The 121,896-nt window shown below is 41.3% G+C and overlaps 3 protein-coding genes across 9 annotated transcripts; 2 read left to right on the top strand and 1 right to left on the bottom strand.

The window, feature by feature from the left end:
- Positions 1–4,067: 4,067 nt before the first annotated feature.
- On the bottom strand, positions 4,068–24,696 carry wdr24 (WD repeat domain 24). 5 transcript variants are annotated; one of them, XM_052022360.1, is made up of 10 exons: positions 24,502–24,696; positions 19,352–20,190; positions 18,058–18,235; positions 15,349–16,018; positions 14,342–14,454; positions 13,911–14,029; positions 12,157–12,261; positions 10,590–10,927; positions 8,601–8,785; positions 4,068–6,119 (listed from the first exon to the last, which is right to left on the bottom strand). In XM_052022360.1, exons 2-10 carry the CDS (start codon positions 19,830–19,832, stop codon positions 5,951–5,953), a joined length of 2,358 nt encoding a protein of 785 aa, XP_051878320.1. In that variant the 5' UTR covers positions 19,833–20,190; positions 24,502–24,696; the 3' UTR covers positions 4,068–5,950. The 5 variants fall into 5 exon arrangements, with proteins under 5 accessions (XP_051878320.1, XP_051878322.1, XP_051878319.1 ...); XM_052022362.1 differs by having other exon boundaries at positions 10,590–10,924; XM_052022359.1 differs by having other exon boundaries at positions 19,352–19,897; positions 24,502–24,648.
- A 7,276-nt stretch (positions 24,697–31,972) lies between these two features.
- Positions 31,973–33,139, top strand: LOC127573238 (interferon-inducible GTPase 1-like). The gene has a single exon (XM_052021262.1). It carries the CDS (start codon positions 31,973–31,975, stop codon positions 33,137–33,139), a length of 1,167 nt encoding a protein of 388 aa, XP_051877222.1.
- A 17,897-nt stretch (positions 33,140–51,036) lies between these two features.
- Positions 51,037–69,568, top strand: galr2b (galanin receptor 2b). 3 transcript variants are annotated; one of them, XM_052021710.1, is made up of 3 exons: positions 51,037–51,174; positions 60,388–60,776; positions 66,421–69,568. In XM_052021710.1, exons 2-3 carry the CDS (start codon positions 60,406–60,408, stop codon positions 67,169–67,171), a joined length of 1,122 nt encoding a protein of 373 aa, XP_051877670.1. In that variant the 5' UTR covers positions 51,037–51,174; positions 60,388–60,405; the 3' UTR covers positions 67,172–69,568. The 3 variants fall into 3 exon arrangements, with proteins under 3 accessions (XP_051877670.1, XP_051877671.1, XP_051877669.1); XM_052021711.1 differs by lacking the exon at positions 51,037–51,174 and adding an exon at positions 51,407–51,543; XM_052021709.1 differs by lacking the exon at positions 51,037–51,174 and adding an exon at positions 51,766–52,168.
- The last annotated feature ends 52,328 nt before the right edge of the window (positions 69,569–121,896 follow it).

Raw genomic sequence — 121,896 nt, 5'->3', positions numbered from 1 at the left:
AGAGGTAAGACAGAGTCAAAGGAGGGGAGGCTGGTGTCCGTAATGCGCTGAGCTGTGTCCACAACTCTCTGCAGCTTCTTGCGGTCCTGGGCAGAGCAGTTGCCATACCAAGCCGTGATACATCCAGATAGGATGCTTTCTATGGTGCATCAGTAAAAGTTTGTGAGAGTCAAAGGGGACAAACCAAATTTCTTTAGCCTCCTGAGGAAGTAGAGGCGCTGGTGAGCTTTCTTGGCCGTGGCATCTACGTGATTTGACTTCACATCCAACAGCATGTTATTTCTTCTCCTGTTGTATTCTCAAAAATCTTCAGTAGGTTTATCAAACACTATTTCCTCTTCATAAATCCATGTTGACTTTGTTTAGTTCCATTGATATCTTCCAAGTGCTCTGCTATTATATCCTTTATCATGGACTCTAATATTAGTTGGGAAAATGACAGGTTTAACCAGTCTGTAGTTCTCTATTTCATTTTCTAAATAGTGCAGTTACATTTGGTATCATCCAATCTGCAGAAACTGTTTCATAATCTATAAATGACAACCAATGTATCTGATATTTCCATGGCTACCTTTTTTAGTGCTCTGGGATGCACATTATGAAGATTTATTATCCAGTTTCATTAATTTTTCCAGTACTTTTTAAATGATCAATTTCCTTCAATTCCTGATAGTAGCTGTGAAAAGAAGGCCTAGTCCAGATGGTGGGGAATTAATGTTAACCATGATTACTGTAGAACCTTTTTTACATGCAAGTCTAATTTTCTGCTTCAAGTTCTCCTCCTATATGCTTCCAAATTAATAATGGTAAATAACTCCCACCAATGATACACAACTCCAGATTTTTATCTCTAGTTCAGTGTTGAATATAAATATGCACATTTTAGTTTGCATCCTTTCAGTAAGTTCAAAGATTTAATGGGGGAAAGGAAGCACAGGTCAGGAGACAATGGAAGCCATGTCATGCAATAATTGGGTGCAGGGAAAGATTATGGTCCGTATGTGTTAAGAATGATGGTTCTTGCCTTTCAGGTTTAAGATTGCCACCATTATCACTTTTATGTAGGGTATGGTACAGAAACAGCCCATTTGACCCATCCATGTTGTGATCTGCATTTCCTCATTTAACTATCTCAGTAACACTCAATTCCTTTTGGTTTTTGTATATCCTCCACTTTGCATCTACTGCCCCTAATTTGCTGTTTGCTTCAACCATTCAGCTAGAGGCAAGTATTACATTTTCTCCATTCACTATTAGATTTATTGCTCTAATTTATATGAGAAGCTGGTTCTGACCATTCACAGAAACTTGCTAAGAATTGGAAGCCAAAACTCAGCACTTGTTTTTACTACAAAAGTGAACAACACTTCTCTCTATTGTGCTCTGTATGATATTGTTACCCACACACTTAATTTGTTCATATCCCCTAGAAGTACCTTTGCAACCACATCATGACTCAGCTTCCTGCTTAGTTTTGTGTTGTCATCAGTTGGTCCTCTTTACCCAAATCATTGCTATTGATTGTGAATAGCTGGAGCACAAGAACCAATACCTATGATACATCATTGGCCATAGCCTACCAGCCTGGGGATCAGTTTATTTCTACTTTTTGATTTTTGTTAACCAACTGGCATTACATGTTTGAACCTTATTCACCAACCTTCTGTGGGGACCTTATTTAAAAACTATCTGAAAATCTGCATACTGCATATCCATTAATTCCACCCTCTAGATACACACAAATCCAGTAGACTTCCCATTCATAGATCCGTGTTGACTCTGGTTAATATTGCCATTTCCTTACTACTGTTGTCCGTGCTTCCTGCTTTTGTTTTTAAAGAGCAGGATCATATTTTGCTACTCTCTAATCTGTAGAATTTTGTAAGATGATAATTAGAGCATTCACCTGTTCCATTTCCACCTCTTTCAAAAGGCTGGGATGTAGATAATCAGATCCTTGGGACTTCAGATTTTCAGGCTCATCTATCTCAGTCAACTTGCCTCTTATAGTTTAAACCAGGGTTTCAGCTTGTTCAAAAATTATAGAATTTTACAACACATTATTGTCATTTTCATAAGGGGCCTTCAGAAGATTAACCCTTTATCACTGCACAGTACTAAAATAGTCAATTCCCTGGTTGTTTCCATCAACATTTCAATCTCGAAATCCCAACTGCTGAGACTTCATTTTGAACAGTTATGGTGTAGGGATTACTACACCTTTTACAGAGCTTCAAATATATCCTCAAATCTTTCCTCTGTCCATTTGATAGTCTCTTGCCATGACAGTGCTTGAAGTAGTGTGTGTTTTCAATTCTAATTTCAGGCAGGCAAACAGTGGTTCCCCATTTAAAGCTTCAGTGCTGGGGAAGTTGAACTGGGGAGATGACTGATTTTGTTTTTGTTTCTGCCAGTAGACTTGGAGGATTTGAGACACTATTGATGGTCACTCCAGTGCTGTGGATGTGTCAGATGTGAATAATCCACATCTCAGAAGCATGTAGGAGGCCAGTGATCACTGCTACCCAGTTGACCTTGATGTTGGAACCCAAGATTTGAGCTCTTGCTCTTCTTCATACACTTAAAGGCTGTGTTGATGCCCAGTAGGGCAATGGTGAATTTCATTATTAATCTCTTCCTTTGCTGAAAAGTGGCTCTTGAGACATAAGTAGATGACTTCATTCTTCAGCTCATGCCAGAGACCTTTATAGTAGAAGGGTGATGTTGTACAGGGGGACATATTCACAGAAGATCTTTATTTTGTGTAAGGATCATCCTTCAAATTGATGCAAAGCTCCATCTCCAAACATGCTTATGTGTTGATTACAAAATTAAGCTCTGATTGAAATTGGGTTACCTTGGTTCTGAAGTGGAGGCAGTATAGTTTATCAGCTTCCCATCTGTCCTATAGCTAGTTCACTGCAGTATACAGCTTGAAAATTTGAGGGTGGGCAGTGTGAAACTGCAGGAAGTTTGAGAAAAGTGCTGGGACAGTGACATAATCTTAGATTTGACATGAACCCATGCATTAAGATCATAATTTGTGCTTCATGTTGTCATCCAAGGCAGAGGTAACAGCAAGGCAACATTTGTTGTCAGGATTGCTGGAACTAGCCTGCCAACATGATAGCTTTCCCATCCCAAACTCATTAAGGACAGAATATCACAGTGATGGGGTTCCTCAGAGTTAAGTTGTCTATTCAAAGTTTAACTAAATATTCTTTTTGTGGTTTGCAAGTTTGTGTGCAGGCATAAGTATGAGAACTGTAAAACTTTAACTAAAGAGTTGTTCAAGTATGCTGCCAAGCACAATAATATTAACCAGTTAAAGTAAAGTAATGGGTCACCAGGTTACTCTTTGATAATTGGAACAGGAGTGGAATGTTAATGTTCTATACAGTAAAAATTCCAAAATGAATATAATCAGATTCTCCAGCAGAATCTGGTGAGCAAATCCAGAATAAGGGGAAATCTTAGATTTCAACTCTCAACAACTTAGTTGGTGTCAAAAAAACACCTTGTACAAAGGCTAGTTGAAATTTGGAACTCTTGCTCCCCGACACTGGAACCTCACCCAATGGGTCTCTTCCCTGCCCCCTCCTCTCCAGTCCCCCCAAGTTAATACCTGATCTGCTTTGAAATTGATTAAGAGTTACAGATAATTTGATAAAGATACCAAATCAGCCACCAATTAACTGAATATCTAGCTCTGGCAGATTCCACTACATAGGTACCCAAGAGCAGTTATTAGTATATGTGATTATCCAGTCATTCATGACTATGCACAACCAGGATCATGACATACATTATTCACTTCTCCTACACACACACCCCACGTCCATACTGCCACCACAAGTTAATACTCAACCCTGGAACACAAGAATCCCAGTTTAAATTCCAAACATTAATTATGCACACCTGGATATCAAAACAGCTTAACTATTACACAAGTATAAAGATCTGTAGCTACTAAATGCAACAAAACATTCAAGTTATTGAAAGAAATTAGGTTTTAGAAATTGGAAGTGAACCAAAAGGAATGAGGCAACATGATCAAAACCTTGGTCAGAGGTAGGCTTTAATATGAAATTGTCCAGAGGAGATTTGTGGTGGGTGACAAACACTGAAGAAAAAGTTCCAGCTGTCAATATTTACTATATTGTATGCATTTTTACAGCAGTTACTTCCAGAAGGATTCAGAATCCACAATGTAAAATAAAATTTATATAAATAGTTTTAAAAATATTCTAGTCTTAAAGAGATAACAATGTAAATATGTTTTAATACAAGTGTAAGGAAGACTATATCTTCACCTTTTAGTGAACCTTCAATCTCTGCTACAGCCTCACACTCCACCAGATAACAAATACAAGTCGGACTGCAAAACTTAAATAAATATTTCTTTACAATTCAGACACAGTAGAAGACCCTCCTTACATGGAATGTAACCTGTGGACACAGTAACATTCTATCGAGCAAATTCAACATAACTTCAAACAAAAAGCCAGTGGAAATCAAGGAGATGCCTATGCAATTGAGGATAAGAGTACCTTTTACTGAATGTCATTATGCTGCTTAAGTGGGTCTTTTCAGAAGTTCCACTTCATTCTACTGCAGTCTTTGGCTACTCTGAAAATTCAATTTTATGATTTTATTGCATTTTCTAAAATGTGGCAGTAATTGGAAGATGTATTGCAACTGTCTCATTTGGTGGTAGGCACAATATGGTTGAATTCACAATGCCCCACTTTTAAGATTACATCATTTCTTTGGCTGAAATAAAATGGTGAATCTCTGCTGATGTTTCAACCAATAGAAAATAGTATATTCCTGAAATTTATTAACAGCAGGTAGGAGCTTTATAACCAAACATTTGTTTTATGCCTGATCTTTGTAATGCTACACAAGCTTTCTGGCCAAGGTTCAGTGCATACTCAAATTAGAACATTTAAATTTACACACTGTATTGGTAAATAAAATAAACAATATTTTAAACTCTGCTTGGAAAGCTACAAGACAAATGTCTAGATGCTTATTATATTGCCACATGATCCACTGTGGACCTCGTTTAATTCAATGCCAGAGATAAACAAGTCTTAAATTTCCCAGCTCCCTAACCCCTTTAACAAGAAGTCCAAAACGTGAACCCTGATATTCCACTTAGACTTCATGGCAGAATTTGTGCACAAGCTATATACTACACAGAAGGCAGTGAACAGCCTATTTTTTGACTGGCAATAAAATTGGTATTCTTTCAATGCTGATCCTCCAAATAAGGTCACGCAAAATACTTAATGTTATTGGTGGGATTTATTATAGGTCTGAAATTGTTTCAATTATGTTCTGATCATCATCCATGTAAATAAACTCAAAGCTCACAAATGTCAAACTACTTGGACATGAAGTTAGTCCTGGAATATAGAAATACTCTCCCTGTTGTCCCACGTTAAATTGGCATAACACCCACTCACATTCCAATCTGTACCAGTTGCTTTAATTAGCATCATAATAGTGGAGTTTGCTGCTCAGAGCCTGTGGGAGATAATTCATTACTTGTCAACAACCGACAAAGTGAGCCAATTGTGCATTTTGCCATCAACAATTATCTGGTTTACGCAAGTGACTACTGCCTTATGCATAAGGTATATTCACAGCAGCTCCTTCTTATAATTGGTGCTTGACCACATCATCTCAAAACAGTTATAGAACTGTGGGGAAGAAAACGAGAAAAAAATATTCTAACCATCAGATTTTCCACTCTGAATTTAGCTGTAATTTTCTTTAGTGAATGAATTAATGAATTAATTAATTTTCATTTTAGCTATTTTTTTTTAAATGTGGTATACATTTAAAACAATTTCAGCAGTGGTGCCCATTTCAAGATGACTACACATTAGAAAATCACCAGTCGCTTGCTGAATATCACATTGACATCTTCAGCTCTGTCTTCTCAGGTATATTCACACAGGTGGCCACATCCAGCTGGGCAATGTGAACTAGTCCTTAACCAGTTCATGATGTGCTGCAAGTGTCCACCATGGCTACATCCCTGGCACCAAACAAACAATCCTCTTACAACTTGATGGCAAACAGCACACATGCTAGCACACTGGTGGCATCTGAAACAGAAAGAAAAGTATGCAAAAACAGGTAAGAAAGCAGATATAACATTAGCCCTTACATCATATTGAGTGCATTGTAGTCTAGAGCTCCACAGATAAATGTTCCCATCCTCCCATCAAAAACATGGCAAATCCTGGGAAACAGTATAACTGACACAATGTATTTGTTGTAATATCAAATTTTCAGAGTTTTAGTGAATAATAATTACTTAATAGAAGAACACGTTCATATTGTAACTTGACTCCGACTTACAGAAGGCAATAATTAAATAAAAACTACTGCATCATCTCCACTCAGACAAAAAAGGGATCTTAAATAAATCCATGTGACCTGCCCTCCTTGCTCTTCTCACCAAACACTTGTCATAATTATAATAAACTGTAGGCCTACTCATACAACTCATTATCATATTGTAAATGCTTAGTTCATATTGTTTAGGGTAAAAAAAAAATTATAATGGAATAATCCACCTGTGCAGGCATCATACAGGCATTAGGACACAATAGACACCAAGATCAAGAAGATGATGTGTCTAGTCTTTGCGCTAGAGCATGCTAGGCCACAATCAGGGAGTTACGTGAAGATCAGATCTGGTAGAGAAAGCAGTGTTCATTGTTAGTTGACTTTCTGCTGCCAGCCGATCATTTGTAGATTCAAACACAGTTACACTGTGAATGCCATCTTTTCCAGTAACCAAAAGTGGAAGGAAGAGAACTACAGCTTCATTCATCTTTCTTTTGTAGGATGGCATTTATAAGGAGCTGCTGGTCTTCTGCTGGTGCATTTACTACATTAGATGTAAATAAAAACCCTCTACAAACCAGTAAAGACACCTATGTTAGACTATTGTTTATTGACTACAGCTCTGCCTTCAATACAATAATTCCAAGCAAGCTTGTCACCAAACTCCAAGACGTAGGACTCAACACCTCCCTCTGTAACTGGATCCTTGACTTTCTAACCAACAGACCACATTCAGTGAGGATAGGCAGCAATACCTCCGGCACGGTTATTCTCAACGGTGGTGCCCCACAAGGCTGCATCCTTAGCCCTCTACTCTACTCCCTATACACTCATGACTGTGTGGCCAGATTCTGCTCTAACTCCATCTACAAGTTTGCAGATGATACCACCGTTGTAGTCCATATCTCAAACGGTGATGAGTCGGAGTACAGGAAGGAGATAGAGAGCTTAGTGGAATGGTGTCATGACAACAACCTTTCCCTCAATGTCAACAAAAGAGCTGGTCACTGACTTCAGGAAAGGGAGCGGTGTACATGCACCTGTCTACATCAATGGTGCTGAGGTCAAGAGGGTTGAGAGCTTCAAGTTCCTGGGAGTGAACATCACCAATGGCCTGTTCTGGTCAAATCACAGATGCCACAGCCAAGAAAGCTCACCAGCGCCTCAGGAGACTAAAGAAATTTGGTTTGTCCCCTTTGACTCTCACCAACTTTTACCAATGCATTATAGAAAGCATCCTATCTGGATGTAATCACAGCTTGGTACGGCAACTGCTCTGCCCAGGACCACAAGGAACTGCAGAGAGTTATGGACACAGCCCAGCGCATTATGGACATCAGCCTCCCCTCCTTGGACTCTGTCTTTACCTCTCGTTGTCTTGGTGAAGCAGCCAGCATAATCAAAGACCCCACCCACCCAGGACATTCTCTCTTCTCTCCTCTTCCATCGGGTAGAAGATACAGGAGCCTGAGGGCATGTACCACCAGACTTAAGGACAGCTTCTACCCCACTGTGATTAGACTATTGAACAGTTCCCTTATACAATGAGACAGGCTATGACCTCATGATCTACCTTGTTGGGACCTTGCACCTTATTGCATTGCACTCTCTCTGTAGCTGTGACACTTTACTCTGTACTGTTATTGCTTTTACCTGTACTACCTCAATGTAACTGCACTGTGTAATGAATTGACCTGTATGATCGGTATGCAAGACAAGTTTTTCCACTGTACCTCAGTACAAGTGACAATAATAAACCAATACCAATAGTCTGGGTTGTACTGTATACAGCAAATGATCATAAAAATCTCTAGGAATGGAGGACTTGCTATTTGCACCAGTGCACAAATTAGCACTACTTAACTTTTGTCATTTTGCTCGTTTCCACCCCTTCAAAAAAAAATCATTTTCTACATAAAAATATCTCGACTGATTTCTCAGTGAAACCTAAAGTTGCCTGAATGTTAGGTGATTTGAATGTGTTAAAGGCACCTGCATTTATAAACTTCCTTCACAACTTTGTGTTATACCAAGAATTGCTGAGAATGCAAAATAACAATTTTTACTTTTAGTGCTAAAGATGGTTTTGTTAGTGTCAGGCAAATGAATTTTGTTTCAAAAACAGCAATGAAAACTTTAAGCTTGCCCCCAGCACAATTTAATCATCATCATCAGCAGATTACACTCTCAGGTTCTGTTTCTCTGTTAAGGGAGTGATGAGAGACACAGCCTACCTATCACAGATCCAGCCCCTGCTGCTCATTGGTCGCTTGCAGTTGCTGCAGTTGATGTGAAGAGTGGTTGACGCCTGGTTAAAACAATTGATGGAGCTGCATGTGCTCAGCTTGATCACCTCATTTGAGATGTTCCACAGTTTGAAGCGCTGCAGCAGATCAATGTATGATGTATACCAGTGTTCCTGGCAACAAATAATGATTAAAAAAAATCTAAATATACAGTGCTATGGTCAGTATTTAACAGAACAGTTTAGTCAATGCATTTTGCATAAAGCATTTCAAACTCTTAAACACAAGCAGACAGTATGCAAAATAATTTGGAGGGAACAACATGGAGGAAAGCATTGGTTCAAAGTATTTTAAAAATTTGAGGAGATAGCTAAGTGAAAGAGTACGTAGGGTCAATCTATCATGAATGGACAAGTGGTGATGGCAGAGAAGCAAGAATGTACAAAATGTCAGAGCTGATGCTGTTGATAGAAATGAGTTGTGTCAGGTGAAGAAAAAACCATGAAGCCGGTAGACTGTACATCAAATCCAGTGGAGGTGGGTGGGGATGAGTAATGGCTGAACATCTTGGATGGAATAAGCACATCTGAAATAACTCCTCATGCTCCTAAGCTATAGTTAAGCCTCGAGATGAATACAAATTCTAAGGTACTGTGAATAAGCAAGGGAAAAGAACTGGTATTCGATGAAAACAATAAGGTTTGAAACTCAGCTTTATGGGGAATTGCACACCATCTGATAAAGCCTATGTAATTGGGAAAAGCAACGGACTCAAGGCCAAAGACAGAGCTGGAGCTTTTAGCAGAAAGCAAAAAGATATTCACATCCACTTTTTCAGCTAATATTTTAACTAGTCTGTACGATATCAATTTGTAGGCAAACTCGGAAGAGCAGAAATTGCAGTAGATCAAAATGGTAGTCGTGAGAAGAAAGGGTCCAAAAGGAAAGATGAGGTGATAATCCAAGTTGCATCCTGACTGAATGGAACTTCAGGAGTGGTAAAGACAACACTGACTATAACAGATGGCCTAGGATTAGATCGAGGAAACAGGAAGAAAACTCAATTTGTGGAGGTCAAAATTTATAACAAATGCATGCCAACATTAATGGAGATCTAACAAGTTTAATATTAAAGGACTTAGACAAGCACATTATCCAGGGGAACGGAGAGAAGGAATTGGCATGCCCTGGTAGGATTAAAACCAGGAACAGCTAAAGGAGGTTTATGGGTGTAATGTTGAATAGGGTGGCAAATCAAGTGTTGCAAGAACAAGCTAGTTGGAGAAACTGGAATAATGTAGGAGTTATTGAAGTGAACAGTGCAAGGCTGCTGTGTTATTTGTGACCCATTAACTTCCCCCACATAAATTCCAGCACTGAGGTCTATATTCATAAAGAAGGAATATTGCATGCATGAATTATGTTCAACAGCAGAAAAATAATGAACAATTTTAGGGTACTGAATATCTTGCAATTACAATTATAGTAATAATACCACATAAAATAAGGGTTGAATGGTTTAAAAACTAATCTGATATAGTTAACCATTAATGCAAACAAAAAAACCTAATATTCAAACATTAACAAAACATTAGTTTTGACCATTAGCTGGCAAACAATGCAAACAAAATAGTATCAAGTTTTATAGACTACGACGTAATGTAGGATGAAGAAAGCAATAAATTGATCCATTTAAAACAATCGTAAATTTTGATATTCTTCAGAAAGTCTTGAATTTCACATCATAGCAAAACTAGGGCAGCTTGGTGCACGATAGAAGTCATTTTGTTGAACCAAATCCATTTGTAAAGGAATAAACAATATAAATCAAGTTTCAATACTATCTGAAGCGAGACAATTTCCTTCCGATGGCTGTCACAGAATCAGAAGTGACTTTGCTCACAAATCCTGCCCATTTTTAAAGATAGCTGCGATCAGAGAGAAGCTTGTCTCCCATACTGTGCACCTAAATCTTACCTGTGTTTGCTCATCAATTTCTTTCCGAATACGGTCACCAAGTACAATGAGGACTGATACAGCCATTTGCACATCTCCCTGCTCTGCATAGTAATGCAGCATGTCTTTAACAAGGGCATTAAAGTAATCAGCAGGTAGATAGGCATCATAAAGTGGTTGTGATATTGACATAAGGGAAAAGGATTCAATTGGGCTCAAGCACACGGTCTCCGCTTCATTTCCACTGACGTGTGGAGATTCCATTTTATCCTGCAGATGGTCTGGAGCAGAAGGGTTATCTATAATTTCATGACGCAGTTGAAATGCTTCCTGAGGCAAAATATATTCGTGTTCCTCTGCTGACAGACAGAAAGACAGCATGTAAGGAAATTTTGGCTTTGCTGTTAAAAAGAACCAAGAAAAATGCTGACTTGCTGGATGCTACTAAAGAACAGCGCTTTTATATATGGATGTACAAACAGCTGCTTAAGTTCTGCACTAGAGTAGCAATGCAATCAGAAATCTGGGAGTGCGCTGGTTATGGTTTAATTAGACTGAAAACCTGGAGTACTGGTGGGGAACAGAATCACCAGCTCAATTGCTATGGGGTGGGCATGGTGATACCACTGATCTCAGAGCACAGATTGAAGAAATTGTCAAACTCCAATTCTTGCTTGCTGTAAGACAAATGGATAAATATATCATAAATTTATGAAGTTAAGAAAAGGGAGGATCATATAGAGCTGTAAAGCCATTGATTTAGTAGCCATCTGGTACTTAAAAGATCACGTTTCAATAATATTTACAAGAGGACGAAATACAAGCCGGCAGCCAAATTCCAGCAAGAAGTTTTACATCTTTAGGAAAGGTTAAATCATGGTTATGCTTACACAGGCTCAGTACGTAACCTACTGGATGCCCACACCCAGTCAGCCTGAGTTTGTGGCATCTCCTTCCATGTCTCCAAAATGGTACTGTACAAGCCATAAAATTTAACACATTAATTTGCATGCCTAACGTTATTATATAACGTGCACACAAGTTTACAACCTACAAATCTTTGCATGCAAATTACTAATAGTGAAGATTATGCAAAAATATTGATATATGCAAATACCATAAGACACATAAGACACCAGTAATTTTAAGTTATCAGTAATTACAAGGAACCAGAAAGCACTTTTAGGTTGCAGTATACAGAACTTCAATGCTGCTTAGAGAAACCACAATATTTAGCACTGGACAATCTGATGAAGAGAGAAACAAAAATCAGCCATGAGGTCTCTCTTTAGGACAACAGGTCTTGATACAACCAATGGATGCATTTCATTGTTGTCACAGGAAATGGGGTTTTTCAATTCTAGAACACAAAAATTCAGCATCAACCAACTCGCTAGTTATCTCACTGCAAGTGCCACTGATTAAAGAAAATCATCTTAGAGCCATCAAGAAATCAATATCACTATTTATAAATAATAGTTGCTTATTGGCAGATCTCGCATTTACATCAAAAGAGCTCTCTTCTGGCTAGAAGGTGCATGCGAAACAACAGCAATTTTGTTTGACATTTTTGTGAAGAAAAGATTACCAGGAGCATTTTCATGATCCACCATGTAAAGGTCATCTTCATCTCCTTCTACGTCTCCGAACAGGTAATCTGCAGGTACATCACTACCTTCTGTTTCCTCATTTTCTGTGGTATGACAGAGGAAAATCTCAATTGGATTATATACCAAATGGGGAAAAAGAAGACTGCTCATAGAAAACATTTAACCCATTGCTTACAAGAAATCATAATCAGCAACATTAAATGGAACAGCATGACAGCTGACCGTTGTAGCACTAACACCAGTACAACATCATGAAGAGTAGTGGCTGGAGTACAACTTCCACTTCACATACCCCTATTCTCAACTTCCAATCTCATTTTTCATAAGGATAGAAGAAATGGGAGAGTTTTACAATGTTTACCACTGATAGGTACAGAGTTTAAGCCCCAATAGTTTTGTTTAATTTAAAACAAATCGATTAAGAGCAATAAACAAATTGACATGGGATGAAAAAAAAATCATTAATAACATGTGCTGAATCTGTGCCATAATCATTCAGTATTTCCACTGAGGTCATTAATATGACAAGCAATGAAACATTCAACTTTTACTACTCTTGTTTTGCTGCAAACTAATCCTAAATCAAACAGGTGGATGTAGGCCATTTCCCAGGCAAGGAAAATCTTCAAAAGCATGACCCATGCCACTGTTCAGTTCAGAAAAAGCAACTTAGCAAATGTGACACAACTGTGGAGACCGAAGTCAGAACACATTAATGAAGTCTTCTCACTAACTACTTGCTAAAAATGGGATGGAGTATTGAAGGATACATTGTTCTGATATTGCATGAACCACATACATCAGAATGAGAAAACAGGAAACATACCAGCTTGACTGACGTGATAGTAGGTAGGAAGCTGGAATCTATTGTTAATGAAGTGGTAATAAAGCACTTGGAAAATAATAGAACTGGGCTGGGTCAACATGGACTTACGAAAAGGAAATCATATTTGTTAAAACTGTGCACAAACCACAAAAAGTTAACAGGCAGGTGCAACCAGTGGCATATTGGCCTTTATTCAAAGAGGTTGGAGTTTAGAAATAGGGAAGTTTTGTTACAATTGTATAGGGTGTTGGTAAAGCCACCTCCAAAGTACTGTACACAGTTTCGGTCCCCTTACCTGAGAAAGGATATAGTAGCATTGAAGACAGTCCAAAGGAGATTCATCAGGCTAAATCCTGGGATGAGAGGATTATCCTATCAGATTGGGTCTATATTCTTTAGGGTTTAGAAAAAATGAGGGGTGAACTTATTGAAACGTAGAAAATCCTAAGGGGGCCTGGCAGGGTAGATGTAGAGATGTTTTACTGGTAGGAGAGTCAAGAACAAGGAGACATGGTTTCAAAATAAGGGGCTATCAAATAAAACAGAGGTGCATAGGAATTTCATTTCACAGAGGGCAATGAATCTCTGGAATTCTGTACCCCAGAGTTATTGAGGTTAGCTCATTAGAAGTATTTAAAAAGTGGATAGGCAATTTTTTGAAAGGTCGGAGAATTGGGGGCTAGGAGGATCTGGCAGAGGAGAGTTGTGGCCTGGGCTAGATTAGCCATGATCATATTGAATGGCAGGGCAGGCTTGAGGTGCCAAGTGGCCTACTCCTACTACTTTATTTTATGATTACTATGCCAAACTTTCAGCACTAATAAATCATAAGTAGTACATGTTACCATGCCTTACTAACAAGTAATTGGATAAACTTTAATTTAGCTGGAGTCCCTTTATATGTACCTTCATTTGCTGTAATCAATGGGTTTGAGGAATCGATGTGATTAACCTCCTGTCGATTTTCAGCCTTTCCTCTCTCCAATCTGGTTTCATTGCCAAGGGGTGCAGAGATCTCCTTAAAACTGTGAAGGGAAAGAAAACGTTGAATCAATGAGATTATTCAGTTATATTAAAGAGAGAAAAAAAAGACTGCTCCAGAAATTCAGCAGGTAAAAATAAAATTGAAGTGGAAATCTTGAATTAGAATATAATCCATTAAAAAAAAGCTATATTTACAACAAAAAACACATTCATACATTCAAGCAGTGTCTAAGTAAATTAAACCAAATAATTGCAAAACAAGGCCAAATGGTCTTGTTTGTAGTCCATAGAGAACCCCACACTGGGAACACTATTTATCCCCCAAACAATTACATTGCTTCTGCTCTTCCCACCTGTTTATAAGAGGCAACCCTCCACTCTTGCCAATACTCTGATTCAAGTTTACAGACGAAATGGCACCTGGATTGGAATACACAATCCTTAGCATCGTCCATGTCTGGGCCACCTAGACAGAGAAGGCAAAAATTAAATCTCCAAAGCAACTGATTGACAATGGTGTGCAATGCCCAACAGTGAACTGACAGATTTATCTCACTTCACCCCTCAACTCTATTCTCAGCTACATTATTCAAAACAGTGTTTACAGTAATCACAAAATAAATTTAAAAAACAGACCAAATTAAATGGGAGGAAAAATATTGACAGCAATTTCACCAATATTAATTTTAAGTTTTTAAACCCAATTTTTAACTCTAACATAAACAGAGGAATTAAAAATTGGGTTTAAAAATGAGAGGAGTTTTGATAAAACAATTTAAATCCCATTCATGGAATTCTGATAAATGTTTGAGTCACACTTTTTGAGAGAGTACTTTTGAAGATGGTGCTTTGGAACACCTTGAAAAGAATGTGGAAGGCACTAAGTAAATGCAAGCTCAGTTTTCAGAGCTCTGTTATTCATTAGTTATCAAGGTACCAATTGTTGGGGGATTGGTGTGGGAAGATAATGATACATCACAATTATTTTTTTGTGGCATCAGTGCTTGAGATTTTAGTCATACCTGGAGTCAGGGACCTTTAATTTTCAGTCAACTGTGGAGCCCAAGCATCATTTATAACACATATTACACAATCAAAATATTTTTCCCATCTCACAATCCAATTCACTCTGGGTTGCCGTTTCTGTTGCCAGTAGTAATCCCACTAAAGCTCCCAGGGGTTCATTGCTTGTGCCCTCACTCTTGCCTCAAATGGTACATGCGCTTTCCAGCAGGTTTATACCACTTCTGTTTCTGTTAGAATCAATGCAAGAACAGGACAAGCCCTGTGGAAATACCACCTCATGAAATATTTAACAGGGGAGAGACATATCCACCTTTGACCCAAGTAATCACAGTACCTGATAACGATACAATTCTTTAGCAATTTTTGCATTGTGATCACAGAGCTCAGCCAGTGAGCGGCCAGTTAGAAGGTACTGCTGTGCCATGTTGACAAACCAGTCCATGGAATTGCTGCCCAGTTCAGTTTCAAACACATTAAGAGCACTGGATACATTTGCAAACTGCTCTGATAAATCAGGCTTTTTGAAGAAAAAAATGGGGTAACGTCGGTCACCTCCATACGTCTTCCGATTTGAGTCACTAGTGAACATGCTATCTTTTCCTGCAAAAGCCAAATCTCCAAATAACCCATAGCACAATCCTTCCGGATTAGCACGATCAACGGGCCTGCTGGCATCTTTGAACATGTGCTGGTACAGTGTACTATCTTTTGATCCAGAAAGTAAGTAATAAGGATCATGAATATGACGCCACATAATTCCTGTGGTAACGTCCTTGTGCTCCTCAAACATTGCAAATGGAATGTATGGGCGGCGAATGTCCCAGACGTAAATGTTGTGATCCACCATCATGGAACAGGTTGCTAGATGGTACTTTACTTCTGGTCGCCATTTCACACGAGCTACTGAAGCAATAGTCTGTACACAGTAGATCTCCTTGGCCCTATTTGTAGTCATGTCCCATACTTTCACCATTTTATCCCGTCCTCCTGTGGCTAACCATCCTCTGCAAAAGAAATATTAAAAAATGTACATTTTTTTAAAAAAAGTAATTTGTAGGTCATGGTGTCACTGGCAAAGCCAGCATTTATTGCCATTTCCTAGGTGCTCGTGATGGAAATGATTGCATTTATTATTGTAGCAATTGGTTAGACATCCACAACTTGCTTAACCCAGTAAATTATTTTTTAAAAATGGAATACACATTGTACAGATTAGATGTCAAAACACTGCAATGGTAAATGTTACAGGATTGCCTTAAAGGCATGTGTACTGGGAAAGACAGCAGCGTTCAGGTTAAGTGCATATTTTCCCCAATTAGGCTCAATGTGAAGTACAGAGTACTCAGGGAATTGGGCTAGCACTTCTTTTTCAATTTATACAAATGCTACAAGACCAGGAAGCTCAGACTTTGAGGATGGAAATTATCTCATCAGTTTCCTGTGCTGCTTCCCCATCCCACCCCCTTTCCAAGGCTCCCCCAGTTTGTCCCAAATTGCATATTTTTCTAGTTTCTCTCCTCTCTCACTTCATGCCCTCTCCAAGCTCATTTTGTTCAAGAGATTTACTTCCTCAGCCTTGTCCCCACTAGACAGCTAACCTCCAATTTTCCTTCCTGGCTTCAACATTAGCTAATATTCTTAAATAATTCTCTCCCTTTAGATACTGTTCTCTTCTTCAAATCTGTTGTCATTATCTTTTTACTCAAAATAATTCTCTACTCCTATGACAGTGTATCTCTCCCCATTTCCAAACTTCCTCCCATCTCCAAGAACTTAATTGTGCTCTCGCCCTCCAGAGTTCATGACCATCTTTTCTGGAAATGCTTGTTCAAAGCACTTCAATCATACTTTTCCTGCCACATTACAGCAACTAGTCTTATCCGAGTCATTAATGATACCATGTCTAATTGTGGAAAAGATAATCTATCTGATCTTAACCTTCTCAATGTGTCAGCAGGTTGAACACATCATCCTCCACCAGTGCTTCCCCACCACCATGCAGCTGAAAGGGACCACATTCACCTGGTTATATTATCTTTATCCACAAAGAATTACCTTAAATGACTTCATAGCACATTAAAACTTACTTCTAGTGTCGCCCAAATATTTATTCCTTATCTGCTCGTATTTCTCAAAATCCAGGCTAGTGTCTGCTAAGATATCAGCCCCCTTACAATTCTGTTTCTCTTGATCAACTCCAAATTTAATTCCCTTTGTAGTCATGCCTTCAGTTGTCAAGTGTCCAAGAGAAAATTCCTTTGAAATATTCCATCTCACACAACTAGGTCCCAGGTTTTATTCGATAACGCTTCACTAAGATCACCCATCATTTTTTTAAATTCTAAAGAATATAGATCCAACTTCTTTAGCTGTTCACAATAGAAAAACCCTCATCTAGTAATTTTTTTTAAAAAAGCATCCCAATTACAGAAGACATGAATGAATCTTTCCCACTGCCCGTGGTTCTCCATATGTTGAGTTCTCATTCTAAACCATTGAATTAACAGGTGGTGAATCCAGATTGGGCAACTTCCAAAAAAGAAAAATAAGAATGAAGTACAGAGACCATCTGGGCACCCATTTGTATGCCTCTTCAATACAGCAGCTTTGCCAAGAGCCAAATCAGGCTGCCCAAGACAAAGCATTACACAAAGTGAGAAAAAGCAAGAAATAAATGGTGAGAAATTTAAAATGGTAAAGATCTCCATAGTATGAAAGAAAATGTGAGAAAGAACAAAATAATTTAATAGGAATTATTCAGCCCAGTTACAATAAAGGAATGGAGATATTTAACAGGGTTTATTTGTTGGAAATTTGAATGATGTTGAGAAGTTGCATGTTGAATTCGGGTTTTATAAACATTCCACAATCATCCTTCAATTTTCAAAACATTCTTAATATTATGGTTTTGTAAAAGCTTAACAATGAAGGCAAAATGAAATTTGGCAAAGCAATAATTGACATCAAGTCTTTCAACAAAAATGTCAGCCATAACAGGGTTCTAAACATAAATACAAATGGTTTCAAGTGGCACTCTACTCACTTATCATCTGGGTGCCAATCACAGCAGAAGACAGGTCCATTATGTGCTGTAAACATGCGTTCATATCTATCTGGTCGTCTTATGTCCCAGAGCTGAACATTACCATTTTCAAACGAAGCAGCAAATGTGAAATAGTCTCTTACACTGAACTGGACATCCCGGACACTTTCTGACTGACCTACAGAAAATAAAGTTCCATTCACAAGGTTAGCAGAATAGGCTCAACATTGACATCCAGGAGGACCCGACAGAATACACAAATCTAAAGCCAATGACTTTTGAGAGAGACCAAAGCACACAAAAATCCTAAGTTCTATAGAATGTCATCCATCCTGCAAAATTAGCAGCAGTCCTAGATTTCAGAACCACGGACTTGAAAGTAAAGTAAACAAGATTATGTACTATCAGATGTATGAGTGAACCATACACACCTTAAATGATTTTTCCTTCAAAGCTCTCTAATTTTAGAGCTTTTTCCAGAAAAGGTGTCATATTTGGCAAGTTATTTTAACATGACAAAAAAAAGCCAGTTTGATAAATTTAGTTTTCTAGCAACCTCCATACAAGGTTGCCTCTGCTTTACTTAAACAAGAGGAAAGAAAATTATCCAAAAATCATTCATGATTGTATATACAGGTATGCACACAACTGGAAATTAACAGCACTTTGATTTTTAAAGCTGTGTTAACAGTGTACAGTCTTTCTTCCTAAACCAAATTATTGCCCAGTTATTACTGTACTCCTTCTCCACAAAAGAGGGAAGGGAGGCTTATCATTTGCTGGAATGTGATGAGAATTGGATCAGAATTTCTGCAGTCAAACAATCTGCTCAGCATCTTTCTTCTTGAACATTATGTTTGACAAATTGGAAGTACCAATGAGAGCCAACAGGCTTGAAACTCTACCACAGTTAAGAGCTCTCTGAAGCTCAGCCTAAGCTCTTGACTGAATATAAACAACACCATAACATTGCCCATTCATAAACACCAACACAAATAAGCTGGTCAGTATTTTAGTTTTTTTTTAAAAATCACAATTCCTATATACAAAAAAACTATAAATGACTGCAGTTCAGAAGCATTTCATGACCTCTAGAGCACTTTGGGACATTGAGGGCATGAAAGGCATAATGCTTTTTTGCTATTCCTTCTACAGCTCATTTACAGATAGGAAAACTTAAAAATATTTTAATGAAACATGAGAAATTCTAATAAAATATTTTAATGCTTATAAAATATTTTTTTAAATCAGTGAATTATCCAGCTGCATTGCTTTATTAGAACATATTCATTACCAGAGAAAGTGCTCACAGATTCCCTCTTCCTGAGATCAAAGCACTTCATGTAGCCATCCTGGGAGCCACTCAACAGCATGTGGACCTCATTGGGATGGAAGCACACTTTGTTGACTGTGCGTTTGTGCTCATTGAAAAGTTGGTCCTGTTTGTTGCGAGATGGTTTGCCCAGATTCCATGTCACCACAGCTCCATTTGTGGCTGCTGTCGCCAGCAAGTTATCATCCATCTGATGCCACACCACATCAGCACAGCTGAAGTTTAAAGAGAGCTTGCGTCCAACCCGAAGATTTGCCTTCTCCACAAATTGTTCTTCCTCGAGGGAATAGATTTTGAAAATGTTGCGACCAGCCACCACGACCTGGGCAGCATCTCTACATACACTAATAGCATTGGCAGGTGCATCAAGGTGGCAGAACATCGTTCGCCCGGTGATGGTTGTGCCACTCAGGGCTGTGGTCACTCTTGCCATTTTCTCCATGGAAAACCCAAGTAGCTTCTGGTATCGAAGAAGCTGCGATTATCAATTCCTTCAGCCTGACCAATCTAATCAAAATACTATGATTACACAGTTTAAACAATTTCCAATTGGTCCTTATCAGCAAGTCAGTTTATCCAGTAATATTGTACAACTCTATAGATATTGACAGCTTTTGAAAAATGTGAAATCAGCATTATTTCAGTGTTGTGAAGACTGATTAATTGCAAATATTGCATTCAAGGCACTTTAGGAAGCAAACTTTGCTCATCAAAAGAGCATTGCATAATTTGGGAATATATAAAATGAGAGTCAATTCCAGTATAGAATTTAGAATTTGCAATGAATTTTTGTTAAAAACCTGAAAGCAAAGAAAAAGAAAAATAATTCAGTTGTTTGACCACATCACACATCAATATCTAAAGGCATAATATCTATTATCCATACCACGTGTTTCCATCTCATCTTTCTTTGACTTTGACGTGAGGGCAAGCTGATTTGTCAATAATAATATCACATGGTTTCTCTGCATCTCATACCAAAGAAAACTTTTTTTTTTGAAAACACACCTTGATCTATACAATTTTTTTCTCACCATGAGAAAAGATTTGCAGCAACATAAAAGGAATCCAAAAATATTCTATAGCCATGCAGACAGGAAGAGGATTGCAAAAAAAAAGGGATTGATCAAAAAAATGGAAATTTACCCGAGATGGCATAGGGCATGGCTGACGTACTTAATGAGTACATCAGATTTCACCAAGGAAGGTGATGCTGAAGGAGCCTCTCAAAAGACTATGACATTGAGACTCTAGGTGGGTAAAAACTGATAAAGAGTAGATACTGGAAAAGCTGTCTGCATTTAGAATGGATAAAACACTGGGTGTAGGTAAGATGGATCCTAGATTGCTGAAGGGAGTAAGAGGGGAAACTGCAAAAACCTGACCACATTCTCTCAAACATCTACCGATGCAGGGGTAGTGCACAAGGACTGGAAAACTGCAAACATTATACCCATCTTCAAACATGGATGCAGGGATAAACCTAGTAACAACAAACCTACAAGGTTAAACTCAGTAGCAGGGCAAGTTCAAGAAACAATAATCAGGGATAGCTTGAACATGTGTGGATTGATTAGAGAAGGACAGCATGAATTTGTTAAAGGCAAATCATGTGTAACTTGATGTTTTTTTGATAACATAAAAAAAGGTCAAGGAGGGAAACAGAATTGATGTGGCATGTATGGATTTCCAAAAGGCACTTGATATCAAAAGGCACATGATAGGCTCATCACCAAGAGCAAAGCCTGTAGAATATAAGAGACTGTAGCAACTTTGAAAGAATATTGACTTTAAAACAGGAAATAGTGGCTGTGAAATGTTGTTTTTCAAATTTGAGGCAAGTACACCGTAGAGTTCTCCATGGGTCAATACATTAATGACTTGAACTTGGGTGTATAAATTCCAAATCTGCAGGTAACACAAAAGAAAGAGGCATAGTGAAATGCGAGAAGGATAATAACAGACTAAGTAGATATCAGACAGAATTTAATAATGAGAAAGGCAAAATTTTACCTTTTGGTAGGAAGAATCGAATGAGGCAATATTGGGAGCACAACTAGAAAGGAGAGATCTGGGGGTGCATATGCACAGTTTGTTGAAAGTGGCAGTGCAGGTCGAGAAAGTAGTTTAAAAACATGGGGTCTTGAGCTTTATAAAATATAGTCACAAAATAAAAGATCATGATGACTCTTCAGCAGCATTTAAAACCTTGTTCAGTTCTGGAAGCCACACTAGGAAAGTGAGTGCGGACGAGATTACCAGGTTGATCCCAGGATTCCAGACTTCAGTTACGTGGATAGATTGGAAAATATGGCACTATTCTCTATTACTGAAGAATTTAAAATCCTAATAGAGAAAATGCAAAGGGGTCACAATCTAGGGACAGAATATGTTCAGCAAAAGGGTCAAAAGTGATGTGATTTTTGTTAAATAAAGTGGTTAGGGTTTGTAGCTGGATAAGTATCCAAAGGAGAAGGGTTTACGGGGCTGCAGGGAGTGGGATGCCTGAATTGCTCTTGCATGGAGCTGGTGTAGTCTTAAGGGGCCAAATGGTGACCTTGCACATTGAAACCATTCTGCAAAGATGAGCTGTTCGAACACACCAAGCTTATTCTGACACATGCAGAGAGTGAACTAGATTTCAAATCACAGTACATCAACATTTTATGTACTGATCAGATATTGATTAAAATGAAGTTATTTCTGTCAAAATGGGCAATGACTCTGCTGCATTAACAGCAACCAGATTGAATCAACAAAGCTAAAGTAAGTCTGAATATCAGTGCTACTTCAGGTTATGATTGTATTAGAATGGCAACATTTTCAAAGCTTTGTTCAATCCCCAATCCACACAACTCTTTTCCCAAAAGTAGCAGCAATAGGTTGTACCACTTATACTTTAAATATATAAAATTACCTTTTTCTTATACTTTAATTTTGTGCAGTGTCTACAGCAATATTACAACAGCTATAATTTAAAAAAAACAAAATTCAAGAAACACCCAGATCAAATAGCTAGAGAAACAAATTGTTTTTAGTTCTTCTGAACGATCTTTGAGCTGAAATGTTAACCCAGTTTCTCTATCCACACATGCTTTCTGACCTGCTGAGTGTTTCTAGTATCTTCTAGCAGAGGGTTGAAGACTCAGCCAGCTCCATCTTGAGTACAACCCTCCCTAACATCAAGGGCATCTTCAAGAGGCAGTGCCTCAAGAAGGCAGCATCCATCATTAAGGACCCTCACCATCTGGACATGCCATCTTCTCATTACTACCATCAGGGAGGTGGTACAGGAGGCTGAAGACCTACAGTCAACATTTCAGGATCAGCTTCTTCCCCTCTGCCATCAGATTTTTGAACGGTCCATGAACCCTACCTCATTATTCCTCTTCTGCACTATTTTGTTTACTTTTTTGGTAACTTATAGTAATTTTTATGTCTTGCACTGTACTGTTGCCACAAAACAACAAATTTCACGACACATGTCAACGATAACAAACCTGATTCTGATTCTGTTTTTATTTCAGATTTCCAGTGTGTGCAGATTTTTAAATTTTCAATTACAATAGTTACTAATTGCCATCTCAAACTGCTAGAAATGGCTTTTGCATCCTCCCAAGATAAAAGTAAAAACTACCAAATTCCCAAATGGCAGCCTCGTCAAATCTGATACTATTGGCATTCCTACAAAATCTGATAATTCACAATTATGCAATTGTGAATTCCTTGCCAGGAAAATGTGTATGGGAACAAACATGCCATGTATTATATGCAGTTCATGTTTCCTCCCATAGGACTGAGGTCATATCACAGATCAGGTTATTGCAGAACTCCTGTATTAATGACTTCAGCACATGATAAAAAGGACATTGTTCATACATAAAAGAATGCTAAGACAAACAAACTAAAATATGTCTGCTCATTCCCAAGTATACAGATTTAGTTTACCACTCCAAAAGGGGTAGCTGAAAAGGGCTGGTGTGGTTGTTGAAAAATCTGCACTAAATCAATTGCTAAGAATTATGACATTAAGCTTCATTCAAGATCCAATTTAAAATTGCACATGCCGTGATTCATAGTAACTCCAAACTCAAGGGTTAGTTATCGAGGTAAGAAAAGTTTATCAAAATAAATACTGAAAAGATGAGTTGGAATGGTGGGGGGGGGGGGGGGGGAAGAAAGAGGATCAGGAAGAGAAGGGCATTGAAAGCAAAACATTTTGAAACTACAGTAGACACCTCTTCGAAATTTTTCACTGTTTTCTTTTCAAATTGCTTCAAGAAAAACTGCAACACAACTTCTGTTTTGAAGTCTAGGGTACGACAACATAATGGTTAAGTAACTGGGCTAGTAAATCTGCATTATCCAGTGACATCTGACCCAATTGCCTTCTTCGTTTGATTGTCTCTTTAGTTCAAATGCTAATTTTGTCAGCAATTCCCGTTAACAAATAAATTAAAAATATTATAAGAGAGCATTTTTAATTCTGTGATGCTGCCTTTATTGACATTACAGATTTTTTTGAAAAATCAAAGAAATGCAGATGCCAGAAATGAAATAAAAATAGAAAATGTTGGAAACACTTAGCAGGTCAAGCAGCACCAGAAACTCATCAAGTCTGGTACAGTGCGTAGAAAGACTGAGAGAGATAGCAGGGCAATGAGCTGGGGCGGAGAGAAAACCCAGGTCAACCCAAGTTTGCACCGGGCGAGGTGAGCAGCCGACAGATGGAGTGAGTGTCCTTTGGACAAGGGATCATCACAGCAGCCGGGGCTGGGTCACGTGAAACACAGCTGGCACCGCCGCCGCCCTCACTCCCCGACCCCCGCCCTCGCCACCCCCGGGCCCAGCACCAGCACCAGCCCCAGCCCCACCCCCACGGAAAACACACAACCTCGGGCACAAAAACAGAACACGAACCCGGCTTTGAACTTTTTGTCGGTTACATAATACCAACGTGTCCCATTCCCACTGCGGGCTCCCGTGACGCGACCAGCCTCCCCCTCAGGCTCCGGGACGGCCCCGCACCGCACTCCCCCCCCCCCATTACTTGCAGCCGCCTTCCACTCCCCAGCGTTTTCTCCTTTCACTCCACACACACAAACTCTCACCTTCCCCTCCCCGCCATACAGCCGGAAACCGTCGCGCTATAGTTTCCGCCCGGCCGTCGGCAGTTCCGCTCCTCAGGGCTCTGACGAAAACCTTCCCTCGGCGGCCGCAACCGCGGCCCCGCCGAGCTGCCGCGCTTTTCAAACCGCTCAGCGTTAACCCGACTCGGCGGGACTACAACTCCCACAAACCCCAGCGGCGGGGGGGGGGAAAGGGCGCCAATTTCAAACTTCTTGGCTGCCGGGACCTGGCGCTTTGTAGCCATGGTAACGGCGAGTTGTTCCAACGTGGGTGGGGGGGGGAAGGAGTTGCGCTCACAGACAGGGAGATGAGAGCTTGTCGTCGGATTCAGCTGCAGTCTGCAACCTGCAACCTGCTGCCTGGTTTAAGAACCGCACCGAAGTGCAAGTTAGTTCCGTGCAATCATGGCTTGCGAGGAAATAATAAGTTGCATTATGTAACAGCACACAAAGCGCCGGAGGAACTCAGCGGGTCAAGGCAGCATCTATGGAGAGAAATAAACAGTCGACGTTTCGGGTCGAGACCCTTCATCAGACCAATTTACTCTAACGGACTATAACATTCACTCCCCACCGGTACTGGCATTCTGTGGCTGTATCCTCGCACTGTAGCAATTTACCTAGGTTTGTTTGATAACATCTTCCAAACCTGCAGCCTCTAGAAGTCAAAGTCGAGTTTATTGTCATATGCACAAGTACATGTATGCACCGGTTCAATGCTTACTTACAGCAGCGTCACAGGCACGTCACATTATATAAGCAGCATTCACAAGAAAAACATAAATTATACACAAGTTTTACAAGAAAGAACACAATTAGAACAAAAAAAAAGTCAATTTTAGTTCAAAGTGGTCATAGTGTTGCTAAACTGTAGTGATTAGGGTTTTGGTTTGAGGGGAAGTAGCTGTTCTTGAACCTGGTGGTGTGGGATTTCAGGCTTCTGTACCTCCTGCCCGGTAGTGGCTGCGAAAAGATGGCATGGCCCGGATGGTGGGGATCTTTGAGGATGGATGTTGTCTTTTTGAGGCAGCGCTTTCTGTAGAAGGGATAATGATGAGGTTAGAAGAGATAGGGCTCAGAGAATATTACAGCAATGGGGAGGGATACGATCATGTAGCGATTATAAACTATATGTGAGAATTTTAAAATCAAGGTGTTGACCAACAAAACTCAGAATTACCTTTATGTATCAAATATGCATTCATCAAAATTAAAACATTACTTTGAAGTGTTAAAGCCATATTGTTTATTCTGATACAAAAGCACGTTGCATTCTGCAAATTTCCTTCGCCCTTCAGTTACATCCTTGCAAATTTCAAAGAGCCAAAGCATTTACCAAAAGGCATGTGGCATTGAAGAGACCTTAAACACAGCTATTAACAGAATAATACATTTGTGTTATAAAAATAGTGCTGAACATGTTCAGCAAGCGTGGCGGCATCGGTGAAGAGTGAATTTCTTGTGTCTCCCAATGTTTCAGATTGATGACCCCCAATAAGAACTGGAAGGTGAGAAAACAAGTGTTCCAAGTTGCAGAAAGGGCTGATTAGAGAAAACAAAGGGAATGTCTGTGGGACACCAAGGTTGTCCAGGTCACACAATACAGTCCAGTTAAAATATAGGTCAGGGTCATGACAAAATGAAGGGCCTCGACTCGTTACGTCGACCGTCTATTTCCCTCCACAGATGCTGCCTGACCCGCTGAGTTCCTCCAGCAGCCCGTGTTGTGCTTGTTTCCAGCATCTGCAGTCTCTTGTGTCTCCTGATAACAAGAGGATTTGTATTATTCTTTTCGATAGATAGCAAACCCTCGCCATTAGACAGGTACGGTCTGAGATCCCAGGATGTAATGCCGTAGTATTGTCAATAATGTCATAGCGCTAACGTGCTTTAACAGCAATAACTACATTTTGCGCTCTGTAAACACGCACTGTCCTCCGATTTCTAACAATGGTAAAGTCGACGACTTTCTATTTTTAATGCAGGTTTCTTCTGGCCTCATATTCCTGCCTTTCCGATCCCACACTGCTGTCGCTGGAGCCCCTTCTATTAGACAATTGTGCTATTGAACGTTTAGAACCTGATAAGAAGAGTTGTGCGGAGGACGATACCGTGGTAATGACTGATGTTTCTCCCTTATGATACTCCTTGCATGTTCATTTGGTAAATGCAGAATGTTGACTATCAGTTTTGATCTGCAGCGCTCTCTCCGCAGGCTGAGCCTGCCTGTCGGCCAGAAAAAACGCAGGATAGGAAACTGCTCAGAATTCATATAATAACCCGCACAGATTCCAATCTCATCAGCATGGTTTTCTGTGGCGACGCTTAGTGTACGAATTTGTAATCTTGATTGTGGAGGGCCAGCCGCATGCCGGTGATAAGAGCGGGCCCTGGCCGGGAGTGTGCCGCAATCAGAATCGGTGAATAAAGAATGGTCGGGAGCCCTTCTTCTGTGACATAAACCGTGAAACCTAAAGGAGACTAAATCACGTGTAAAATTATGGTTTCAGTTAACATGTTAAAGCGTTGATGCATATAACACGTGTGGTGCAGGTTCCCTTTCCGAAATCAACTCATCGTTGTGTGGCTAATGAACTGCAGGGTTGGATGGCAATAACCGGCTGAACGAGGCATGCATTGCTCCACCATTACATTGAATACCTAATTTCCATTAATAGATACGTATTTATTTATTAGACACATGTACATCGAAACACAATGTACGCGTCTTTTTGCCTTACTGAGAATGTGCTGGGGCCAGCCCGCAAGCATTGTCACTCACAACTCCTAACCCGTAGGTCTTTGGAATGTGGGAGGAAACCGGAGCACCCGCGGGGGTGGTGGTGGGGGGGGGGGGGGAACACACGCAAACACGGGGAGAACGGGAAAACACGGCGGGAATTGAACCCGAGCCGCCGGCGCAATAATAGCGTTACGCTAACCGCTACACTACATTGCGCCCTAGCAATTAAAGAGTTAAAATTTCTAATTGCACATCTATAATGAAATACCTTAAGTCCTTAGACATTGAAAATGTATACAATTAAAAAGGAAATTGAAGTCAAAAGATATAAAGCATGCTACATTAAAGTTTCCCTGCCACACTTCCAGCACATTTCCAACTCATTTGATAGTTCTGTGTGATCTCTCCCTGTCTGCTGCTATTTGTGAATAAATTAATTTTTCACTGAGTTCTGGTATTCAGGTTGTTTGAGCAAGACTCCAAACTGAGACACACCAGTCTCTTCATATTCCCCCAAGCTAATATCAAGAAACAAACCAGCAGAGCACAAAATCATGATACAATCTAAATAGAAAACTTTCCCTCAGTGGCATCTTTCAAATGCCTCAAGTTAGCTGCTTGGCGGTCTATTGTAATCCCTTGGACCAGTAAAATGTGAGGTTTCCAGAAAAAAAGACAGTGAAGTGCTGGCCATATTCATCTATTCTTCACTCACCTTTTTGATTTATGTCTGTGTCTGATACTACAAGGCAGCTGGTATTGATCTACATGTATAACAATTTAAAACAATGGTGACTACCAACCATGATCACCATAATACAAGTAGCAGCAGGAACTCTTACTGTAGTGGCAATAGTTCATCCTGGCGATGTACAACAAACAGAACACCAGAACACCATTTCTTTCCATAGATACTGGCTGATCCGCTGAGTTCCTTCCCCCCACGGATGCTGCTCAACCTGCTGTGTTCCTCCAGCAGATTGTTTGTTGCAACAAACTGAAGCAGTTGCCTTCAATCATTGGTGATGCTTTCAGTGTTGACTTAGCCTTGGGTCCTGGGTATCTTGATTTCCTTGTCTTTTTTTCTTGGGACACTTGGTCCATGAGAAATGTTTGAGGCACTTTGTAACACAAGCTAAGGATTCACAAACGTCAAGAAGTTCTGGTTAATGTTAAGCATTGTCAGAAATGAAAAATTTGTGCTGTAAACTTGTACTGTAAATATTGCCAAAACTATACATTATAAGGACTCATGCATCCCTAGAACTCCCCGGCTTCTATTCCAAATGAACACAAGAGAGGAGAAAGCAGAAGGATTTCTCCTGAAATGTCATAGACCCAAAATGTTAATAGTGTTTCTCTCTGAACAGCTGCTGTCTGATCTGCTGATTATTTCCAGGATTTTATTTCAGCAGAAGTGCAAATTGATCTCTTTTTTGTGTTTATTCTGACATCCCACAAGACTTCTGTACAAACATTTCATTTGAACAAACTTAGAAACACATTGAATTTGGTGAAATCAACTAGCCGAGGCCATTTTGTTACTTACCAGCAACAATAGAAGCACAATGAGACATGTTTAAATGTTAGAATCTATTTATTAATAACTACTTGTAATAATAAGAGAAAGAAAAACATTAGATATTAAACATTGACCCCAAAATGAACTTGAAGTGTGTGTGTGGCAAGTTCCCAAACCCCCAAGTCTAGGAACAGTTCTCAAAGTTCAGTTCAGCGAGTCATAAAGTAGTACGATGAGCAAAGCCTTCTGAAAACCACAGTAGAATGTAGAGAGAATGTAGAGAGAAGGAATTTACGAAATCCACGAGATCCACGATGGAACAATACAACACCTCAATCAGCAAAGATTTTGTTCCAAAATATCTGCCGCACTGAGGGCACTCGATACATGGCCACCCACAGATATACCTGCTTTCCAGTACAGGTTAACGACAAAGTGGACTCCACAAATTGCTCCAAAAATCCATACATGCATTGTATAGTGACAGTCACAGCTATTGTTCTTCATCCATAGATACAGAGACTGGCAGTCAGTGCCACCAACTCTCTCTCTCTCTCTCTCTCTCTCTCTCTCTCTTGAAAAGGTGGTTAAGAAAATGTATGTGTCACTAGGGTTATAAGATAAAGACACTGAATACTGAAACACAGAGATCATTGTTAAGTCAATACAAATCTCTATTGGGCCTAATCTAAAGTATTGTTACAACTCTGGGCACTGCACTTTGGGAAAAATCTCAAGGCTCTGGAGAGATTAGAGGCAAGATTTACCAAATTGATTCCAGAGATGAAGGATTTTGGTTATGTGGAGACTGTAGAAGATGTGATTGTTCATCTCAGAGCCGGGAGTATTACCGAGATCCCTAAAAGAGATTGTCAAAGTTGTGAGAGGTTTTGGTTGAGCAAGTAGAGGGAAAGTCTGGCAGATTGATCAATAACTAGAGGGTAGAAACTTCAAGTTATTGACAAAAAAGGAATAAGGGGAAATTTCTTCGGACGGTAGGTTGCTGAGTCCAGAACACATTGCCTGCAAGGATGGTGGAAGCAGATGCCAAAGAATCTCTTGAAAGGCAACTGAAAGGCACTAACTTGGAAGGCCATTAGGAAATGATGGAGTGAAGAACTACCTTGTACATGTCTTTCAAAGAGATGGCACGTGTGGGTTCTTCTGCTGGAATATTCTGTGAATTAAAGGATAGAAAGAAATTGAATCATAATCTGGTCTTCCAGTCCAGCAATTTTCTGCATCAACTGCATTACTGTTTCATTGAGCACATGGAAATTTGAAGAGACAGGATCTGGGTCAGGACATTCAGCATGGCTTTGTACATGGGACATCGTATCTGACAAATTTCTTGGAGATCTTCAAGGAGGTAACCAAGGGGGTAGATGAGAGTAAGGCAGTGGATGTTTGTCTATTTGGACGTCAGCAAGGCCTTTGATAAAGTACCTCATGGCAGGCTAGTGTGGAAGGTTAGATTGCATGGGATCCGGGAGAGGTAGCGGACTGGATTCATAATTGGCTCAGTGGTAGAAAGCAGATGGTGATGGTCGATGGTTGTTTCTCAGACTGGAGACCTGTACCTAGTGGTGTGCCACAGGGGTCAGTACTGGGATGTTTGTTGTTTGTAATTTATATAAACAATTTGGATGTGAATGTACAAGACATGGTTAGTAAGTTTACAGATGGTACTAAAATAGGTGGTGTTGTAGATAGTGTAGAAGGTTATGAAAAATTACTAGGAGATCTTGATCAGCTAAGTATGTGGGCTGAGGATTGGCAAATGGCTTTAAATCCAGGTAAATGTGAGATATTGTACTTGGGGAGATCAAACCAGGGTAGGACTTATACAGTGAATGGTAGGGCCCTGGGGAGTGTTATGGAACTGAGAGACCTAGGAGTGCAAGTGCATTGTTTGCTGAAAGCAGAGTCACAGGTAGATAGGGTGGTGAAGAAGGCATTTGGCACACTGGCCTTCATCAGTCAGGGCACTGAGTATAGGAGTTGGGAAGTTATGTTGTAGTCATATAAGATGTTGCTGAGGCTGCACTTGTAGTATTGTGCACAGTTTTGGTTACCCTGTTATAGGAAAGGTGTTATTAAACTAGAAAGAGTTCAGAAAAGATTTGCCAGGGTGTTGCCTGGACTTGGGGGCCTGAGTTACAAGGAAAGGTTGCGCAGATTAGGACTTTATTGCCTGGAACACAGGAGATTGAGGGGTGACCTGATAGATGTCTATAAGATCATGAGAGGCATTGACAAACTGAAAGCATGTAGTCTTTTTCCCAGGGAGGGGGTGCTAAAAACAAGAGGGCATGGGTTTAAGATCAGAGGCGAGAGATTTAAAAGGGACATCAGGGGCAATTTCTTCACGGAAAGGGTGGTGCATATTTGGAATGAGCTGCCAGAAATAGTGGTTGAAGCAGGCATATTGGGAAGATTTAAAAGCCATCTAGATAAGTACATAGATAGGAGAGGTTTAGAGGGATATGGGCCAAACATGGGCAGATGGGACTAACTCGCTGGGCAACATGTTGGCATGGACGAGTTGGGCTGAAGGGCCTGTTTCCATGCTGCATGACTCTATGACTAAATGTTGAAGTCTCATCAATTATACTCATCCCCATTCAATACATATTCGGATATAACATGTAATAAGATGCTGAATAGCAAAACAAACAATACACCTAACTGTATGGACTTGACTACACAAGTAGACTATTTCTTAAGTTAAATCCTTGCACGTTAACTTTCCAAATTTCCTTACAATATCAGAAGGAAGCTACTTCAGCCCATCAGGAATACACTGCCACACAAAGCAGTCTTATTCCCCTACCAATTTTTCCCTGTAACTTATTCTCCCCACATTCCCATCAACAATCCCAGATTCTACCACTCACCTGTACACTGGGGACAATTTACAGTGGCCAATTAACCTACCAACCCATCTGACTTTAGGACATGGGAAGAAATCCAAGGGCCTGGTGAAAACCCACAAAGTCCCATGGAGAATGTGCTAACTCCACATAGACAACACTGGAGGTCAGGATTGAATCCGGATTGTTGCAGCTGTGAGACAGTAACTCTGCTAGCTGCACCACTGCATGGTAGAGTGCATGCTATTTAAGAAGGTTTAAGAAACTGAATGGACTGTGCACTATGAAAATATCTATTCTTTTTTCAGGGACTGCATGATTTCATCGTCTGAATTCTTCAACATGGAAGAACTTGAACGACTAAAAACCAATTATAATGCTGGTGGATTGGAAGCAATAATACCAGAGATAAAGGATAAATTAGATGACCTGGATAATGCACAACTTAATATTGCAGTTACAGGTGAAAAATGTGCAGGCAAGTCTACCTTCATTGCTGCTATGGTAGGCTTTGAGATAAGCGAGGAGGGAAAGGTTGGTAATGTGGAAACTGGTAACGAGCCTATCAGATATACTCATCCCACTCTACCTAATGTTCATTTTATAGAACTTCCAGGAATAGATTTTGGTAAAGTACCACTGAGTGAGTACCTAAAAATGGTAAATGTTGAGAGATATGATTTGTTCATCATTATGTCGGAATGCCAATTTAAAGGAAGTGAGGGGGCATTTGCCAAAGCAATTCAACAAGCGAGCAAACAACTGTACTTTGTTCAGTCTAAGATTGACAATGACCTCCCTCTGCTGGAGACGGATGGTGTGACTTTGAACCAAGAGTTACAAAAGATAAGGATGGACTGTGTCGCCACCTTGGAAGAGATGGGGGTTATAGCACCGGCTATTTTTCTGATTTCAAGCTTTCACCAGGATAATTATGATTTCCCTGCTCTAAAGGACACCCTTGCAAACAACCTGCGCAACGTAAAGAAGATTGCGTTCTTGCTGTCGCTCCCAAACGTAACTTCAAAAGTAATAGAAGAGAAGAGAAAAATGTTGGAGAAAAGAATCTGGATGACTGCAGCACTTGCAGGAGCAGTGGGAGCAGTTCCAGTTCCTGGCATGTCCTTTGCCACTGGTATTGGATTGCTGGTGGCAGGGCTTGTATACCTCTGGTACCATCGGGATCTACGTGACAAGTGCATGCAAAGGTTGGCAGACTCCAGTGGTAAACCCTTGGCACTACTGAAAACTGAAATTCGTTCTCCAGGTAAAATATCCCGAGCACTTATCAAGATAGCATTAGGTGTTACCGCTGTTGTTTGTACAATAGCTGAGATCAAATTTGACTTCACACCACTGATTGTCTCTGTTTTTGGTGCTGTGTCGTCCTTTTGTTTCACAGCCTTGCTATTAAAGGATTCACTGAACGAACATGTGAAAACTGCTCAAGTAGCTATGAAAACTGCCTTTGAAACTGATTAAAGGTTACAGATTATTTATTAGGCAGCACTGCCTCAGCCAATGACTTGGAGATGGGGCAGAGAGGATTACTCGGTGCAAGCAGTCTGTCCTACTGCAAACAATGTCAGTTTACTTAGAAAAGCCTATTTAAAGGAAGAAATAAAACAGAAACTACAGCAACATCTCCCAAGAAACATAGGGTGATTTCTTAGAAAAATGCAGTGATTGGAGAATGCTTATATATCAATTCACAGCAGTGTGATCTCCATATTAGTCATCCACAGTAGTGTGATCACCATGCTTGTTAAACAGATGAATTACTTAATCATCTCTGCACTGCCTGAATATAGCATTATCTCTTAAAATTATTTATAATGTACTCACTCACTTAGTATTCACAAAGCCCTATACTCAATCTAGACTTTGTCCCTCAGCTTTTAGATTAATTAAAATCAAAACAAAAGACTAGCATTTATATGGCATCATTCATGAACTCTGGATATCCCAAAGCACCTTATGGCCAATAGAAATAATCAAGTACTGTTCACTATTGTAGGAAACATGCCAGCCAATTTGTACAGATTAAGAGCATTTAAATCTAATTGAAAGAAAGTGACCTGAGTACATGCATTAGTTCTGGAGCATATCAATGCGCTAATGCAATTGAGTGTTTTTTGTTCATTAATTTCTTATTCTTGTGGGAGCAAAGGAGATAAGACAGTGTGAAGATTGACATGGAAGATTGGCAAATGCATTTAACCACAATTAGCATATGCGTCACAGAGGCAGATTTAAGTGTCATTTTGTTAGAGATGTACTAACAGTTGCTTGCTGAGTTTTTTTGGCCTCAGGTTACTACATAGTGGAAGGAAAACAAGAGGAAGAAGATAACAACAAATGTGAACGTGAACATGACATTCATTTAATAACTGTGTAAAAGTAACCAAATAATCTCAATGAAAGCTGTCAGTCAAAACACTGGATGTAAATTGCCATGAAAGTAGCAATCTTTTGTATTTTGCCCAAAGGATCTATTATAAGCATTCTCAAACTTTGGTACCAGTGATGTGAATTTTATTTTGGGGACTGAATATGGCTTCAAAGATTCAACTGTCGGCATTCATGAATTTGTATTTTGAATCAATATTTTCAGTTTATATTCAGTGCATTCTCAGGATCAGGAGGTGGAAGATGCAGAAAATCACTGTACCCTTGTCAATTCGTTGGCCATAAAGAAATTACAGTCTATTCCATCACTGTAACTCTGTCTTAAATAATTCCAGGGTGTTCGCTTGAAATGTGCAGACTGAACATCCATTGGTTTCTTTTAGGTGTACAGTTTGACACTGTGCATGAATAGAAAGGGAAGGATTGTAGACCTGCAGCATAGTTTACATTTCTCCCTGTCTTAATTTACATTAAAGTCAAAGTGTGCCCCAAGTTAATATCAATCCTGAATCTGGATTTTGAACAAAGTTCACCTGGTAATTAATAAGATGGCTACAGTACCATTGCACATACAAGAACACAAGAAAATAGGGGCAGGAGTAGGTCATCAGGCCCTTCAAGCCTCCTCCACCATTTAATATGATCATGGTTGATCTATGCTGGCCTCATCACCTCTTCAGTACCACTTCTCCATACCCCTCTATTCCTCGAACTATCATATATTTATCCGCCTCCACTTTAAATACTTATAATGATCCAGCTTTCACCACCCACCAGGGCAGAGAATTCCAGAGATTCGCCACCCGTTGCGAGAAAAGATTTCTATGTCATCTGATAAATGCATGTATTCCACATGATCATCTATCCACGTTTCTTTCTGCCCTGATGTTTTTATTCATAATTATTGCAGGGGTTGTACAGAGATTCTGTTGTGGGCTATGGTGCCAAATAGATTAGTCTGATGCTTTAGCATCACAAAGCCATACACCAGCCTCATAAATGGACCAAAAAAGACAATACAGGTACTGCACTGCTTGAAGGCATCAATTAATCTCTTTACTGGACTACTATGCACTATTACTACCATGTAGTAATGTAGAAATCAATGAAAAATTAACTAAAATTGCAATAAATGTAACTTCAGCCAAATGTATTGTTATGATTTCATCTGTGTCATTTCATCTTTGTTACACTTAAAAGCTGTATTGACGAGAAATATTGGATCGGCCCTGCCAATGCCGAGCACAATCTCAACAGGTTAAGCAGGACTGATGTGAGGACTTGTAGTAAGAGAAAAATCCAGGCAAACTCATGGAAGCCATATTAGGGAAACAAAGGACTGCAGATGCTGGAACCTAGATGAAAAACACGATGATGCTGGAAAAACTTAGCAGGCCAGGCAGCATCCGTGGAGAAAAGCTGGTGGTCAATGTTTCGGGTCAGGACCCTTCTTCAGAACTGAAATTAGGAAAAGGGGAAGCCCAATATATAGGAGGGAAAAGCAGAGCAGTGATAGGTGGACAAAAGAGGGGAGGCGGTGTGGGCACAGGGTGGTGATAGGTAGATGCAGGTAAGAGATAGTGATAGGCAGGTGCGGGGGAGGAGGGGAGAGCAGATCCACCTGGGAGATGGGTAAAAGGTAAGAAGAGAGGGGGAAGAAAAGGAGGCTAGTAAAGGGAAGAAGAGAAGAAGCATGGTGGGTGGGGAGGGGGTTTGTGGGGAAGTAGGGTGGGGATTACCTAAAGTGGGAGAATTCAATGTTCATGCCATTAGGCTGCAAGGTTCCAAGAACGGAAAATGAGGTGCTGTTCCTCCAGACAGGACTGTTGAGTTCCTCCAGCATCATTGTGTTTTTCACAGAAGCCATATCATCTGTAACACAGAAGAAGTTCAAAGGTGTTTAGGGAGTGTGGTGAAAGAAAAGACATTGGGGAAGTGGAAGTTACAAGATACGGGGCCAGTCACTTAAGATGGAAGTGTGTAGAAATTTCTTTCAGCAGAGAGTGATGAATCTCTGGAATTGTCTACTGTGGAGGTTAGTTCATTAGAAGTATTTAAGGCAGAGATAGATAATTGTTTGAAAGATCGGGAAATTGAGGGCTCTGGGGAACGGACACAGAAAAGAAGCTGAGGCCTGCGGTAGATCAGCCATATCCACATTGAATGATGGAGCAGGCTTGAAGTGACTCCTGCTCCTATTTTCTTGTGTTCTTGTGATGTCAAATCATGGGTGAGTTTAGGCAGGGTGACAGGGGCCTTGGTTGAAAATGTTGGGTTTAATAACATTTGTAATGATACATAGGGAATATGAAGGGATTGGGTCGGGTTTTCTGTCTTTACGTCATATTTTGGTAGGAAGAGTGCAGGGAGGCAATATAAACTAAATGGTGCAATTTTAAATGGGACTCTTTAGAGATCAGGGGTTGCACATACACAAATTCTTGAAGGTGGCAGGAAAAGTTAAAAAGAATGTTTAAAGATCTTTGAGGACCCGTGTCCTTATTAAGAGAGAAGAGAGTACAAAAAATAAAGTTATGTTAAACATATTTATTTACTTAATAGACCTCAGATAGGATATTGTATCCAATACAGGACACCACACTTTAGGAATATCTCAAGGTCTTGGAGATTTACAAGACTAGGTACGAGTGATGAGGAACTTCAGTTTTGTGGAGAGTCTGGAGGAGCTGGAATTGTTCTTCTCAGAGCAAAGACACTTAAGAGCGGCTGAGTTCAAAATGGTGACATAAAAATAAATGGTAGAAACAGTCGACAGGACAGCTAGCATTTGTGGAAGGAGAAATAGATAATGTTTCATGTCCAGGACCCTTCATCAGAACTAGGAAAGAGAGAATAAAAGTTAGATTTAGGTAGCACAGAAGGTGGGGGAGGTTTGGATATAAAGACGAGGGTCAGGATTTTGACTTGAATGGAACAGATGACAGGGAGCTAGCGTAGGTCAGAAGGGAAAGGGCTGATGGTCAGTGGAAGACAGCATGCAGGTGCGAAGGTTGTGGAGGAAACAGATGAGAAGTTAACAATGAAGCCATTTGAAAGATGTAATGGAGGCAGCAAAAACATGGGTAAGGGTTCAGGTCACTGGAGTACAATACACAGGTCAAATCCAGCCCACAGAATGTTTTTGTCCATCCTTACCCTCTGCAAATTCATAATGCTCTGTAGTTCAATGTTGCAGTATTGATTGGTTAGGAGAATTTTTTTTATCTGAATGGTTCATTCAGATGCAGGGCTGAATACTGCACAACAAATGATTTGCTTTGATGGGTTAATGAAGTCCAGTTGCCCTCTTGTTGATCATTGATTGACCCATTTAAAGACAAACTACTTCTCCTGGACAATTACTTCAAAAGGACCATGGGAGACCTTAAGGTCATTGAGCAGCACAGAGCATCAGAGTTGCAGTGAGGGAACACTGGAGATAGCTGGGCCTTAGAAAGTAAAAGGAGAGAGAATTATTATCGAGATAAAAGTGGAAAATGGGTAGTGAGGGTTGAAAGTTAAATAGGTTTGGATAGTAAAATACAGCTGATTGAAACCATTTCAACAAGAGTGGCCCTTGTAAGTGTTTCAGCCTCTCCTTGTGACTTTTCATATATTTCTTTCCTTACAACCCAGGAGGCTTTTCAGTCTGGCACTCTGAGCAATCCCATCAATCACTTTTCCCCACTTACTTCCCTTAGCCTATTCTCTTTCATATGCACCTCAACACCTGCCACCTGATTCTCTTGCCAGTCATCTACAACTAGAGCCAATTCATAATAGTTACTTAACTTACCAACCTGGGCATCTTTGGGGTATGGGATGAAACTGGAGCACCCGAGAGAAGCTCACTCAGTTAGAGGGAGGATGTGCAAGCTTCACACAGACAGCACCAGGAGTCAGGATCAAACCTGGCAGCTCTACCTGCTGTAGTAGCCCTACCTCTGAAGTAAGGGTGGGAGCAGATAATGATGTGCAGGTAAAAATCCTTATGGTGATGGATAGCATGCATCATTTGAACTTCAATTTTAGCTCGAAGATTTTGCATGGACTACATGAATGCCGAGCATCAAGACGAGGAATGAATGGGTCATTTTTAGGTGAAGACGCCAAAACTAATGGAGTGCTGCAGGGACTGGTGCTGGGGTCCCAGCTGTTCACAATCTGTATCAATGATATGTAGGGGATCAAGTATAATACAAACAAGTGTAATATACACAAGTTTAATGGTGATAAAGAACTGGTAAATGTGGCCAATTTTGTATCAACCTGACAGTGTGGGTTGTGAGAAGGATGTAGAAATGCTTGAAATGGGTATGACTTCTGTTGTTACTCTGGCCATAGATAATAGGATTAATGAAAAAAATGTTTTAAAAATGACAGAAAATATCAGATTTACCACAACCTTTGGTCTAAGTAAATATTCAACCTTTGATCTTTAACCTTGCAATAACAAAGCTGGCGTTCTTATATTGTCCTGAATTTTCAGTTTTGCTTTTCCAGTTGTATCTCAGTGAATGCATAGCTCACTCGAGTGGTTATTAAAAGCTCAGTGTAGTTTTATAAAATGTACACTATGGGGCACTGTGTCACCATGTTGGCTGCATACATTTAATTTTCCTCTCCTGTATATTTATACACTACTACATCACTACTGGTTTGGTTTGCAGGCTGCCAAGAAATTGATTGGGATTGGGGCCACATCTGTCGGCCATCTCTAAGACTGTCTACTTATGCCTCCATAACACTACCCAGCTCGATCCACCAGTTATTGGAACCTGCGATACCTCTAAATTTGGTGATTGAATTCTACTCCTGAATGGTCTCCCTTACTCAATTCTCCCTAAACTTGAGGTCATCCAAAATGTACTAACTGGCACTAAGTCCCATTCACCCTTCATCTGTATACTTGCTGACCTACATTAGCTTTCAGTTATCAATGCATAGAATTTAGAAATAGCAGTTAGCGAAACGCTATTACAGCGCCAGCAACCTGGGTTCAATTCCGGCCGCTGTCTGTAAGGAGTTTGTATGTTCTCCCCGTGTCTGCGTGGGTTTCCTCCAGGTGCTCCGGTTTCCTCCCACATTCCAGAGACGTACAGGTTAGGAAATTGTGGGCAAGCTATGTTGGTGCCGGAAGAGTGGCGACACTTGCGGGCTGCCCCCAGCACACTCGACGCAAAAGATGCATTTCACTGTGTTTTGATGTACATGTGACTAATAAAGATATCTTATCTTATGTTATCTTGTTTTCAAATTCCTCTATAGCCTCACCCCTCTCTATCACATGGGTCTCCCCTGCCCTTTCACACTCCGGAATACCTGCATTCTTCAAATTCTGATCCTTTGGTTATTCCCAAATGTAATTTCTCTCCCACTTGTGGGCACACCTTCAGCTGCCTGAGACTGAAGCCCTGGAATTCCTTTCCTCCACCTTTATGTCTCTTTATCTCTCTTCCCTCCCTTGAAGCCTTCTCTATGACCCAGCATGTGGTCACCTGTCCAAATGTGTCAGGATCTTGTTCTACATTAATGTTGTACATATGATGGTGATGTTGTTGTTGCTGTAGCAGAATATTCCACCGTCAAGCCTCCATCCTTTCCCCCAGTCCCAGGCACCATTTCCTGATGGAATCCATATCTATCTTTTAGTTTGCTTACAGGAATTCTGCTCTAGGACTGGCCTACTTACTGGCCAGATTCATACAGTTTGTACTTTTGCTTTCTTTTGTCCCTCCATTCCAAGTTCAAGAGTAAAGTGGTGCACAGTTATCACAGCAAGAAAGCAGAAAGCAGGTGCTAGAGGGCAATTGTAATGATAAGAAATGCTTGTTTGAATGTCAAGTTATTACTGGGCTAAGTGATGATTATCAGATCATAGACCAGCTGGAACAGACAATGCAGGCTGAGCACTCAAGATGCAATTTTCCTGGGGCTTGCCTCGCCTGCATTCTTTTTCTTCCACTGATGGTGCGGAGAACACAGGGTGAGAGAGAACCAGTGTGAAAGGGGCTTAACCTTTGGCATAATTGCTACTTTTAACAAGTGGTCTTTCATGAACGCTGGACTGTGGAACATACAGCAACGCCACAAAAGTGGCAACCTTCTCAGCCAAGTACTGCAGGGCATCGCCAGACTGTTCAAGGAATCAAAATCTCCACTACAGAACCCCAGTGGGTGTGGTCTGATCTATGATATTTCAGGCAGCTGACGGCTCCCATTGTTTGGGTAATTGGATGGCATCTGTTTGTTTCTCATGGGGGTTTGAAGCATGACGTCGGAAGGTATCCCTTGTCACTTAGCAACCGACCATGCACATTGCATTGATCCTCATACATTTGTGATGATATATTTCTCAGTCAGGATACTGTACCACTTGGAGAAGAATCTACAGCTGGTGAGATTCCTAACAGTGTGCTGCCCTTGTCATTTTGAGTGGTAGAGGTCATGGGTTTGGAAGATGTTGTTAAAGAAACTTTTCTGAGCTGATGCAACAGATTGTACAGTTGTTACATACAACACACTTAGTACTAGGTTAGGTGACTTCAAGAAAAGGGCATTCAGTTTTGGGCATTGGCCTGAGTGAGAATATATTGGCCTTGGCCAAAGTACAGTGCAGATTCAACAGAATGATACGGCAGCAGATAAGATTAAATATAGGTGGGGTTGCAGAAACATGGCTTGCATTCCATAGAGATTAGGTTTAGTAGAGATCTAATTGAGATGATCAAATCATAAATTCAATAAGATTCCTTGGGTGGGCAAATATAATTCAAGGGATCATTAACTTAATCAAGCTACTGCATTACTAAGTGAAATCAGGAAGCAATTTTTCACACAAAGGGTAGTGCTAATCTGAAACTCTTTCCTGCAGTAGGGGCTCTGGGTCTGGTTCATATAACCAGGACTGAGATCAAAAGCATTGTGGTAATAAAGGGTATCACAGGATATGAAGCAAAGGCAGGTAAACACTTTATTAGATCAATTGTGATCCAATTGAAAAGTGGAACAGACCAGCAAGGCTGAATGGTTGTAAAGATCTTTTGCAAATTATTGAAGGAATGAAGGAAGCAGTTTTCATATATCTAAGAGTTCAGATGCATATCAACTTTTCACTTTCAACAGACATTTGTCTCATCCTTGGGTAGTAATATGAAAACTGACTGGCAGGTAGCCAAGTACAATTGCTTCCTCTGTCATTTATTTGCTCACCTTCATACAGTCTCTTCTGGTGATCTCAAGATGTCACCTGACAGCCAGGAGAGATGGTCAATGCCGCCTTTTGTACTAGCTGATGTAATGGGAGTGTTCTCCATTGTAGACATACCAGCATCTATGATGGGACAACTCTCCCTTATAGATGTACCAGCAAATTTAATAGGATGTGATGGGACTGCTCTCCCCAATGGATGTACGAGTGGATGTGATGCATCAGCTTTCCCCTGCTGTTGTCCATGTCCAGAATCCTTGTCATGATTCCATCTTCCAAAGTTAAGCAACTTGCTTATAATAATAATAGAATCACTGACTTTCTGTTTCCCAATGTAAATGCATCAATTAAATTTTCTTACTGTTTGAAGGAGTCTTGTTAAAGCAACACTATTCTCCCTTCTGCATCCATACCCTGAAGTCCTTTATTATGCCTAATTAATATAAAGTGCAAAGAGAATAAAAGATTGATTTTTGAATATGTGGGGACACCCCAGACCACTTTGCAGCCAATTACAGTAAGCAACTGGAAGAGCAGTCACAGTTGTACTTTAAGAAATATCATTTGCATACAGCAAGTTCTCACAAACAACTATGTAATAATGCCCAGATGTTAATGATGTTGATTGAGGAATAAGCAAGAATTACCGGGTGAATAGTGCTTTTGGATTTTTTACATCCATCTGAAGGAATAGGTAAATTCTCAGTTTAACATCTCATTAAAAAGATGGCACTTTTTGTAGCCACAGTGTTGCTCTGTAGTGTCAGTCAAGATCTAGGTCAGGCCTCAGGTCTCAGGAAGGGGAATTAAATCCACAGCCTTTTGAATTAGGGGCAAGAAGTAGCTGGTGCTAAAAGTGCATGTTGCACTCTGCTCTTCATTTTCTGAAATGCGGTGGCTCTTGTTCAACACTGTTCCCTTCAACTAATTCTCTAGTTTTGCACAACTACTTTTATTGATAAGTTTTATTTTTTTCCAGTCAATAGTTTAATGAAATTCAAAGCATGAGGAAAGCTTTGAAATATATAATCCGTTTAAGATCCTAGAGAAACAAAGGACTGCAAGATGCTGGAATCTACATGAGAAAACAACAAGATGCTGGAGGAACTCAGCAGGTCAGGCAGCATCCATGGAGAAAAGCAGATGGTCAACATTTCGGGTCAGGACCCTTCTTCAGGACTGTTTTTTCCGTTGTTTTTTCCATTGTTTTTTCCGTTTAAGATCCTCCTCTACAATAACTTCCTGCAGGTAATAAATCACAACAAATCAAACTAAAATGTTTATCAGTCTTTTCTAACTGAGTTTGGCAACAGAACCTTATATTCAATGTGATATAGAGCATAAAATACAAAAGGCACAAAATTTGCTGCTTTGATCTTGGTGTTGTTTTAATCACACCACCCAATCCATTACAGCAGCACTTGAATTCAAAATAATAAAAGGAAATTTGCAATAATTATGCTAAAATCTTCACCAAGTAGACACAAAGTGGGCATCAATATCACAAACAGTATGATGCCAGATAAATACTGGCAGCAAACTAGTGTTGATTGTAGCAATTATACCTCCTCCACAAGCAGTAACGGTATGTGAATTTCACCTCTTTCTGTAGCATCCTAAAGCAGAATTATAGTTATTCCTGACCTTTTTTGTCATGATCAACTTAACTTATAAATGCAGAGGCACTCCACCTTTGGATATTGTGGGCTTTGTGAGGGTGTTGATGTTCATGTTGTATGGCTTCTGTTTATTATGTAATTATGTTATATTCGGGCAGCCTCGTACCTGCAGGAAGTGCATGTGTTCTTTTCATCAGCACAGCTTACAATAGAATTAGACTTGTCTCGCACTGAGGAGGTACATCTTGAACTAAATGTGCTAAAAAATGTACTGATCTAATAGTGTATTTCGGATGCCTATGCCATAACACATGCTAATAAAATGCCTTGCATTAATGTACTTACAGAAATACTGCAAAAGACCAGTTTTTTTAACATGCAACAAAATGGTAATTAATTTAGGGGCAATTTTTATCTTTCTTGCTCAATTGAAGTTGATAGGTAATTAGGATCAGCTGGGTGATGGTTTGCTGATCTACACTGAAGACGCTGTGAAAAATTTAATCTCTCCTTTTGAATTGCCAACAAGGAGGCTTGTTGGAGTTTCTGCTTTATATATTTTTATTCACTGGTGTGCTACGGACATTGCTGTAAGGGCTAGCATTTATTACCCTTCCCTAATTGTCTTTGAAGACGGATGTTGTCTGAGTGATGATGATGGAATAGCAATATATTTCTCAGTCACTATGGTGTATGGCTTGGTACAGCAATCCTGGTGGTAAAGGTTATAGTTTGGGAGATGATCTTGAAGGAGAATTGCTGCAGTGTTTCCTCTGGATAATATGCACTCCAACTACAATAGGTGGTGGGATGAGTGAAAACTGTTGTAGTCTTCTTTCTCTTTGGTTTGAAAGGGGTCTTATTAGCAGATTATGCTCCATATAATGTGATAGTTCTAACATCTCTATAAGTTGCATTCATTATACAATGTGTACCTATGGAGTTCTGTTACACTATCAAATGCTGCTCCAGGTAAATCATAGGCAGTGAAGCCCTTTGCACTCAAATGATAATATGCTATTAATATTCAACTTTCCTGGGACATCATTACTTACTATTATCCACAAATATGTTGGTATTTCTCCATGGTCTTGCTCTTCCAAGTGGAGGTTTGATGTCATTAACTGAGATTGAAGAGGCTCAAACGGTGAAGTATTTCAGCATCATCGCACAGCACAGCTGCCCTCTCACTACACAAACTTCTCAAGGGCAATTAGTGATGGGCAGTGAATGTTAGTTTTGCCAGTGACACAAGAACAATGAGACTTAATGAATAAAGATTTATTGTAAAGATTTCATTAAACAGCGTAAAGAAACACACATGGAAGCTGTAAAAGGGAAGAATATGAAGAAATAAAACAGAAAATGCTCGAAATACTCAGCAGGTCAGGTAACATCTGTGGAGAAAGAAACAGAGGTAACATTTCAGATTGATAACTTTTCATCATACCTGGGAAAACTGGGACCCAAACACACCTTCAAGGTGAAACAGTAATTAACTTGTATTTTTTTTACCAATTTTGTGTACTGCAACCAGTGCTCATGATGCAATCTCCTTGTAGAGCACCTTTGTTCAGTCCTATCCCATTCCCACCCTGACCTCACTGTTTTTGGCCTCCTACACTGTTCCAAAGAAGTTTATGTAACCTCGAAGAACAGCACCTCATCTTCCAACTTGGGACAATAGAACTTTCAGGATTCAACATTGAATTCGACAGCTTCAGATATTAGCCAGTCCCAACCGGCATCCCATTTCTGGCATTCAATCTTTTATTCTCTTTCCTTTTCTGGTATTTCAGAGTTCATTTAATTCCTCCTTGTAAAACCTCTTCCAGGCATACATCTGCCTGCACCCCCAACATTCCTATCATTCAACCTCTCTTGGTCTCCACCCTACCACAGAACTGTCCCTTAACTTTTCTCTACCATTTTCCCATTCCTCTGCAAGTTAAAACATGTTTTATTTCTAAATTTTCCCAATCCTGATGAAAGAAGAACCAGGAATTATTAACTCTGTTTGTCACTCTACCAATGCTGACTGACCTGTTGAATATTTGTAGAATTTTCTGTTTTTATTTCCAATTTCCAGCATCTGCAATATTTTGCTTCTGGAAGATTAAGTACGATTGGTCATGGACATGATGTTTGAGGAGGTTTATGAGGGGAGATAGAAAAGTTTACAGGTGGAGGATTCTGTCAGATGTTTCTGGAGTGCAGGGTCATTCCCATTACACATTTTGTCAGCTAAAACCTATCTGAACATGTGTCTTGGTCATTGTGACAATTTTACCATCTAAAAGTGGGCAGAACTCTCTGCACAACATGAATGGACCCTTCCAGAAGGAGGAGTTCTCAGCTCATGTTGAACTTGTTTTCATTTTCTGCAAATAAAAATTACTTTTTATTCCACTTGATGCAATAAAAGGAAACATAGAAAGACTTGGAGATCTTAAGGATAGAATGTTTTCCCATGTTAAACATCTTTCCAATTTAGTGGGATAGACTGCATCTTTTCTGTTAGGCATCAATCCCAAGGCTGAATCAGTGCAGCACATTTTTGAGGCATCCAGAGCATTTGGACCTTGAACTTGTAGAGTAAAGTCTAACATCTATTAAGTGAACCCACTTATCGAATCAACCACCAAAATAATAGTAGATATCAGGGCATGGAAGTTCTTCAGTGGGCCCTATGCCTCCAATAAAAGTTTTCCTTTTTTTTTCATTCCTCTTTGTTTTCCATTTTCCACTTGGACATATTTCCAGGGATTCATCAAAGTTTAGTTGTTAAACAAACTGTCTCTGAAATTCCCTGACCATTCTACCAGGCCCCTACCCTAATCCAAGTGGGATTGGCCAATCAGGGTCAAGGCCTTTTACTAAAACAATAGAAAGACAAATATGCTAAGGTCAGCAATGATTTATTGTTAACAATCGTTTTTTTAAATGAGGTTTTAGTTGTGACCCACCCCCCGATGCCATGAATGTACCAGGCAATGAACTCTTCCAAGACAGAATCCTTACCACCTATCCTTGACATTCAATGATGTTACCATTGCTGAGTCCCCTACCATCAATATTCTGAAAGTCACATTGACAAGAAACTCAACTAAACTAGTCACATAAATATCACGGCTACAAGAGCAGGCCTGCAGCATATGACTCACTTCCTGCCACCCCAAGACCTATTCACCCTCTACAAGGCACAAGTCAGGAGTGAGATGCAAAATTCTCCACTTGTCTGCATGAGTGCAGCACCAATAGCTCTCATGAAACCCAACATCATTCAGGACAAAGCAGCTCTCTTGATTGGCACCCCATCAACCACTCTAAAGATTCATTCCCTCTATCACCAGTTCACACTGGTTGTAGTGTGAACCATCTATGAAATACACTGCTGGCTACTCTGAAAGCACTATCCAAACCCATGAGCTCTACCACCAAGAAAGACAAGGGTAGGAGGTGCATGGAGACACCACCATCTACAGCTCCCCCTCTAGCCCACATCCATACTGATTTAGAAATATATGACTGGCTCTTCATTGTCACTAGGTCTAAATCATGGGACTTCCTACCCAATAACGCCATGAGAGTACATTCATCAGAAAGACTGCAGCAGTTCAAAGTGGCTCACTACCACCTTCTCAGGGAAATTAGGGATGGGCAATAAATGCTGGCCTTGCCAGTGGTGTCCAGATCTTGAAAAATGAGCAAAAGAATCTATTATATATTATCTATAATATGATTCTTTAAATGTTCTTTATGAATGATCAAAGTCCTACCTAATTAGTTTTCCGTAGAGGTGGGTGTCTAGTCTGATTTGTGAGAGTCAAATCTCAGTTTCTTGTGATTCTTCACTCCTCTATAGGAGTGGATAGATCAGTAGTTCATTATATAGTAAATTGTCTGAACTTCATTCATCATGTTCACATTTTGGGTTGCCCTCCTGCATCCATTTGTGCATAAGACATAGATCCATTGTAGGCTATCCTGATGTGGTTAATGATAACCCATTGCTTCCAGTCGAGAGAGGAACCTGGGAGCTCAATCATTAGGCCTATCTGTTAACACATGGTTCATCTTTTAACTTTTTTGTTAAATGTATATGAGCAATTAGACTAATAATGTTATACTTGAGACCAACTGTTGACCTTCCTCACACTCTATCAATTAATGTTAAAGTGGCCACTTTTTTGCATTCTTATCATACACTCATAGAGCTTCAGAAAATACCTCAGTTATATTTTCCCATACATTATTATTGAAGAATGAAAAGTAAAATTCAATTATTGTAATCACTTCTATCTTTAAAAGCAAAGGATAAAAAATGATTCGTCATGAAATTCAATTTGTTCACATGAATGTAATCATAGCTCCAAAGAAATGGTTCTGATAACAAGTTACATTATCAATTGGTTAAGAAACATCAGTGATATTTTAGCTTCTGAATTCATAGCCAATACAAATATTGACTCAAGACACTGAAAGCAACTTCGGTTTTGTTTCTTATCACTGCAAAGAAATAAATTCACTTCAAACTCAGAAAGATTCATGAATGTTTGGTTAAAATTTCATTTGTTTTCTGGGAGGTTGATAATGGAGTCAGCAGGCAGCACACACATTGCTGCTGCAAATATCAAGTCTGGGCCGCCTCACATTATTGGACACCGAGGTCTGCGGCCTACTTGGTTTCTGATATGTATTTTACCGTATGGCACCGTTTCCTACTGCTGACAACATTTAGCATTGTGTCTACTCTGTGGAATCAGGCACCTACTGTTAAATAAATTAGGAGAAGTCCTGTAAAATTTCCAAAGTATCTAACTATTACTCCAGGTATTCAGAAACTGAAATGACTGAATTGATATTGGCCCCACTTCAGTCACATCAGGAGTTGAATCTGTCAGGTAAGAATTTGCTACCTCAGACTGTATGCCCAAGGATGTCTCCTACTGGGGTTCTTATGTGTTAGTTTATTTCACTGTTCATTTTTCCTAGGTTTGAGAAAAAGAGGGTTAGAGAGGTATAGCAGGCAGTTATGTTGGCAGTTCTTTGCTTTTATTGATCTAAACCATACCTTTGGCTAGCTGTTGGGAATTTAATTGTCAAATAAAGAAAAATGTGACATTTAGGTAGAATGTATTTGATGCAGGGTCTCCACCTGAAAAGTTGTCCATCCCTTTGCCTCCACAGATGCTGCTTGATTCACTGAGTTCCTCCAGCAGTTTGCTTTTGCAGCAGTGTAAGGATGGGAGTTAACTGTGACTGCTACCACAAGGGGAAGGAATTTATGAGTGAGAACAGTCTGATGTGAGAGGCAGTTCATGTTGAGCTATAATAGTGCCAATAGCATAGTGAGGCAGAATGGCCTGTTTCTGTGATGTGAATTCTATGTGGATGTACAGGGTTGGAAATCTGATATTATCTGATAATTTGTTTAGCAATGTGCTTCCAAGATGGGCTTGAATGGAAAAATATTTAAAACTGTGGGAAAAGGGCAGGAGAGTGTGGTTAACTGGATAGCCAGACAAAGAGCCAGCACAGTCACCATTGGCTAAATAATCTCCTTCTGTGTTGTTTCATTCATTATTCTATGACAGCTCAAGATATTGCAGATATAAGGAGGCTTATTCTGTCATCACATTCTGAAGCACTGCTTCAACAATGAAGACTATAATACCATAAGAAATAGGAACAGGAAAAACCATTCTGGCCCTCAAGTATGCTCTGCTATTCAATGAGATTATGTTTGATCCAACTTTCCACAAGTCCACTTTTCTACCTTCTCTCCACAACTCTTGATTCCCTTGCTAATGAGAAAGTTCTCCATCTGAAGAGTTGAATATATTCAAGGGCTCAGCCTGCATACCTTTCATCTTTCTGAGGCAAGGAATTCCAAGGCTTTGAGAGAATGGTCACCCCTTCATCCTGAGGTTATTCCTGCTGGTCCTAGACTATCCTTTGAGGGGAAGCAGCCTCCCAGTATTTACCCTGTAAAGAGAATAATCCTGCATCCCTTCAAGTCTCATAAGAATTTCGTAGGCCTCTCATTCTTCTAAAGTCCAATGAGTACACATCTAACCTGTTCAATTCTTCCTCAAAGGACAATCCCTCCATACCCAGGATCATCCAAGTGAACCTTCTCTGAATTGCCCCTAGCGATAATATACCTTTTCTTAAATTTGGCTGTTCATAGTACTCTAGATGTGGCTTCGATTGTACCCTGTACAGTTGTTGTAAGACTTCCCTTGCAATAAGAGCCACCAGTTCATCAGCCATTTCGATTACCTGCTAAACTTGTATGCTAACTTTTTGTATGAGGATCCCCAGATCACTTTGTGTTGCAACTTTCTGCAGTCATTTTCCATTTAAATAATAACTTGCTTTATCATTCTTCCTCCCAAACTAGACAACCTTCCCACATTTGCTGACTTTTCCCCGCTCAATTAACATCTCTCTGTAAACTAGTTGGTATCCTCACTATGACATAAGGAAATATGGAAATTAAATATTATCAGACTGTTCCCTGGCTGGTTCCAAGACATTACTGCTCTTGGAGACTATACTGAATGCACTCCATGAACTTGTTCTCAAAGCCTCCACTTTCAATTTGATTAATCCCATCTACATGAACATAAATTTATGGCCATCTGAAGGAAAACTCATTTTGTCAATTTATGCTGAGGTTTTGAATATCTTCTTTGTATGATAAGATGAAGTCTTGATCTCTCAGTCTACCTGGTCATGGCCCTTGCACCATATTGTCCACCTTCACAGCACTTTCTTTATAACTGTAACTACATTCTGCATTCTGTTATTGTTTTTCCTTTTGTACCACTCAATATACTTATGTATGGAATGATCTGTCTGGATGGCATACAAAACAAAGATTTTCACTGCATCTCAGTACATCTGACAATAATAAACCAATTACCAATTGTCAGGTGTCCACCACGCTCAATTTGAATGAGCAAACTAATAGTATTAACTGTGAAAATAAATCGGGGTTGCAGTAGTGTGCCTACTGGGCTGCATCTGACCTGCTGGTTGAGACCTTTGGTACAGAACCTTTCATGTCCCAAGATGCTTAACATAAAACATAAAACAAAGTTAATCCTGTGTTATGTAAAGAGATTATAGGATGATTGGTTAAAAGTTTGGTAATAGAGAAGGGGCTTAAAGGACGGGAGGAAGGTAGAGAGGTGGAAGTATTTGATGAGGGAATTCTGGAGCTAATCAATAGAAGGAAAGAGTAAGTACTAAGTGTGAATGTGAATATGGGGCATTTGGGAATACCATATGTGCATGTGTGTACTTTGAGTGTGTGTACTAAGTGTGTGTAAGAGTGGAGTGAATGTGAGAACATCACAGCCTGGTATGGAAACTTCAATGCATAGGATCACAAGAGGCTGCAGAGGGTTGTAGACTCAGCCAGCTCCATCACGGGCACAACCCTCCCCACCACTGAGGACATCTTCAAGAGGCAGTGCCTCAGCATCCATCACTAAGGACCATCACCATCTGGGACATGCCCTCTTCATGTTACTACCATCAGGGAGGAGGTACAGGAGCCTGAAGACCCACACTCAATGATTCAGGAACAGCTTCTTCCTCTCCGCCATCAGATTTCTGAAATGTTAGTGAACCCATGAACACTACCTCGTTATTCCTATTTTTGTACTATTTATATTTGTCATTTATAGTAAGTTTATGTCTTTGCTGCGCAAAACAACAGATTTCACATCATCTAAGCCAGTGATAATAAATCTGATTCTGATTCTGAGTGTGTGAGCACTGGGATGTGAGGGCAGTGAGTGTGAGTACCGAGTCTGAACATGTTGTGAGGACGAGTGTGTGTGAGTTTGAGCAGGAAGTGTGAGTTGAGTATGGTGTACTAGTACCGAGTGTGTGTGTTGTGTGTGCTGGGTACAAGTACTAAGTGTGTCTGTGTAGAGTGGGCTTGAGCAGAAACGGTGTAGAATGAGTGAGAGTGAGTACTGAAGATGGGAGCAGGGTTGCGTGGCCAGCAGGAGTCGGACTCCCTTAAATCCTTGCCACCTGACAAAAGGTTTGAGGAGCACATTGAGGTAAGTTTTACGTAGAAGCCGGACGGCTCCTCCCACCTCTGCTGCGGGTTGAACGCGGCGGTTCAAAGCGAAAAGTTGGTAGATAACTCAGGTTGGAAATCTGCATTCAAGTTAGCCTCGCCGGACAGAACGGGGGTGGCCTGAGGTGATGTTGGTCGGACAGGGCTCGCTGATGAGTGGTTCGGAGCTCTCACGGTGAGAATCCGGGCCGCAGTGGGAGATAACGAGAGACCCTCAACATAGAGGCGGGTGCGAAAGACTCTCATCTTCTTGCCAACCGTTCGAGCGACCTTGGTGAATGCCGCGGATCTCGGTGTTCGCAGAGTCTCCATCGAAGAGCGGGGGGGGGGGGGGGGGGGGGAGTGTCAAAGGTGGTGGGTTGAGGTAGAAATCAAATTAACACGTTCACAACAATTGTGTGTGTGTGTGTGTGTGTGTCTAGAAGGGTGTGACACAGGTAAGGCGAACAGGGATTGAAAGGGGGAGACGGAGACGGTGACATCCGGTGGAATGTGCGGAGACTCAGACAGAGGGGAGGCAAAGTGCAGTCGGAATCAATTGAAGGTAAAGCCATAAATAATATCCGATTTAATCTTTCTGTAAAAAGTTATTTTTACAAGAGTGCCGTTTGCTAATGGGGTGGGATTTGAGGTTGAAAGCGATGTAGAGATTTGGAATGGGGATGAGTGATTCTAGGAGTGTGTCAGAAAGTGTGCGTAACATGGGTTGGGTGCGAGAGTACTTAACGTGTGTGGGTGCAAGCGAGGAAGTGTGACTGTGTGAGTCTGTCTTTGTGAGAATATGGGAGAAAGTGTGTGTCCGTGTGTAGTGTGATAGATAACACGTGGCTGTATAGATGAGAGTGTGAGTGGACGTGTGTCTATGACAGCATTCGTATATGAGTGTGTGCAAGATATTTTTGTGTGTGCGTTTATAACAGTGAGTGTGTATGATTGTGGTAACGTTTATGTGTTGGAGAGAGCATGTAAACGCGGAACCTACGTCTTTAGCTCACGTCGCATCACTGAGTTGAAAATGTGAGCGACAAGCAGCGAGCGATCAGTACTCCTGCACCCATACACATAGGCAAACACTTTTGGAGTCGTCACTTTGGGAGGTGGTTCCAGATCTTGAAAGAAAGAGGAGAACATCGCCACAAACAGGGCAGCATTTTCAACTCTGCTTTCAGGTATAACGAAAGATCAGGATCCGAAATTCACATCGATTAAAATATCGTGAGAATTGTTACTGTCTTGTTATGGGTAAAAGCAATCTGAACGCGTTTAAAGCATCTGTTGTGATCTACTTGTTGTTGAACATATTGGATATGCTATAAATGGTTGAAAGTTTAAGTATGTAAAATAAGTCTGATCGTAGACTCATACTTTCTTACAGTTAAATCCGTTTGGTGTAGTTGAGTGAGATAATATTTTAATTACTGTATGTCAATGCAAATAATTCAATGTAAAGGTACAAAATCGGGGAATGAATGAATTTTGTCTTCAGAGAGTGCGTGTAGAGGTGAAATGAATGGATGTGTACAATATATCAAAGCTGCTGGTTGAAGCAAAGTTATCTGTTTGCTTTATTTTTTTACATAATCTGCAGGTTAACAAGAACGCTTGGCGTGATATTCACTCTGTGTGTGTGTGTGTGTGTGTGCATACATTATGTCTGTAGATATTTATCTATTCATTCATATATACCGGTATACACTTAAATACACGGACATGAATAAATACACACATGCTACACATAGGTAGATATAATGTACAATGCATACGCATATCGGTATATCCATGGAATGCACATTTGAACATATATTTGCATATGTTAGCAATTAGATCCCGTGCGCAACTTACGTTATACGATGTTTAAATTCCAATATATAATGGCCGTATTTAGTTAAAAGCTGATTTGGCGGCTCAAGTCCTGAATCAGTTCCAGTTGTACTTCCTAAAAAATCCCATTTGACATACGTTAAGGGACAGAGGCGTTAGATTTTTGGGAGTCGAGTCCCCTGCATAATATGACGTTTTGGTAATCAAGCAAAGAACTCACTCAGCTAAAACACACATCACTCTGCCGATATAAACAACGAGCCTCATAGTCCGCTCCCGGCTGCCCGGACTGGAACATTGAAGAGACTAGCAACAGTTCTGTGCCAGGAGAATGCATTCAGATGTTGATGAGAATTACTTGGAAGAATGAATTTTTGGTATTGGTTTATTATTGTCACTTGTACCGCAGTACAGTGAAAAGCTTGTCTTACAAACTGATCGTACGGGTCAATTCATTACACACTGCAGTTACATTGAGTTAGTACGGAGTGCATTGATGTAGTACAGGTAAAAACAGTAACAGTACAGAGTAAAGTGTCACAGCTACAGAGAAAGTGCAGTGCAATAAGGTGCAAGGTCGCAACAAAGTAGATCGTGAGGTCATAGTCCATCTCATTGCATAAGGGAACCGTTCAATAGTCTTATCACAGTGAGGTAGAAGTTGTCCTTAAGTCTGGTGGTACGTGCTCTCAGGCTCCTGTATCTTCTTACCGGATGGAAGAGCATAGAAGAAAGAATTGTCCCGGGTGGGTGGGGTCTTTGATTATGCTGGCTGCTTCACCAAGACAACGAGAGGTAAAGACAGAGTCCAAGGAGGGGGAGGCTGGTGTCCGTGATGCGCTGGGCTGTGTCCACAACTCTCTGCAGTTGCTTGTGGTCCTGGGCAGAGCAGTTGCCATACCAAGCTGTGATACATCCTGATAGGATGCTTTCTATGGTGCATCGGTAAAAGTTGGTGAAAGTCAAAGGGGACAAACCAAATTTCTTTGGCCTCCTTTATAAATAAATGGAATAAAGGATGGAATAAAGAATTAACACAAGTTTGCACTGATATGGTAACTGGCTTTAAAATATTTAAAATTGGTAGTTGACCACATGGTGCCAAACTTACTTGGTGTTTCTTTTAGTGGAATTTGTAGCTGGGGAGAGTGGTAATAACACCACCCGTAGTTCGGACAGCCTGTCGCTGTCTCATTTTCTGTTCATAGATGCAGTCAACCCAGAGAAAGTGATGGGAACACACACAAAAATGCTGGAGGAACTCAGCAGTTCAGGCAGTATCTAAGAAGAGAATTAAACAGTCAACGTTTCGGGTCGAGACCCTTCATCAGGACCGGAAAGGAAGAGGGAGGAAGCCAGAATAAGAAGGTCGGGGGGGGGGGGGGGGTACCTGAAGGCAGGTGATAGGTGAGTCCAGGTGAGGGGGGAAGGTAGGAGGGTGGGGGGGGGGGAGTAAGAAGCTGAGAAGTGAGAGGTAGAAGAGGCAGAGGGTTGAAGAAGAAGGAATCCGGTAGGAGAGGGCAGTGGACCATGGAGTAAAGGATGGGGGAGGGGAATAGATGGGCAGGTCATGAGGGTGGGGGATGGGGCCACAGGAAAGAGGGAAGACAAAGGAGAGAAAAAAGGGGGCGGAGGGGGGGAGAAGAGGGGAGGGGTTACCGAGAAATCGATGTTGAGACTATCAGGTTGGAGACTCCCAAGGCGGAGTATGAGGTGGTGTTCCTCCAACCTGCGTCTGGCCTCAACGAGGCAGTAGAGGAGGCCAGGGAACCTTTGCTGGAGCCAATGAAGCAATGAATGAAACCATCCCATGTTCTGGAAGAGATGCATCTTCAAAGGACACGTGTATCTGTGTTTTTGTACTTATGCTTGAGAACAAGTGGCATGGAAATCTCGGCACAGGAGAAGGCCTTTTGGCCCACCACGACAATGCTAGCCGCATAACAGAGCTTTATTTTTGCCGGGTGTGAAGTGTCCAACCACCACGCTTCATTCCCAGGCGGGACCATCTGTGACGACCCTCCCACCTGTTTATTACGGCAGAACTCTGGTTTATAAAGTGCGCTCTTCCATCGATGTGTTATGCGCTTTCAGACGTCTGATACAGGCACAGCGAGCCCACCAGGTTAAAGTGGTTGGGAGGGGGCACGCTGTGTTTAAGTCATCCTAGGGTCAGTGCTGGGAAATTTCCACCCCTCAAAACTAAAATTGTGAAGCAGCGATAACGGCGGTATTTGCAACGCCAGCTCAGTGCGTTAAGCTTGACAAGTTTCACCAACTTTAGTGTGGAAATGTACTCTCTCTTGTTACTGCTGCCGTACAGTTAAGCCCCCTCACACTGCAACAATGATTTCAGTCTAAAAGTACTTCAGTGGTTATGATAGACTATGGGATGTCCTGAAGCAATGAATGTAAGTTCCCTCTTCGCAAATTCTGACAAAAAGATCATTCCACAAACAGCAACATTTACAGCTGCAAGCAGTTTTTTATAACTAGGTTGAAATTCAGGAAACAGTGGCTTGAATCAAGAGGTACAAAATACTGCGATTTTAAGGCACATCGGAGATCAAGTTTGGAGGAGGCGGGCGTGTGTGTGTGTTTGTGGAGCATTTACACTGCCGCCGAACAGCTTGGGCTGTAGTCGGTATGTAACTGTGTTCCTATTTAATATACCACTGCTAAATCGTGGTAATTTCCCATTACATTTAAGTCTTCCATTGTGTAATTATTCTATTGGGCAGCTGTGCAGTAACCCTACAGCCTCATTGGTGTAATTCCGTGCTCTGAGTGGTACCGCCAATCATTAGAACAGGGCTGCTGTTTAGTTGTGATACCCCCTGCTCTCCCTGCCCCCACCCAGTCATGCTGCTCGGTGCTAGCGTTGCTCTATTATAAGAAAATGTTTGGGTTCAAATTAAAAACAGAAGAACAGACTTTAATTTGTTAGGGTTCATCTCCCTGTCCTCAATATGCTCTGGACTTTTAGCTCCTGGGAGTGCTACTATTGCCCAGCAGTAGTTCTTCGCTGTGTCACGCTATTTTTAGCGTAGCCAATGGAACTGAAAACTCTCAGTTCTCCGCAGTAGTGCTGTTCCGTGCTAATGCGGGAAGCTGTATTCTAGTTGGAATAATCTCTGCCGTCTTGTCTGTTATTTATCTCATAAATAAAGCCCATTTTCTATCGGGTTTCATTCCCTTAATTGAGAGATGCAGGGACGTTGAATACTACGTGTTTGCTTCTGTGAAAAAAAAATTCGTAACCATTGAGCATGGAACCATGTGTTTCTTTGGCTGGACCAGATTTGATTCTGGATGATGAGGCATCTGTCTAGTTGGAATGTTGAGAAGACTAATGAACAAATTATCATTTGCAGGTGTTGGTTACTTATGCTATTAGTGTCATGCACACTGTCTAAACCACTTGTAAACTCTACATTTCATTTAAAATTACTTCCATTTTATTCTTAAAAGGCTATCATCACTGCAGTAGACATTGATACGACTTCAGCGGTGTTGTCAAGGAATCAGCGAGAAAAAATATCACACTCCGAAAACACCATTTCATTTTGTGTTCCATCATGCAAATTTATGTCCAAGTAAACATTTATGAGTGGTGTATCTGTGTAAATGTGCAAGTGAATATATGTGTGTGTATGGATGTATGACATGAGCTTGTGTGTAAGTGTGCATGTACATACAGGAGTTGACTGTGTATGTGTGTGTGCGCGCAGGTGTGTTATGTAGAATTGAAGGTGGACCCTCCAGGCCTTCTCCAGAAAAAAAAAATGAATCTTTTTTCTGAAGAGATGAGTTACGAGGAGAAAAGGATGCCTCTTAATGAAGTTACTTTTGGTGATATTAATGGACAAATACAGAAAATGTTTGCACAACATTCCTCTGCCCACGGTTTACTGTTCTCGTGAACGTATTTATTTGAAATGGGCAGCAGTCCTGGAGAAATAACGGAGAGGAAAATATCACATGAATGTATTTTGATTTTGAACACGAATATTGACAAATCTAATATCTGTGACTAATGTTCTGATGGTGCGACTGCCTGACCTCCGCCACCCACCAAAACATTTCACTAACCAAATGGACAATGGCGTTTAAAGATTTCTGCAGCTTCCAGAGATTCATTAACGATAAGATGCTTTCAAAGACTTTTTAAAGACCCCATTGTTTGTCATATATCTAAACGATTTGGATGAGAATGTAGTTGGCATGGTTAGTAAGTTTATGGATGACACCAAAAGTGGTGGTGTAGTGGACCGTGAAGAAGGTAGTTAAAGATTACAACAGAATCTAACTCAACTGGGAAAGTGGGTCAAGGAACGACGGATGGAATTTAATTCAGACAAGTGTTGCATTTTGGGGAGTTAAACCAGTGCAGGATTAACACAGTAAATGGCTGGGCTTTGGACAGTGTTGTAGAACACAGGGACCTAGCAGTACAGGTACACAGTCCCCTGAAAGTGGTGACACGGGCAGTCAGGGCATAAAGTACAAGAGTGGGATGTCATGTGTACAAAACATTGTGGAGACCACACTTGCTGTGGCTTCCTGACCTTCACTATCCACCAAATCATATTACTAACCAAGTGCACAATAACGTTCAAGGGATTTCTGCAGCTTTCAGATATTCATTAATGATAAGAAGATGCTTTCAAGAATGTAGGTGCTGTGGTTAGTAGGTTTGTGAATTGTGTGCAGTTCTGGTTGCCTAGCTATAGGAAGGGTGTTATTAAGCTGAAAAGGGTACACAAAAGATTCACAAGGATGTTGCCGGGACCACAGGACTTGAATTAAAGGGAGAGACTGGATAGGCTGGAATGTTTTCCCTGGAGTGTGGGAAGCTGATGGGTGACTTTATATAAAATCATGAGGGGCATAGATAAGGTGAATAGTTGCAGTACTTTTCCCAGGGTTGGGGAGTCTAAAACTAGGGGGCATATGTTTAATTTGAGACAGGAAAGATGTAAAAAGGATCTGACAGGCAAGTTTTTCACACAGGGTGGTGGGTATATGGAATGAGGTGGTAGAGGTGGGTATAATTACAACATTTAAAAGACCTTTAGACAGATGCATGGAAAGGAAAGATATGAAGGGATATGGGCCAAACACAGGTAAATGGGACTAACTCAGGTGGTTACCTTGGTCACCATGGATGAAGGGCCTGTTTCCATGCTGTATAACTCCATAAGTCTATGAATCAGAAGGATTATTGCTTTGCATCGACATGTCATTCAATTTGATTTGCCAAGGACCATTGACAGACATGTTCACAATTGCAAGGCAATGATTTCAATAAAGTGTGTGTACCATTTGCTGTTATAAAGTGTATTATCAATATAGAATCACAGAATGGTTACAGCATGGGAGCTGGGGATTCAGCTCGTTGAGAATGTATTGGCTCTATATAAGAGCAATCCACTTAGTTCCTCTCCCTTGCCCTCTCCCCAATGCCATGTAAATTATTTCCATTCAGATACTTAACTAGTTTGATTTGTTTTTGAAATTACCCTTTTGAATGCTTTAGTTGACTCTGCCTTTTGTGGTGCATTCCAGAACTCAACTACTTAATGCCAAAAAAAATTGCAATTTTGGTTTTGGAATGTGGACACAGTTATTAATCATTCTTAGTTTTCTGAGTTCTCTTAATCCTAACGTAGTATTATCACCAGAAGGACTGATGTGGCTGAAGGGAATGGCCAACTAAGAATGGTTGAGCCAGTAGACACTCAATGGCCTTCTCTCATATAACTATTCTGTGATCCTGCCCTGAGCATCCAAGTTTATAACAACAAACGTGCTCTAATGACATCATCCTCTCGTAACTGTGCACACGTCTGTCAGTGTCTCTGCCAATGTCCCTTGAAAGGCGTGTTGGGGAATACAGTGCCTTCTGAGAGTTGCAGAAATCTGTTTAATGTTATTTTCTCATTTGGGTTAGTGATATGCTTTGGTGGGGAAGTAATGGGGGTTCTTGTTGGAGATGTTCAAAACCTGGCACAAATATAACCAATCACTAATTATCCCAACCTGGTTATGTTCCACTGTATGGATTGCTTCATTATTGTAGCAAGTATTAATAGAACTGGATACCCTCAACAGATGGCTTTACCATGACCTCATGAGAGAGAAAAGACTGTTGAGGATGTATCTAAAGGTAGTTGGGTTAAGAATTCTATGGTGTGGTTCATCTGCAGCAATGTTCTGAAGCTGTAATATTTAGCCTCTACCAAACATTACCACCTCACTTCCTACCAGGTGTGACTTCAGCCACTAGAAGATTTTTATTCTTCTTGACAGCCAGTTACTTAGAGATTCTTGGTCAAATGCTGTCTAGATGGGTGGTGAAACCAAGTAGGGGAATTGGATATATAATTGAAGGAAAAAAGTTGACAAGGCAAAGGTGTGCAATCCATTTTAAAACTTTACTAAAGAGCTGACACCATATTATTCTATAATGCTATGTTGAGAATAGGTAGTCTCACCTTTCCTTGGCCATTCAGTTCTTATGTCCTGTCAGACTGCAATGATCCATACCTTAGCAGGTGCATTGATGGATTCAGAATGAACTGAAAATATTGCTTGCTAGTTTAAGGGCTGTCAGGATTGGCGGTGGCTGCCTGTTCCAGGACTAAATCCTACCTAGAAAGGTGCACAGTCTGAGTGGACAGTTGGCACTATCTGAATGGGCAGGATTATGTGAAAATGAAATTAGTTTTCATTTAAAAACCTATGCTGATCAATCTAAGGTGGAATTTGTAGGGAGGAATTTCATTCAAATTATAAAATTAAGTACAAGGGTTAGAATAGAGTTTATAATAGCAGGGTTGAAGAGTGTGCGGGAGAGGGTACTGTTGTGTTTTTAAGGGCAAATAGCAGCCCTGCTTTAGGCAAGGGGCACATGATACAATATCAGAAGTTGATCTCTGAGCTGTTAAATCAATGAAAACAGCATCAGACCTTTACTTTATTCATTATTGTAGAAGCCTGCTGTTCGTTCCATTAAACTCACCACAGAAGTGACATCTTATCACAGTAATGACAAGTACCCTTTCAATGGCAGAGTGTTAATGATTGTCAACTAAGCACTCTGGCACTGAAAATTATTTATTATTGCCTTGTTCCTTCAGGTTTTGAATTTTTTGGTCAAGCATTTTTTTAAAAAATATCACATTTTATCTCCCCTCCCCCTCTCCCTTTTTATCTTTCAATTTTGTACCTGAATACATTCACTTCAATTTCACCTCCCTCTTTGTCAATCCTGTATTTTTTTTCCCTTTCCTATTAACTCTTCATAGCTTAGTTAATTGTACTCTTAATTCCATCAAAATATCACCGGTTCAAGGCTAACTCCAGTGTAGTGTCATGCACCTCAGTGCACCAAATTGGGATATATTGCAACAATAAAAGTGGGAAAATGTGTGGGTACTCTACAGCCATATCATCATTCAACTTCACGTTAAAGAAGGATCATAACTGATGTTAGGTGGTAGGAGTAAATGAAAAAACCATTTAATGTTACCTCATTGGAACTCTTTTTTTTATTTTTCTTCAGTTCCTGACACCTGCCTGAATGATTGATGATGATGACAGCATAATGTCTGGGCACTGGAATGCCTCTGAAAACTACCCACTGAACCCAGCCAGCATCATAGTGCCCATTGTCTTCTCCTTAATCTTCTTGCTCGGGACAGTTGGGAACAGCTTGGTCCTCGCAGTGCTGTTCAGAAATGGCCAGATGGGGCACAACACAACCAACCTATTCATTCTGAATCTGAGTGTGGCTGACTTCTTCTTCATCATATTTTGTGTCCCATTTCAAGCCACAATCTACACGCTGGAAGGCTGGGTCTTTGGGTCTTTCATGTGCAAGGCTGTCCATTTCTTCATCTACCTGGCAATGTATGCAAGCAGCTTCACACTAGCCGCTGTTTCAGTTGACAGGTACAGTATGTGAAGAATCACTGAATCTAATGATTTTGTTTCAAAACCCCATTATTTCAGGCAAGGCACGTAGTAGGTGTGGCATGCTTGGGAGCACTAAAGTGACCTGTGACTAATCGGTTCCTAAATTTTTCCATTGCTGATGTGTTTCTTCACCTCATGCCTGCCCTTGTAGCATAATCAAGGGAGATTGATAACACTAATGATGCAACAATTTCTTGTTTTTCTTTTAGTTTTAATGATGGTACAGCTGTCAGCATTGATCTGTGAAACTGACAGCAACTTTATGCAGCCTAATATCACAAATCCAAGGTGGTTGTCTGTGATTCTCCACTCCTCCGCTTGCTCAGCTGACGTGCAGCCTTCTTCACCATAATTAAGTGAAGTTAGATGATGAATTGACAAAAATTTCAGGTGCACAAAAACTAGTCTCAGTACAAAGTACCTCCAGATTGTTAAGTATTGTTACATGATGCCTAAGTGAGATATATATGGTCAATTAAGCCATAATTACTCTTTTCCAAACTGTCTGACCCTAAAACTATTTCTATATGTGGATTGTGATTCAATATGCTAAATATTTCAAATGATAATGAACTAAAAAAATCCATAAAGTCTGGATACCTCAATGTCAACCATATTTTTCATTCCTCATTCCATACTATGTAAGATGGAATAAAGTGGAGCTAAGAAGAGTGAAAATGGGCTTAATTGAAAAATAAAGATCCTTTGGGACCTTGATAGGGTGGAGGTGGAGAGTATATTTCCTATTGTGGGAGAATCTAGAATTAGGGGTCACTGTTTGAAAATAAGGAGTCCCACATTTAAGACAGAGATGAGGGATTTTTCTTCTCTCAGACGTTCCTGAGTCTTTGGTTCTCCCTTCCTCAAAGGGAAATTGAAGTACAGCCCTTGAAAATTCTTAAGACTTATATAGATACAGTCTTGATAAGCAAAGGGATGAAAAGTTACTGTGGATAGGCAGGAATGCAGAGTCAAGGTTACAATCAGATCAGACATGATAAAAGTAAATGATGGGGCAGGCTCAAGGCTCTGGGTGGCTTACTCCTGCTTCTAATTCATACATTCTGTATGTTAACTGTGGTCTTATCTTCACTGGTAATTCTCATGTTCCTGTGTCCCATTGACCAACTGGTCTTTAGGATGCCTGCCAAACAACCTGCAACAATGTCTGTTTCTCTTTCTATCTCAGCCTTGCAGCTGTCAGCTACACCTCTAATTTTCATGTCATCTACAGACTTACTAATCATATCTCCTACATTCACATCCAAGTTATTAATGTATATTAACAAACAGCAAAGGTCCCAGCACCAGTCCCTGCAATACACTGCTGGTCATAGGCTTCCAGTCACAAAAACAGCCTTCTCACCATCACTGACTGCCTCCTATCACCAAACCAGTGTAGCATCCAATTTGCCAAATTGCCCTGGATCCCAGAGTCCTCTACCTTTTGGACCAGTATCCCATGTGGGACCCTGTCAAAGACCTTACTGAAGTCTGTGTAGATCACATCAATTGCACTGTGCTCATCAACACATCTGGTTTACCTTTTTGAAAAACTCAATCAAATTAGTTAGACAGGATCTCCCCTCAACAAGACAATGATGATTATCCTTGATTAATCCCTGCCTCTCCAAGTACAGATTAATCCTGTCTCTCTGAATTTTTTCCATTAATTTCCCTACCTTTGATGTAAGACTCACTTGCCTGTAACTTACCTGACTTGTTGCTCTTCTTGAATAAAGGCTGTACATTTCCTGTCCTCCAGACACCTGGCACCTCTTCTGTTTCCAGAAGAGGTCTGAAAATTTGTGTCAGAGCCCTGGCAGTCTCCTCCCTTGCCTCCCATTGCAGCCTGGAATATATCTCATCAGGCCTCTTTTACTGCCTCTTTTTTTTCAATGGTAATTTGTTCTAGAATTTTACTGTCCCCCTCCCTGAATTCACTAATTGCAACTTCCTTCTTCGAAGTGAATACAGATAAGAAAAAATCATTTAAGACCTCACCTCCGTCTTCCGACTCTATGCACAGATTGCCATTAATGGACCCTACTCTTCCCCTTAATAAGTGTATAAAATATTTATAGTCTGAGTGCCTGTTTAAAAAAAATAAGTTTCATATAAGTAAATTATCAAAGATGGTGTGAATCTGAACAACGATAGTAAAAATAATAGCAGCACATCGGATTGGCAGGGAGAAGAGACAGCGTTTACCCATTCAGCAACAAACAATCTGCTGGAGGAACTCAGCAGGTCAAGCAGCATCTGGGGGTTGGGGGGGGGGGGGTAAGGAAGTAAGTAAGAGCATTTGAAATAGGAGCAGGAGTAGGCCATCTGGCCCGTCGAGTCTGCTCCACCATTCCATAAGATCATGGCTGATCTGGCCATGAACTCAGATCCATCTAGCTGCCTTTTCCCCATGACCCTTAATTCCCCTACTACACAAAAATCTATCTAACTGTGTCTTAAATATATTTAATGAGGTAGCCTCTACTGCATCCCTGGGCAGAGAATTTCACAGATTCACTACTGTCTGGGAAAAGCAGTTTCTCCTCATCTCCGTCCTAAATTTACTCACCTGAATCTTGAGGCTATGTTCCCTAGTTCTAGTCTCACCTACCAGTGGAAACAACCTTTCTGCCTCTATCTTGTCTATCCTTTTCATAATAAGATCCCCTCTCATTCTTCTGAATTCCAGCGAGTATAGTCCCAGGCAACTCAATCTCTCCTCATAGACTAACCCCCTCATGTCCAGAATCAACCTGGTGAACCTCCTCTGCACCACCTCCAAAGCCAGTATATCCTTCCTCAAGTAAGGAGACCAGAACTTCACGCAGTACTCCAGGTGCAGCTTCACCAGTACCCTGTGCAGTTGCAGCATAACCTCCCCACTCTTAAATTCAATCCCTCTAGCAATGAAGGCCAGCATCCCATTTGCCTTCTTGATAACCTGTTGCACCTGCAAACCAACCTTTTGCAATTCATGCACAAGCACTCCCAAGTCCCTCTGGACAACAGCATGCTGCAATCTTTCACCATTTAAATAATCTGATCTTCTAGTTTTCCTTCCAAAGTGGATGACTTTGCATTTACCAACATTGTACTCCATCTGCCAGACTTTTGCCCATTCACTTAACCTTCCTATATCTCCAGCAAACGAAGATACATTACACTTGGTCCCCTCTTCCAAATTGTTAATGAATATCGTGAACAGTTGCAGGCCCAGCACTGACCCCTGCGGCACCCCACTCACCACTGATTGCCAACCAGAGAAACACCCATTTAACCCAACTCTCTGCCTTCTATTGGTTAACCAATCCTCTATCCGTGCTAATATATTACCCCCAACTCCAAACATCCTTATCTTATGGATGTCTTTTATGTGGCATCTTATTGAATGCCTTCTGGAAATCCAAGTATACAACATCCACCTGTTCCCCTCTGTGCACATTATGTCAAAGAACTCCAGTAAGTTTGTCAAACAGCACCTGCCTTTCCTGAATCCATACTGTGACTGCTTGATGGAACGACTTTTTAAACAGTGGCATGACATTCGCTGTCTTCGAATCTGCCGGGACCAACCCAGAGCCCAGAGAATTTTGGTAAATTATCACAATCGTTCCTACTATAACTTCCGCTATTTCTTTCAGTACCCTGGGATGCATCCCATCAGGACCAGGGGACTTGTCTACCTTTAGGCCCCGGAAAAGTGTCAACTTTTCGGGTCAAAACCCTGCATCAGATGCTGTTCGACCTACCGAGTTCCTACAGTGCTTTGTTTGTTGCTCCAGAGACCAGCATCTGCAGTCCCTTGTGTCTCCAGTTTACCCATTCATATGCTTCTTCCCCCCCTTCCCCCCCCCCCCAAACAAGTGCCCAGGTGACCGGCTGAACATCTCAACCATATTCCATTTCATTCTTTGGCTAAGCAGTTTAGTTACCAGCGATACCTAACTGCTCATTTCTCACTTCTCACATCAAACTTTTACGTATCATTTTGAAAGTAATGGAGCTGTTTGTCAACTTCCTTCAAACTATGTCTAACTCTGGAACTTCACAAAGAGCGTGTGCACCGACCTTTTTCCACCTCAAGCAGCATGATGATTGCTGCAACTGTGTTAAAATAAACTAAGAGGCACCTTCGAAGGATATGCTTCAATAATGCTTCCAGGAACTCAGACTTAAGACTGGTTACATAATCAGCAACTGTATAATGTAATTAATTCTGAGTATTTTGAGCTTGGTGCTCAGAGTCCATGCCGTAGGATGTGTTGAGGTAAAATCCGAGTAGTTTGTTGTTGTCCCCAAAATGGGAATGTTGGGATTGGACCATGTAATCCCTTGAAACTGCTGTGCCATTCAATTAGATCATAGCTGATCTGTATATTAATTCTATTCACTCTCTGTTCATTCAAGAGTTGTCTCTGATGTCACCCGTGATGCCACCAGCCCTCCTCACCATTTGGAAGGCAGCGGTCTCCCAGCGAGGGGCCGTGGTCACACCCCACCCACAGCTTCAGCCAGGGGTTGCGAGAGTCCACCCTCTGCCTCTGACACATTAGTCTTTCCCTCGGGGCGAGGTGAACAGCCCTCATCCGGTACCTCCCCTGGCAACTAGACACCCCATGTGGGATTTTGGGAATGAATTCAATCACGCTGCCACTTCACCCACCGGCAAGCAGTCCCAAGCCCTGAAAATCTAAAACAAAATGTAGATTCTGGAAATCTTAAATAAAATAGTGGCGGAAACACTCAGTGGGTCGGGCAGCATCTGGGGAGACAGAAACGGTTAATGTTTCAGATTGAAGAGCTGCCGTCAGAACTGGGAAAGAGGAGAGAAAGCAAATGAGTTGAACTGGAGCATTAAATCAGTTTCTATTTCCACAGACGGAGTGTTTCCAATATTTTCTGAGTTTAAGTCCCAAGCTCTGGTGGTTCCGCCTATTTAACATTCGTTCCATTGATTTTACACCAATGTTTAACAATAGGACCTGGGCAGGTATAGCAAAGGCCCTTTTCCGGAGCAGTCCAAAGGGTCACTACTCCCAGCCCCTGCGAAGCCAGGGCCTTAATGAGGACCTCCCATAGTAGCCGGGGCTGCTGTGTGCATTCTAATCCAAAATCAAATAAATGTCACAGAGCAATGCAAAAAGCTTACAAATTATTATAACTGGTGGGTGTAATTTTGGGGGTGTTCTATTATTGTACCATTTTGTCAGTCTTGCATACTTTATTTTGCCTCTGTAATTTTAACTGTATCACCCATCCAGTCTGACACGTTTACCTGCCGGGACAATCTGCTGGCGCATCCACTGTGAGTATCTCCTCCCACAAGTGTGAGTATCCAGACTTGCACCTGGCTCTTCACCAGACGTGGTCCAGATGTGGAGGTGAAGTGGGGCTTGACCTGTCCCATTGCCATCCACTCCACGGGCCATCTCCCACTACATGGCCTCGCAGTAACTCACCACTCTTGACTGTGTACCCTATGCCTGTCAACTGGTTGCACACTCTATCTCTGGAAATTTACACATGAATCTGAACATGCATTCCTTTTGACCAGGATCCAAACTCGTTCATTTGGCATTATCCTTCATTTGATCTCCTTTTCTCAATCATACAGATACCTGGCCATCCGATACCCCCTCCGGTCGCGGGAACTCCGGACTCCCTGCAATGCCGTTACGGTCATGGTCATCATATGGGGGCTTTCCATCATCTTTGCTGGCCCCTACCTCAGCTACTATGACCTTATCCCTTATGAATGGTTTTACATCTGCATGCCGGCATGGCAGGAGCCCAGGAGGAAGATCATGGACACATCCACTTTCATATTTGGATATATAGTCCCTGTTGCAATTATAAGTCTGTCTTATGCGAGAACCATCAAGTATCTCTGGACAGCAGTGGACCCAATAGAACACATATCTGAGTCTAAGAAGGCTAAGAGAAAAGTGACAAAGATGATTATAATTGTGACGGTTCTCTTCTGTCTCTGCTGGCTGCCTCACCATGTGCTGATCCTGTGCTTTCACTACGGACACTTCCCCTTCAACCAGGCCACTTACGCCTTCAGGCTACTCTCCCACTGCATGGCCTACGCCAACTCCTGCCTCAACCCCATTGTGTATGCCCTGGTTTCCAAGCACTTCAGAAAAGGGTTCAAGAAGGTCTTCAGCTGCCTGCTGAGCAAGAAAGGGGTGAACAAGGTTCACGTGGTTCATGTGGTCAACATGGTTACTGGTTCCACAGACGTCTCGCACCTGAACGACGAGAACACCAGGCAGCATGGCTGTGAGCTGAGGGACAGGCAGCCCACTAAAGCCCAGGGTAAAGCCATGACAATCACCATGCCGTATCGGCAGACATCTTGAAAGAAAAGTGCTGCTAATGAACTCATTTGTTTTCTGTCTCTCCTTGAATTCTGTGTACTTAACTTCATTGTGTCGAGTATAAGTGTTCCTACTTGGTTCCTGTGTAAATTATTGTTGCAGACGAATATTGGCTTGTACCTGAGAAACAAGAGTGAACTATTCCTTTGTCCACAGGATGTATCATGGTAACTTGCCAATGTTTCTTCCATGGCTCATCCCGAACACACAACCTCTGGCACCTCAAGCTCAAGGGCAGCGGTGCCCGGAACCACTTCCTTCTGAAGGTTTCCTCCAAGTCACTTATCCTTCTGACTTGGAAAAGGATCGCTGTTGGTTCGAAATCCGAGAGCTCCCCTTTCTAACAGAACTGGTTCCCAGTGGTTCCACAAGGGTTAACAGACTGTGGGAGTCACTTGGTTCCCAGTGGTTCCACAAAGGTTAACAGAACTGTGGAAGTCACTTGGTTCCCAGTGGTTCCACAAGGGTACCTTATACTGGGCAATGACTACTGCTGGTGCAAGTGACGTGCCCATGCCGTAACTGAATACATTAAAAAGGAAGCATTTTCACATTTTCATTTTGAGTACTTCAGGTATAAATATTACTACAAAAATCAACTCAACTTACAAGCCATCATTGGCACTTTACGGTGAGAAACCGGTAGATAGAAAAAAGCTGGTTGAAAGCAGAGTCAAAAACTAACAAACTCATGGGGCGCCATTCATGACTTTCCAAAGTGCCTCAAAGCCAATGAAGTGTTTTGGAGGTGAGGCACCTGTAACGTAGGTAATATTTGTATGCGGAGTCCCATAAACAGCGAAGAGTCAAACGATCTGTTTTAGTAACACTGCGTGAAGTACAAACATAGATAGGACACCTCATCTGTTCTTTTTCAGGAAGCATCAAGAAGTAGGCTGAGTATGGGCTAGATTTAGATCCTTCTGGAAAGACAGTTGCTTCAAAAACACACTTCCCCACCAGTGTTTTTGAGTGTTAGCCGAGAACACCAGATCCAATATACGGAGTAGGTCCACACTTAAAGACACAGCCTCGGCTGACACCAAATTTAGCTAGGTGGAATCTCTTGAGTTGGTTTTAGAGGTAGCAAGATGCAAAATCTTGGAAGAGAATTCCAGGGAGCAGGAATGTGCAGGACTGCAGAAGCAAGGTGCAACATTGCCAAGGAGAGACATGGAGTTTATACCTACTTGAAGATCAGTGCAGGTTGGCAAGCATTAGGGAGATGACAACGTTGGACGTCGAATAGGAACAGATGGACTTTGTTAAAAATTGCTTGTCCATTAAAAAGGATCAGATTTAATTCTTGAACATTACTTTTCCAGAGCCACGTTCCATTTCCATTCACAGCTCTGCACAGTGTTGTCATTGACCGTATTCCTGCTGGAGAAGAAAACAAGAGAAAGCTTAGCAAAAAGCTAATCATGGCACAAATCTAGCTTACACCAACATGAGCAGTGATGTGATATTTAAATATTTGCAGCTCACTCGGTCAAAACAATCTTTAACTCCCTTCCTATTACCATTTTCTGTACTTCCAATTCATCACACCCCATAGCATTTCCCAGCTGTGGTGGGTGCTGAGGTTTTGTCTGTATTTTTTTAATGATCCCCCTTTCATCGGGCTGCTATTTTCAACCCCAGTAATTATTGCCAGCTAACGAGGTATTCGCACACTGAGCCAACAATGAATTAACTTCCAGACATAACCAACCAGTGCTCCCTCTGCTTGGTAAAACATGCAATTATCTCTCTCGCTGTGATAAAGTAATCTGAGATTTGCTAATCCTTTTTCTTTGAGAGGTTTATGAGAACACTACATCACAGAGATAGCGAGAAGAGAGGAAATAAAAAAAACACTAAGGATAAATGTTTTCCTTGTGGATGCTCCTGTCACCTTGATGAATAGATTGAGCCGTCTGAATCTCCGTTTGTTACCCCCTCCGTGTTTCCCCCAAAACAATGGTGGTGTTCCTTTACATGGCACCCATCAGCATGACATATTGAGGAGCGAGACTTTGACAACATTAGCAGCAGTGCCAAACTTGCACAGTCTCACCAACTGATTTTCCAACTTCAAAAGATATTAGAAACGGAATTTGTTCTGTATCATTGACTTACAGATATATTTTATATTGTGTTTACTTTTCAACAAATGAGTGTTTGAAAAGCATGGTGGTATTTATGTATTATTTATTGTTTCCCTGTATGCATTTGTGTTTTAATGTGCATTGTCTTTGCCTTTGTGTAGATATCAGTTACTTCCTGCTATCTTTGTACTATCACTGTGAGGTGTGGTGCTGCATTTTTTTGAATTGTGTTGGGAATTAGTATGGATATGATATCGCGATTTGTGAATATTTTATCATTTGTAATGTATTGTGGCACTGCTAATAAATGATATTTATTGTTGAACAACTCTCTGTAATGCATTCTGTGTGTAGGTATTCTTTTTCCAATGTGCTTAAGAACTCATTGTAGGTCTCCTTGCCTTTTGGGAATAAACATGATGTTTGCATGAAAGGTTTGATGGTTGATGGGTACCCCATACAGGTCCCCCAAAGCCTTAACAATGTAAGGGGTGAGGAACAGCAGAACAGTCCATGTTGATAGTCACACCATGATCCTTTCATCCTTTCTGCTAAGTACATTGGCTCCTTGTTAAGCAACTCCTCAAATGTAAACTTTTCATCCTTGTTTTCACATTTTCCAGGACCTCTTCACTCCCTAGTGCTAATATCCAGTCCTATAAGCCTTCCAGGTATGCAAGACAAGTTTTTCACTGTACCTCGGTACAAGTGACAATAATAAACCAATACCAATACCAATAGGTTTCTGCATTCCTCTGCTTCTAACTTGAACATGTCCACATTGAATCACCCCGTCAATAGCCCTGTGCCTGCAGCTGCCAAGCCTCAAAGCTCCAGGATTCCCTCCCCAAAGCACATCTACCCTGTCTCTCTACCCTGCGTTCCTCTTTGAAATACTCTGAATAACCAACTCATCACCCACCTGATATCCCTTTATGTGACTCAATATCAGTCCTTGTTTGTATGAAGGACCGTGGGGCATATTGCTGCATTAATGGTGCTTTATAAAGCGGAAGTTATTGTTGCTGTTGTTGTAGAAAAACTCCAAAGCTAGGAACCAATGGTCCAGCCTTTCCTGGCAGGAGAAGCTGCCCACTCTTGCCACTCGCCTCCTTGATTACTCTGCACTAAACTTCAGCAAATCTCCTAGTGAGAAGCTCATTGTAGAAGCCAGCCTGATGCATATTGTTGAGGCCTGGTAAGGTGCAGGACATTACAGACACGAGTGCCTCTGGATGGCTCTGATATGGCTGGAGAATGGCAGGAACCTTTTGCTCCATTTCTTGACTCCACGAGGAATTAAGCAGCAGAGTGCCATTTTTCGGGAAATCAGGGCTATTAAAAAGGATGGGCTGCAATGATGCTGCCAAAAAGGAGCAATGATCCAATCAAACATTCCCGTGATTAATAGGCATTTTCTTCATGTGTTCAGTCTTAAATCACTAATTTTTAAGATCTATGACTGAGTTGCTTGGTTACTTGAATCAGTTCAGGGGCATTGATAAATTGGATATAATTCTCATTTTGTATGTGCAATTAGAAATTGAATGCAGGATATTTGTAGTTGGACGGAAGACGATTAAGTGGCCTCAGTAAGTTGATATATTGAACCTAGGATCTTCTGACATAGGTGGGAGTGCTTGCAATAGCTGTTATTCATTCTATTGTTCTTTTGTGTTAGGTTTAGTATTTTAACTTGTAAATTGTGCAGTGTTCAACTAAACTAGAACTTTTGTAAACTGATTATATTAGCGGAGGGTAATATATTTATTATACTGCTGATTTTTTAAGCTACAGTTTTTTTTGCCATGTGTTCTGATAATCCATTACACAGATCATATGTGTCTGGAGGTGAAGCACAGCACCCAGTTGCATTCTATAAACAAAATTACATAGAGAATTAACTACAACAATGGACTCATTTGTGATTCTGTGGTGACACTGCTTTAGTTACCCTTACAATAACAATTGATTTCAAAGCCATGAGCTTCCACAGGGAAATGCAGGGATGCGAGTAATGCTTAGTAATTGTGAAATAGATTGAATCCTAGCATGAGGTCCATCTGCCTGAATTTTATTTAAATAATTAAAGTACATAATGGTTTTGATTTTTAATACAAAACAAAATCTTTTCCTACCCATTTTATTGATGCCAATATGGACTACCACCTCTGACAGTCCTCTCTCCCTCTCCACAATTTGCTGCAACTGCTCTGTAATGTCCTTGACCCTGGTACTGCGGGTCAACGAACCATTCTGGGATCACTTCTGCAACCACAGAATCCCATGCCTGCTCTGCTAAATCTGGAATCTCCCACAACTACTGCTCCCTTAACTCTTCTCCCATAACATACAGTCAAGTCACCCTTGGTACTTTGGTCATAGAGTCATAGAGCCACAGAGTAATACAGCACAGATACAGGCCCTTCAGCCCAACGAGTCCATGTCAACCATGGTGCCCACTCAGCTAGTCCCAATTTCTTGCATTCAGCCCATACCCCTCTAAGTCCCGCCCCTGCATGTACCTAGCCAAATGCTTTTTAAATGATACTATTGTACCTGCCTCAACCACTTCCTCTGGCAGCTCATTCCATATACTCACCACCCTCTGCATGAAGCAGTTGCCCCTTAGGTCCCTTTTAAATTTTTCCCCTCTCACCCTAAACCTATGCCCCCTAGCTTTGGACTTCCCTACCCTGGGGAAAGGACTACTACCATTCACCTTATCTGTGCCTCTCATGATTTTATAAACTTTTATAAGATCACCCCTCATTTTCCTACGCTCCAAGGAATAAAGACCTCACCTGGCCAACCTCTCTTGGCTCTGAGTGCAGTCCTCAGGGAAAACTTCACCCCATCGCCATTCAGGACTGAATTCTGACTCCAGAGCGAGATGCTTTTGGGAGTTCTCCTGAGCTACCTGCCTATTTTCATCTGTCTGTTAGTCACTCAATCCCTCTCTGTCATCATCTGCAGGGTGACTAACTCCTGAAGCAAAATCTCTGTGTTAGGAAAATAGCCTCTATGAGCACAATAACTGTTGTGTTGTATTTCTATTTTACATAGGCATGCTATGACCAAATAGAGCAACTTCCTCTTACAACCCCTCACCAGATCAATGTTTGAACCTGTGGCCCTCCTCATGCCGTACCCTCCCTTTTCTTACTGTAACCGTTCAGTTTAGTACTGCGAGGGTTCATGATTGGTGAGCTGTCTATCAGTGCTCATTTAGCACTGGCAGGTCACTGATTATATGTAAATAGTTTGGGACTTGCTGTTTCCAGTTCCCCAAAGGAGAATGCCTTTCTGCTTATGGGTGCGGTGAAGGGGAGGGATTAACCCCTGCAGTTTAACTCCAGAAAGAGTAATTTGGAAGGTCACCTCCCGATGAACAGTTATACTGTAAACAGAAATGTGCCTTAACATTAAACAACATTTTCATGAGAAATACTACTATGACATCCAGGATTGAGGCCTTGACCTTCAAATAGTTTTCCTCAGACGGTCAAAGGCTTAAGGTGATGGAGAATTTCACCTTCACTGGGAGGTAGAGGCCCAAGATATGGGAAGGGGTCCACATTTTCTAGGGTCTTTTCTTGGACCTTTATTGTTGGATGGCAGGGACAGGTTGCAACAGGATCAACGATTTGCAGATGTTAACTGTAATGCCCATTCTCTCATATGCTTCAGTGCACAAGTCAAAGAGTCAACTGTGAACTGCAGATCAATGGCTAAAATTAGGGTGACTTGGTTCTGGAGTGGAGGCAATGTAGGTCAAAGAGTTTCCCATTTCTCCTGTAGATTAGCCAGACTCTAGCAGGTAGTTTGTTGAAGATGAGGTACAGTGTTGCAGTGAGAATGATTGAGATAAGTGTTGGCGCAACGACATGGCCTTGCTTGACAGCAGTCTGCTCTAAGAGTAGGTTTGTTGTGGACCTATTGGTTAAGATCACAGTTTGTATACCATCATGAAGCAGATGTAAGATGGAGATGAACTTCTGGGGACAGCAAATTTGAGAAGGATTTCAACATGATTAATGGAGTCAAAGGGTTTAGTGAGGACAGAAAAGGCCACAAACCGTGGTTGATGCTGCTCTCTGTGTTTGTCTTGTAAATGCCATACGGTGAAGATCATGTCCATGTGCTTCTGAATGGACAGAATCCACACTGTAATTCAGTAGCAACAAGTCAGCCATTGGAGGAGGGGATTGAGAACCCTAGTGATGACTTTTCCCATATAAGGAGACCTTTCTGTTGTTACAACGACTGCAACCTTTAGTCCGTAGAGGGAGGTTGAAGACTCAGCAAGTATTTAAGTGCTCCACCTTGCAAAAAAATCACTACATTAAATGTATGCATATCATGCTTTAAAGCATTTGCGAAGATGTTGCAAAAGGTTGTCATTTATATAGCACCTTTCACAACCTCAAAGCATTTCACATTCAGTGAAATACTTTATTGAAGTGTGACCACCGTTGTTTGAAAGAAATGTAACACCCATCTTGTGAACAGCAAGCTCACAAAAATACAAATAGTTTCACATTGTTTGCTCAAAAGCAAAAATGATTAAATTCTCTTAGTTTAATGTGTCCAAAGTGAGGACATAATATAATTTGGGTGTGTGTCAGCAAATCCATACACTTGCTTACTACTGTACATAGTTTTATTTGGACTCAGATGTTCAAATGGTTCTCTCGACAGTTTATACACATCTTTCAAAGGGAAGAAAGATAAGTATTCAGCTGGAATCACTAGTAGTTCTTTGTTGATATAGAAAATTTCCTAATGGGTTAAATTCACACGGCTGTCATTGACTTAATTCAGGCTTGTGTTGAACATGCACACTAGCATGAACCAGTTGGACTGAATGGCCTGCTCCGGGCCTTTATTTCAATATAGATGACAATGACTGTGCAAAGTGCAGTTTCTTTGGATTATCACTATGAGAACACATTTCTCTAGAACTTCCTACTTTAGTAGAACAGATTGAGGTCTTCATGCAGTTTATGACAATAAATCATTATGCTTAGGATGATAAGATAATCTTTTGTGGTAAAAATATTTCCAGGGAGCTGCTAAAATTGATCTTTCCCACAGAAGAAGTCTCTTTCATCTGAGCCAAAGGATTTGCCAGGGCTTAATCTTCTGACTGAAGCTGGAATTAGAAAGATTCATGGAGTAGAGATTCACGAATGCTAATAATACACTCAAACCTGAGAAACATTTTTGTAGAACAGTCCACCATTCTCTGATGGCTTTTGCACATCCAGTTAGTGCCCATCAATAGAAGGAAAGCAAAGAGTTTAGACACTGTCACCATTTGCACTTGGTCTAGTAAGGTTTCCTAATGGGTTAAAAATCTGTGTGAATCTGATGACTTAATATGGTACAGGATTGTGTGAAGCATAAACACTGGCATGAATGACTTGGAATGAATGGTTTGTTCCTGTGCTGTGAATTAAATTTTAACAACCTCCCAATAAATGCCATATAGAACACAAACAAAGTGACTTTATCCATAGCTCAGTGAACAGCCAAGCAGGGCGGGCAAAGGTCCAATTTTACGTTAGGTTAAGGTACCTGGTCTGGGTCAGCAGTACTATCAGTCGGATAGTGAAGTTCCAGACTTCCTCTGTAATCACTATCTGATGGGTTCTAGTGGAAATGATTGACTGTGGATAGGAATGGGGTCAGCAGTGATATCCCTGACACAGAAGACTCTCCCAACAGTTATAGAGTCATGGAGTCATACAGCATGGAAACAGGCCCTACGGCCCAACTCGTCCATGCCAACTGTGTTGCTCAGTGAGCTAGTCCCATCTGCCCACGTTTGGCCCATTGCCCTCTAAACCTCTCCTATCCATGGACTTATCTAGATGGCTCTTGAATGTTCCTAATGTGCCCACCTCAACCACTATTTCTGGCAGCTCATTCCAAACACACAGCATCCTTTGCGTGAAGAAGCAGCCTCTGATATCCCTTTTAAATCTCTTGCCTCTGATTTTAAACCTGTGTCCTTTTGTTTTTAGCACCCCCTTCCCTGGAAAAAAGATTACGTGCTTTCACCCTGTCTATGCACCTCATGATCTTATACTGTATACCTCTGTCAGGTCACCCTTCCATCTCTTACGTGCCAAAGAATAAAGTCATAGTCTATGCAACGTCTCCTTGTAGCTCAGAGCCCCAAGTCCAGGCAACATGCTGGTAAATATTTGCTGCACTCTTTCTAGTTTAGTAACATCTTTCCTGTAACAGAGTGACAAAAACTGTACACAATTCTCCAAGTGCAGCCTCACCAACGTCTTATATAACTGCAACTTAATTTCCCAACTCCTATACTCAATGCCTAGACTGATGAAGGCCAGTGTGCCAAATGCCTTCTTCATCAGCCTATCTACCTGTGACTCTGCTTTCAGCGAACAATGCACTTGCACTCCTAGGTCCCTCTGTTCCATAACACTCCCCAGGGCCCTACCATTCACTCTATATGTCCTAGTCTGGTTTGATCTCCCAAAATGCAATACCTCCCATTTATCTGGATTGCAAGCTATTTGCCAATCCTCAGCCCACATACTTGGCTGATCAAGATCTCCCAGTAATTTTTCATAACCTTCTACACTATCTACAACACCACCTATTTTAGTACCATCTGTAAACTTACTAACCATCTCTTGTACATTCACATCCAAATTGTTTATATAAATTACAAACAACAAAGGTACCAGCACCAACCCCTGTGGCACACCACTGGACACTGGCCTTCGGTTTTCGTCCAATCCTTCACACATAAAAAACTATTTATATAGAAAAGCTGATGGAGGGAATCTGTGCCCCGAAATGTTTCCCAGTAATCAATGTTTCAGATAGGAAGGCAGTAACATTGAAGTAAAATTGGTAGAAATTAAAACAATGTCCTTAGGAAGATGTGTATTAAGAGAACCATTTGAACATCTCGGAGTCCAAATAAAACTATGTTCAGTATTAAGCACTTGTATAGATTTGCTGACACACATCCCAAATTATATTATGTCCTTACTTTGGACACATAAAACAAAGTGAATTTAGTCATTTTTGCTTTTGAGGATAGATGAAGGAAATAGGCCTGTTCTGAAAGGCATCTTACAGTAGGAAAACAATGAAGGAGATGGCCACGGAGGTCAAGAATGAGGACCCCCAAGTCCCTTAGTGCTCCGGTTTTCTGCAGTCTTTGTCCAGTTAAATAATCATTCTTCCTTCCAAAATGAACAACTTTACATTTTCCCAGGTTATACTTATATGGAGACCTGTGATGCATAAAAAAGTGTTGGCTGCCAGATTGAAGCTCTAGGCCAAAGCCTTTGAATGATGCCACTGACTAAATGAGGAAAGGATTGGCATGAAGGATTGATTCCTGGAGAACGGCAGAGATAAGTGTAGGGATTGGAACAGAAGCCATTACATGCCATTATATATAAAAATGGAATTAAGGAAGCCCAGTTCCACAGAACTGTTAACATGGGATAGGTGTTGGAGGGGGATGACCAATGACTGCAGCAAGTTCCAGGAGAGTGAGGAGGCAGAGGACGCCCATTGTGACTTGGGCTCATTTGAGTGATGCAGCAGAAGCAGAAACTGGATTGGAGAATGAAACGAAAAACTGTGGGAAAGGCAGATCGGAGAGGTGACAAAGTCTGTGAGGAAAGATTGACGGGGAATCAGGTAGTGAGACGGGGATTCCTTTTGCCAAAGGTGTGAACAGTGGCAGATCGAAAGGGAAGGAGAAATGTCAGAGAAGAGGGAACCATTAACAACCTCTGCTGGCATGGAGGTGGGAAGGAAAAATGTGACAGCCAGAATTTTGGTCATGGTGCAAAGCTCATGGAAGAGTGGTCTTCATGTACATTTGTTGATGTGGGTGAAGAGAAGCCACATACAAAACAAGTTTGCTGTCCTAAGCACCTTTGGTTTAATGTGCACTTTGAGGCACAGAAGTATTTCTCTGTATTTGTGGCATATTTAATACTAGTGTGAACAATAATCATTGCTTTAAGGCCTTCACCCTTGGATGTGATCTACAGCTGCCTGGATTGTACCAATTTGTTTCAAAGACAGAGTCCTTTGTCTATCACAGTGCCTAAATTAAGGCACGGTAGTGTAGCGGTTAGCGTAATGCTATTACAGCGCCATTGACCCGGATTCAATTCCGGCCACTGTCTGTGAGGAGTTTGTACATTCTCCCTGTGTCTGCGTGGGTTTCCTCCGGGTGCTCCGGTTTCCTCCCACATTCCAAAGACGTATGGGTTAGGAAGTTGTGGCCATGCTACGTTGGTGCCGGAAGCGTGGCGACATTTGCGGGCTGCCCCCAGAACACTCTACTCAAAAGATGCATTTCGCTGTGTGTTTCGATGTACAGGTGACTAATAAAGATGTCTCATCTTATCTTAAACTTCATTGTGCTCCTTGTGTTAATGTGCACAGGTTAGTGCACTTTGCAATGGATGTTGTTAATGGTTAAGAACTTGCTGAGGACAAATCTGACAAAGGGTCCACAACCTAAAACATTAGCTCTGTTTCTCTTTCCACAGGTGTGGCCTAACCTGTTGAGTATTTCCTGCATTTTGTGTTTTATTTTAGATTTCCAGCATCAGCAGTTTTTTTTGATTTTCACAAATCCTTTACATTGGCCACAAGGGTGAGATGGTGAAGAATTATGGGAATCAAAAGAGGCAAAATTATTGAAGCCATCAAGTGGCGACATAACTGCAATGGTGGGGCAAATTTGAGAAGCTCGTGATTGATTGTGGCAAATCTGGGGTGCAGAAGAACACAAGGGTAAAGTAAAGGTTGCAAAATTTGTTGTGTAAGGTGGAAGTCAGTACAAAATGGCAGTCTAGTGCTAGAGCAATTATAATGGAAATCTGGATAGTTATCATAAAGCACTGGGAACTATTCCATTTGTCATCAAGAGCTGAAAGTTTACTTTTAGGCAAATAATATTGTGAAGCAGCATGAAAATGACTTGAATGAGTCCATAGGCTTATACTAGAAGGGCATTCTGTTGGTAAAAATAGGTCCAGATACTTAGATGATGCTGGAAAATTATAGTTGATGTCCCATTTTATGAGGTAATAGGAAAGCTACAAAACCATTTCAGCCCAGTTGTACTGGAGATTGTGGAGAGTTATGAGTTTGGAACCTATAATCAGAGATTAGAAGATATGATGGTGATTGAATCATTGTTCTAAGAAAATCTCTTGTATTGTGATTCTAGTGTGTTCTCTGATCATACTCTGTGAGATATGTTTGTGTATGGACTGACTGATAAATGCATTTATGCAAGTTATTAAACAAGCTAAAAATAATTTCTGAAAGGGCTAGATTTATGGAAATGGTAACTTCAACCCATGTAGAATATTAGTATAAACACAGCTTATGGGTGAATGTTGGGAGTAGTTGCAGGAGCACTGACATTGAGTCCAGATCACATTAGCATGAATGACACAAAGAATCATTCTGACAGGAAACCCTGCTGTCATTGTAATGGCAATTATTCAGTTCCAGCGTGGCAGTTCAGAACAGCAAAATGTTTCAATTGTTGGAAGCAAGGACACATAGCCACTGTCAAAGCAATAAAGAGAATACAAACAAGATAGACACATGAATGATAGAAAAATAGGGAGCTATGTTGGAGGGAAGGGTTAGATAGATCTTAGAGCAGGATAGAGTGTTGGCACAACATTGTGGGCCGAAGGGCCTGTACTGTGCGGTAGTGTTCTATGTTCTATGTTATAATATCATGAAAACTGTTAGATAGTAAGATCCTTCTGCAAACTCAGTCTGTGTTTTTACCAGGTTGAGCTTTTGTGAAAAATACCTGAACTCACAAACTTGTGAGATCATTTCAACCATCAGTGGAATTATATTTTACTCAACTGGGTGCCCACTATCTACACAGGTATAAGGCTGGTTTAATTTTCTTGGTTTCTTGAAGTCAAGAGGAAAGAGGTGCTCAAGTTCTTTCTGTCTCTGCAAACGTGTAAAAGAATCTAGCCATGTGGTTATATATTTGGTTATACCCTAAGCCAACTTGCAACTTGGACTTGATACCTTTCAGCATGTCAGTGGTGGTAAAGTGATCTAGAAACCTGGTATGGATGTCAATGAATCTAGGCACTGCATGTGTGAGTTCTACAAGATGAAGAGATGTTGCTCAGAAGAAAGTCACAGTCACTAGAGATTACATAGAATGTTGCAATAACACTCATAGATTTGCATGTCATTTGTAATGAAAACATTACCAGAACTGTCAAAGGGGTAGTACAATTTAAGAAAATATCCTAGCATTTCCTCACTGATTTAGAGTAGTGAAAATTAAATTAAATTAAATTAAATTGGAAAATTAAATTGGTTTATTATTGTCACATGTACCAAAGTACAGTGAAAAACCTGTCTTGTATACCCTTCATACAGATCAATTCGTTACAGAAGTGCATTGAGGTAGTACAAGGTAAAACAAATAACAGACTGCAGAATAAAATGTTACAGTTATAGACAATGTGCAGTGTAGATTAAATAATAAGATGCAAGGTACAAGGTACATTGTGAGGTCAAGAGTCCATCTTACTGTACTAGGGAACCATTCAATAGTTCAGTGTCTATGGAGGGGAGGCTGATCTCCGTGATGTGCTGAGCTGTGTCCACAACTCTCTGCTGCAGTCCCAGACAGAGCAGTTGCCATACCAAGCCATGATCCATCTGGAGAGGATGCTTTCTATGGTGCATTGATAAAAATTGGTCAGAATCATAGGGGACATGCCAAATTTCTTTAGCCTCCTGAGGAAGTAGAGGCGCTGGTGATCGTTCTTGACCATGGCGTCAACATGATTGGACCAGGACAGGCTATTGGTGATGTTCACTCCTAGGAACTTGAAGCTCTCAACCCTCTCGACCTCGTCACCGTTGATGTAAACAGGTGCATGTACACTGCCCCCCCCTTCCTGAAGTCAATGGCCAGCTCCTTTGTTTTGCTGACTTTGAGGGAAAGGTTGTTGTCATGACACCATGTCACTGGGCTCCCTATCTCCTTCCTGTACTATGACTCATCGTTATTTGAGATACAGCCTACTATGGTGGTACCACCTGCAAACTTGTAGATGGAGTTAGAACAGAATCTGGCCACATAGTCCTGAGTATATAGGGAGTAGAGTAGAGGGCTGAGGATGCAGCCTTGTGAGGCACCAGTGTTGAGGATAGTCGTGCTGGAGGTATTGCTGCCTATCCTCACTGATTGCAGTCTGTTGGTCAGGAAGTCAATGATCCAGTTGCAAAGGGAGGTGTTGAGTCCCAGGTCTTGGAGTTTGGCGATGAGTTTGCTTGGAATTATAGTATTGAAGGCAGAGCTGTAATCAATAAACAATGGTCTAACATAGGTGTCTTTACTGTCCAGATGCTCCAGAAATGAGTGTAGGGCCGGGGAGACGGCATCCACTGTAGACCTGTTTTGGTGGCAGGTGAATTGCAGTGGGTCGGTTGTCTGGGAGGCTGGAGTCAATGCGTGCCATGACCGGCCTCTCGAAGCACTTCATGATGGTGGATATTAGAGGCACCGGGTGGTAGGCTTTAAGACACATTACCTTATTTTTCTTAGGTACCAGGATAATAGTGGTCTTCTTAAAGCGGGTGGGAACCTCAGATTGAAGCAGGGAGAGGCAAATATCCCCGCCAGCTGACCTGCACAGGATCTGAGGACACAGCCAGGGACACCATCCAGGGCAGATGCTTTCCATGGGTTCACTCTCTGGAAGACTGATCTTACGTCCTCAATGGTGACCATGGGTTCAGGTGCATTGGAGTCTGTTGGGGTAGGTGGTGACATTCCAATCCCCTTCTGTTCAAAACGTGTATAGAATGCGTTAAGCTCATCAGGAAGGGATGTGCTGTTATCAGCGATACTGCCCGACTTCATTTTGTAGCTGTTATAGCAAGTAAACCCTGTCACAACTGACGGCTGGTCTGGGACTCAATTTTGGACTGATATTGTCTCTTGGCATCTCTGATAGCTTTACGGAGGTAATATCTCAATTTTTGTAAAGGTCAAGGTCACCTGATTTGAATGCCGTAGTCCTAGACTTCAGTAGGGAGTGGATCTCCTGGTTCATCCATGGTTTCCGGTTTGGGAACACCCAGATTGTCCTCTTTGGTACACAGTCCTCAACACACTTGCTGATAAAGTCTGCAAATTATTCAAGGTTTCTTGACTCATTACAGTAACAAATGCACCTGAATCTACCACTGCATTGATTCACAAAATACAAATGCTTACTTCTTCCTGTAGCTGACAGTGCTGATGGGTGGGGTGAAAAACTCTCAGGATCATTAGAGTTATCATTGTTTTCTACAGTGACTGCAGTGTGTGCTATCTACAAAATGCACTCCAGTTACTCCGATAGCACCTCCCAAACCCATGATTTCGACCACCTAGAAGAAGAAGGGTAGCAGGCACATGGTAACTCTGTGAGTTCCCCTCCAAGTACTGTACCACCCTGACTTGGAAATATATTGCTGGTCCTTTATCATCACTGGGTTTAAATCCTGGAACTCCCTACCTAACAGCACTGTGGGTGTGCGTTCACCAAAAGGACTGCACTGGCTCACCACCACCTCAAGGGCAATTAGAGGTGGACAATAAACATAGGCCTTACCAGTAGTGGCCAGATCTTGAAAATGAGTAAAAAATACATTCGTTACATGGTCTGATGAGTTCTGACCCGCTAGGCTTACTGAATAACAAACTCGAGCAAAATGGTTGCATTTTTCACTTTACTTTTACTGTTTCCTCTCGTCAGAGCATTCTGTTTCGTGAAGATGGCTATCACCACAAAAGCAGGACTTCCTGCTTATCTTCATGATGCCGGTTCTTGTTCTCTGTCAACAGTTTGCAGTGAAAACTTCTGCTCTGGTATTTAATTTTTCTTCTGACCCTATCACAATAGCACCTCATGATCTTTATATTTCAACTGCTTTATTCTCTGTAGGTGACAACGATCCTGTTGACTCTAGCAGCTTGGACATTTTGATATTCTTTCCTTGAATTTTCCATCAAAGTTGCTTTGATGTGTGCCCTTCAGTGATGTCTTTCCGCATTTTCAATTCTTGTTCCCAATTAGAACATATAATATTGATCAAAAGTCACATTCGCTTCTTGCCCTGTGTGACAGATCACAATTGACACATATAGCACATTTTGCAATGGAATGGTATACAGTCAATGCAACTCGGGCTTCCATATAGTTAGCAACCAAGTGTGGTAATGCTTTATAAATACATGACAAATCTTCATCATCATGGTGTAGCCAGGTAGTGAGAAACTTACCAGAGGTGTTTATAACTAGAGGGCGTAGGTTTAAAATAAGAGGTAGTGCGTGAGGAAGATTCTTTTATCAACCAGAGGGTGGTTGAAATCTGGAACATACTGCCTAAGGGGCCTTTGGAAGAAGGCATTCTTATGACGTTTAAGAAGTATTTAGGTGAGCACTTGAAATCTCGTGGGATGGAAAGCTACAGGCCAAGTGCTGGGACATGGGATTAATCTAGATAGGTAATTAATCGATGATACAGACATGATGGGCTGAAGGGCCTGTTTCCCTGCTGTGTGACCCTAAGACTGTACACTCCAGTTAATGCTCCCAGATTTGGTATTCAAGGTGACAGCAACTGTATAGTTTGCTTCACCTTGAGACCAGTGTAAACTGCAACTGATAAGCCTTCGATGTATACGATTCATTAAATCAATTCACTGCTGCAGTATACAAAACCATGATTGCTTTCTATATCATAAATGGGGCATACTCAAAATTATATACAGTTTTAAATAAGAAGTACGCATGTTGTTCTTAAATAGGAAATGTACTGACATAACTTAATTACATGTCCCTACAATACCAGTAGCTGATAAAATGGTTCAATTCTATGGAGATTAAATTATAATCCTTAATAGAGTGGTGAATGAGAGCATTATACCTGCCCATTTCTCACCATTTGTATGTCAAATTGGCAAGGGCAAAGATCTTTACTAAATTAACTCTGCTACAACTTGCTAAGTAAGGGTTGGGCAATGTTAGCCATGTCATGGAGATTGGCCATGAGAAACCTTTTGCTCGTGCATCACACGCACTGACTAAAGATGAAAACTCCATGCTTAGCTCGAGAAAGAGGGGATTATATTTAGAGGTACAAGGTTTCACCAGTTCTTCCTGGTAAGACCACTCATACTACTTACTGACCTCTTTTGATGGCCATTCTGAGCCGAAAGTCTGTTATTTCCACAATAGTGGGCCTCAAGGACACAGAGGTGGGTCATCTGATATCTCAATACAATTATTACATTGAGCAGAGAGGATCCGGCAAAATGGTACAGTGAATACTTTGTCTAGACCATCATATAAAGAAGCCACAACAAACATAGAAAGCATAATTTATACCCAACAAGTGGTAGAAGGCAACTTTCCTGTCACAGCCCTGGAAATATCCAGAGCTACACAAAAAGACCCAATTATGAGAAAGGCGTGAACACATGTTAAGTGAAGGGACTGATTCAAACATAGGTCAGAATGAAGGCATGAAGCTACTTCATTGAAAACAATGTGCATTGCCTACCAAACAAGGTTGGACAAAACACAAGGTTAAGAAAAAACCCTATGCAGGGAATGTGGGTATAAAGACAGGGCTAGTGGCCTGGCATATACAAAGATATAGAAGACGTTGATAATAAATGTACTGTTTGTCAGGCTGTAGAACATAACTTTGAGATGCACCATTCCAAGACCATTCTAGCAGGTTCACATAAGTTATTGAGAAAGGGGTGTGGACAAATTTTTAGCATTAATTAAAAACCATTTCAAGTGTATGGTAATAAAACACGTGAGTTCCTACATACCACAGGACATACAACAGAGAAATTCAGTTCTACCTTTGTCAAATGCAGTCTTTAAGAAGAAATAGTATCTGATAATGGTCCATAGTTTAGGTCTTCACAGTTGGGACATACATGAAGAGCAATGAATTACACACCATTTCACTTCTCCTTACAATGCAGCTTCAAATGGAGAAGGGGAAAGGTTAATTCACATGGTAAAGAGACATTGGAGAAACAGGTCGTGCTAGGTTGATTAAACATCATTGCGAAAAATCAACTTACAACAACTCTTCTAAACTAAAGAACAACACCACACTCCACAATGGGATACACTCCTGCAAAAATACTAATGCACAAGAGACTCAGGACATGGTTGAATCTCCTTCAGCCCAACTTGGATGTAGAATTGGAAGTTGTTTCAACAGAGTAAACATCCTGACACAGGCCACAAGGAGAAGAAGTTGTCTGTATGAAAGAGAACCTCTCAAGTGGAAGGAGATGAAGAGCAGGGTTCTTGTTCCCTGCTATCCTGACCTTCATTAAACTCTCAATCAACATCATAAAAGTCAGATTATCTTATCATGGCTATTTGTGGGAGCTCACTGTGACTGTCACATTTCCTACATCATAGCAGTAAACATTCTTCAAAAGCATTTCATTGGCTGGGAAATGGCTGGGGATGTCCTGAAAGGAATATGAAAAGTGCTATAAAAATGCATTTTTTTAGTGTAGATCGGATTCCAGCACAATGCACAACTTTAAAAACTCAAACCTGCAAAGGCAGTTGGATCTGACCACTTCGGGATCAGCCTCTGCACAGAGGTGCAGAAAGTGGTATACTTCTAGTGCAGGCACACCTTTTGGACATCCATCCCTCATCTCATTCTTCATGAAAAGCCTCAAACAGGGCAGAACCCCACAAAGGAATTCCCACATTGAAAACTTTAACCCTGAGGTGTAAAAATATTGTAGAAAAAACACTCAGCCATTGCACCAACTAATCGCAAATCCTGCCACCACTAACCTAATTGTGAAAAAGCCAGCTGTCACTGATAAAGGCCATTGCAACTCCAACTGTCTCTAATGAAATCCGTTAACAATGGAGCTGATGCTAATCCAACCATTAGTAATCCAACCAGTCATTACTAATCATAACTATCGCAAATTCAATCATTACTAATCCAGCTCTGGCTTGATTAAAATTTTTAGCATTACCAATAGTGTTGTTGGGCAAGGATGTGATGCCAAAATAAAACCTCAGCTTCACCATAACAGCTGTTTGTATTGAGAGCAAAAGACAACACACTGTGGCCTCTAAAGCTCAAGATCGTCATGTAACTATATACCAGGTCTGTCCATTTTAAATTATATAGAATATAGAACAGTACAGCACAGGAACAGGCCCTTCAGCCTACGATATCTGTGCTGACCATGATGCCAATTCTAACTAATACCGTCTGCCTGCACATGGTCTATATCTCTCCATTACCTGCCTGTTCATGCACCTGTCTAAGTGCCTCTTGTTGCTATCATATCTGCTTCCACCACTTCCTCTGACAGCGCATTCCAGGCACCTACCACTCTGTGTAAAAAAGCTTGCCTCATAAATCTCCTTCAGACTTTCCTCCTCCCACGTTAAGGCTATGCTCTCTAGTATTTGACATTTCCACCCTGGGGAAAAGACTCTAACTATCTACTCTATCTTTGCCTCTCATAATTTTATAAACTTCTATCAGGCCGCCCCTCAACCTCCGATGCTCAAGAGAAAACAATCCAAGTTTGTTAAACCTCTCTTCATAGCTAATACTCTAATCCTGGCAACATCGTGGCCAACCTCTTCTGCACCCTCTCCAAAGCCTCCACGTCCTTCCTGTAATGCAGTGACCGGAACTGCACACTATACTCCAATTGTGGCCAAACTAAAGTTTTATGAAGCTGCAACATGACTTCCCGTCTTTTATACTAAACACCCAGTTGATGTTGTATGCCTTCTTTATGACCTAATCTATTTATGTTGCCACTTATATACAACTTCAGTGCATTCACTTTTTCCATTTGCATATGCAATTCAATTGTGAATCACAGAGGATTTAGAAGCATCCAGTGCTCATGGTGTTGATAGGGGACAGGTGGTTAAAGCCGGCACAAAGCACTTAGCTGTCAGCTGATGGTTTGCTGAGTTCAGTGCCCTATAGCTCAGCGCCATCCAGTTAATCGCACAGTTTTGACCAATTCACTTCTTTGCTACGTTTTGTGATAAAACTGACATAGCGTGTGACCTTTTCTAAGAATGTGTAGAGGTCATTGTTTTGCTGGAGACAGAAGAAAGGTCTAGAGAATTAGCTTGACATGTAAGTAAGATATCAGGGGAAATTTTTGACTGTACATAACAGAATCAAATTCATTTTAGATATACCTGTCATATAATAAATACATTTACATTCCCCGGAGAAATGGGAAGATTAGTTGAGATCTTCTGCCCATACTAATTACAGCAAAATAGATCGAAGTCCCAGCAGAATAGAAGCACATGCTTAGAATAATGTGACAGCTCCGCATTTAAACTGTCATTTTAAACTAAGTAAACTTGTTATCAGAAAATACACAGAATAAAATGAGAACATTTTTGGAATAGAAACAGCTTGATACAATTAAATCAACAGTGGGATTGCAACACCTGTCAAATAAACTTCAAGGGGCCAGACTTGTGACTCAGCACCACAGGCAATAACTCACTTACCTCATTATTTCCAGAGAAGTTATTGATTGCCTTGAAAAGTATAGTCATAAACCTAAAGCAACAACTGCAATTAAACTGAATAATGTATAAGTCACTGATCAGCAGTAGACAAGGGGAAGGTGTGTATGCTAGCTTGTCAGAATCATCACCATAAGGTGACACCATGCACACTCTTTAATGATTCCCCTTGTTCTACTTTTTTCATTGCAGGGTGATGACTTTGCTCCGGGTATCAAAAACATGAGTGCATAGATTTAAGGTGAGAGGAAGGAGTTTGAAAGGGGATCTGAAGGTAAGTTTTACACACAGAGAATGGTTGATATCTGGAACATGCTGCCAAAAGACTTGGTGGAGTCAGATACAATTACTATGTTTAAGAGGCAGTTAGGCAGATGTTTAAATAGGGAAGGCATAGAAGGATACGTTCCTAATGAGGGCAAATGGAATTAGTGTTGGTGGGCAAAAAGGTAGGCATGGTTGTGGTGGGCAGAAGGGCCTGTTTCTGTGCTGTACAGCTGTATGACTCAAGAGACTGCAGATGCCGGAATCTGGAGCAACATACAATCTGCTGGAGGAACTCAGCAGGGCTGTGATCAGATGCTGCTTGCCCCAGTTAGTTCCTCCAGCAGATTGCTTGTAACTTTATGACTCTATGAGATTATGAACATAAATGGATGGGACTATAAGTGCAGGAGGTGTAAGTGGCACTTACTGAGAGTCCTTCACAGTCTCTCTCTCTCTCTCTCTCTCTCTCTCTCTCTCTCTTTCTCTCTCTGGCTGTGGAAGGACTGTCTCCATCTGTTCCTCCTCTGCTCTCTCAATTATGAGATTTCTCTGAACAGTAATGTATGAAGTGTGTAGCAGATTGAAGCTTCTGGCACAGCTAACTTTGAAGATAGTCCTGCTTTATCCAGGGATGTTAACCACTGCTTGAAGATGAATACAGTGTGCTCGATAATAGTTCCAGTGGCTGTGGAGACCTTATTCTTTCTTCACTCCATTGTGGCGGACCATAGGGGTAGTTTGAGAGACTACTGCAGAAGGTAGTGTTGATCTCCTAGATGTTCTTGTGTAGACTTCTTCAAGTAGCCCAGGGAGAGGCATCATAATAACTCTCTGGGAGTTTAATATTGGCTCTCCTTGATTTTGAGCTGCTGGCCTTGCTCTATAGACTGTTGTCCCTATGCAAGTCTTTTAGGGTTATCTGCAAGGCCAACTTGCCAAATGGATCCAATCATTGATACCATGAATCACAGAAGATTCTTCAATGGAAGAATATTTCAGGGAATTCTCATTCTGCTCCCTAGTTTCCAAAAAAGATGAGAACGTGAATGATTTGTCAAATTGCGCAAAGGTCAAAGTCGAGTTTATTGTCATGTGCACAAGTAGATGTATGTACAGGTGCAATGAAAAACTTGCTTGCAGCAGCATCACAGGCACATAGCATCGGATACACAACATTCACAAGAAAAATATAAATTAAACATAAATTATGCACAAATTTTACAAGAAAGTGACCTACACATATCAGGATTAAAGCATCTCATTGGAGGTGCAACAATTTATAAAACCTTCCAGGTCACAGAAATGATGGGCAGGATTTCACTTCCAAAGGTGGAGACATGTGAGTGAATCTTTAATGATAAAGAAATATGATCTTTACAGCAAAGAAGAATAAGGGTCCAGAATGATGAAAATTTTGCCAAGTGAATGGAGGAAAAAACATCAATGATATTGTAAAAATTTAAGTTATCTCTGAATAAATGTAGAGACAAGGAGAATTTTCATTTATATATATTCAAAGGGCTCCTTAACAAAAGGAGAATTCATTGCAGTTTAGACGATAAAATTAAACAGATGTTGGGAAGGAGAGCAAATAGAAAGCTCTTTCAGGTCCAGTGGAAGGCATCATCTTTCTCCATGCTCTAACAAGCTACAATTGCATGATATGGATTAACTGATTGCTGGCTTGCCCTGTTGAAGTCAGAGATGAGGTTGATATATAAAAGATTCAGTGTTGCTGTAACTAATACTACCACTGGCTGTGGTTGAGCACGCCTGCAAAACATTGATTGGTGCTCCCTCTGCTGCAGCCATTTTCCTCCAAATAGTAGATGTCTCTAGATTTCTTGACAGTGAGGATCAGCAGGTAGGCATGGCCTACATCTGATTTCCAAACAACACAAAAAGAGAGAAATCACAGAATAATTGAAATGTCACATGCTCAAAGTTAGGAGTCCACATTTAAATACACTCCATTTAGGCCAGATTCTTTAGGCCTGAATGCATTTAGCCCTGGTTGATTCGGGTGACCTGTCTACACTGCATATCCCTGCATGAAAATTGAAGAATCACCCTGATATTAATTTCCCTTGCACTTCCATTTTATACTGAAATGAGCTATTCATCAGCTTTGAATGAGACCAGCCTAGGGCTGCCTGTTCAGGAGGTGATGTCTGACATGCAATCAATGCACAATCAGCAAAAGCTGTCCAGTTTATTAGCTTCCATCACACAACCATTTTGATCCACCAGTTGAAGAGAGGGTGCAAAAATTCATCAAATCATCGAATCGATACAGCAGAAAAGAAGGCCAATCAAGATCCCATAAACACCAAAAAATTTCCTTAGACATTTTCTCACAAAGTGAGTTACTATGATGAGGGGGATATCAGATTTGAATGGAATAGATTTGGATATGGAAAAAGAATGTGAAGGTTGTAGGGAATGAATGGGGTTGGGGATGGGACTAATTGCAAAGCTCTTTAAAAGACCCTGCAAGATGGGCCAAATGTTCAATTCTGCCAGGGAACTTGAACCCAGAAATACATGTGGCTTTGACTAGAGTGGGCTGTGTAATATCTTAAATGTGTCAAACCTGAAGCTAACTCACTTCAAAGCTACCCACTTCTGCTTTCAATGGGGTGGTGAGTTTCATCAACCAACCTGCTTTCAGGGGCAGGATTGGTCCTTCAAAATTATAGTGAGTGAAATGACCTTTCCTCCAGGTTTAACTTGGGAGACAAGACCTACTATCTGGGAAAAGCCAGTGCTTGAACAGCACTGCTTTCAGACCAGGAGGAGCAGGACTGCTACCTCCCAGTTCTCTGAGCTCTGCTGCTTCCCCCTCATTCCTGGGCAGCCAACTATTACACTCCACTAAACTGGCAGAATAAGGTTGAATGCCTCTCTCTTTCTGTCTCTACCCCCCCCCCCCCACCCCTACCCCCCACTGTCCCTCTCTGTTTCTGCCTCTCTGTCTCTTTCTCTGTCCCTCTCTGCCTCTATCCTTGTTTCTCTCTCTTTGTCTCTGTCTGTCTGTCTACCTCTCTCACTTCTTTTTCATAATATTCTGCTTCTTGGGCTGATGGATAATATATTGCCCACTTAACAGAGTAATTTTTGATGTAGAGTCTGTAAACCAGATAACTCAGTTCAAATTTCCCAGCTTAGGTTTCCTGTTGAAAAAGGCCTTGTGGTGCATCATGGCCATCATGGAGCCCATTTAAATAGTGTAAATTTTGGTTTATCAATGAAATGTTTTTACTTGAATCCAGTGGGACGCATCTAAACCTGTTTATCAACATTATTCCTATCAATGTTGCCATTAACCCAGCAGCAAATTTCCTCCTCCCTTCTCCCTCCTCCTGGGCTGTTCACCCTCATCTGATAGTGATCAAAGCCTGTCAGTTCTGATGGCTTTTGGATGGGGAAACTGATGAATTAAAACTCCACAGAGCATGAACCCAGATTTTTGGAGTTCCTGATTAAAAATACTCAAGCCTGTCGCTCAGAAAACTAGTTCTAGTCAGGATCAGGGTCCGCTATTCTATAATTTAGCGATATCCCTATCAACTGACTTAATTGCAATTCAGTAGAAAGCTATAAGGTTGTCACTACAAATTTGAAATTGGAAATTCTGGAAAATTCTCTACAGAATGGGAAACACCAAGAATATATTGGAAGTTTAACCAATCATAGGCGGTCCACTTGGTGAAGAAGGCATTTGCAGTGTGCTGAAAGCAAATAAAAATGATAAATTCTCAACAGACTTGGAGCCAGCTCTACATCTTGACTCAGTGAGTCAGCCGCTTTGTCCAATGGCTTCCAGGACTTTCAATTTCATTGACTTGCACCTCCCAGCTCTGGACCCTCCTGCTGTCTCCTATAACCACTGCTTCCCTATATCTGAGCATTCAGTTCCTCTGACCTTGATATTTTGTGCTTCCTCTGACATTTACTTTCAGCCATCTAAGCCCTGGAATTATCCCTAAAATCCCCCCCTTTTCCATAAGACCATAAAACATAGGAGCAGAATTAGGCCATTCAGCCCATCGAGTCTGCTCAGCCATTCGATCGCGGCTGATTTATTTTTCCCTCTCAACCCCATTCTCCTGCCTCCTCCCTGTAACCTTTGGTGCCATTACTAATCAAGAACCTATCAACCTCCAGTTTAAATATACCGAATGACTTGGACTCCACAGCCATCTGTGGTGATGAATTCCACAGATTCACCACCCTCTGGCTAAAGAAATTCCTCCTCATCTTTGTTCTAAAGGACATCCTCTCCACATCCACTCTATCCAGGCCTTTCAATATTCTGTAGGTTTCAATGAGATTCCCCCCATCCTTCTAAACTCCAGTGAGTACAGGCCCAGAGCCATCAAATGCTCCTCACATGTTAACCCTTTCATCCCTGTGGGCCCTCTCCAACACCAGCACATCCTTCCTTAGACATGGGGCCCAAACCTACTCACAATACTCCAATGTGGCTTTACCAACTCTTTATAAAGCCTCAGCATTACATCCTTGCTTTTATATTCTAGTCCTCTCAAAATGAATGCTAACGTTGCATTTGCCTTCCTTACTACCGACTCAACCTGCAAGTTAACCTTTAGGGAATCCTGCAATAAGACTCCCAAGACCCTTTGCATCTCTGATTTCTGAATTCACCACCCACTTATAAAATAGTCTATGCCTTTATTCCTTGCCTACACTATATTCCTTCTGCCACTTCTTTGCCCATTCTCCCAACCTGTCCAAGTCGTTCTGCAGACTCCCTGCTTCCTCAACACTACCTGCCCCTCCACCTACCTTTGTATCACAAATTTGGCAACAATGCCATCAATTCCGTCATCCAGATCATTAACATATAATGTGAAAAGTAGTGAACCCAACACTGACCCCTGCGGAACCCTACTAGTCACCGGCAGCCAACCAGAAAAGGTCCCCTTTATTCCTACTCTTTGTCTTCTGCCAGTGAGCCAATCCTCTATCCATGCTAGTACCTTTCCTGTAATACCATGGGCTCCTATCTTGTTTAGCAGCATCATGCCAAAGGCCTTCTGAAAATCCAAATAAACAACATCCACTGACTCTCCTTTTTCTATCCTGTCCGTTACTTCCTCAAAGAATTCCAACAGATTTGTCAAGCAAGATCTCCCCATAAGGAAACCATGCTGACTTTGGCCTATTTTATCATGTGTTTCCAAGTATCCTGAAACCTCATCCTTAATAATGGACTGTAAAATCTTACCAGCTACTGAAGTCAGGCTAACAGGCCTATAATTTCCTGTCTTTTGCCTCCCTCCCATCTTAAAGAGTGGAGTGACATTTGTGATTTTCCAGTCCTCTGGAACCATTCCTGACTCTAGTGATTCTTGAAGGATCACTACTAATGCCTCCACAATCTCTTCAGTTACCTCTTTCAGAACCCTGGGGTGTAGTCCATCCAGTCCAGGTGACTTATCCACCTTCACACCTTTCAGCTTCCCAAGCACCTTTTCCTTGGAAACAGCGACTATGCTCACTTCTGCCCCCTGACTCTGTCAAATTTCTGGCATGCTGCTGGTGTCTTCCACAGTGAAGACTGACACAAAATGCTTATTTAGTTTGTCTGCTATTTCTTTGTTCCCCATTACTACTTCTCCAGTATCATTTTTCAGCTGTTCGAAGTCCAGTCTTGCCTCTCTTTTACTCTTTATATATCTGAAAAAATTTTTGGCATCCTCTTTTATATTATTGGCTAGCTTACCTTCGTATTTCATCTTTTCTCCCCTTATTGTTTTTTTTAGTTGCCTTCTGTTGGTTTTTAAAAGCTGCCCAATTCTCTAGCTTCCCACTAATTTTTGCAATATTGTATTCCCTCTCTTTTGCTTTTATGCTGTCTTTAACTTCCCTTGTCAGCCACAGTTGCCTCATCCTCCCTTTAGAATGCTGCTTCTTCTTTGGGATGAAATGATTCTGCGTCTTCCGAATTACTCCCAGAAACTCCTGCCATTGCTGCTCCACTGTCATCACTGCTGGGGTCCCCTTCCAATCAGCTTTGGCCAGCTCCTCTTTCATGCCTCTGTAGTTACCTTTACTCGACTGCAATGCTGCCTATGTCCGAGGAAGGAGAAAAAGAACATCTGTTGCTAATTTTTTAAAAAAAGCATAGAATTTATTTTTTTATTCTGTTACGTTTATAATTTTCCTTTCCAAGAGCACGCAGCCTGACTCCCCACAAATATAAAGAGCTTCTTGTTATTCCTTGGCAATCACCTTCAATCAAAACAAGACAGGTGAATGGTAATTTATGTTTAGACAGGCAACGCTGCCATTGTGCTGAATACCAAAGAGCCTATTTTAGCAGCAAATCTAGAGTGGGAAATTGGAATCTGTAATTGGTTCACATAGTGCGCATCATAAAAGATTTTGTTACATGGATGATATGCTATCCACAAGTCTAGAAGCACACATCACAAAAAAAGAGAAAGGCTGAGAGAGGGAAATTGTCTTGATGGGAGTAAAGTGATAGTCAGAGACCTTACATTTGGCTTGAAGATGGCCAATTAACAAGGTGAGTTTAAAATGTTTTCTTTTAATTCATGTGGAGACAGCAGTTCATGCAGAATAACTGAATACAAAATTGAAATTTGTTTCCTGCTGATCTCCACCATGCTAGGTCTCTTACTTATGCTGGTTTACTATATTTCATTAACCTTTCTGTGTTCTGTGGGACCAGACCTCAATCAACATCAGCTCTGTGAGAGAGGAGTGACATCTCTCTAGTCTGTGCTGATCATTATAAGCCGCACTGCTCGATTTGAAAATTACTCTCTGATGACAGCAATGGTAGAGTTGAGGCAGAGGAGATGCCACTTATTTTGACAGTGAACTGCAGATAAATCAACAAATATATTAAACTGTAAGGATATTAGGAAAGAACAATAATGAGACTAACACTCACTGCCAACATTCAGGAAGGAAGGTGAAAATTTGAAATGGCATCAGATAGCTGCCTCTGCCGTTAAATCTGGGCATGAGCTGCAGCAAAAAGTTTGGGGATGGCAAAAGTGAAGGTGAAATTGGAAAAGTAAAAATAATGTGGAGAATGCTCAGATAGAAACACTGCAGAGGTGGCTTTATACCAGGTTTTGCTGTAATTTTTGAAAATGGAAAACACTTAATGAAGTGAAATTTCATAAATCAAAAAGGCTGGATGAACTGCTTCATGGTTACGTTGGTACAGTGTATTCCTACATGCAAGAGTGGCACTCTATTTGTTATAGATTCATAAACTAAGGGTATGTACCCCATAGGGTCAATAGCCAAGATCATAAGACAAACGTTTGTAAATAGAGGAATGCCTGTAATCACTCAAAAAAGTTCTAGGCCAGGGACTTCTAAAGTTAAATAAATTTACCATTGTATTTCATTTAGAAATGAGAAGTTTCTCATGTGTTCTGTCACAAACAAATAAAAGCATCCAGCTTTTTCTCTAATTGAGTTAAGATTTACATATATTATTTTGTTCTAAATTGAAATAACAACTTTCATTTGTAACAAGCCCTCAACTTAATAAAGTGCTTCACTAGAGTGGGAGGTTATAAGATTATTAAACATTTTTGACATCGAGCCTCATAAGTGGATAATAGGTTAGATGGCCAAACGCTTGGTCAAAGAAATGGGTTTTAAAGAGGACAAAGAGCTTAGGACCTTGTCAGTTGCAGGTAGAGCCACCAGTGATGGAGCAATTAAAACTGAGGGATGAGAAATTGGTCAAAATTGAAGGAGTGCCTATATCTTAGAAGGTTGTAAGGCTGTAAGAAGGTGGTGAGGTCCTGGAGAGATTATGAATGAGGTAGTGCTTACTTGGTAGTCTATGTTGGGCTGCATTCACAGGGGTGATGGTGAGCTAGCACTAATTGGGTCATGAGCAGCCTAGATTTGGATGAGAAAGTTTCGATGGTATTTGTCACAACTGAGTAAGATGTCTTTAATAAGAGCAGTTTTGGTGTTGTCAAAGTGGAGGAAACATGACTGAGGGACTGAAACATAGAATTCTGAGAAATATGGGCATGAATTTGGAAAGGGTCAACATTCATCAGTGGAAGACCTGGAGGCAACATTATCAGACAGAATGGGAGTCAGGGTGGGAAGCTGGGTCATCAGTAGTTTAATGGGAACAGCTAAGAGGGAATCCAGGCTTGTTCAGAGTTGGTCCAGTTCTAATTCCAGGTTTTTTTCAGACCTGGTCCTTTCTTAATTCCAGGATTGATTGAGATTTGGACCAGCTGTAACTTAAGGTTCATTTGGACTTTCTCTGGTGGTGGCAGAAACCTCAGTTAGAAATAATCTTCATGAGTAACAAACAACATCATTCCTCCTTCAGCCCAATATGTGCTCATTAACCACAATCATTAGTTAAACAACTTGTGACAAAACCCACTGTTTGAAAAATGTGCAGTGAGGTCAGCTTTACGGGGTGCATAAAAAGCAAGAAACGAGAAGAAATGGAATTGCCAGAGTCTTCTGGTTCATGACCTTTCAAAAAATACATGTGATTAATGAATAGCAATGAATGTGATTTCTTTCATAATTGGTGGGATTTTCTCTTAATACATTATTTCATGTGTGACATCAAGGATATCTTGTCAGCTCCTGCTCTTTGATTACAGATCAGTGCAGTGAGGGTCATTGGTCACATTATGTGTCTCATTATGCAGTCCTTCGACTTATGCTGGCTGGCTTCAGTGGCAAACCTTGAAGGTCTGCTCAGATATTTATTACCTGAGGGATTTCATTGTAAAGGAGGAAGCAAGATCCAGGTGGAGCATAAGACGTTTACAGAAATGTTCAAAATAGTTTAGCACAACAGGCTTGAAGTCACACATTAGTTTCTTCTAATCAGAGAGTCATTACAATTCACAGAATCATCAAAATTTGCAGTGCAGAAAGAGGCTATTAGGCCCATTGAATTAATGCCAGCTGAAAAACACAAATCCAAACTAATCTCATTTCCCAGCTTGGTCTGAGGTCTGGGGGTAATTGGCTCATCTGGCTACATTCTAAATACAGTGAGATGTTTATCGTTACCATTCTTTCAACCTGTGAGTTCCACACAAGTACTTAACCAATTTTCTTCTAATGCTTCCGCTTTAAATCTATGTACCTTGATTACTGATCTTTCTGTAATGAGAAATAATTCCTTCCTACCCACTCTGTTTAGGTCTCTCATAATTTTACACACCTCAGTTAACTCTGCCCTTGGTCTCTTCTATTCCAAATGAAACTACACCAGCCTATCCAATCTATCTTCATAACTAAAATTCTCCACCTCTGACAGCATCCTAATTAATTTCCTTTGGTGTTGTACTTTCCTGTAATAAGGTGAGCAGAACTACAATCAGTACTCTAGCTGTGGTCTAACTGGTGTTTCTACAGTTTGAAGATGAACTCACTCTTGTGTTCCACTCCACTGTGGAATGAACAGGGCTGTGGAACACTTTTCATTCCCTTGATCTGTGAATAAAAACTGATTCCTTTTTCCTGGAAGAATGTAACCTACACAGATTTTGATCATTCCACAATAGCTGAGGTAATGTAGGAGAAGATCCAGACGAGACATATCTGTTCATCCAGTTGTTCCCCCAAGGAACTGACAAAACGTGTGTTCTAGGAAGCTATCGCAAGCTGAAATGATCAGATACAGCACCATCCAACTGCTCACTGCAAAGACATTTACCATCAACCCTATTAAGTCCCAAAAGCAGAGCAACTGGCTAGCACAGACAGCTTGACTCAGATAAATGAGTACCTCTGGGCTGAAGGCAAAGAAAATGTGGACACAGCTTCCAAACTCTGGAAAGACTTTAGGTTAGCCGAAGTTTGAAGATCTTGTGAATGCAGAACATAGGAACAGGCCCTTTGGCCTACAATGTTTGTGCTGACCATGATGTCAAGTTAAACTGCACATCTGTTTGTACATGGTCTATATCTCTCTATTCCCTGTCTTTTCATGTGTCTGTCTAAATTGTTATTGTATCTGCTTCCACCATGTTTAATGCCAATTAAAGATTGATATTATATCTGCTTCTACCACTTCCTCTGGAAGCATGTTCCAGGCACATACCACACTCTGTGTAAAAAAAACTTGCCTCATAAATATCCTTTAAACTTTACCCCTCTCACCTTAAAGCTATGCCCGCTAGTATTTGACATTTCCATCCTGGGAAAAAGACTCTATCTACCCTGTCTATGCCTCTCATAATTTTATATACTTCTATCAAGTCGCCCCTCAGTCTCTGCTGCTCCAGAGAAAACGAATCAAGTTTGCCCAACCTCTCTGAACCAATCCCCACTAATCCAGGCAACGTCCTGGTGAATCTCCTCTCCACCCTCTCCAAAGCTTTCACATCCTTCCTGTAATGCAGTGACCAGATCTGCACTCAATACTTCAAATGTGGCCTAACCAAAGTTTTATACAGCTGCAACATGAGTTCCTGACCTTTATACTCAATGCTCTGAATGATGAAGGCAAGTATGCCTTACGCTTCCTATACCACTCTATCTATGTGTGTTGCCACTTTCAGGGAGCTATGGACTTGGCACCCAAAGATCCCTCTGGACATCAATGCTCCTAAGGGTCATGCAGGTCAGGGCTTACTGAATTCAGTGAGGTCCACCTCCAGTGATGGTGTTCTCTGACAGTGGAAATGTCAATGACTGAAAGTACCCTTAATGAATGTGCCCAATGCCGACCCTAATGTGTGTGGGATATGCTGCTTCGTGTAATGTACCTCAGGATGTGCGATCACTCAATACTATTAACAGGATATGTAACTATTCTAAAATCAATGCACTGGGCATGTTGGAAATGTAAAATAAACAGAAAATGCTGGAGTCACTTAGCAGGTCAGACAGCATCTGTGAAGGGTTCAACATAAATGGTTATTCAACTGTCTATGGAGAATGTTCCACTATTTCTTAACAGCACCAGATATGCTATTTCCTTTAATAAATATGATATACTTTGTTCTCCTGTGCTATAAACAGGATTTGCAGTTAATTCATCATCTGCATGTTTTTTGAATTATACCAATACGTACAAACATTTCGATATGCAGTGAAGGAGAATTTAATAAATTAATTGATCTCCTACAAAAATTCCTTTTGCTTGTGGTTTGCTCTCAGAAGCCCCTCATCAGAACTAGGGACTATTTGATGATGATGGCTTCTGATATCTTGTAAAGCATATCCCCATTTGTCATCCTTCAAATAATACAATGACTGCTTTAGTTACACATCATATATCTGTCTCAATAAAACATTTAATTGCAATTCAATGGTTTGCTTAGGGATTGTGTCCTTTAAAGAAACACAAAATCCTGATCATAGTGTTTCCTTCCTGCTTAAAATGAAAATCACTAAGAGGACTGACTGGAAGCTGTCAGCTGTACAAACCTTGAAGGATGTCACTGCTCTGCTTGATTGTATTAACATATCAGCAATAGGATATCAGGAGAAAGAGGGCAGAGTGTTGTCATTGAGTCAAAGGTGCCAGCTTTGGGATTCACTGCATTGGTCATGGAGTGTAGATCGTTGACTATTCGTTAAGTTCTTCTGGGACAGGCAGCACTGCTTGGCTATAACCTTCCTGGTGAATTGGAATTGGTTTATTATTGTCACTTGTACTGAGGTACAGTGAAAAACTTGTCTTGCATACCGTTCGTACAGATCAACTCATTACACAGTGCACTGGGGTGGTAAAACAACACAGGATGCAGTCTTCATGGAAGCTTGGTGCTTTCTGAACTGTGGAAAAAAGCAATAAAGAAATCGAGCAAGAGTTTTCAAATGATAACCAATTTAAACATGAAATCATGAAAAGCAAAAGTCAGCACTCCATTGGAGCAATCACATCACATAGCTAGAATTTAACAAAGCCAGACTTGTCTTCAGTGAGGTAATTACAAGGTGATATTTCCAAGTATCACAAGAGTAGAGGATGGGATACAGAGAAGTACCTTACCCAAGCCAATGGGTGGTGTGGGGGAAGTAGAGAACAGGCCTAACAGCACAGTGACAAAGGAACTGCATGACTCTTGGCCTGTATTATCCCTAGGCAGAGATCATGCTTTTCCAGAGACATCTGAGTGAACAGTTGAGGAATATTGCATGCAGAATCTGAGGCTTTCCAGGACTGTGACCAAGGTGAGCCAAATAAGCTGGAGAAAATTGAGGTAAAATTAACCATACAACTCCCCACAACTTCCCATATAAGGGGTAATGTGATGTGTGCAGAATCAGTGCCTTCTTCACTCCCAGACGTTTGGTTTCAGAGTGACAACAGTACAGGTCACAAACAAGTTGTTGCTCGGCTGTGGATCCTGCTGAGCATGGCCAAGAGTGAATCAGAGAGCTCTGGCTTCCCAAAGATACTAACGGTTTACTTTTTAAGCACTTGATGTAGGGAACTGAGTCACAAGAGGATTGTTATCCAAGGGTTGTTTCCACCCAGTGGTTAAATTTCTAAGCCAGCAATGTCATCTAGAGAGAGTAGCAGAAATATGTTGTTGACAGCATGAGAATTTAAGAAACAGAAGTGGGAGTAGGTCCCTGGAACCTGCGCCAACATTTAATAAGATCAAGGCTGATCCTGTCCAACTCTACCACCTGATCTACATATCCCTTGTAAATCAAAAAACTGCAGATGCTGGAAATCTGAAATAAAATTAGAAAGAAACCCAGAAAATACTGGATAACCCCCAGTTCTGATGAAGAGTCTTTCACCTGAACATTTAGCTCTATTTCCTCTTCCAGAATTTTTCTTTGTTTTACTTTTGGGATACTGACATGTTGAAACAAAAACAGAAAATGCTGGAAGAACTCAGCCAGTCAAGTAGGATCTGTGGAAAGATCTGTGGAACGTTTCTGGTCGAAGACCCTTAGTTTGTGGGATGATGGAAGGAAATAGCCAAAGCACCTTCAAGGAGACTACAGGTACTCTATTGGTGTAGAAATATGGCGATGGAGGCCTCTTGAATGTTTGTCTGATTATCTGAAAAGGGGGCAAAAAGGTTGTTTTGACTGAACTGACTACAGGTCTCTATTTCTTTCCTCTGTCAGGATTGAGAAGAACAAGCTGAGTGGTAAAAGATGTTTCAGGCTCATTGTTAAATATATTTAATGACTGCTTTCTGCTTTCTGCGGTAGATAACTCCAAAGAATTAGAATCCTCAGAGAATGCTGATATTAGTGTACAGTCATCAATCTGAGCCAATGCCTTTACTTCTCTCTCCATGGTAGACGTTTAACCTGCTGAGCTTTTCCAGGACTTCCTCTATTTATTCCTTTGGTGTCCAGCTTTCAGGCACATTAGCTCAATCTCACCCTGATATCCTGATTGAAATCCCAGAATATTCACAGAGTCATAGAGGAACACAGCACAGAAACAATCCCTTTGGCCCACTAAGTCTGCGCTGACCATCAAGCACCCATTTTTATACTAATCCTACCCTAAATCATTTTATTCTCCCCACATTCCCATCAACTTCCCCCAGACTCTACCACTCACCTACATAGCAGGAAAAATCTACAGTCGCCAATAAACCTCCCGACCTGCGCATTATAGGGATGTGGTAGGAAACCAGAGTGCCCAAAGGAAACCCACATGGTCACGGGGAGAATGTGCAAACTCCACACAGACAATACTGGAGGTCAGGATTGAATTTAGGCCGCTGAAGCTGTGAGGTGGTGGCTTTATTAATTGTGCCTCTGTGCTGACCGTATTATGGAATAAAAATATTAAATGGATCAATACAGCAAAGAAACTGAAAATGAATTGTGCCATTGCATCTTTGATTGCTTGGCTGAGGTAATGACTTTGAACAGGGGACAGAGAGCAAGAAAGTTTGCTGCATCTCTTAAGTAAACCCTACTCAGAGAGAAGAAAGCATGAAACAATAAATTCTGGTATATTGTGGTTCTAATTTGATTTATAGATTGTGTATAAGCGAATCAAGAGTAACTTAGTATTTCAAATATGACATGCCATTAATATATGATTCACTCTGTCAATATACTGAAACCTTTTGTGTGTTCAGGGAAATGTTTGCAACTGCTAAAAATCAGTGTGAGTCTTGACAGAAATGAATATGCATTTGAATTTCCCTTCATTTAAAGAAAACTCTCCCTGGTGAGACATTGGCCAAAGGAACTGAAGCATCTGGTCACATGATACAACTCTAAACTTTAGGTTCTCAATGTCCATAGGTGAGGTGCCAGATTACTGAAGGACAGCAACTGTGGTCTCTTTATTCATGAAGGGGAGCTGGATATACCTGGTAATTACAGGTCAGTGAGTCTAATGTCAGTTGTGGGGAAGTTATTGGAAAAAATTCTGAGGGACGGGATTAATCTACACTTGGAAAGGTGGAAGTTGATCAGGGATAGTCAACATAGTTGGCGATATATTGTCCGACTAATTTGATTGTTTTTTTGAAGAAGTAATGGAAGATATTGATGAGAGCAGTGTGTTTGATGTAGTCTATGTGGCCTTTGACAAGCTCCCACAGTGGGGCAGAAGTCCACATGAGAGATGTGGGACCCAAAGGACAAGAAGTGTTTCACTTTAGTGCTTCACTTCACTGCATATCCTCCACCCAGCTGTGAACTAAAATGACATGACATCGAAGTATATAAAATTCTTACAGCGTGGATGTAGGGGCGATGTTTCCATTGGCGGGGGTCATAGTTTTCAAAAAATGAGTTGGCCAATTAGGACAGAGACTTCTTCATCCAAAGGATTGTGAACCTGTGGAGTTCTCTACCCATGTGGAGACTTAGTTACTTAACGTATTCAAGACAGAGATCGATAGATTTTTGGATATTAAGGAAATCAAGGGAAAGGGTTAGAGCAAGAAATTGGCACTAAGATACAAGATCAGTCATGATTTATTGGATGTACCACAGGCAGAAATGAGTCCTGCAAACTGACACAGGGTCATCACTAAGAGTGAACCACGGATATTACCTCGGTATACCCACTGCGACTGCAACCTGTGGGTTATCACGACCCCTGCTCCAAGCAGCACATCCTCTTCAGAGTGATTGCATGGTCCAAAGAGGCTTGGCAGTGGTGTCAGTGTGTTTTGTGCCTTGTGTAGGAGCAGAGTTTTAGTCCCATCTGTATTACTTGTCAGCTTCCAACTCACCAGAAGTCATCATGTGATATCAAGCATATCCATATTGACGACACATGGGAGGGAAAGGATAATGCTCAGCAGGGTACTACAGTCTGCTGAAGCCCTGAGTTAGCTCTGAACTATAAATAGAACGAGTTGTAGTAAGCAACAATATTGTGAAATGTGTGTACTTCGTGTTTTTCTCTCTGCATTCAATGCTACATAGATGTGTCTCTCTTTATATGGTCCATGCAAAGTATAGTTGGTAGTTACCAATAAGGTAATGATAACATAATTTATAAGGTAACTATAGTCATTGCCAGCTGTGAAATGCTCATTACCAGCTTGGCCAAGCCAAACCAAAGCAGTGAGCTTCTCAGGGCCAGTCATAATAACAAAGGGAGGTCAATGCTACTCAAATCAATCTTTGTGCTGCATGTGGGCAATAGTTCCTCAATAACTTCTGCTTGCAATATCTGTGCAATAGTTTATTTACAGCTAGAAGGATACTTATGTAATGACGATGGCCATTGTGCCACAAACACAAAGGAACTATTACTCACGATCAATGGAGATCAAAGCTAGAGATGCACTCAGATCAAAGCCCAGCCAGGAATGGAGCTGAGCTTCCACTGACTACATGTCAGCCCAGTATTTTGAAGTAAATGTGGCTCTGACATCCTGAAAAGTTTCTCCCTTGGTCTCCTGCTGTAAAACTGGCATACGTGCAGCACAACCCCTGGTAAAACAGCAAAAGCGGCCTTACCTCTCTGGGCAGTTCACTGTAGCCTGCTGATGTTAAAATGGGAGAGAGCATGCAGAATTATTGCGTTATCTCATCTCCATTCTAATGCTTGATTTCATGTCCTTTTACCGCCCCGCTTGCTCTTCCCAGTCCCAACAGAGGAAAGGGATAGAGATCTGTAGTCAGTTCAGTCAAAAGAACCTTTTTGCCCCTTTTCAGATCATCAGACAAACATTCAGGAGGCCCCCATCACCTTATTTCTACACCAGTAGAGTACCCGTAGTCTTCTTGAAGGTGCTTTGGCTATTTCCCTCCATCATCCCACAAACTAAGGGTCTTCGACCGGAAATGTTCCACAGATCCTTCCACAGATCCTACTTGACCGGCTGAGTTCTTCCAGCATTTTCTGCTTTTTTTGTCAGTACATGTCAGTAACCCAAGTAAAATGCAGATAAATCTTCACTCCCTGCTTACTCAAACAAAACAAAGGTTTAGCAAGTCAGGCAGCATCTACAGAGGCAGGAAATGAGTTATCATTTCGGGTTGGTGACAGTGACCCCTAATCCTACTTGATCCCATCACATCAAATATCCTATCTTCCTGCATGTTATCCATGACTTTAATTACTGTAAGTACGAGGATCAAATCACCCAGCAGTCTACCCAACAAATCCAACTCAACAATAATTATTTTAATTTATGTCATGTCATAAACCTAACAAGAACAGTCCCAAGATGTTTCATGGGAATATTATCGATCCAGGCCACTTGACAAGATATTAGGACAGCTTAGCCAAGAAGCTGGGCTTTAAGGAGATTCTTAAAGGACAGAAGTAATATTGGTATTGGTATTGGTTTATTATTGTCACTTGTACCGAGGTACAGTGAAAAACTTGTCTTACAAACGGATCGTACAGGTCAATTCATTACACAGTACAGTTACATTGAGTTAGTACGGAGTGCATTGATGTAGTACAGGTTAAAAAAAACAATAACAGTACAGAGTAAAGTGTCACAGCTACAGAGAAAGTGCAGTGCAATAAGGTGCAAGGTCACAACAAGGTAGATCATGAGGTCATAGTCCATCTCATTGTATAAGGGAACCGTTCAATAGTCTTATCACTGTGGGGTAGAAGCTGTCCTTAAGTCTGGTGGTACGTGCCTTCAGGCTCCTGTATCTTCTACCCGATGGAAGAGGAGAGAAGAGAGAATGTCCTGGGTGGGTGGGGTCTTTGATTATGTTGGCTGCTACACCAAGACAACGAGAGGTAAAGACAGAGTCCAAGAAGGGGAGACTGGTGTCTGTAATGCGCTGGGCTGTGTCCACAACTCTCTGCAGCTTCTTGCGGTCTTGGGCAGAGCAGTTGCCATACCAAGCTGTGATATGTCCTGAGAGGATGCTTTCTATGGTGCATCAGTAAAAGTTGGTGAGAGTCAAAGGGGACAAACCAAATTTCTTTAGCCTCCTGAGGAAGTAGAGGTGCTGGTGAGCTTTCTTGGCCATGGCATCCACGTGGTTTGTCCAGGACAGGTTGTTGGTGATGTTCACTCCCAGGAACTTGAAGCTGTCAACCCTCTTGACCTCAGCACCATTGATGTAGACAGGTGCATGTACAGCGCCCCCTTTCCTGAAGTCAATGGCCAGCTCTTTAGTTTTGTTGACATTGAGGGAAAGGTTGTTGTCATGACACCATTCCACTACGACTTGTAGATGGAGTTAGAGCAGAATCTGGCCACACAGTCATGAGTGTATAGGGAGTAGAGTAGACGGCTGAAGACGCAGCCTTGTGGGGCACCAGTGTTGAGAATAACCATGCCGGAGGAATTGCTGCCTATCCTCACTGATTGCGGTCTGTTTGTTAGAAAGTCAAGGATCCAGTTACAGAGGGTGGTTTTGAGTCCTAGGTCTCGGAGTTTGGTGACAAGCTTGCTTGGGATTATTGTATTGAAGGCAGAGCTGTAGTCAATAAACAATAGTCTAACGTAAGTGTCTTTACTGTCCAGATGCTCCAGAGCTGAGTGAAGGGCCAGGGAGATGGCATCTGCTGTAGACCTGTTTCGGCGATAGGCAAATTGCAATGGGTCCAGGTTGTCTGGTAGGCTGGAGTTGATGAGTGCCATGACCAACCTCTCAAAGCACTTGATGGTGGATGCCAGAGCCACTGGTCGGTAGTCATTGAGGCATGTTACCTTACTTTTCTTTGGTACCGGGATGATAGTGGTCTTCTTAAAACAGGAGAAAACCTGAGATTGAAGCAGGGAGAGGTTGAATATGTCTGCAAATACTTCTGCCAGCTGATCAGCACAAGATCTGAGCACGCGGCCCAGGACACAATCTGGGCCAGGTGCTTTTCTCGTGTTCACTCTTCAGAAGACTGATCTTATGTCCTCCACTGTGATCACAGGTTCAGCTGCATTGGTGGCTGTCAGAGTGGATGATAATAGGGAGACAGGGGGAGCTCAAGGGGGGAATTCCAGAGCTTATGGCTGTGGCAGCTGAAGGTATGGCCACCAAAAGAGCAGAGTTTAAGTTCAGCGAAGATCATGAGGTCAGAATTAGAAGACCATGGAAAGTGTGCAAGTCCAAGTCCTATTAGGGCTGGAGATGACCAAGGTAGGGAGGAATGAGTGCATGGAATGATTTGAAGACAAGCGTTCAAGAATGAGCCAATATAGGTTGGCAACCTCAGAGGTTCAGGGTGACTAGGAACTGATGCAAGTTAGGACAGGGACGGCAGAGTTTAGGATAACCTCAGGTCTGGGAGAGTAGAATGAGAGAAGATGGTTGGAGATACCTTGGAATAGTCTTCTCTGGAGGCTGCAAAAACACAGATGACCCACCAACTTTAACGTAATAAGTGAAAAGCCTCAAAGTGTAGCGTTAGTAGCTGTGCAAGCATCTTTGAGTAAGTTAGCTCACTAACTTACTGCAACCTCAGTGAGAAGCTAACGGAGGCCCCAGCAGGAATGAGAACTCAAGGAATAGAAAGCTATGGACATAGTACACCAAAGGAAACCTGCAAACACCAGGTTTTCTGTGAACTGATGTTGTTTACAACTAGTTGCAGTAATTACAGTGGTGTGTTGTGTAGTACATTCAAATGTATTTACTTCCAGGATCTTGATGAATGCGTACTTGGCAGTAAGACAAGGAGGAAAAGAAGAAGCAGAGTGGATCCTGAATGTTGACTTAAACTTTACAATAAGTCAAGACTGGTGTTCTTTTATTTTTATTAAGATACGCAATTGAGTTCCCAATCAGCTGATTTTTCACCTCCTTCTCCAGCAAGAATACTCAGGAAGTAGTCAGATGATTTAAAGGAAGAAAGACTTGCCTCCTTTTTGGAACCTTTTATAAACTCAAACATTCCAAAATGCTTTACAGACCAAAAAATACCTCTGAAGTCTGATCCCTGATGTAATGTAAGAAAATAAAATATCTGCTATGACTGATATAAACGGACTGGCAATTCGCGATGAGGCTCTTTTGTGCAATTATTAGAGACCAATTTCACACTCAATGAATTTTAGGTCTCCCTTGGGTAAAATGGCTCTTTGTGTTAGGGTAGAGGATCAGAACTTTGTTGTTTCTGAATTATTCCCATCGACTGAGGAGAGAATGCTCAATGGCCATAGTGCCATGAACATACATGACTTATCAGAAATGGCTCATTTCTGTGGGAACTCCAAATGAATCTGGAGATCTTGAGTATTTTCATTATTCAAAAGGATAATACTCTGTCCAAAACAAAAGGCCACACCATGTTGAGCAGTTTTTTATTATCAATCTTGAAACATTATTACAAGATGGTTTATAAATGTTTCATAATAACATGCAAAGTTCTTTTTATGTTTGAGAGACTCTTCACAAATCTCTTTAAGCATCAACACTAAGGTAAGGCCTCTGATGCCAATTTTTAATAATAACACAGGCCTGAATTACCACCACAATGCCTTTCAGAAGATCCAACGTCATTATAATGTGGTATCTGCAGCCTTCTCACAACTTCAGGAAAATAGAGTTACAACAGTCTATAGAATCTGATGCAGCTCGTGAATTTATTTATACCTTGTTTGACATGGCATGAATTTAAAAAATGATAATGTGGTTTGAAGTTTATGTGACGACGTAACATATTTTATGAAAGGGAGGAGAGGTGTGTGGTGGACAGCAGGGGTGACCCTACATATCCATTGGAGGCCCAAGCCATTCTCTTGTACTGGAGTTCATTAACAATGATGACAAGTTTCCCTTCATCAAGTGTGAGCCTGCCTGTGCAAAAGAGCATCAGGAGAACCTCAGGGTTAAGAAGAGCCCACAAGATTGGAAAGAAAGATTTTTTTAAGGCTTCGGTGGAGTACTGCTTGTCACAGGTGGCACAGTGGCACGGCTAATAGAGCCACTGCCTCACGGCTCCAGTGACCCGGATTTGATACTGACCTCCAGTGCTGTCTGTGTGGAGTTTGCATGTTCTCCCTATGACCGTGTGGATTTCCCCTGGGTGCTCCGGTTTCCACCCACGTTCCAAAGGTGTGCAGGTGGGTAGGTTAATTGGCTCCTGTAAATTTCCCTGAGTTGAAGGGAATGTGGGGAGAATAAAATAGGATTACTGTAAATGGGTGTGTGATGGTTGGCTTAAGCGGTGGGCTGAAGCATCTGTTTCTGTGCTGTAGGACTATATGCTTCAGTAATTACACTAGTGCACCTGGATATTAAGCGAATTTAGGAGGTAATGTAGGAAAGTAGGACTGAGGCCCAAGATCAGCAATGACCTTGATGAGTAGCAGGTTAAAGGCTAAATAGCCAAATCTTGTTCCTATTTCTTATGCTAATTCTTATATAATAGTCAGATGTGCTTCATTCCAAGCTCCAGGGGAATGTAGGTTTGGCAAAAAAGGCAAAGGCTAAGTGGATCCCAAACTTGCTCTCAATATCAAGATGAATCAGGATTCGTGTTTAATAGCTCCCAATTGGCATTTTTTCCCAAATGAGGTTCCAATTGGCATTTTTCGCAAGTCCTTTCCTGAAAGTTGTCAGGTGAATTAATGGAGGAAAGATATGGCTTTATAGTCCTGATAAGATAAGATATCTTTATTAGTCATATGTACATCGAAACACACAGTGAAATGCATCTTTTTGTGTCGAGTGTTGTGGGTGCTGCCTGCAAGTGTCGCCACACTTCCGGCACCAACATAGCATGCCCACAACTTCCTAACCCGTATGTCTTCGGAATGTGGGAGGAAACCGGAGCATCTGAAGGAAACTCACGCAGACACGGGGAGAATGTACAAACTCCTTACAGACAGCGGCCGGAATTGAACCCGGGTCGCTGGCGCTGTAATAGCGCTATGGTAACCGCTGCACTACTGTTCCTGATGAAAGGTCTCTGCCCAAAACGTTGACTGTTCATTTCCCTCCATTGATGCTGCCGGGCCTGCTGAGTTCCTCCAGCATTTCATGCATATTGCTCCAGATTGGACGGTACCTCCAATGGGAGGGTTGTAACTCAACCTGGAGAATTGCTATGAGCCTTTCTCGTGCAATTTGTTGTGACCAGTTCTGCACTCAGTGTAATCTATGTTTCCTTTCTGCAAAATGGCCTTGTGTGTTAAGGTGGAAGGATGGAGTTTGGGGCTTTCAAATTATTAGAATAGAAAGAAGGTAGGTTTGTGCTCAGGAATCATAGTCCAGAATCCTGGCAGCCAGCCCAGTTACTTATACTGTGACCCCAGTGCGTCTCCACAATGACTCATAAATATAATTGGTAATTGGTTTATTATTGTCACATGTACTGAGATAACAGTGAAAAAATTTGTTTTGCATGCTATCCAATCAGATCATTTCACAACATCAGTATATCGAGGTAGTACAAAGGAAAGGCAATACCAGAATGCAGAATATAGTGTTACAGTTAACAGAGAAAATGCAGTGCACGTAGACAATAAAGTGCAAGGCCATGATGAGGTAGATTGTGAGGTCAAAAGTCCATTTTATCGTAAAAGGGTACTAATCAATAGTCTTATAACAGTAATATAGAAGCTGTCCTTGAGCCTGGTGGTACATGCTTTCAGGCTTTTCTATCTTCTGCCCGATGGGAGGGGGGAAGAAGAGAGAATGTCTAGGGTGGGTGGGGTCTTTGATTCATTGGAGTTTGGAGCACTCCATTGGGAGTCAGAGTTTGCATAACTGCTTGTGGGAGACGTGTGACCGTGGATTCACTTCCAACCACGTGGAAATGATTTTAAAGCCCCTACCATATTTCACAGTAACAATTGAGTCCCACTTTACCAGTTATGGGAAACTGAGCTAGACCGAGGCTATGTTTCACCAGTACCTGCAGGTGATAAACCCACTGTCTGCCACATTAATAAAGCTGCACCTTTCCCAAATTAAAATGCCTCTCACCAGGACAGGTTCGTGGAGGGTTTTACATCGGCTGATACACAATGAAGCTTGCACTCGAGGGTGTTTTGGCCCCCCACTTGCTGATTGCGATCAATGAGTAAATGCCCAGATGTTTTCCATTTCATCTTGTCAAAGCAATGGGCTCACTGAAGTGCCAAGGTGCATTAAGTTCACAGGCAGGGAAGCGACCGGTAATGAGAGATTGATGTGCAGCATCGGTACCAAACAGTGGGCTTCAGCTGGAGTGTTATTGTAAGCTGTTACTATTAGGTCCCTAATAGTCCAGCATAAAACAGCAAAAGGAAAGAAACAATTTGACACTTTACATTAGAGCAGTATTCGACAACGTACTGTTGGTCTGTAAGGCCCATCCTGAAGTCTAATCGCTTTCTCAAGTGTGAAGCTAATCAATTTCTTCCGTACAACATCAATATAGTACAAAGTGGTGTGAATGGAATATCAATAAGTTCTCAAACAGAAAAAGAAGTAATTTCATTAACTGGTGCCATCAGTGCAGAATTTTTCCTGCTGGCAGGAACAATCAGGAATTTGCGTGGAATAGTGGACAGAAATTTGAGAAGGCCTAGAAATTCACGTGCGTTTTTCTCGTGTTATCTCCCTAATATTTCAAAGAGCTCTGTGATAAGATATCTTTACTAGTCACATGTACATTGAAACACACAGTGAAATGCATCTTTCTTTTTGCGTAGAGTGTTCTGGGGGCAGCCCGCAAGTGTTGCCATGCTTCTGGCGCCAACATAGCAGAAATTAAAAAGCAGCATCATCTGACTCCTTTGTGTAGTGCAACCTGGTTTCATAAACAGTGGTTTTACTGAACAGCTCTAAGTTTCTCAGAGCTGCCAAGGGTGGCTCATCAGCCAGCTCTTTAAGGCACACACGTACCATTGCTCTTGCAGGCCTTGCAGGTGGATGCATCAGTGGTCCCACTGTGCAGGGAGGTTTACTGAAGGGTTCTCTGGGAAGCTGGTGGGACATTACCCACAGGAGGAATGCTCCCTGCTCACGAGGTGACAGAAACCCTTTGGGGCCATGGCCACGTTGATCTGACAGGAAACGGCCAGGGATATCTCTGAAAGGACACCAGTTCTGTCTGTGAGGACATCCTCTTTGGGGAAGCCCGCAATGCAGTGAATGCCTGCGGCTGGTCTGCCTGCTCCTGTGGGATGTTGGAGAAGGAGTCATAGTCTGGTCTTCTGTAGAGACTGCCAGTGACCTCTCCGAGTAGTGGTGAACAGCAAACTGTGACATATGGCACATATCAGCAGGTGTGCACTGGAACGATTCTAAGGTTAAGAAGTTGAAAGTGCAGTGCAACGTAAGGTTGTACGAAGTCACAAATGGGAATAAAGACTATCTTGTGGCAGAGTTGCCCATGTTGTTTCACTGTGATGATTAGGTAAGATTTGGCCTCCTCTGATAAGTTGTTGGGTGCTGAGCACTTGTATGCTCCTTCTGCAAGGTCCTCATAGGTGTCCATTTTGCATGGGAGGCATCTGTTGCACACTCATGTCATCCAGGAAGAGAAGAATTAGGTCTAGACATAAGCTCAATGTAAATCAGTTATGGTTGCAGCAATGTGTTTAAAGGTGTAAGGAAGCGTTAATCTTCAGTGTGAACAGTGTGCAAAATAAGCTGTGAATGTGTGGAATGGTGTGCAGCAGTCTGACAATGAGTGCAGTTTTAATGTGATTGGCCCTTTAAATCCCATTGGTTCTGACCCTTCAACGTCAATGATAGCTGGTATTCTGAGTGAACCAATCCATTGGAGAAATAGCACCAGCAATCACAAAATGCTCACTCAAAATGAACATACAATACTAGCTGAAAAACACGATGATGCTGGAGGAACTCAGCAGGCCAGGCAGCATCCATGGAGAAAAACAGACGGCCAACATTTTGGGTCAGGACCCTTCTTCAGGACTGAAGATAGGAAAGTCAATGTTTCGGGTCAGGACCCTTCTTCAGGGATACCACAGCCATACAATACTAGCTACAGGCTTTCAGAAACCCAGAGATGTCTCACCCCATGGTAATGCTGCTTTCAACAGCACAATGGATTGTCCAAATGAATTCCAAGCCCTCCTGTCTGTCCTCCAAACTGGATGTCACAAAAGAGGAGGGGAACTCTCACCAGTTTCCTGGGCAATATGTATCTCAACCAGCACCTGAAAAACTGGTGATTTGATCATTATCGCACTGTGGATCATGGGAGCTTGTTGTGCACAAAGCAGCCATTATGTTTCCTTCGTTATATAAGAGGCTACAATTCAAAACTACTTAATTGGCCCTAAAGCAATTTGTCAAGTCCTGAGGTTGTGAAATATGCCCTTTAAATGTGGAGCTTTCTTTGCAGTTTGGAACAGGACTTCATTTATACTGACCTGGACCAGGAAAGTTTATTGGCAGGATGAGTGTTCACACAGCTGACCATAGTTGGAATGGCATTAACAAACACTGTTCAAGAATTCTCACCTACATGGAGAAAATCTCAGTTCAGACATCCCTCAGACTTCGGTTTTATCTCATGTAACAAATGGGGAAGGTAGAAGTCAAATTAGTGGGTCCCCAACTTGATGTGCAAGGATTGGTTACTCATTCTTGGACCTATCTGAATTTCCATGCCATTAGAAAAGGAATGAAAGTTGCATGGTGCTCATAACAGGAGGCTTATTCTCTCCTGCTCCCTGACCCTGGGTAAAATTTCAATTAGCCCTGACCTGGTCTAACCTAGTCTGAGAACATCTCAGCCCAGGAAACTTGGAAGGGTGCTCAGTATTGTACAAGAAACAAGTGACTAGTTGGTGGGATGAGAAGAACATGGAGATTCAGCATTGCTTGGTTGAGATGGGGTCAGAGGAACAGTTTCAAGGCAAAGGCGCCTTCCTTCCCATTTTCCAGATTCAAAGAACTTTGTGCTCCAATAAACATTGAGAAAACTTACCCTCTTAAAATTTAACACAGGAGTTCATTTGAAGAGTACTAAACATTAGAACAACAATTATTTAAGGAACATCTGTGTAGCCATATGGAAATTACGAGTGATAAATCATACTGATAGCAATTTGGCGAGTAGACGTAAAGAATGATTAATGCCACAGTATTTTATGAAATGCTCCCAAATGCCTCATGAAACATACAACAGAAGAAAAAGATCAATCCAAAACAACTTTTTTTTTTTTTTTACAAACAAGTCAAGTTTTAAGTAGGTTTATTCAATTCCTGTGGAAAATTTGACTTTAGTTGCCAGGTAGGAAACATTGTCAAAAAGGACATTGGGGGTAAGGTTCCTAATTGTTTCAAAACACAGAGAGAAGTGGCCATCATGCACTAACTCACATCCATGTTAGATCAGTTACATTTGCTTTGTATGAAATAAGCCAGGTAAAGTTCAATGACCTGACAAAACCCACTATGGTGAGATGCCTCATTTCTCTCATTATTCTTTGTTTTGCATTGTAGGACCCATAATTCTGTTCTCATGGGCAGAGAGCAATGGTGTGATATATGGAGGCAAAAGCTCCAGACTTCACCTGTTTATGTTCACTCATGATGAGACTGAGGAGGCAAGTCTCTGCCCCTGGTAGAAATAGGGAGGGCGGGCAGTGAAGATTACCCAGGCCCCCATCTGAGGTCTGGGCACCTAGTTATGTACCTAATATCCTGCACTGCTGTTCACTCAAAACCAGTTGCTCCTACTTTAAATTGTGCATTTGGAGGCCAGATAGTACCCTCAGGCCCTGTCTGCAGCTTGGTCTGAGCAGTGAAGTTAATGCAGACTTTCCTCAAGAAGCTGTGAAGATGAAGGGAAGATTTTTTTCCCCATTCTGTGTGTGAGGCTGGAGCAGAAGCAGAAAGCCTCCTGACTCCAAAATGCATTTTAAGCCTCTCTGGCCCAGTTCCTTCCTTTCCCTCATCTCCTCTCTTACCAAGCCTTTCCAGATCCATTTACCAACATGATAATGGCAGGGCATAGATCACCTGACTGTCCAGAAGTCAGTGGCCACCTGCCAGCTGAATGGACAATAACATACGCTGATGCTCGGGATTTAAATTAAGTCTGGGCCTAACCTCTAACCTTCTCTCAGATTTGGGCGTCTCTACCTTCACATTGATAGCCTTGGAAAGGTAAGTGGAAGCTCAGGTCTGCAAGACCAGCCTGGAAACTGATCAAGGTCAATCATTGTCCCACGGAACCCATCAACGCTGATCTAGAAAACCTTAGTGCTTCATACTTGGCACTATACTACATAATCCCAACACAGGTAGCCATCCACTATTTAACTGAAACATATGCTTGGGAATTTTAACATGATCCTTTTGTAGATAAGTCCATGAAGTAATCTTGGCCTGATAATTCAAGGAATAAAAACAGAAAATGCTGGCAAAACTTTACAGGTCAGGCAATATCTGTGGATTGAGAAGCAGTCAATGTTTTGGATCTGTGATAATTCATTCTGAGGAATCTACCCTCAATAATGCAATACCCATCAAGCCTGTTTGTCAGACTGACCCTGATCTCCTTCTGATTTCTGGTCTTATCTGGTGTGGGAAGCTCCATGTATTGACGATGGAACAGCTCTTCCTATTCCACTTTGAATTAGCTATCTACAGAGTTAATTAAACAAAGCACATAACTGCTTCACATGTTCCTCAACCTTTTGCTTTGATTTTAGGAAAACATTTGCGTTTTTAAAAATGCTGACTTCCACTTACCTTTTTTTTCTGGATTGAGGCAATTTAACCAACTAAGTTACCATTGGATCCAATGACATCAGCAGCCTTCTGGTGAAGTTGCTTTATTTGGTCTAAAAATACACAGTGGCAGGAGACATGCCAGGTTATATTCCAGGTTAATCTGCTAATTCATTGTTGATTGCATTGTGCTGTCAGTTCAATTATTATCTAAAGTCTCAGTAGGTTTCTCCAGGGCAGCTGACATATGGCTGTCTGTGGTCTCTTGCGATGCAGTTTTGGAAAGATATTAAGACATGCCACCGTGCCTTCCGTTGCACAGCCACTGAGGCCAACGTTGGTTTAAGGCAGCCAGTGGCCTAACCAGTTTGACATAAGGTGCTCTGCCAACATCGAGTTAGAGGTGAGTGATGAAGATAATGGCTGATCTCAGAGTCATCCAAGAGTCATAGATTCATACATAACAGAAGTGCACACCAGCCATCAACCACCCATTTACACTAATCCCATTTTATTCTTCCCATATCCCCTCAACTCCCCCCGGATCCTAACATTCACCTGCACACTAAGGACAATTTACAGTGGCGAATTAACTGATCAACCCTAACATCTTTGGGATGTGGAAGGAAACCAGTCACAAGGAGAACATACAACCTCCACACAGATAGCACCCGAGGTCAGGATTGAACCCAGGTTGCTGAGGCTATAACGGTGCAGTTCTACTAGCTGCACCGTTATGGTAATCTACTGGACGTAAAAATGGCCATTGGGCGAGCTAAGTTTCAGTTCAATAGTAGCGGTTAGCGTAACATTATTACAGCGCCAGTGACCCAGGTTCAATTCTGGCTGCTGCTTGTAAGGAGTTTGTATGTTCTCCCTGTGACTGCGTGAGTTTCCTCTGGGTACTCTGGTTTCTTCCCACATTGTACAGGTTAGGAAGTTGTGGGCATGCTATGTTGGCACCGGAAGCATGGCGACATTTGCGGGCTGCCCCCAGAACACTCTACACAAAAGATGCATTTCGCTGTGTGTTTCGATGTACATGTGACTAATAAAGATATCTTATCTTTTGATTGGAATAAATACAAATCTTAATAGATTTGTTCCTGACACTTCAAAGTGGTCTACTTGAATTGATTGAAAAGTATCATAAAGGAAATCTTGCATTTACACCACATCTTTCACAACCCTGGAACCCCCAAAGTGTTTTACAACAATGCAAGTGATTTTTTGTAATGTAGGAACCACAGCAGTCTGCATACACACAGCAAGCTCCCACAGTTTACCTCAGGCCCAGAATCAAGCTTTCCTTCCCACAATCTCTGCACAACTAACCTCTCCCCTGTGATCTCTTCCAGACATTTCTTCACATTCTCTCCTCCATGATCTCTTCACCATGACCTTCGTCCGTGTGATCTTAGCCCACTCCCCCAGTACCTCCTCACCATATCCATGCCCCAGATCCTTTACCTACAAGTCCTCACCCACAATCCACTCTCCTGCGTTCTCTCCCATTGGAAATCTTCTCCTGACAACTTCTTCCTTTGCAGGTTGCACAGTGGTTAACTTAGCTGGGTGGTAATTTAACAGTACAGAATAAAGGTCCCAAGAGATGAGTTCAAAGCCCACGAAGGAAGCAGAGGCATTTATATTCGGTAAATTAAATAAGATGAAACAATGTCTGTAATGGAGAAAATAAGCTAAGTATCTGTAATGGCAACCAAGAAACTGGAAAACTGAGTAAAAACACATCTGGTTCAGGTCCTTAAGGGAAGGAAATCTGCTGTCTTTAACTGGTCTTCAGTGCTACCTACCTCTGAAATGACCTAGCCAGCCACTAAATTGTGCGAGACTCCTGCATCAGCACAATCTCTTGCTGTGATGTCCTTCTGCCCGTGATCTCAACCCAACAATTACACTCTGTGATCACTCATTCCCAGTCCCTACAATCTCAATGTTCTCAATTGTCAAGGCCACAAGTTGCTCCCCCCTATTGCAGGTTTTCCTGCCTTATCAGCCAGCCACCCTCTCCAGTCCTGATGCAGGATTTCAACCTGAAACGTTGACAATTCCTTTCTCTCCACAGATGCTGCTCGACCTGCTGAGTTCCTCCAGTAGATTATTTGTTGCTCCAGATTCCAGCATCTGCAGCCTCTTGTGTTCCACCGTCTCCATCTGGTTGACTGGTGGCGAGAAAACGTGGTAAAATTTCTAATGTGATTCTTTCCATCAAGTCCAGAAACATTTCCGTCTTAATATAATTTCCGGATTTTTCCAGCCACTGATGTGCCCCCAGATCTCTTCCCACTTTCCCTTAGTGTTGGTGTCCATAAGCTGCTTCCACAGATATTACACAGTTAAATTTGTGCATCACTCATTGTGGGGTCGGAAATGGGAATGGGAAAGCTGAGAATGGTTATATGATAAACCGTTAACTCTACTTCTCCCCCTCTGTAAATCCTGTCAGATCGACCTGTGTTTTCCGTCATTTTCTGCTTTAATCACTGAACTCCCATGGCATATCAATTATCTGGCTCTGACACTCAAAGCATAACCCGCATAATGAAGCAATATAAACTATTCAGGCTCCAGTAATTATCTGAAGAAGTCTCCTAGACTAAATGTCTATGGTTCTGCAACAAAACTCTGAAAGCTTGTGTTAGTGACTCTTTCATGTCAAAGAATTAAGGTTGCTTTTCTATTAGGAAAGTGTTAAATGGCAGCCTCAGGGTTCATAAAATTATTAACAAAAAGATTAAGTTAACTTGTTAACGCCACCCATTTATAATGCAGGTCCTCCCCAGGTTATGATAGGGTTCCATTCCTGTGAACGGTTCTTAACCCGAAGCTTGCAATGCATACGGAGTTCCCACACAGCAGAAGATACCTGCAGCCCCGCAGCAGCCAGCAAATCCATCCTACTGGTCTCCCAAATGCTTGTTCATATGTATGGGCTGTACATAAATTGGGCATTCATAAGCTGGGGATGACCTATAAGTGGTAACTAATAATATTTGTTTAATTTGATATTTACTGGGCAAAACCATTTCAGATTACCTTTACACATTTCCGATCAGACTTTACATTTGGCTTATATTTCTTCAGTAAATGGCTGCAATCTTAGCTCTGAGATCCTTGAATTGTGTTTCAATGTTTGACTTCAGGAAGTTGATAGTCTACTGCCCTGAGAGATTTGACCTCTAAAATCCAGACTGGTACCCTAGTGCTTTACAGAAGGAGTACTTCACTGGCAGAAATTCTGTGTTTCAGATGTTAAACTGAGATGCTAATTGCTTTACCCAGTAAGAGATCAGCTGGTGCTACTTTGGAGAAGTGGAGAGGAGTTCTCCTTGGTCTTCTGGCCAATATTTATTCCCGAATCAAGATCACTAAAACAGGTTAAAACAGAAAATGCTGGAAATACTCAGCAGTCAGGCCACATCTGACAGTAACTCTGACCTGAAATGTTGACTCTGTTTCTCTTCCTACAGAACCTGCTGAGTATTTCCAGTATTTTCTGTTTTTATTTTAGATTTCCAGTATCTGCAGGCTTTCTGATCTTCACTGAAACAGTTTGGCTGATTATCATCTCATTCATGTGTGGAGCTACTCAGTTCCCTATACTGCAAAAATAGCATTGTTTTGATATCTTTCACTCAACATCACTGAACCGAGCTATCTGTTCATAAACAAATCTCAATTTGTGGGAACTTGCTGTGTATAATTTGGCTGCAAACAAGGACAGCAGTTGTTACACTTCAATGCTCGGGAAACCTTGAAGTTGTCAAAGGCACTATGCAAATACAAGTCTTTTTTTCTCTTCAGCGTCTATGTAATGGTAGTATGAATTTCAGCTTACCTTCCAACAGTCAATATTAGGATAGAAAAGAATAAAAGAAACTCAGATCTCCTTTGATCTCCTTTGGGTAATGAAAAATACAGGATCAATACATATAGGAGAAACACAGAGGTTAAAGTTGAGTTTCTTTGAGAGATAAGATATCTTTATTTGTCACACGTACATCGAAACACAGTGAAATGTAGAGTGTTCTGGGGGCAAGCTATGATCATTCAGTATTTTGATGTGCCATTGCAAAACCATTTCAGTAGTTTCTAAATATCACCATTTTCTACAGTCTATGGTGTCACCACTGAATAAGGAGGCTGAAAGTTTAAGACCCGTTCTAGAGACCTGAGCACAAGAATCTTGTTTGTACTAAGGGACTGCTGCACTATTGGCAGTGCTACCTTTCAGATAAGAATGGTATCTGGGTTCAGAGATAGAATCATTGAAGTGTACAGAACATCTACGCTGGCCAAAAAAGATCTTAAATTAACCTGACCTCATAACCTCTAAGCAAGATGGCACCAGAGCATGGCAAATCATTGCAAGCTGCTCTTTGCCGATCTATTCATTAACCAATTCTTAGCCCTTAGCCTCATTGCTTATTATTGTTCCATGCATTGAGCAGTTATGCTTCACCAGCCTTTCAGGCAGTGACTTCCAGATCCTCATCACTCTCTGAGTGAACTGAAGGACTGGCCTAACTTTAATCCCTTAGGGTTGGCCACCACTTTAAACTTGGAAGCACTGACTTTGGGTCGGGGTGAGCATTTGGAGGGTTCAGGGTTCCGATCCAACTAAGGAAGTATCTCAGATGGTTTGGAGGATCTTTCACTTAAGGAGCATGCATGTTTCTCTCAAATCTGCCCTTCTGTAGATTGTGAAGTAACTGGGCCCTACCCACATTCAGATGGGATGGCTGAGGAGCACTTTGAGCAAGATGATTTCCCTCAGCAAAGAGATCTTTGAAGAACATTAGCAACTGAAGCTGAAGACTTTAGACAAACAGAACAAAAAACATGTAGGTACAGCAAAGTTAGAAACTGAAGTCCTTACTTTTGAGTTTCCAATTTCACCTTGATTGAGCACCACAGCTGTTTATTTGTTAACAGGCATTTGTTGGGAGGGTTGTGTTCAGGGTGGGAACCTGATGTGGTGCGACTGTAATGATGTCTTCACCAGTGGTAATGAACATCATGTAGCAGTGACTGCATAAAGGCTGAATCTTCAGGAACATCATCATTTCTCACTTCTCTTCCTTTAAAAGGCTTAATTTGATTACTTGTCCCCTTTGGATACTTGTGTTTCTGCTTTTGATGTTTGGGATGCAACTCGGGTGAATTTGGTCCCAGGCTAAACTCCTCTATGAACAAGCACCATCATTTCATGGGCAGGCATGGTAGTGCAGCGGTTAGCGTAATGCTTTACAGTGCCAGCGACCTGGGTTCAATTCCGGCCACTGTCTGTAAGGAGTTTGTACGTCCTCCCCGTGTCTGTGTGGGTTTCCTCCCACATTCCAAAGATGTATGGGTTAGGAAGTTGTGGGCATGCTATGTTGGCACCAGAAGCGTGGCGACACTTGCGGGCTGCTCCAGAACAGTCTACACAAAAGATGTATTTCACTGTGTTTCGATGTACGTGTGACTAATAAAGATATCTTATCTTCATGCCTTTCAAATATCGGTCCCATTTATTGTCACATTTATTACTTAATCACAATTAGAAATTACTGAGCAGCTAAGGATGTTTTCAGGGAGTTCATGAGGCAGCTGTCAGTGTCCAATCTCTGATAGGTGATGGCCTTTCGTATGACCAGTAATGGCTGAGCTCATGAGGGAGATAAAACTCTTGCTGGCTAAATTCTACAGCCAATGAAAGCAGGTGTAGGGATTGTGCTGTGTGATTAGTCTTAATGTGTGCTTAACAGAAGGCAGCACGCCAACTTTGTTTCATTTCTTTGACTATTAGCATTCAGCAAGCTCCAACCAGACTGTTTACTAGCTGCATGCCTCAGAGGGGCTGATAGTAACAGTATCCAGCATCAGCTGAAGCTTGGCTGTGCTGCTTAAAGCTGGCCAGCATCTCCTAAAGGGGAAGTGCATTAGTTCTGGCCTGCAAAATTGTGAAAAGTGGCACAGTACAGGAGACCTTAAGAGAGGAAGCAGAAGTGGGGAGAGGCATTGTATATTTACCATGAATGCAGGAGGCACAGTAGACATATTTAGTAGGTCTTGGGTAAGATAACTCTCTAGGTTGCCAGGAGTCAAAACCCACTTACCCACAAGTGATGCAATAAATTAGTCAATCCAGCAAAAATAAACTGCTGGAGGAACTAAATGGGTCAGGCAGCATCTGTGGAGGAGAAATGAAACACTTTCCCTCCACAGATGCTGCCTGACCCACTGAGTTCCTCCAGCAGTTTATTTTTTGCTCCAGATTTCAGCACCGATAGTCTCTGTAATGTCCACCAATACCATCCAGGAGTGATTGTTTTCTGTAGAAGCCCAAGATCAGAAAATTCAGTCCTTCAGTCTTCCCTGTAGACTTAACCTAACTCAAAAAAGCAACAAACGTGTAGATTCATAGTTATTGCCAAAAGGAATTAATTAACAACCAATTGTTATGAGTTGCCAATCCCTTTAAACAGTACTGGAAAGGATTCATTCCTACTGATTAACTGCATGTTTAGTGGAAGGTGTTAGGTAAGCTTCAAAATTGTTGCAAGCTAATTAAAGTCATGATCTTGGGCATCTTGGTTAGCATTGGACCAGTTGGGCCAGAGGGCCTGTTTCTGTGCTGCATGACTCTACCTGGGTAAAGTACATACATCAGGCAACAAATGCCAATATCCTCACTAATACATTGTCTAATGCAACCTGCACCACAAATGTATGCATTTACCATGGAAGTCACTTTGATTCTCTGTAGAGTGTCAAAGCACCCAAAAACGGAAGTGTTAGTTTTTCTTTTTCCAGATGAATTCCCCAAATGGCAGAAAGCCAGGTGCTAAATTATTCATGGCAAATTTTAAATATGTCCAGCTAACTGTGGGTGCAAAGGACACTCACTTCAATATTGAGCAGGGGAAAGAATTAAAGCTTCAAGAAGGATAAGGGCCAAACACAGGTATATGGGACATGCATCTTGGTTGGCATGGACAAGCTGAGCTGAAGGGCCTGTTTTCATGCTGTTTAACAACAAGACTATTTATTGGCATGTGAATGAGAACAGGTTATTGGGAATTAATTGAGTGAATGGGATTGTTCTGACTTAGTGGGATGAATAGCTTCCTATGTCACACACACAAGGCAAGGTAGAGCTTCCTCAGAGGAAAGGGTTAATAACTTTGACTGTCTGGTAGCAGCCTAGCATTTGACCAGACTTCCATCAAGACCAAGGACACCTCAAACATTCAGGTAAACAACTTTGATAAAAAAATCCCATCTCTGCAGGTCAACCTGTTGCAATTTGCAAATTGAAATTACTGAGACCTGTAGTCTTTGGTGCAATGACACTTTGAGATGTTGTACATATCTGCAACATTTCAAAACACTATTCTCAGCAAATCTGATGAATCAATATTCCCTGAAAATGGATGATCCATGGCTGTATGCTTGAATAATATTTGTACTCTTCTTTAAGCAAATTGATGGCTTAATTGCTATTTGGCTCAAATGAATAGGCACTTTAGGGAAATTTTACTCTGTGATGTTAACATGCTAATATAAAATTTTTTGTTCTTTATTTGTATTGATATTGCTGAGCAAGACATCTTCAAACAGGCACAGTCATTCCTCAAAACTGTTTGGTAAAGGCTTTGTGATTTGC

Source organism: Pristis pectinata, chromosome 8 (genome assembly GCF_009764475.1).
Source record: "Pristis pectinata isolate sPriPec2 chromosome 8, sPriPec2.1.pri, whole genome shotgun sequence".
Taxonomy (NCBI): Eukaryota; Metazoa; Chordata; class Chondrichthyes; order Rhinopristiformes; family Pristidae; genus Pristis; species Pristis pectinata.
The sequence above is the reverse complement of the archived record's forward strand: the minus strand, read 5'-3'. Positions and strand labels throughout refer to the sequence as shown.

Bases quoted from the DNA above. Each gene is read 5' to 3' on its own strand.
- wdr24 (XM_052022360.1), bottom strand. From the start codon at position 19,832: ATGGAGAAAATGGCAAGAGTGACCACAGCCCTGAGTGGCACAACCATC. The intron at 18,236-19,351 runs GTAATGAATATG...TATTTTCTGTAG, and splicing joins ATCTGTGAGCACTTTCTCTG to GTCAGTCAGAAAGTGTCCGG. The intron at 8,786-10,589 runs GTAAGATTTAGG...ATTTGTTGCCAG, and splicing joins AAATTGATGAGCAAACACAG to GAACACTGGTATACATCATA.
- LOC127573238 (XM_052021262.1), top strand. From the start codon at position 31,973: ATGATTTCATCGTCTGAATTCTTCAACATGGAAGAACTTGAACGACTA.
- galr2b (XM_052021710.1), top strand. From the start codon at position 60,406: ATGATTGATGATGATGACAGCATAATGTCTGGGCACTGGAATGCCTCT. The intron at 60,777-66,420 runs GTACAGTATGTG...TCAATCATACAG, and splicing joins GCCGCTGTTTCAGTTGACAG to ATACCTGGCCATCCGATACC.